The sequence below is a fragment of the Mytilus californianus genome, unplaced genomic scaffold (genome assembly GCF_021869535.1).
Source record: "Mytilus californianus isolate M0D057914Y unplaced genomic scaffold, xbMytCali1.0.p SCAF_7, whole genome shotgun sequence".
NCBI lineage: Eukaryota > Metazoa > Mollusca > Bivalvia > Mytilida > Mytilidae > Mytilus > Mytilus californianus.
Genome location: NW_026262723.1, coordinates 45,492,652 through 45,635,754, shown reverse-complemented (window position 1 = coordinate 45,635,754; position 143,103 = coordinate 45,492,652). Strand labels below are relative to the sequence as shown.

The 143,103-nt window shown below is 31.9% G+C and overlaps 1 protein-coding gene and 3 long non-coding RNA genes across 5 annotated transcripts; 2 read left to right on the top strand and 2 right to left on the bottom strand.

The window, feature by feature from the left end:
- The first annotated feature begins 98 nt into the window (after positions 1–98).
- LOC127709151 (uncharacterized) lies at positions 99–7,200 on the top strand. The gene is made up of 3 exons (XR_007985512.1): positions 99–1,129; positions 3,305–3,400; positions 6,069–7,200. It is a non-coding gene; the product is annotated as an uncharacterized LOC127709151 (long non-coding RNA).
- Positions 7,201–35,492: 28,292 nt separating this feature from the next.
- LOC127709120 (protein bicaudal C homolog 1-A-like) lies at positions 35,493–138,870 on the bottom strand. 2 transcript variants are annotated; one of them, XM_052214470.1, is made up of 21 exons: positions 138,670–138,870; positions 119,774–119,817; positions 117,541–117,610; positions 80,971–81,050; positions 76,452–76,613; positions 75,014–75,067; positions 70,559–70,789; positions 61,988–62,200; positions 60,698–60,755; positions 59,269–59,342; positions 58,126–58,291; positions 57,718–57,861; positions 56,926–57,078; positions 56,145–56,228; positions 53,862–54,558; positions 52,769–52,908; positions 50,117–50,277; positions 48,258–48,378; positions 47,396–47,541; positions 45,822–45,921; positions 35,493–44,518 (listed from the first exon to the last, which is right to left on the bottom strand). In XM_052214470.1, exons 1-21 carry the CDS (start codon positions 138,842–138,844, stop codon positions 44,094–44,096), a joined length of 3,498 nt encoding a protein of 1,165 aa, XP_052070430.1. In that variant the 5' UTR covers positions 138,845–138,870; the 3' UTR covers positions 35,493–44,093. The 2 variants fall into 2 exon arrangements, with proteins under 2 accessions (XP_052070430.1, XP_052070431.1); XM_052214471.1 differs by having other exon boundaries at positions 53,862–54,555.
- LOC127709150 (uncharacterized) lies at positions 81,301–88,693 on the bottom strand. The gene is made up of 3 exons (XR_007985511.1): positions 88,260–88,693; positions 82,280–83,051; positions 81,301–82,144 (listed from the first exon to the last, which is right to left on the bottom strand). It is a non-coding gene; the product is annotated as an uncharacterized LOC127709150 (long non-coding RNA).
- On the top strand, positions 88,921–90,864 carry LOC127709158 (uncharacterized). Its single transcript, XR_007985521.1, has 2 exons — positions 88,921–88,970; positions 89,139–90,864. It is a non-coding gene; the product is annotated as an uncharacterized LOC127709158 (long non-coding RNA).
- Positions 138,871–143,103: the final 4,233 nt, after the last annotated feature.

Below are 143,103 nucleotides of genomic sequence, written 5' to 3'. Positions count from 1 at the left end.
GACCCATTCCGGATTTGTTTGCAACTTATATCGGTTTTAACTATGGGGTATGTTTAATATCAAAACAAAATAGTAAGCTTGGCAAATGAATATTATATGTTAATTTATGCCTTGGACGAATGGTGATTTTAGTCCCAAATTGACACATTTTGATTTTGATTTTAATTAAATTCTAAACACAATTGGTACTAAAATGGCTCATAAAATCATTCGAACAAGTAAAATCAATTTGTCTGAAAAATGAAATAAGACGTATTTGTACTGCAAGTCCAAAAATCAATAAATTGTCTGAAACCAGGGAGTCCATCTTTTATGCTCTTCCATTGACTTATCTCCCTTGGGTAAGATCTCAAACATGTCAGCTCCCAGTGATGGTTTGGCAGACAAATGTTTACAGTGAAGTTTGTGACTTTAATAATCTAGGATGAGCATGTGGGATATCCCAGCCTTATATACATCTACATATTACAAACTATTTAAGATATCTGAATGCACTAAATAGCATTTCCAAAAAAAATAATTACTGCCAAGAAATTTGACAATCATCATGATCATGACAATAATTTAGTGAATAAACATGATAAATATTGATTGGAAAAATAAGTCCATGAACAGCAAAAAGTGTTTTTAGATTTCAACGAGCAAAACAAAAGTATTCTAAATCATTCTTCGTAAAAAAAAAGTGAGCGAGTGGAACCACCTTGCTCGCACCAAAATTGAGATTGAGAGTGTAAAAACTGCTCTGGCGCACCATCAATAAATCAACGACACTCTCTCTACAGTGGTATTGAAACCAGCATTGGTAACCAAACATATTCATACAGATACAGACTACAATTCATCTACATTTAGGAAGTCTGAATAATACTGAAAACTATGGTGTAGAATTTCCAACAGGACTCCTTATTTTATATAAGACAAGGAGTGGTTTATTTTCCCATGGTTGTTACATCATCTTGTCTTTGAATATGCTCGAAGTACAGGGACTTTTATGAAATTCAATGACATGATAGTCAAGCAAGATGTCAACATCTTGTCCAACCCTCTTCCAGCAAAGCCAAAGCTGACCAAGGATCTTCACCCTTTCAAAACAGGCTGTATACAGGACGAGTTATTCCAGTAGGAACAGGTACAAATCTTACAATCAATTTTCATTTGTTCCATATAGTCAATCTGAAATTAGGGGACCAACAATTGATACATTACATGTAGCTAGATTAAAAACTAGAGGCTCTAAAGAGCCTGTGTCGCTCACCTTGGTCTATGTGCATATTAAGCAAAGGACACAGATGGATTCATGACAAAATTGTGTTTTGGTGATGGTGATGTGTTTGTAGATCTTACTTAACTGAACATTCTTGCTGCTTACAATTATCTCTATCTATAATGAACTTGGCCCAGTAGTTACAGTGGAAAATATTTTGTAAAAATTTACAAAAATTTACAAAATTTATGAAAATTGTAAAAAATTGACTATAAAGGGCACTAACTCCTTAAGGGGTCAATTGACAATTTTGGTCATGTTGACTTATTTGTAGATCTTACTTTGCTGTACATTATTGCTGTTTACAGTTTATCTCTATCTATAATAATATTCAAGATAATAACCAAAAGCTGCAAAATTTTCTTAAAATTACCAATTCAGGGGCAGCAACCCAACAACGTGTTGCCTGATTGGTCTGAAAATTTCAGGGCAGATAGATCTTGACCTAATGAACAATTTTATCCTCGTCAGATTTGCTCTAAATGCTTTGGTTTCAGAGATACATGTATGAGCCAAAAACTGCATTTTACCCCATGTACTATTTTTTAGCCATGTCGGCCATCTTAGTTCGCGGGTGGGGTCATCGGACACATTTTTTAAACTAGATACCCTAATGATGATTGTGGACAAGTTTGGTTAAATTTGACTTAGTAGTTTCAGAGGAGAAAATTTTTGTAAAAGATTACAAAAATTTACGAAAAATGGTTAAAAATTGACTATAAAGGGCACTAACTCCTTAAGGGGTCAACTTACCATTTTGGTCATGTTGACTTATTTGTAGATCTTACTTTGCTGAACATTATTGCTGTTTACAGTTTATCTCTATCTATAATAATATTCAAGATAATAACCAAAAACGGCAAAATTTCCTTAAAACAACCAATTCAGGGGCAGCAACCCAACAACGGGTTGTCCGATTCATCTGAAAATTTCAGGGCAGATAGATCTTGACCTGATTAACAATTTTACCCCATGTCTGATTTGCTCTAAATGCTTTGGTTTCAGAGATATAAGCCAAAATCTACATTTTACCCCTATGTTCTATTTTTAGCCATGGCGGTCATCTTGGTTGGTTGGCCGGGTCACCGGACACATTTTTTAAACAAGATACCCCAATGATGATTTCGGCCAAGTTTGGTTTAATTTGGCCAAGGAGTTTCAGAGGAGAAGATTTTTGTAAAAGTTAACGACGACGACGACGGACGACGGACGCCAAGTGATGAGAAAAGCTCACTTGGCCCTTTGGGCCAGGTGAGCTAAAAAGGGGGGGGGGGGGGGGGGGGGGGTGTTGAAGGGGCATGTGAATATTCTTTTACACCTGACCTGTTTCTAAGACATCTTATTTATTTCCTATGGCAAAGTGCAAGCAAATAATATATATCCGTGTATACATTGTTCTGTCTTGGGACCATTTGATTAAAAAAGCAAGGGGAGGGTTAGAATGGTCAAAATATTTATGTCCTTGTCAGCTTAGGACAGAATTTTAATTTTCAAGCTACATGTATTAACCAGGGTACAATATATATTTATTTTCTGCTTTAAAAAATCAATTTATAGACCAGAATCATGATAATAATCAAAATCTATTTCAACATATTCAACATTTAGCAGGTCAGGTTTTTATTCTCTTCCCCTAAAGTTATATTTTCAGTTCTTACTGGAAGTTGTTCAGCTCTTTGTCTACTAAAAAAACTTTAATCTCGTGGAAAAGCCTCCTACAAATACATGTTTTACATACAACATACTGTACATGTAACACTAGACAACTTTATCCAGAGAATAATATTTTTTTAATGAACTAATAGGCCATGGAGACTAAAAAAATCAAAAGCATTGCAAATTTTTGTAAAGTTCAATTTTAGGACCCTACATGTAAATGTATGTAGATTACTTATAGAGCCCTTTTTAAAAGAAAAAACATACATTTAAACTACATGCGCAGTGATGCTAAACTACCCTACATTTCCTGTCTGATATATTTTATTTCATGTAAAACAAAATTGAAGAATTATTTTATAGTTTAACACTTTTTATTTGTAGGGCTATATATATGCAAGCAATGCTCAATTAAGATGAATTTTTGTAAAAGTGACAATAGCCAGGTCAAACTAAATACATGTATAGAAGAAGATATTGGTAAGTTATTATTAACTTATATATTAATTTAACTGTTTGTATAACATGGTAATCATACAAAGTATATGTAATCACTTATATAATAACATAATTATACAATTACATGTTATACATTTGTACATCAGTTTTATTAAACAGGTCTTTGTTAACTTGGTTTTCCCATTGAAAAATCACTTTGCTAATTTTAATTTGTAGTACTATATTGGGCGGCTCCTATAGTTTCCATTCAATAACTAACAATGACTAATGAACTGTTCATACATTACATTTCAATTATTTTATTTATTAAACGTATTACTTTTACTGTTAAGTCTCTTTTTTGTGATATCCATTTTACATGACTCTGTATTTATGTATCCCGTCATACTTTGAACGACAAAATTATTTTATGTCTACCTGTGCGAATTTCAAACGCGCGATTTTACGCCAGTACTTAAAACCTTCCATCCTTTATGGGTGGATTTTACATAGATATATAAAATCGTATAATATAAGCAAAATGAGGATGTTAAATTTGATGTATGCCTTTTTATGCTTCTTCGTTACATTTGTTTGTTTTTATAGTGATTAAGATGATAACACAATGTTGACTGCTGTACCCCTATTTTTGACAATTTTACCTATTGTGTCTGTTTGTTTTGTTCACGCATCGTTGTCAATATAATGGAATTTGATGCGACTGTCATACAAGTGAGAGGTTTATTACATGTATCTAGCTATAAAACCAGGTTCAATCCACCATTTTCTACATAAGAAAATGCCTGTACCAAGTCAGGAATATGACAGTTGTTATCCATTCGTTTGATGTGTTTGAACTTTTGATTTTGCCATTTGATTGGGGACTTTCCTTTTTGAATTTTCCTCGGAGTTCAGTATTTTTGTGATTTTACTTTTTCAAATATAAAAGGGGGAGATTTTTATTGGTACTTTTGAAGATATTTCACCTGTTCGATTAATTGATTGGTTGTTGGTAATGCTAATGTCAAATGGCAAATAGTTCATGCATGTTTAGGACAAGAACAATCTAAAATAAATACATTATTTGGGTTCTTAATATGCTAAATCTAACAATGTATTTAAATAATTTAAGATGTTGCAATTGGGCACCATTTTAAATTGGTTCACATTGATTTCAAAATGGTCCAAAAATTTTTTTCTGATTTCTACACAACTTGAATTCTTGAGGTTCTTTTGATATACAAAATGCAAATGTTTTATATTTAGATTTTTAATTTTGGTCCGGTTTTCAAATTTGTCCACATTTTAAAGTCCAAAGGGTCCAAATTTTAACATAGTTTAATTTTAACAAAACTTGAACTCTAATTACAATGAATTAGGGTTCTTTGAATGATAAATAGAAATAATCAAATATCCTGAATATAAATATGTACTTAGATTTATGATTTTGGTCCCAGTTTTCAAGTTGGTTCAAATGGGGTCCATAATTTAACTGTGTTTGATTTCAACAATAATTTTAAAGATGCTGATTCAGCCTGAATCTAACCTGTATTTAGTTTTTGGGCCCTATTATGAAATTGGTTTACATTGAGGTCCAAAGGGTCCAAAATTAAACTAAATTTTAAATCTTAATTTGATCTTGGGGTTCTCTGATATGCTGAATCTATTAAACTTTATCTTTATACCATATTTATTCTGTGTTAGAAACCTATTCTTTGTCAAATATTTAATCCCATTACAAATTTAGAGCTGTTATAGCTTGAATGTTCTGTCCAAACTTGCATTTTTTCTTCATCTTCCACAAAATTTGTCCTTTTCTGAGATAACTGGTGTTATCTTTTTAAACGAAACTTTAGTGAAAAGAAAAGCACAATATGTGGATGATTATCTGATGTCAAACATTTTCAAGATGGCCACCAAGGATGGCACAAATTTCAACACTGGTTAATTTAATGAAAATTGTTAATAAGGGATAGTCGTGGTAGTTTGACATGCTAAACAAAGTACAAATGAAGTAAGGTTGTTTTTTCTTCCAAAATGGCAAACATTTTCAAGATGGCCTTATATGAAAATTGACATTAAGGAATTATAGCACTTTTGACGTGCCAACAAAACAATGAAATTTTTTTTTAAAGATGGACACAGCAAATAAAGGGTAAAATTTTCCAATTTTGTTGAGTTTGATTTTAAAGAATATTGATATTTAGCTGTACTTTGACACAGAGAACAGATATAAAGATGGCCACCATTTCAAAGATTGTCACTAAAAGCGATCAAATTATCACCATTGTCTGTTTTCAATGTAAAATTATTTTGAGAGTTAATTTGACATGCCAAACCAAATGGAGGCAATTTTTATTGTTGTAAAGATGTTAAGGGCTATTTGGACATGCTTAAAAGGAGTGGATAATAACTATTCTGCAAAAATGATTTGGGAGAATTTTGTAACTGCATCCACTTACAGTAAAAGTTGTCAATTTTATTTCCTGTCAGTGGTATATATGAAATTAAAAAAAAATGTGGTATGATTGCCAATGAGAACAAATGACATAGAAGTAAAGCTATAGGTCTTCATATGCCATATGGCCTTCAACAATGAGCAAGACCTATACTGCATATATATTCAGCCATAAAAGGCCCCAAAATAAGAAAATGAAAAAATATGAAAACTAACAGCCTGATTTATGTATGTATGCTTTGTGGTTTTCAGATCTAGACTCGCAGCTAACCTTTCCGTCAGTGTCAACAACAACTGAACTTTCACAGCAGTCAACATCAGATTGGGAGACTGATAATGCTTCTAACAGAAACAATTTCAACCAACCAAACAAGCAACGGAAACTTTCCAACTTTAAAACATCAGTTAAATCTTCCATGGGATGATGTCTCAAAAAATAACAGTTCATCATTTATGGAGATTTTAATGTTATGGTTTTTCTTTTACAAGAAAGTTAATGTACACTTGTTTTATAGTAAAACCTATAGCCGTTCAAGTATAAAAAAACACATTCAACTTTATTGAAATTTGAAGATTCATATGACTTATTTTAATTCTGTTATCTCCGAGGATGTGATGTAGAGCATTATAGGTACAGTAATCTTAACAGCTATCCAATTTCATTCAAAATTCTTTATAAATTTTGCACTGGTATATATAGACTAAGTAATTTGTTTTTCGTCTAGTTATGGGATTTTTTTTTTAGAAGCATTTATGATTTTCATGTTTGTATTGACCACATTGCAGCAACATAGATATAGGTACCTGGCAAATCTTGCCTTGTTAGCATACTAGGCTCAAAGGGTCATAAAAAAATTTCCATCACTAAGTGTCTGTTAAAATCATCTGTTTACAGTTTTCACTTTTAAACCATCATCTTAATAACTTTAGAAGAAGTGTCATACATATATATATGTATACAAAATTTAAAAACTTTTCAATATATATATATTGATAAAAACTATCAACATGACAAGATCTAAATACCCAAAATTTTTCTGAAAAATTGGACATAACATCTATGAGCTATTGTCCCTGAAATGTGTAAATTTACAAATTTTCACAGTTTTCTGCTACTATCCTACAACTATATCAATATATTATAAGAATAAATTGCAAAAGTGGTCAGAAGAAACTTTTTTTTTACAGTCTGAACTTATTCTGAATTGTTTAACTTCTAATTTAAATTGATTGCGTTTGAAATATGTGTTTTTTATCGTTTTAGGTGCACAATTTGTCAATACGATCTATTTCGGCTCCTGGGAGCCTCTAGATTTATAATGAATAATTTGTATTTATGCATGATTATTTTCTTAATGTATTAAATGAAACATTAATTATTCTTTTCCATTTGTTGTTATACTTATTTATAAGTCCAGATTCTATCATATGTCAGTAGTTACAAATTAGACGGCAAAATTGAGAAAATTAGAATATGCAGGTTACCCCATTTTGTTGTGGCATATACCAGATACCAACATTATTTGCCGAGCTTGATATTTTTTTTGATTGGGTATATATAGTTATACTTTGCAAGTAGATATGTTGTTTTACAATAATAAACGGGTCTTGGGAGTATTTTGGCTCTGAAAGATGACCAAAATCAGCCATTTTGGACATGTAGCTAAATAAGACATATTGAAACAGTCAGGGGTTCAAATTAACATTTGGTACTGGAAGGTCCAGGACCTTTGACACTCCTAACTGAAAGGTCCACAACCTAAATTCCAGGTCCTACTTTTACTTGAAATATTTCCTAACATAGTAAGATACAAGTAACAAAATTAATGTGCTGTTGGTGTTAGGTCAACTTGTTTCATTGTCAAAGTCACTGTTGTATAAAGTATTTAATAACAATTGTAATTGTCTTGTATATTATAAATTCAGATAATCTTTTTTTTTTGTTATTGAGGAGGGTGTCACCATGGGTGGGTGTGTTGTCTCAACTATTGGTAATTTATTACTACTTATACCATTTGATAAAACAGTTCAAATTCAAAGCTGTTTAAGCAGAGACGTATATACATGTGTATATATGTCTCTGGTTTAAGTGTATCATATCTAGTTGCACTATTATAATGCATTAGTTCCTCTGTGAGATAAGATAAGAAACTTCCAGATTTGTACTGGTCCTTTAAAATTGAGAAGACATTACCTCTTGGAATTGTAGTAATACGGTTACATTATACAAAAATCTACATGTAATATCAATATTTATTAATGATAAAGAAAATTACTGTCACATTTTTTTGGATTTTGAGATGAAAATTTATGAACTAAAAGTAATTTTGAGTTTCTGTAAAAACATATTTCCTACTTTTCTTTCTTTTCAATATATCTTTTGGTTTTCAATTCTAGTGTTTATATTTTATCATCATAGATGTATTTTGTCAACTGCCTGGAATTATTATTTTTTCATTGTATTTGATCGGCAAACCCGGAATTACCCTTATCCGCTCTGTTTTTCAATGTTGTTTTGTCAGTCAGATACGATTTTACTCGGATTTACACATTACTAGTTGGCAATTTTCGGTATAAAGCTAGCGGTTGAACAAAATGAACATCGCTGTCATGAATAATAATGATGAACATAAATTTTGAGATTGTTTGGAAATTTTTGTTTTAAAAAGGTCGGCAAAGTTTATTTTTATTTTTTTTTCAAACCGAAGGTCCGTCGGGCGTAGCTTGTAACCAAAACGAGAGTCCGACTTCAAAAATGGAAGGTCGCGGACCTCGGACCACCGCTAATTTGAACCCCTGAACAGTTAGATTATACATACACTTAATAGACAGCATTGTTAATTCTATGCATTCTTACACTTAAAGTGACGTATTACTAGGAACAACTATCAAAAAATTATAAATGTTACCATATTTTTTTATTTAAACCAGCGAAATATGCCAAAAAAGGCTTATTTTTGCTGTTTTCGAGCAAATTCATCTGTTAAAACATGGTGCTCAAAAAATATCCAGATCGGTTCAATATTTTCCCAAAAAAATTTGTGTGGTTATTTACATTACTAAGGTGCACCAATATGCCAAATATGAACTCATTTGGAAAAAGTGACATTCGGACGGTTTTGCATGGTTTTCTGGCAGATTGGCTCTTAAGTGTACGCCCGAACCTTGGCGAGGAGCCTGCTCTAGGGCCTTCTGGTAGGGGATTCGATGGGGCGAAGCAACCGAAAGCTCACGCGTTATTGAGAAAAGAGATACCATTTCTGTCGTTAAACAGGTTGGGAACAACCCCCCAAATGAGAGATATCCCTTAAATGAGGGACTGTCCCCCAGACAAGGGGTCATTTTGCTGTTGTATAAAAGAAAAAAGAAAAACTTAGCTTTTTTAACTAAAAAGGGGAAAAATTCATTATATTTGGAACAACTTTTCTAAAAGAGGGATCCACTTATTTTTAATAATAAAGAAGTTATAAGTCCATGAATATTACAAAATTCTTGGACATGTTTTGACCATATAATACCATGCAGATAGATAAAATTGAGAATGGAAATGGGGAATGTGTCATAGAGACAACAACCCGACCATAGAGCAGACAACAGTATAGTTTGAGAAAAATTTCTTCAAATAATATAAAGTATGTGCCCTTTTGTACTAAGAAGTGGTTTTTACAAAACATATTTTTTATCACTTGAAATGTGCCCCTAAAAGGGATAGTCATTACATTGGGGGTTACCCCTCAAGAGGGGTTGTTCCCAACCTGTTAAAAACTCATTAATTTCGTTAATGGACACATGAAATAATTAATTCTACAGATGGTCAGGTATAAAATAAAAGTTCGTAAAGGCCGGTTCCGTGGCACCCTGTGTCTCGCCGGATTGCTGCTGTCAGTGTAAAAGCGTAATGTAGACTGTAAAAAAGTGAATCTTTTTATCAGTCAAATGCGGGATTTAAGAAAAAAAATTCTTTAGATTCTTTTTCTTGATCTTGAAAAATTAAAATTAGCTTATGTCAAAGTTTCATAACAATCTATACAGGTTTACACATTTATCAAATCACAAAAATTTAATCCTGTCTGTTAAATGCCAAAAAAAAAAAGACAAGTCCGCTTGTCAGTAAAATACAGAAAAATTAAAATACTTTCAAAGCTTCTGCCAAATTTTCATAAAATTCGATGAAGGTTTGACAAAGATATGTGTGAAAACTTTAACCTAAGACTGATCCTAAATGTTTGCGACGCCGACGGAATCTAGGATCGGTATGTCTTGCTTTCGCGACATAAATCTCACTGGCTCGACAAAAATGCAAACCACATATCGTATCTCAGCAGATAATGAATGCTTTAGTCGCAGCTTTAAACAATTGGAAACAGCAGAATTCACAATAGATTCAGACTTTGATAGAAAGTGAATAAATATATATTATGATTTACCATTTGATTAAAAAGTAAATTTTGTCACTTTTATTTTCAATTACAAGTCTTTGAAGAAAAATTAAAAGGATTTCTAAATGCGCAACTGGTGCAGAAAAATTGGTACCGTTAATGTTATTACTTTTAACCACTTCTTTTGATTCATTCAGATTAAAATATTTTTTCTCCAAAATTCATGTGTACGCACGGGCGTTTTGACGTAAATGTAGCTACTCGCCTGCACATTTATTTTAATTAAAACAAAATAAACAGGTTGTTGTGATAAGTATTCCAAAATAGGAAGTAGGTATTCACAGATCTGAAAAACTCTCTCACAATACAACTCATCACTAGGGTCTGCCAATCTCGTCAAGTACCCAAGAAAAGGGTGACAGAAATATGTGTTTGACAAACTGGCAAATGGTTACGGAGAATACAAAATAAATCAAGCCATCCCAAATGATTGCGAATATCCTATCACAAGCAACTCATCATAGATACCAGGCTTAAAATACAAGTTTTTTAAGTAATAGAAAAGCGGATCATACCTTAGCACATTCTAGTATCATAAAGTCGCCATTATAGGCATCTTCGGTAAACAAGACCAAGATTTGTATACTAACACAATGCCTTTCGCCCATTTATAGTTTCAATTCAAAATGTTCTTAAATGATTTGCTGTGTCATACCGAATATGTTAAAGAAACAAATTTTCTTTTAATTGAAATCTTGTCTTTACGTCTTACATCAAGGAATTGTATATTTAAATATACAATTCCTTGCTTACATCAAAGAAAAATGTTTCCTTAGTTACGAGTATCAAGTGCCAGTGACATATATGTGCATATATTTCTCTGCAAGAGCGTACCGAATATAAAGTAAAGTTATACCGTTGCCAATCATAAAACACATTTTTATCAGTGATCATGGTGTTTTTGAAATATGTTGCTATGGCAATGGGAAAATGTGAAGAAATTTGAATTGGAAATATCAAAGTATAAGACCTATTTTGTATCATACATGTATGTATACGGAAATCCGGATTAACAGTGATATAATATATATTGTATTCTTAATATTAAATTTCTATATGTTGCCCAATTTTTCTTCTTTTTTTTGTAAGTTTATCTTAAGCTGCCTCAAATGGTCTGTGGATTGAGATGACCTGATGTAATCCAGATGCTCAATTGCTAGCACTAAAATACTGTTTTTGATTTGATTGTGGGCATTAACAATTCAATGTTTTGACCCCCCCCCCTTTTTTCCCTCCCTGGTTATGCCCCCTATTAAGTCCTAAATGGTTTAGATGATTTTGATATTTTTTGAAATATTCATTTCATTTGTTCCAAGCTTTCGCCTAAAGAATTGAGATTTTTGTATGTTTAACAGATGATAACTTTACAGAGTTGATCTCATTTGAATTCACCCTAGATAATATTTGATTTAAATTCCTCCAACAAGCAAAGCACAGACTGCATACTATTAAACATGACACAAACGTCAGTTATTTGTAAACATATTTAGCCCTCCCCCACCCCACACATTCTTTAAGTTCCTGTCCCAAGTCAGGAGCCTGTGGTTCAGTGGTAGTCGTCGGTTGCTGTCTGTCATAATTATTCTTTAGTTTTATTTTATTTCAGCCAAAATCAGGCATAGGTTTTCTCATTTTATTTGTTATAAACATTTTTTAAAGGCATTGCCTTTTATAGCTTGCTATAAAGTATGGGCTTTGCTCATTGTTGAAGATTGTATGATGACCAATAGCAGCTTACATTTATGTCATTTGGTATTTGGTGTCTTATTGGCAATTATACCACAACTCCTTATTTTAGCTATCTGACCCAAAGCAAGACAAGAATTACATTTAAGACAACAAGTCCAAAATCGTTGGTCGTCTCCTTAAAGGAGTTATTGCCCCTAACTGATGATTTTTACCATTTTTTGTGTTTTCCTTTGAATTTTGAAAACTATAGTAGATTAAGAGAAACTTTGCATAGAAAAATTATCAGCAGGAGAAGACTACAAAATGATCAACAAAACAATATAACTACAAATATTTCAACAAAGGCAAAATTGTAAGTAAACTACTATGATAGAAGAATCATCAGATGTTCATTCAGCATATAAAAAAATTGAGTCAAACTTCATGAAGGTTGTTGACAAACATATACCTATGAAAAAAAAGAAAGCCATCAACAAACCTGCCCCTTTAATAAATCAAACTTTACGCAGGGAATATATATATATAAGAAAGGATGGCATATAACAAATATCAAAATTATAAAAATGAAGCAAATTGGATAATTGAACCTTTTAGAAAACAAAGAAATTTGGTTACTAAAACAAAAAAGAAATCCATCAGAAACTATTTCATGGAAAGATCATGGTGTAGGAGGACCAAACAGCAAGGATTTTTGGCCAACAATCAAGCCCTTCTTTATCAATAAATGGTGACAAAATAATTTATAATCAAAATAAAGTTGCTGAAATATTTAATAATTTTTTTTTATAAATGTTGCCAAAGATATTGGCTCAAAAGATACAATTATTCATGAACCATATCCAAGCATTAAAGTAATTAAAGAAAACAAACCAGAAAAAGGAAGAACTGTATTTTATCCCAGTAAATTCTGAGTTTGTAAAAAAAGATTAATAAAATTAATATTAAAAAGGCATCAGGAAAAGATGGAATTTCTTCTATTAAAACTATCTGAATTATACTATTCAATTTCTTAATAAATCATTTGAATCAGCTATTTCTTAAGACAAACTAAAGGACGCACAAGTTATATCTCTGCATAAAAAAATCAAACATACTAGATATTAAAAGGAAACTATAGACTGGGAAGCATATTGCCCATGATTTGAGAGGTCTATGGAAACTGAACTTGTTAAACATTTAAATAATTTTTCACATTTTTTTTGTGTCAGCTTTTTGAAAAGGATAAGGATGTCAAACAACTTTATTAAAAATAATTAAAGACTTGAAAAAGGCTTTAGATCAGAATAAATATGTAGCAGCTATATTGAAGGACTTGTCCTAGGCTTTTGATTGCCTACCCCATGACCTGCTTCTACTAAAAAGTAGGTTCTAATTAGCTAATTTCTAAGTAGCTTCTGGCAACTAATGATTAAAGGGTGCCACAAGGGTTTATATTGGGGCAGATATTATTTAATATTTTTTTTTAAATGTATTAGTTTTCTACTTGATTCATAAAAGCGAACTCTATAATTGTGTAGATGACAACACCCTTTCCTATGCAGATAATGACCCAGATAAATTGATTAATACTCTTAAAGATGAAAGGAAAAATAATGCTTCTCAATAAATAAAATGAAAGCTAATCCAGAAAAATTTAGGAGATAGCTGTTGGGAAAAAAAACTTAAAACAAAAACTTAAAATTCAATTTAGAAGGTATTGAAATAGAATGAGAAAATGAGGTTTAAACTTTGAAGTAACAATAGACTTAAAACCAATTTCAATGAACATGTCTCTATGATAGTTTAAAAAGCATCAAAATAGCTAAATGTATTAAACAGAATTGGAAAACACCTGACTAAATTTGGAAAATTAACAGTTTATTATTCTTTCATAATGTCCAACTTTAATTACCGCCCACAAGTTTGGCACTTTTGTGGAGAAATTCAAGAGAGAGCTCTAAGATTTATTTATGAAAACTATTCAGCAAGTTACGAAGATCTATTGTGCAAATCAAATTACCATCTTTAAAAAATATAAAAATGAGATCATTTGCTTTTGAATTTTTCAAGATTATTAACAAAGATTGCCCTGTTTATCTTCATGATTAAGCCACTTAAAGGAAACTTTTACTCTTTTAGATTCTTTCAGAACACAGCAGACCTACCACATATGAGAACAACTGCATATGGTCTACAATCTTTAAGGTATGCAGGTGCTAAACTTTGGAATGAGCTGCCAGATGAGCTGCGGAAGCAATCATCTTTAAATCAATTCAAGAACTTGATAAATTCTTGGTCTGGCAGCTCATGTTAATACTTCACCTGCAAAACCAGTTAATACTGTTCATTGATTTTAGTTTAATGCTTTGTTTTCAACATGGCAAATTATTTTGTGAACTTGAAGTGCTTCTGCTATTTTGTGCTTATATAAGTTACTTAACTAACCCTCTTACCTTTGCTTTTGTGTTTTACCCCAATAAGTTCATGCTTCAGTGTGTGTGCTTAAGCTGCTTGATAGAACTGTTGTGTTGTTGTTTGCATTATATGAACTCTTGTAATTGTATGTGTTCTTGACTTGATATGTATGTTTTGTTTGTTGTGCTTTTGTTTTGTCGGTTTTAAAAGCTTTTCAGAGCTTATGTTTGTAATTGTATTGCATATACTGACTTTAAATGTCTTATTTTTGTGATTATGACTAAAAATTGCCAAATCCACCAAACTGCAGTTTTGAGCTTTCTTTTGGCATTTACATTTTGGTAACATTTTCAGAAGTACGTCCCTTATATTGTTGCAACCTCAAAGTATACATATGGATCTGTCATATTGGGATTTTAGTGAAGTTTTGAAGACTTTTAAAAAATAACTGGTGTAAAATAGATTAAAAAGGAATTGACTCAACTTAATTGGTAAATTTTGCAATGCTGTTTAAACAAATTCAAAGGGAGTTGGCTTAACCTCTTTCCCATTGCAGTCGTTCCACTTTATATTTCTTTTTATTAATGTGTTTGCTTCTTGAATATGCATGAAATGCTTGCCACTGAACATTAATCAATCAAAAAACTATCAATTTCATCATGATGTATATGTGGTAGTATGTTGATTTGGATACTTTTGTTTTTTATATCATGCTTTGATATTTTGATATTATGTATCTGATAAGTTAATTTTTAATTCTAATAGAAAAACAAAGGATATGGGGTACTATCCAACCTTGACACAAAGAGTCAGTACATGCACAACAAAAAAACACACAAAGTACTTATTGAGTAGTTTCTAGTCATGCATCAGTGGTTATATTTATTGTAAGACTTCTTTATGGCTCAGTGAGTTTTGATAGATTGGGTATTGTTAACTCTCTAGGTTTTACTAGTTTTTGTTATGAAAACTCTCTATTCTTTATGATAATTGGTTAATTAAGTCATATGTCTTTTTGGAGGGAAATTCTTTTGTTTAGTTAGAATTTGCTTATATTTTGAACTGAATGGTGGTGTGCTGTTTCTTGATATAATTTGTATTCATATTTGGTGGACATCTTTGATTTCATTAAATAAGGTCCGTTTTCTCTAATTGATTTATCCAACTAATATACTGATATGAATGTATTGTATAGATGATTTTGTAAGTATTTAAGCCAAAAGTAAAATAACAAAAATACCAGACTCCAAGGAAAATTCAAAACAGAAAGTCCCTTATCAAATGGCCAAAACCAAAAGCTAACACATCAAAGGAGTGGAAAACACCTCATATTCCTGATTTGGTACACTCACCTGGCATTTCCTTATGTAGAAAATGGTGGATTTAACCTGTTTTTATAGCCAAAATATATGAACAAGTTTTAGTGAAAAAAAGCAATAGTAATAACTTTTAAATTAAATACATAAAATAGTTTTTGGTATTAAAAAATAATTTTATGTTGACATATTTTTATATATATATACACAAACTATTAACAACAATAGTTATTATTATGTTTTGATTACAGATATTGAACCACACTGTTCCAATATTGTACATGATGTAGTACAACAGGTTCCCGAGTTTTGTGCCACATATACGGTATACAGGACCTTTGTAACTCATAATGGTAGGTTTTGTATTTTATTTATTATGTGTGTTTTTGTGCTTAACATATGTCTTAAGCTCGGCTATGATATATTTTTAGCAAGGTTATTGTGTTATGTTGCTGTACGCTTTGCTTTATGTGTACTGAATACAATGTTAATGAATGACATGAAAAATTACTATCAGTAGAATATTTTGTAGAACTTAATATGTTAAATATTAAGATGTATAATTTATGATGAGTTCAAAATTTCTCATGGTTTACATTCTTTATACAAATTTTATATGTCTAAAACATGGAACTAGTTTAAACTGTTTTCCTGTAGGAAATATTTGAGTACTGTATTTTTTCATCTAAAATGAACAGAGTTATCTCTCTTTGTACTAATTATTTGTATTTGTATTGCAGGGTCATTATATCAGATTATTACATGGCATTTTTCATATCAGATGTATTATCAGCTCAAGGTTCAATATCAGCCCAAGTGTCGAAGGCTCGAGGGCTGATATTGACCGAGGGCTGATAATACATCTGATATGAAAAATGACATGTTTATGATCTTTTTATCATATGCTTCAACCAGACATGGGGTCAATTACTTTTGAAAGTAATTAATTACATTCAATTACAATTACAAAATCTTCAATTAAATTACACATTACATTTGACTTTTTTTGACAATGTAATTAATTACTTTCCAATTACTTGGCAAATGTAATTAATTACTTCAATTACTTTTGAAAGGAAAATTTAGAACATGCATTTATTCTATCATATGTACATAATTATCATACATTGCTTTATAGTAATAACAAATGAGATCTACAGTGACTATTTTCAAATTCAGCCAGTATCAAAGAAGAGTAAAAGTTAAATATATGGTGTGTTACGGGAATAAAGAAAAAAACAAACATAAATCTGAAGTGCACATAATACTTTGTCTATCAGGAATCGTTAGGACTAGATGTCTGGTTTGATTTAATGCGCAAAATGATAAAAAGCCTTATTCAATATTTGCAAAATATTAAATTTTGTTTAATTACATATTGAAATTTTATGTTTTAATGTATTTCATTGAAAATGACACAAGAAGAGAGCCCTATAGATAAAATTTTATTTTTTTAATTTGATCACAACTTATTAAAATTATTTTTCCTAAAGAAATGATTTAGAAAGTCTGACTTTTTTAAAAATATAATGTAGTTTTAATCACAATTAATTAATTTTAAAAAAATCATGTACCTAGGGGTATATTTATCCCTCTCTAATTGGCTTAACACCTGTTTAACATGCAAACATAACTGTTGTAAAAACAGTCATTATATAGTTTATGATAAAACAAATAGCCAGAGGTTATATTTATTGATTGACTTATGACCTTTCAAATTGATAATGTTAAATCAATGTCTAACAATATCAATCTGAATATACATGTAGGTAACAAGCTTATTAAGGTATAAGACAGTGACTTACTAATGGTTTCTTTTAAATACAAATTATGGCATGTTTCTACAATATTTTTTTTCTTTTTAATTGTTTGTTCATTCATTACAAAAAAAAGAATCTTCCATGGTTGTGTAGAAGGTATACCGTGTAGGCTTTGATTTGTCAGCTAACTACATTTGCTAAGGTCATGGCTTTTCATAATTTTTTGAGAAAACACAAGATTCAATCTTTCTGATCCCAAATTTCAAATGTAATTGAGTTGTAATTGAAAAGTAATTGTCAATTACAGACAATTTTGGCTTTGTAATTCATTACTTTCAATTACTTGTAATTGAAAAAATGCCCAATTACACATTACATTCAATTACTTGAGAAATTGTAATTAATTACAGCCAATTACAATTACATATTTCAATTACCCCATGTCTGGCTTCAACAATGGAGAAAAATAACAGTTTAATATCTTGATTGGTTCTCAAGTAGAAGTTCAAAAAGTGAAAAGTCATCATTTGTAAAGTAACTTGCTAAATTATGCTTGAAACTTTGAAAAATGCATTTATTGTATCATTTGTTTTGCATATTACATAATATATTTTCCTGTTTCCTAATAATTGTTTTGTACCCTACTTTGTTATGTTTTTCACTGAAAACCATTCAGGTGTATTATCGATTTCACGTAAATTTAATGCTACACGTATTATCATACTGTAAAACTTATAAGTATATGATAAAAAAAATTATTGACCTGAGGTGTTTATTTTTATTATACTACCAAAACTACAAAGTTTTATATAAATATTTTAAAAAATTATGCCTATTTGTTGATCCTAATTCATTTTTTTATGTTTTGCAGGAAATGATTAATAGCGATTGGATCAAATGAAAAATCTCCAGAGTTAAATGCAATGTTATAAAGGAAATATGGAGATAGCCAATGCATGACATTTATATTCAGGAGAAGCAGTTATGAATTTTGAAATTGGTATAAAGGAGAGGTCATACATCAGAGAAGACTTAAAGCAAAGTTTACAGGTGGGAGACTTGATTGGTTGATTTTTACATGTATCAATTGTCATAAATTAAAGAGATGTGGTATGATAGCCAATGAGACAATTTGATCCACCAGTCCAAAAAATACAGATTTAAGCAACTAAAGGTTACTATACGATTTCAACAATGAGCCCAACCCATACCATAATCAGCTATACAGGTACCCTGACATTGCTTGTTTACTGTAATGTGGCAAATGTTTCATACATAATAAAGATGATATGAAAAATAATAGATCACTTAAGTAGCTTCTGCAAATTTTGTAAAAGTTGTTGGAGAGGGGAAAAACTATAACACTGAAAAATAGGATTTGTTGGTGATGGCCATAAACCATCTGCAGATTCTTCATACAAAGATTTGTTACACAGGAGACTATCAAATAGAAATAGAAACATTTTTCATTGATAATTTCCCTCGAAATCTTTTTTACAACAGATCAGACTTTTTCTGTTAAAACATAGCAACCCTATTAGCATTTGATCATCTCATTTCTATGGAGATTATATGGTCCTGTTCCCTCATCATGGTTCATTGACTTTCAAATGTTTATATTGCTTATATGTTAAAGTTTGTTTTTCGTCCAGTTTAAAGTGAACCACTTATTAATGTTACTTGGTATTAGCATTTAGACTAAGCATTGGCATTGGCCCTGTGTCTCAGTTTTGGTTCATTAGCTTTGGATTGTTTGCATTGTCAGACATATATATATATATTATTTCGTATATATATTTCAGTCTAGGTGGCTGATTGGTCTAGAGCCCTGGACACAGTGCAGGCGGTGTTGTCTCGATATCCCAATAGCTTGAGTTCGAATCCCGGCGAGAGAAGAACAAAAATTTGCTTTAGCAAATTTGAAGATTTAACATTGTTGTGCTGATATTTAGAGTAATTATGAATATATGATATGTGTTTTCAGCTGTGTATCACCTTCACTGGTGATCAAATGGATGGATCTGTGGTAGAGTTGTCACTTGTTTAGACGTACTTATCATATAATTATTTCTGTGACTGCATTTATGATCCTTTACGATAGATAATTTAGCTTAAATCTTCAATCAATTCCATCTTCTAGATTCTACTGACGAGGAAAGGAAACACTAGGCCACCGAAAGCTGAATTTTTTAGTTCAGTCTAGGTGGCCGTGTGGTCTAGAGGGCTGGACACAGTGCAGGCGGTGTTGTCTCGATATCCCAATAGCATTAGTTCGAATCCCAGTCGAGGGAAGAACAAAAATTTGCTTTCGCAAATTTGTAGATTGAACATTGTTGTGCTGATATTTAGAGTAACTATGAATATAATATGTGTTTTCAGCCATGTATCACCTTCACTGGTGATCCAATGCCAATGGATGGATCTGTCGTAGAGTTGTCACTTGTTTAGACGTACTTATTATATATAGTTGTTCGACCTGTTAGTCAAATGCGTTTTGTTAAAATATACTTTTTCACTTTTTTGGTCTTTTGGAAAATGTTGTTTGTGCTGTATTTAGACCCCTCTAACAAGAAATTTGTTTTTGCATGCACACATATAAAAATTGCGGTTTTTATCCAACGCAATCATAGGTTTGAACGTTGTTTTCAATTTAGACTTGTTTATATTTTTTTCATTTGGGCTTGTATTATATTTGCCTTCGGGTTTATATGATCCGTTCATCCTAATTTGACTCCTCAAAATTCGAGAGTCTATCCTAAATTGAGGTAAATTACATGGCCTTCCAAATACTGTTTCGATTCCTAACATCACTGAAGAGACATTAATTGTCGAAATCCGGATATGGTGTACAAAAATCTTTGCACCTTTGTTTGCGGTATACCATCTTTTCCGCAAGTTTATTGTTTGTGTTTGGTATTAAATTTTTTAATTAAGATCCATTTATTACACCTTGTGATCCGTTTATTTGGCAATCGCCAATGGCAGTCAGCAGGGTTTAAGAACATTTGTTGTTCGACCTGTTAGTCAAATGCGTTTTGTTAAAATATACTTTTTCACTTTTTTGGTCTTTTGGAAATGTTGTTTGTGCTGTATTTAGACCCCTCTAACAAGAAATTTGTTTTTGCATGCACACGTATAAAAATTGCGGTTTTTATCCAACGCAATCATAGGTTTGAACGTTGTTTTCAATTTAGACTTGTTTATATTTTTTCGTTTGTGCTTGTATTATATTTGCCTTCGGGTTTATATGATCCGTTCATCCTAATTTGACTCCTCAAAATTCGAGAGTCTATCCTAAATTGAGGTAAATTACATGGCCTTCCAAATACTGTTTCGATTCCTAACATCACTGAAGAGACATTAATTGTCGAAATCCGGATATGGTGTACAAAAATCTTTGCACCTTTGTTTGCGGTATACCATCTTTGCCGCAAGTTTATTGTTTTCTGTTTGGTATTAAATTTTTAATTAAGATCCATTTATCACACCTTGTGATCCGTTTATTTGGCAATCGCCAATGGCAGTCAGCAGGGTTTAAGAACATTTGTTGTTCGACCTGTTAGTCAAATGCGTTTTGTTAAAACATACTTTTTCACTTTTTTGGTCTTTTGGAAAATGTTGTTTGTGCTGTATTTAGACCCCTCTAACAAGAAATTTGTTTTTGCATGCACACGTATAAAAATTGCGGTTTTTATCCAACGCAATCATAAGTTTGAACGTTGTTTTCAATTTAGACTTGTTTATTTTTTTTCGTTTGTGCTTGTATTATATTTGCCTTCGGGTTTATATGATCCGTTCATCCTAATTTGACTCCTCAAAATTCGAGAGTCTATCCTAAATTGAGGTAAATTACATGGCCTTCCAAATACTGTTTCGATTCCTAACATCACTGAAGAGACATTAATTGTCGAAATCCGGATATGGTGTACAAAAATCTTTGCACCTTTGTTTGCGGTATACCATCTTTTCCGCAAGTTTATTGTTTTCTGTTTGGTATTAAATTTTTAATTAAGATTCATTTATTACACCTTGTGATCCGTTTATTTGGCAATCGCCAATGGCAGTCAGCAGGGTTTAAGAACATTTGTTGTTCGACCTGTTAGTCAAATGCGTTTTGTTAAAACATACTTTTTCACTTTTTTGGTCTTTTGGAAAATGTTGTTTGTGCTGTATTTAGACCCCTCTAACAAGAAATTTGTTTTTGCATGCACACGTATAAAAATTGCGGTTTTTATCCAACGCAATCATAAGTTTGAACGTTGTTTTCAATTTAGACTTGTTTATATTTTTTCGTTTGGGCTTGTATTATATTTGCCTTCGGGTTTATATGATCCGTTCATCCTAATTTGACTCCTCAAAATTCGAGAGTCTATCCTAAATTGAGGTAAATTACATGGCCTTCCAAATACTGTTTCGATTCCTAACATCACTGAAGAGACATTAATTGTCGAAATCCGGATATGGTGTACAAAAATCTTTGCACCTTTGTTTGCGGTATACCATCTTTTCCGCAAGTTTATTGTTTTCTGTTTGGTATTAAATTTTTAATTAAGATCAATTTATTACACCTTGTGATCCGTTTATTTGGCAATCGCCAATGGCAGTCAGCAGGGTTTAAGAACATTTGTTGTTCGACCTGTTAGTCAAATGCGTTTTGTTAAAATATACTTTTTCACTTTTTTGGTCTTTTGGAAAATGTTGTTTGTGCTGTATTTAGACCCCTCCAACAAGAAATTTGTTTTTGCATGCACACGTATAAAAATTGCGGTTTTTATCCAACGCAATCAAAGGTTTGAACGTTGTTTTCAATTTAGACTTTGCACTGGATAAAAACCGCAATTTTTATACGTGTGCATGCAAAACAAATTTCTTGTTTTTATCCAGCGCAATCATAGGTTTGAACGTTGTTTTCAATTTAGACTTGTTTATATTTTTTCGTTTGGGCTTGTATTATATTTGCCTTCGGGTTTATATGATCCGTTCATCCTATTTTGACTCCTCAAAATTCAAGAGTCTATCCTAAATTGAGGTAAATTGTATGGCTTTCCAAATACCATTTCGATTCCTAATATCACTGAAGAGACATTAATTGTCGAAATACGGATATGGTGTACAAAAACCTTTGCACCTTTTGTTTGCGGTATACCATCTTTTCCGCAAGTTTATTGTTTTCTGTTTAGTATTAAATTTATAATTAAGATCCATTTATTACATCGGTGATCCGTTTATTTGGCAATCGCCAATGGCAGTCAGAAGGGTTTAAGAACATTTGTTGTTCGACCTGTTAGTCAAATGCGTTATGTTAAAATATACTTTTTCACTTTTTCGGTCTTTTGGAAAATGTTGTTTGTGCTGTATTTAGATCCCTCTAAGAAGAAATTTGTTTTGCATGCACACGTATAAAAATTGCGGTTTTTATCCAGCGCAATCATAGGTTTGAACGTTGTTTTCAATTTAGACTTGTATATATATATATATATATAATTCGTCGCAATAACAGCCCAACAATGTTAGATCTGTTCTTCCCTGGCCAGGACTCGAACTCATGCTACTGAGATATCGTGGCACCAAATCGCCTTGCACTATGCCCAACGCGCTAGACCACATGACCACCTAGACTAGATATATATACAATGGTTGCATACTTCTTTGGCATAGTTTTCATGATAAAGAATTGCCATTTCATTTTCAAGAGTAAATTTAAGATTAAAATGTTTTGGTCATTTTCCATATTTTACCTTGGACTAATATCTATTGATTCCATGTTTTATCTGGTACTATTATACTAATTAGTATCAAGGGTCAATATTTCAACTACACTCCATTTAATTTGACTGGTTTTTTAAAAATAAATATTGGCATAATAGCTGAATTTTGGCATTGCACAAGGTCATATTTTTCTTTGACTGTTAATAACGTCTTTACACTAAATCCATAAAATATTGGATGTGTACTGATTGATATTTTAGTCTTAGATACATGATTTTTTTTATAAGTTTTTATTGGCTTTGAACTAGCTGTCAGTAACTGTGGGTACTCTCAGATCTGTACCTAGTGTCTTTTTTGTTAAGGGGATGTATAAATACCCTGCCACTTTCGGTCTTTGTTTTTGTTGCATGTTTTTCTGCATTGTATCGATCTGATGAGTTAAGCCCTTTTCAACTGTTTTTTGTCGAGTCTGCAACATTTATGTCATGAAAGAAAGACAAAACGATCCTAAATTCCGTCGGCGGCGGCGTCAACATTTAGGTTCAGTCTGTGGTAAAAGTTTTTTTTAGACATCAATAACTTTGTCAATTAAACCTTCATAGAATTTTAAGAAATATGGACAGAAGCTTGTTTATGACCAAAATACAGTATCCAGAGCAAAATTTTTAAAATATTTGTTTTCATTTTTCCATATTTTACTGATAAATAGACTAATTTTTTTTACAGTTAACTTTCAGATTTAGTCTGAGGTTAAAGTTTTTCAGTCATCAATAACTTTGTCAAACCTTCATGGAATTTTAGGAAATTTCGACAGAAGCTTGTTTATGACCGAAAAACAGTATCCAGAGCAAAATTTTGAAAATATTTATTTTCACTTTTCCCTTTTTTACTGTTAAATGGAAAAAATTCACACACCTAATTAAATGGGCAGTTAAAAAGTCGGAATGCGAATACATATGTTCAAACTCTTTTAGGTCATTTTTTAGTAGCAACAAACAAAAGAACTATGTCAATTGGACATGCTTTGATACTATATCTGCCCTTGAATTTTTACTTGATAACATTTTTGTTCGCTTTGGAGATTCCGTATATCGTCAAGTTATCGGAATTCCAATGGGGACTAACTGTGCACCACTTATTGCGGACCTGTTTTTGTATTGTTATGAGTTACAATTTATGACTAAAATCAGCAAAGACCCATCGAAACAACATCTGATTCAAAAATTTAACAATACTTTTAGATATTTGGATGATATATTGGCTCTCAATAATGACGACTTCAGTATGTATACTAAAGAAATTTATCCTGTTGAACTTACTTTAAATAAAGCTAATACTAACAATGACCAGTGTCCTTTCCTCGATCTTGATATCTATATCATTAATGGGAAGCTTAATACAAAAATTTATGATAAAAGAGATGATTTTTCATTTCCTATCGTTAATTATCCATTTTTAGATGGTGACGTTCCCTTGTCACCATCTTATGGTGTTTATATATCTCAACTTGTACGATTCGCTCGTGTATGTAACAACATATTAGATTTTAGCGAGAGAAATTTATGTATTACTGAAAAATTATTACACCAGGGTTTTCGATATCATAAACTAGTCAAAACATTTACTAAATTTTATCATCGGTATAAGGACATCGTTCGTAAATATAACTCAACATGCAGACATCTTATACGTTCGGGTATTTCACATCCAATCTGTTATGGTAATATTCTTTACAAAGCACAAAAATGTCAGTATTCACCTCAAAAGCTAACAAAACCTTTAAACAGACTTATTAAGAAGGGATATAGTTACGATACTGTTGTCAGGTCATTAAAGATTGCATATTTTGGCTTTAATATTGATTCACTTATAGGGTCTTTGCATCGGAATTAAACATATTTATTCTAAAACCAGTTGTTGGCATGACACGGGTTATGTTCTTCTCATATATTTTATGATGGTATAATACTAAACCCGTAACAGGAGGGATTGTGCCTGATATTCATATGATGAAGACATAATCTTTCAATCAGTTTAATTGAGGTCTGGAGCTGGCATGTCAGTAACTGCTAGTAGTCTGTTGTTATTTTTGTATTATTGTCATTTTGTTTATTTTCTTTTGTTTCCTATTCTGACATCGGACTCGGACTTCTCTTAAACTGAGTTTTACTGTGCGTACTGGTGTGCGTTTGTTTTTTCTACATTGGCTAGAGGTATAGGGGTAGGGTTGAGATCTCAAAAAACATGTTTAACCCCGCCGCATTTTTGCGCCTGTTCCAAGTCAGGAGCCTCTGGCCTTTGTTAGTCTTGTATCATTTTTAATTTTAGTTTCTTGTGTATAATTTGGAGTTTAGTATGACGTCCATTATCACTGAACTAGTATACATATTTGTTTAGGGGCCAGCTGAAGGACGCCTCAGGGTGTGGGAGTTTCTCGCTGCATTGAAGACCCATTGGTGGCCTTCGGCTGTTGTCTGCTCTATGGTCGGGTTGTTGTCTCTTTGACACATTCCCGATTTCCATTCTCAATTTTAATTTTACTTAGTTTTATTGTCGAGCCTGCGATTTTTGTCGCAGAAAGCTCGACATAGGGATAGTGATCCGGCGGCGGCGGCGGCGGCGGCGGCGTTAGCTAACTTCTTAGAAGCTTTATATTTTAGAAGCTAGAAGACCTGGATGCTTCATACTTTGTATATAGATGCCTTATGTTACGAAGTTTCCGTCTGTCATATGTCCATTGTCCTTGACCTCATTTTCATGGTTCAGTGACTACTTGAAAAAAAAGTCAACATTTTTTGTAATGTTAATTTCTTTCTTATTATGAGTAATAGGATAACTATATTTAGTATGTGCGTACCTTGCAAGGTCCTCATGCCCGTCAGACAATTTTCATTTGACCTCGACCTCATTTCATGGATCAGTGAACAAGGTTAAGTTTTCGTGGTCAAGTCCATATATCAGATACTATAAGCAGTAGGTCTACTATATTTGGTATATGGAATGATTGAAAGGTGTACATGTCCAACTGGTAGGTGTCATCTGACCTTGACCTCATTTTCATGGTTCAGTGGTCAAAGTTAAGTTTTTGAGTTTTGGTCTTTTTTTCTAATACTATATGCAATAGGTCAACTATATTTAGTATGTGCGTACCTTGCAAGGTCCTCATGCCCGTCAGACAATTTTCATTTGTCCTCGACCTCATTTCATGGATCAGTGAACAAGGTTAAGTTTTCGTGGTCAAGTCCATTTATCAGATACTATAAGCAGTAGGGATACTATATTTGGTATATGGAATGATTGTAAGGTGTACATGTCCAACTGGTAGGTGTCATCTGACCTTGACCTCATTTTCATGGTTCAGTGATCAAAGTTAAGTTTTTGAGTTTTGGTCTTTTTTTCTAATACTATATGCAATAGGTCAACTATATTTGGTGTATGGAAATATTTTATGATGTACATGTCAGTCTCGCAGGTTTTATTTGACCTTGACCTCATTTCCACGGTTCATTTCTCAGTGTTTAGTTTTTGTGTTTTGGTCTGTTTTTCTTCAACTATAAGCAATAGATCAACTATATTTGTTGTATGGAAGGATTGTAAGGTGTATATGTCTGTCTGGCAGGTATCATCTGACCTTGACCTCATTTTCATGGTTCATTGGTCAATATTTAGTTTTCTTGGTTAAGACTGTTTCTTAGAAACTATAAGCAATAGGTCAACTATGTTTGGTTTATTGAATGATTGTAAGGTGTACATGTATTTCTCGTTTGGTTTATCTGACCTTGACCTCATTTTCTTGGATCATGTTAAGTTTATGTGTTACTTGTAGTAAAGCTTTATATTTAGGACTATCAACATAAAATCAATAGTTAGTAAAGAAGGCGAGACATTTCAGTGTGTGCACTCTTGTTACAGTTAACAAGTAGATACAGTCTGAGGTTAAAAGTTTTTCAGTCATCAATAACTTTGTCAAACCTTCGTGGATTTTTGGAAATTTGGACAGAAGTTTAGTTATGACCAAAATACAGTATTCAGAGCAAAATTTGGAAAATGTTTATTTTCATTTTTGCATATTTAACTGATAAATGGACATTTAACAAGTAGATACAGTGGGGGTTTAAAGTTTGTTACACATCAATTTCTTTGTCAAACCTTCATAGATATTTATGAAACTTTGGCAGAAGCTTTTTTTATAATGATTAAGAGATAATGTCGAAAGCAAACTTTTGAAAAAAATATTTTTTACATTTTCAGTATTTTTCTGATAGATGGACTTTTTACAGTTAACATTTACAAACAGTCTGGGATTAAACTTTTTTGACATGATACATTTGTAAACCTCCATGTATTGTTATGAAACTTGGACAGAAGCTAATCTTTAAGACCATAAAATAGCATCTAAAGAAAAAGTTTGATTTTTTTTTTTAAATTCTGTATTTTACTGATAAATTGAATCACTTTTTAAGTCAACATTACACTTTAACACTGACAGCAGCAATCCCAGGTGAGACACAGGAATCCGGGGAACCCCTTACAAATTTTTATAGTTTGTTCATATGTTGTGCTTTTTCACCACTGTACCAGGTTAGGGAGAGGGCTAGGTGCCCGCAAACATGTTTAACCCTCACAACTTTCTGTATGTCCCTCTCCAAGTCAGGAACCTGTAATTTAGTGGTTGTCGTTTGTTTCTGTATATCATATTTGTTTTTGGTTCATTGTTTTGTACATAAATCAGGCCATTAGTTTTCTTGTTTGAATTGTTTTACATTTGTCATTTAGTGGCCTTTTGTAAATACTATGTGGTATGGGTATTGCTCATTGTTGAAAGTTGTACAGTGACCTAAAGTTGTTAACTTCTATGTCATTTGGTCTCTGGTGGAGAGTTGTTTCATTGGCAATAATACCACATCTTCTTATTTTTGTATAACTTTTTTGCAGTCAATATTTTGGTACAGTCAGTCACCAACTTTGTCAAAAACCTCCATGAAAATTTAAAAAAAATTTGGACAGAAGCTTCTTTATGATCAAAAGAGAATGCTGAGCAAAATTTTGACTTTTCTTGTTTATATATATATTTACTATATTTTACTGATAAATGCACTGACAGCAGTAGTTGTGGGCAGGACACTGATTCTACTGAACCATTTACAATCTGTTTTCAATCTGTACTAAAATTCATAAAATGATCACTGGCACAATTCTAACAGTATTTTAGTTTATTTGTATACACACTACTAAATTATAAATGCTTATAGATAGGTCAAAACTTTTTTATTTTGTCAAATTTCTACTATTTATCTCAAATATTTTTAAAAGAGACATTCTTCACAAAACTGATGTTGAAAATAATCTTAATTGTGAAAGTCTTTTGTAGATTCAAATAAATACATTTGGTTAAAGATGTCCTTCAGTTAAAAATTCCACAATAACTTGTAAAATTTCATATATTGTTACAAAATTGTCTTTAACAACAATTGAATTAATTATGCCCTTAAAGAAATTTTGTATTATATGTAATATCATTAAAAGTGATTTAAGTATATTGTATATCTGGAACCAATTTAAGATTATATACTACTCTAATTCAAGTATACTACTCCAATTCTAGTATGCCACTCTAATTCTAGTATGCTACTCCATTTCTAGTATGCTACTCCAATTCTAATATACTACAATTCTAATATACTACTCCAATTCTAGTATACTACTCCAATTCTAGTATGCTACTCCAATTCTAGTATACTACTCTTATTCTAGTATGCTACTCCAATTCTAGTATACTACTCTAATTCTAGTATACTACTCCAATTCTAGTATGCTACTCCAATTCTAATATACTACTCCAATTCTAGTATACTACTCTAATTCTAGAATGCTACTCCAATTCTAGTATACTACTCTAATTCTAGTATGCTACTCCAATTCTAATATGTTACTTTAATTCTAGTATGCCGCTCCAATTCTAGTATGCTACTCCCAATTCTAGTATGCTACTCCAATTCTAGTATGCTACTCCAATTTTAGTATGCTACTCCAATGCTAATATACTACTCCAATTCTAGTATACTCCTCCAATTATAATATGCTACTCCAATTCTAGTATTATGCTACTCCAATTCTAGTATGCTACTCCAATTCTAATATGTTACTTTAATTCTAGTATGCCGCTCCAATTCTAGTATGCTACTCCAAATTTTTAAATTGGGGATGTTTTACTGTTTTATCCAAATTTTGATTGGGGATGTTTTACTGTTTTTATCCAAATTTTGATTGGGGATGTTTTACTGTTTTTATCCAAATTTTAATTGGAGATGTTTTATTGTTTTCATCAAAATTTTATTTGGGGATTTTTTACTGTTTTTATATAAATTTTAAATGGGTAATTTTATTGTCTTTAAAAGGGTTTGGGTATTTATTTATTTTTTTTTTTTTATCCAAATTTTAATTGGGGATGTTTTATTGTGTTTTAAAAAGGGTTTAGTTATTTTATTTGTTTTCTATCAAATTTTTTAATTGGGGATGTTTTACTGATTTTATCAAAATTTTAAATGGAATATTTACCTTTTTTTTATCAAAATTTTAATTGGGGATATTTTAAGTGTTTATATCCAAATTTTAATGGGGATGTTTCAGTATTTTTATCCAAATTTTAGTTGGGGATGTTTTACTGTTTTATCCAAATTTTAATTGGAGATATTTTAAGTGTTGATATCCAAATTTTAAATGGGGATTTTTTACTGTTTTTATATAAATTTTAAATGGGTAATTTTATTGTCTTTTAAAAGGGTTTGGGTATTTATTTATTTATTTTTTTTTTTTTTTTATCCAAATTTTAATTGGGGATGTTTTATTGTGTTTTAAAAAGGGTTTAGTTATTTTATTTGTTTTCTATCAAATTTTTTAATTGGGGATGTTTTACTGATTTTATCAAAATTTTAAATGGAATATTTACCTTTTTTTATCAAAATTTTAATTGGGGATATTTTAAGTGTTTATATCCAAATTTTAATGGGGATGTTTCAGTATTTTTATCCAAATTTTAGTTGGGGATGTTTTACTGTTTTATCCAAATTTTAATTGGGGATATTTTAAGTGTTGATATCCAAATTTTAAATGGGGATGTTTTAGTATTTTTATCCAAATTTTAACTGGGGGATATTTTAAGTGTTTATATCCAAATTTCAAATGGGGATGTTTTAGTATTTTTATCAAAATTTTAGTTAAGGATGTTTTACTGTTTTATCCAAATTTTAAATGGGGAATTTTACTGTTTTGATCAAAACTTTAAAAGGATCATTTTATTGTATTATCAAAATTCTAAATAGGATATTTTACCTTTTTTAGCTCACCTGGCCCGAAGGGCCAAGTGAGCTTTTCTCATCACTTTGCGTCCGTCGTCCGTCGTCGTCGTCGTCGTCCGGCGTCGTCTGTTAACTTTTACAAAAATCTTCTCCTCTGAAACTACTGGGTCAAATTTAACCAAACTTGGTCACAATCATCATTGGGTATCTAGTTTAAAAAATGTATCCGGTGATCCGGTCAACCAACCAAGATGGCCGCCATGGCTAAAAATAGAACATAGGGGTAAAATGTAGATTTTGGCTTATATCTCTGAAACCAAAGCATTTAGAGCAAATCTGACATGGGATAAAATTGTTTATCAGGTCAAGATCTATCTGCCCTGAAATTTTCAGATGAATCGGAGAACCTGTTGTTGGGTTGCTGTCACTAAATTGGTAATTTTAAGAAAATTTTGCAGTTTTTGGTTATTATTTTGAATATTATTATAGATAGAGATAAACTGTAAACATCATAATGTTCAGCAAAGTAAGATCTACAAATAAGTCAAATGACCAAAATGGTCAGTTGACCTCTTAAGGAGTAATTGCCCTTTATAGTCAATTTTTAACATTTGTTTTGTAAATTTTTGTAATCTTTCACAAAAATTTTCTCCTCTGAAGCTACCAAGACTAATTTAACCAAACTTGTCCGCAATCGTCATTATGGTATCTAGTTATAAAAATGTGTCCGATGACCTCACCCTTGAATCAAGATGGCTGACATGGCTAAAAATGGTACATAGGGTAAAATGCAGATTTTAGCTTTTATCTCTGAAACCAAAGTATTTAGAGCAAATCTGATGGGAGTAAAATTGTTTATTAGGTCAAGATCTATCTGCTCTGAAATTTTCAGACAAATCAAACAACTGGTTGTTGGGTAGCTGACCCTGAATCGGTAATTTTACGAAAATTTTGCAGTTTTTGATTATATCTTGAATATTATTACAGATAAAGATAAACTCAAAACAGCACTTATGTTCAGCATAGTAAGATCTTCAAATAAGTCAACATGACCAGAATGGTCAACTGACCCCTTAAGGAGTTATTGTCCTTTTATAGTTAATTTGTAACAATTTTTTCGTAATTCTTTTGTAATCTTTTACAATTCTTCTCCTTTAAAACTATATTGACAAATTCAAGCAAACTTGGCCAAAATCATTATTAGGGTATCTTGTTAAAGAAATGTGTCCGGTGACCCCACTTGCCAACCAATATGGCTGTCATTACTATAAATAGAACATATGGGTAAAATGCAGTTTTTGGCTTATATCTCTGAAACTTAAGCATTTATTGCAAATAAAGTTGTTTCCCAAAATATCTAGGATATTCATTTGATAAGCTATGTTACAAATATGGAGTTTGAGTTGACAATTCCTTTTAAACAGCTGTTGTAAAAAAAATATTTTATACTTTATAGTAGTTTTGAAAAATATTTTTAATTGAATTGTGTCCCTTGTTCTCATATCCTGGGGTTAATTAATAGTATTGGTATTGAAGGAATATATAAGAAATATTTGAACCATATTACTTACTTTACATGAATAAAGATGTCATGAATTTCAGATTTATTTATTGGACTTGTTATGATATACTTTCTTTGTGGTATTAAGATATTGCAGATTGAAGCTCTTCAATGTAAAGTTAAAAAAAATCTTTTATGGTGGGACTTTTGCAGGTAACACAAACAAGGAGTGCTAGTTTTCATAAATTTCTAATATGACATTGAGAATTAACTGAACTTTATTTGTTTATAGTCTGACAACAAGTTTACTAAGTATTGCACAACAGCAAGAAATCTTTAATTGAATATAAATTCAATTCATATAACCAATTTCAAGTTCTTTGACTACATTTATTCAGAAACCTATAATATGTCAAATATTTAATTACAATCCAAATTCAGACCTGAATCAAGTTTGAATATTGTGTCCATTTTTGCCCCAACTGTTCAGGGTTGGACCCCTGCGGGCGTATCTAGCTGCGCTCAGCGAAGCAGTTTATTACATTTTGAACTTCTTCTAGAGAACCACTGAATGGAATGAAACCAAACATGGCAAGAATGTTCCTTATGAGGTGCTGACCAAGTGTTGTTACTTTGTAGCGGATCCATCATCCAAGATGGCCGCCAGCGGGGGACTTAGTTTAACATAGGACCCTATGGGAAATACATACAAATGTCTTCTTTTAGAGAACCACTGAATGGAATGAAACCAAACATGGCATGAATGTTTCTTATGAGGTGCTGACCGAGTGTTGTTACTTTGAAGCCGATCCATAATCCAAGATGGCCGCCAGCGGGGGACTTAGTTTAACATGGGACCCTATGGGAAATACATACAAACGTCTTCTTTTAGAGAACCACTGAATGGAATGAAACCAAACATGGCAAGAATGTTCCTTATGAGGTGCTGACCAAGTGTTGTTACTTTGAAGCTGATCCATCATCCAAGATGGCAGCCAATGGGGGACTTAGTTTAACATAGGACCCTATGGGAAATACATACAAATGTCTCCTTTTAGAGAACCACTGAATGCAATGAAACCAAACATGGCATGAATGTTCCTTATGAGGTGCTGACCAAGTGTTGTTACTATGAAGCCGATCCATAATCTAAGATGGCCGCCAGCGGAGCACTTAGTTTAACATAGGACCCTATGAGAAAAAATAAGTACAAATGTTTTCTTTTAGAGAACCATTGAATGGAATGAAACCAAACATGGCATGCATGTTCCTTTTGAGGTGCTGACCAAGTGTTGTTACTTTGAAGCTGATCCTTCATCCATGATGGCTGCCAGATGGGGACAATGTTTAACAAAGGACCCTATGGACAATACATACAAATGTCTTCTTTTAGAGAACCACATACTGAATGGATTGAAACCAAACATGGCATGAATGTTCCTTATGAGGTGCTGACTAAGTTTTGTTACTTTGAAGCTGATCCTTCATCCATGATGGCCGCCAATGGGGGGACTTCCTTTAACATAAGACCCTATGGGAAATACATACAAATGCTTCTTCTAGAGGTGCACTGAATGGAATGAAACCAAAACATGGCATAAATGTTTATTATGAGGTGCTGATTAAGTGTTGCTACTTTGTTGCCGATTTACTGTTCAAGATGGCCACCAGGATTTTTTATTAAATTACAGGACCAATATTAAACCAAATTTGGCCTCACTCATTATTAGGGTATCTGTTATGATTTTAATCTATTTTTACATGATTTCCAAAACCAAAGTAGAATCAGGTGAGCGACACAGGCTCTTGAGAGCCTCTAGTTATCAACATTTTAAATACCTATTTTAATTTTTTTTAATCTTTGCTGTATAAGTCATGCCAGTGTCAAATCAGAGACTTTAAAACTGGTACTCCGGAAGGAAGAGGTAGGTGTCTTACTGTGGTCATTTGTCTTGGTGAACTAGCACCTAAAAGTCCAGATAACCCAGAGGCCAGCTGGCTAGTACAAACAGACAGGTACTTTTGTACCATTTGGCATTTTTTGGGGGCGGGGGGAGAATGTTAATTTCTTGCAGTTTTCTTTTTTCTCTCATGTAGTTTCTATTTTCTTCAGAAATTTATCATTATTTAACTTCTGAAAGTACTGCTGTCTAAAAATTTACAAGTTAACAGCCTTTCTTGTTACTGATTATGTGCTGCTCATATATAAACATTGCAGCACTTCACAGTGACTAGATAGGTTTGCAGCTTTTCATCAATTTTAACAGCATCGTATACAGTTTTATATGCAGTGATATCAACCATTACATTTTACCAATGTTTCTTTCATTCTGAGAAATTTTGCTTTCCAGTCTTTTGAACTGCATGCTCAGCATCTTTTTATAACTTTCTTGGTCTTAGTTCCATGTGCATCTTTGCTGTCAAGTTCATTCATTCTGATCATAAAGGTTATATATCCATCTTAAAATACTGTAATTTTTGTTTCGCCTGTCTTCTTTGAAAGAATTTAAACATATTTTCAGGGCAATATAATAATATAATGTTGGCTATTCGATGAGATTGTAGCTGAGAAACACCTTCTCGTCTGAAAAACCAACTACAATCTATATTATCTCCTATCAAACCTGCTGGGCAGGGATAATATTGAGATATTGCCATCCTTAAGTAGTGTTCTTTAAATGTGTAAAATTTCATCAATATCCTTCAACTTTTTAGGAGTTGCACTTGTGAACGAATACATGTATTACCACATAATGTGATATTTAAATTAAATATATTGGATTATCTCCCTTTGACAAGCAGGACCAGGGAGCACATCCTCATCAAGCATTCTTCCACTGTGTAAAGTTTTATCAATATGTTTAGTCGTCTAATGATAGATGGCTGCTTAACATCCAGCAGAAATTAATATGCATATTCCGTACGAGAACATGTTAATGTGATATGATTATTTACCCTGCTTTGTACTAGACCCGACACATTGATGCAGATTTTTTAAGTGCTAGTTCACAAGGTAACAGTCCACAGGAAGTGTCAACTTACCCGGATACATTATTCTGACTCTGAGCCGACCAGATCTTGCTCTTACTCCTCAATGCTGTGTGCTTAGCGGAGAAGCAGCAAATACCAATTATAAAGTCTTTGGTTTGACCAGGCTGTGGTTCAAACCTGCGAACACACTACCACAAGACCACCAAGGTGGTGTTTAGACGTTTAGGAGGAGTTGCACTCATAAGAGACAATTACCACATATTGTCTCCTCTTTAACATGTAGGACCTGATCTACTAGTATATTCCTTTATACGCATCCTCAAGGTAGTGCTCTACAACTGCATAAAGTTTCCTCAATATCTATCAAGTCATTTAGGAGTTGTACTTAATGGACTGAGGAATCAGATATAACCCCAAAGCTTGTGTTTTTCCACCAAAAATATAAAATCTTTTATTTTTCCTTCTTTAGATAACATGAAAACGTGTATCAAATTCACTTTTTTCCTTAGAATTTTCAACATTGAAGCTTCATCTGGGCAAGGATGTAGGTAAACAAAAGTGAATGGACAAAAATCAACATACAATAAAACTTTTTTTATTATTTCATATTTTTTTCAAAAGCAAGAATACTCAATAACATGATTATCAGAAAAAATATATATACTATAAATATGGTTTTAACTATGCCAGCAGCTATAATAATACAACCATGCATAATTCTACCTTATGGTTCCCATTTGATTGACAGCAGTTGAATAAAGTGGTGTCCTAATTTACTTTCCTTGGTTGCTTTAAGCTTGCTTCTCAGAGGTTAACATCTTTCAAAAAAGAAATTTGACAGTAATTGTATGTCTATTATCCATCACATACAAGCCTTTTAAGTATATAAGTGACTAACGGTAATAGATCACCAGCATTATTAGTCTTAAGCTATAAAGCTCAACTTTACTTCCATTTATTTCTTTGTAATGGTCCATGCACTGATATCTCTTCATCTTAAATATATCCCCCAGATTCATTATACCTGGGGTTAAATTTTTCATTGATTTCATGAGTAAAGGTTAAAAAAGCATTTAAATCTTCAACAAAATAAACATTTCCTCATTGCATGTTTGCTGACTTCAGCAAAACCACGAAAACTGGTACCCACAAAAGTAAATACATTCGCAGTACATGGATAAAAAGCCTCAACAGCACTTGACCAATACTAATTACTCTAAAAAAAATTCAGGGTTATCCATATCTTTTTTCATTTATTCATTTCACAACAGGACTCTAGTTGTTTGTTAACCTTAGAGAAACAAGCCTCTGTACACAACCTTCGTGCTGATACGGTTCTTAAGCCAATCTGTTTCAGCCATTTACCTTTCATTTAAACCTATGTAGAGGTTGACAGACAATGATATATCAGTGTGAAAAAAAACCAAATGTCATGATTTTATTAAAACTGACAATTTATCATATTTAAAGTTTGGACACATTCAGCAAAAATAAATAAACTTTTCCTGGAATTCTTAACATAAATAACCCACAGATCACTTGAGTTGCTTTTGGAAGATTCTTTACTATTACTCAGTAAAATTTTTGCAAGTGAAAATAAAACAATGTGTCCATAGTACACGGATGCCCCACTTGCACTATCATTTTTTATGTTCAGTGGACCGTCAAATTGGGGTCAAAACTCTAATTTAGCATTAAAATTAGAAAGATCATGTGTACTAAGTTTCAAGTTGATTGGAATGCAACTTCATCAATAAACGGCTTCGCTGAGCGCAGCTGGATACGACCGCAGGGGTCCAACCCTGAACAGTTGGGGCAAAAATGGACAATATTCAAGCTTGATACAGGTCTGAATTTGGATTTTAATCAAATCTTTGACATATTATAGGTTTCTGAATAAATGTAGTCTAAGAACTTGAAATTGGTTATATTAATTGAATTTATATTCAATTAAAGATTTCTTGCTGTTGTGCAATACACTGTGCTGTTGCGCAATACTTAGTAAATCTGTTGTCAGACTATAAACAAATAAAGTTCAATTTCTTCTCAATGTCATATTTGAAATTTATGAAAATCAATAGGGAGATTACATCAATAGCTATAAATAATTCACCAAAGTTTCATGCGAACTGCTTAAAGCATTTTTGAGTTATTGTCCAAAAACTGGAAAATCCCCCCTTTTTTAATGAATAAAACCCCAGAACTCAGAAATGTAAAATCTTAAATTTATAAAATTCTAAAGGGAGCTTACATCAACAGATATAAACAATTCACCAAAGTTTCATGAGAACTGCTGAAAAAAAATAAAAAATAGTTATTGTCTAAAAACTGGAAAATCCCCCTTTTTTATGAATGAAACCCTGTAACTCATAAACGTAAAATCTAAAATTTATAAAAATCGAAAGGAAGCTCATGTCAATAGATATAAACAATTCACCAAAATTTCTTGCAAGTTGGTAAAAGCATTCTTGAGTTATTGTCGGAAAACTGGAAAATCCCCCCTTTTTTAATGAATAAAACCCAAAAACTCAGAAACGGTAAATCTGAAATTTATAAAAAACGAAAGGGAGCTCACGTCAATAGATATAAACAATTCACCAAAGTTTCATGCATATTATTTAAAGCCTTTTTGAGTTAATGTCCGACATGTTGACGACGGACGGACAGACAGAGGTATACCATAATACATACCGTAAACGGGCGTATAAAAACTACCTTGACCAAAATATTTAACCTGAAGAGGGACAGACGGACGAACAAACAAACGAACAGATGGACGCACACACCGAAAAACATAATGCATCTCTACTAACGTAGGTGGGGCATAAAAATTACAATTCTTGTTTTAGCAATGTCCTTGAACAAAAACTCTAGTATATGAAGGCTAAAGCTTAGATAAATTTTCCTTAAGCTTAAAATAGTTGACTTAAATTTCATTGTTTTTTATTATTAAAAAATAGTATATTGAAGAACTTAATTACTATTTTTGTAGCAAGATTTCAGATGAACAATAAAAATAGACTTGAAATTTTAGTTTCAGTAATCAGATTTTTACAATTTGATAAAGGCTTTTCCATAAATAAATACATGAAAAGGTCAGAACTCCACAGTAGGTGTGGGTATTTCATCAGTTTGGTCAATGTTATATGCATTTAATACAGAAAACATTTAAAAATTAAAATAATGTTGGTGTACCCCAAACTAGTAATAGAAGTTTTATCACTCCCTCTCTGGAGTAGCCTTTAATTATCTCTTCAGACATGTATGAAAATGACTAATCAAGAAATTTGGGAATTGTATATTTTCTGAAATCTACCGGTATGTTCATAAATAATTAAAACATCCCTTTATTTTCAAAATATATTGTTTATGGAATTAATATCATTGTAAAAAGTTTTCATGAATTACTAAATAAGCGTTAACTAAAATAAATAGGGACTACATGATGATCAAAGTTTGTAAAAGTTACAATTACTGATTAGAAGAATGTTGTCAACCTCTCCACAGCCAAATGTTGAATCACAATGGACATATCCCAGTGGACCTTCATATAAAAAAAATATACAAAATATGTATAATAACATAAGGAATAAAGATTATGAATTTAAATCAATCAATATTATAAAATGTCACTGGTTTATACAGAAAATGTCAACAATCTAAAAGTTCTGTTGAGCAGCATTATGAGCAGAAGGCAATTTTTCTAATTTTTGGTTCTTCAAATCAACAGGAAATTATATTTGTAATTGTGTGCTATTTTAAAAAAAAAACTCTTAAAACATATGGTGAAAATTAATCAGATATTTATGTACATTTCACTCCAATTAAAAAATCTTTCTTGTGAAGCCAATTCATCATTATTTTTATAATTTTTTGAAATTTTCTTTTGACCTTCTTTGGTAGATGTGTGAATGATTAATATGTTTTAGATCTCAAGGAAATGTTTAATTATTAAATCATTAAAATACTGAGGTAAAAAATTGTGAGTAGACATTATAAATTTCCTGCATCTTACACAAATATTATAGTAAGAGTACTGTTAACAAAAATATAATCTAAATATAGCACACAAAGTAATGTCCTGTGACCTTAATACCAAAAACAAAAAAAACAATTATGAACAAAGGTGTTCAATTATTTCAGATAAATGTTATAATACTTGAAGAGAAACAAAAAAGACAATATTACCTACAACAGGTAAAGTAAATGTAAAATTGCATGATTATTTTTAGATGGAACACAAATTGACAATCATTTTAGTTACTTATGTCAATATTTTTTTTCCAAACTGCCAAATATCCCTCAAAATAGAACCAATAAACAATTTTCAACGTGTAGTTCTTTGAAATGATACTTCTAGCAAATGGAATGAAAGACAAAGATATTGTAATAGAAACCACTAATTTCATTTTTGAATGGAGTGAGTGATTTGTTAAATTATAAAGATATGTATAAATAGTTGATATAAATATACACTTTGATGCAAAACGACATGATAAAATATAAACAAAAACAATAAAAAAACAAAAACTATTAGCACTTATCATATTCATTAATGAAATTAACAAGTTATTTGCTACATTTGTGTGCATGTGTCTAAATGCATACATTTTGTAAAATTTGTTCATAAAATTTGCTTTTCAATTTCAAATCATTTGTGTCCCTTTTTTGTAATTTTGGTGATATAAGATATCGAAGGATTAATGGTATTGTAAATGCTTGAAATTTGAAGAAATGTGTTGCAATTTGATGATGTTTGCAGCAATGTAAAAAAAAAATTATTTCTATGCAATCATTCTAGTTGGGAAACTCAAGGCTAAAAGGACCCTTTATCATTCTCCAGGGTGCATAATTTCATATTGATTCATAAGTGATAGAATCATAAAAGCAAACATCACACAAAGTCACCCAAAATTTGGCTACATTTTGTCTTCCAAAATGGCTTCCAGCTTTTCAGTAAGATATTCTTCTTCTGTTTAATACTATATTTAGTAACGGTGATATTCTTGAGAAGCAAGAGAGGAGTCCTCTTATCCAACTGAAAGAGGGTCCTAATGGAAACAAATACCAAAATATCATTTACAGTCCACCTTCCATTATTAATATATTTATCCTTATGTTCTTTTTAATTGACAGTGATAATATGGTTCCAAAAAATTTAAACAAACTTATTTTACTTAACACAAATAATGTATTGTTCAAAATGTGTTTACAAATGTAGCAAAAAATTGCATGCAAGGTTGAATTAAAACAGCACTGAAATTAATGAACCTTTTAGTATCATACATTTTAAACCATATTTCAATTTCTCTATACCCAAATGATGTCGAGTTCATAAAATTTCAATGTTGCATATATTGGCAAAAAATGGCAATCAGAAAAAATAATCACAGACATTGTTTTGCTCAAGAACAGTGAGCACTGGACGGAATTTGAGTCAATTTCATACCATAATTTTTTTTCTACAATATTTATTGGAGCTACATATCTATGTTATAGTAAAATAAACTTATAAATACACAATCATTGTGATAAATGATAAATCTATACAAAATTTACAACCTACGCTTAATTTCTGATATTATTAATGTAAAACAATAACAGTAATGTAAAATTGATTAATCGTTGTTTGTTTACGTTATCAGCTTAAGGAAAGAAAGCAGTCATTTATAGGTAGCTTAAAATTTGTTTAAAAGTCTTTAAAATCGTTTAAATTTTTAATGTTCAGTTCTTTTTGCATTCAAGAGTAGACAGCAGTGACTTATCCTTCTTTTTTTCAAATGCACTTTTATTGTCCAGTTATTCAAGAAGTGTGTTTGTAATGTCTATGCTTAACTAAGACTTCTTTGAGGTTACTCATATCTATTGTTTCTGCATCATCAATCCAATTGTCTTTCTTCATTCTTAGGACTATTTCACATATACATATACATATATGTATAAATGCTTACTTTAAGAGAGGATTTCATTACATACAGCAGAATCCTGGAATTACTTGTATGTGATTATTTTGTTAACATTTTGGAGTTTTATAGGACAGATCTGTCAAATGGCCTTTTCTTCAACAGAAATGAATAAAAATAAGTATAGAAGTAAAATAGACTGAATAATTACCCTAAGTCAAAGATAACTATTATTTTTCGATTGTCAAAATGATTTTAATCATGTGATATAATGGTATATACATGGCTTTACACGTCATGATAATGGCATTGATAAATTGAGCTATTTTTTTCTAACTTATAATTCTATAAACTATAGAAAAACGATTCCCTATAAATTAGCAATCTGATAATCACTAAAACTACAGTCAAACTGTTATGCAATTTATGATATGTGCATGAAAAAAATCAGCTAATAAATCTGTAAAGAAAGTCATGTGACTATTAAGAGACAAAATGAATTAGACTATCAAGAGACAAAATGATTCAGACTAGAAACAAACAATAAAACATTAACAAATAAATATTACATAAAGCTAACAATGAGATGTTAATATAAAACTGAATTATCAATTATAATATGTCATGACTACTTTAAATAACAGCATTACCAGAGAAAAACAAATCTAATATCTAAAAAATATATCTAATACATACTTTTTGTACACATGGCTTAGAAACTTCACTGAATGATCAAAAAGAGTTAATTTAACAAATTTATAATGGTATTCTATTCAATCCTAGCCAGTCAGAAGGAAAAGTTAATCTAGTCATAACATGCAACAAACACATTTAATCTATCTGTACATGTTGTATATTGGAAAAAACAAAGTAAAAGCAAAAAGAAAATTGGTATAAGATCATACTGTATGAATGCAGTTTAACACCTATTGATAAATCATACAAGTATATAAAACAAGAGGTTTTCTTTTCAAATTTTGCCTTCTTTCAGCCAAATATACCAAAAAGACTGAAAGCTTATAATTATCATATGACTTTTATGAAAATTTTAAGAAATGATGAATATGAAAAAGTCTGTATAAGTATGTACATAGTACAATATTTGATATGATAGTGAAAAAACTCATGCTTGCATATTTGAGACATTTCAAGAGTGTAATTCCACAGAAATGCATAATGACTGAATTTTGTATGATAAATCCTTCTTTCCTCATCGGCTTCCATTATCTCCTTCAGATCAATTCCTTGTTTTTCCCCTCTCTTAGTTCTGGATGGGTAAATAAACAAATCATATGAAACAAAATAATCAATATCAATTATGAGAACAATAACATTCAAATTTCCAAGGTCCACTGTTTGGGATAAAGCTTCAAGATTTTTGTCATTATAAAAAATAATCAAGCAAATAAAAGCCATTACACATGTAATATAATATTTACAAAGAAGACCACAGCATATAGTATCACATCTTTATATAAAACTCTATATATATACAATAGTTACATTATATGCAGCTGATGTTGGATAATAAAGGTAAGTGGTACACCAAGACTTAAATTGGACCTATATTTATTTTTTATAAAAAAAGGAACATGCTATGTCAGGAAGAAATTTCACAATGAAAATCAAGGATATTTGGAATAAGTGCTTTCAAATATTTCTTTGATTAAAGTCCTGCAATCACATCATGTTTGCATATATAATTGAAACACTATCAAATATTTACATGCAAAACTGAATATTGCCCCACTCACTGACAAATAAATATTCTACATAGATTATTTGAACTGAGGTTATTTCTTATAAAAAGTATTTACTTAATGAATGGTAAGGTTGGGATTTCATTTTGTACCTTAATGTTTTATAACTTCTTGCTAATTAAAGATATTTGTTTAATGAAAAAATATCTTTAAGGTGTATTGTGAGAACAAAAAACCTTACTGTGTTTAAATAAGTACCTCAAAATGAATATTAGAAAGCATTGTCATTTACTCCTTTTGATTCCATTAAAATTTCTTACAAACATAACAGTTTTCTACTTTTTACATATTTTGGGTCCAAACATAGGCCTCATAGCCCTATCCATTATCACATTTGAAAAGTTTGAATGCTTTAGGGACTTTTTTTCACTGAGATAGAAAAATGAAAACTATGAAAATTAAAACAGCTGGAATGCACAAATAAGACAGCATAAGCATCATGTAGCAAATTTTTAAACAATCAGTTAAATTTAATTAATGGATTCTTTGTATATTTTTTGAGTTTTTGGGCAATGTAGATTGACATAATTCAGGATCATCCGACTACAGATGTAGAATACATAAATTTCAATAGAATCAAGCACAAACATGAACAAAACAGTAAAAATGTACTTTTAAGTGTACTTTTAGCATAAATTTTGTATGTGTGTAGCAGAACTATTAAATAGTTGCAATAATGTTTTGGTAACCAATTTATTTTGCTATTTATACAACAAAATTTAATTGAAGAAATTATAACTTAATCTAAAATACAATAACACCTTGTAGAGAAATACTGTTTTTAGATTTTCAGGTATGAATATATATGTATATTTAACAAAATACATTTTTTTTGTCTTTAGATTAGAAACATTCAAGAGTAAATAAAGCCATTATATAAAGTTAATTATGGCAAAAATGACTAAATTAAAACTTATTGTTGCCTGCAACAACCATATATAAATGATTAAAAGTTAATTTTAATATACATGGTTGTTTTTAACATTAAATGTGTTATTCCATGCAACAACAAAAAACATATTTAAGCATATAAAATACTGTACTGTTATGTAAATTGTGTTATTTCATATATGTATGAACCATCTTGTTTGGGGAAAACAAATTATCGTATTGTTTTACTGCATATATTAAAATTTATACAACCTCCCAAAAACAGAATTGATGTCACAATATTTTGATTGCTGATCATTGACCCACACTTGATTGCTAATCATTGACCCACACTTGATTGCTGATCATTGACCCACACTTGTACCTATGTAATGCTGATCATTGACCCACGCTTGTACTTAAGTAAAACTACATACTTTTTCTTTCTATCATTTTACAAGAATTATTCAAATTTGAAAAAGAAATTCATAATGGGCAAATTTGGAGTTGATACTATATTCATGAAATTTATTTCTGTAAAATAACCTTATCCCCTATTAATTTAATGATTTGTATTGAACAAAAAATTACACAGCTTAAATATGTTCATTCTTCTGCATAATTTACACTTAAAAATGAAGAATATGTCACCATCTCCCACTCAGACTTGCAAGATCAGATCTAGAACTGTTTGTTGATCTTAAATTATCTACACCACCTTCACGAAAGTTCATACTACTGGCACTTGCTGACAGTGAACTTGATGACATGTGTCGTGATCCCAGACCAATTGGACCATGACTACCAAAAAGATTGCTCCCAGCACTACTACTGAGACTATGTGATGAAAGTCCTTGAATTTCACTGGCTGAAAATGGAGCATTATTCAAAGTAACTGGCAAACGTTGGGGTTGTGGTCCAAACCCAGGTGGTGCTCTTACACGTGTGTATGTTGAAGGGGCTTGACTCAATAAAGATGCTTGAGGCATTGTGCTCAGGGTCTGTTGTTGGGTTGTATTTCCCTCATAGTTACCGCTCTCATTATTCATCATGGATTTCCTTTTGTTTAGATCTAGAAGAAAAAACAAGTATATCTTACATCAAAAGACCATTTTTTGAAGTGCTGTGAGGCACCCATTCTGACTTGAACATCCATGCTTTTGATTTATTTCAATAATTCATTTCTTAATAATTTATCTAAAAAGCAGTTGTTGGAATATAAAAGAAAGGATAATATGTATCAGTTAAGGACACATGAAAAAACCAAAAGCAATGGAACAGAGTTTACATTTGCTATTTCTCATCTTGAAATCACAGTGAGGCTTTCATAACAACCATTTTGCTAATGATAATTCAGCCACCATGATCACAGTCATTATAATTGTACCATAGGCAGACGGAGGAAATCAACTCAAAATCCAAAACATGCCTCGAAATCTATGATTTGTTTTCAATTCTGCCATTAATCAGAAGAACTTCAAAAACCAAATTTGACTGGCTAATTATTGAAATTTCCTTTGGGAAAAATCTGTTTCCAACTCACCAAAATAATCTCTTCTTCTGACGAACCTTTGAGAGCAGCAGAAAATAACTGAATTATTCGTGTTAGGAGAACATCATTTTTTGTGGAAAGGAGTAGAGCCAGTAACCCCAATTAAAGGCCCTTTAAAGGTGATTTTTTTACATTTCAGTTGTTTGAGTAAATCAAATGTGTATGTACTGCTAAGTGTATCATATTTGATAGTATAATAACAAAAATTGCATATCTACTTTATATATTATAAATATATAAGCCTAAAATAGGAAAAGATTTCATTTACATTTTGTCAAATTATGCAAAAAACAGACTTTAACGCAAATCACATAGGTTTATGTAGTCACAAATACATCACCAATGACGCAATTGGTGAAAATCTTCTTTTACTAAAAACAAGTGGACATTTTGACAGCAGTTTTCATCAAATTTTATCAAACATTATCACAGTTTTAAAAAATCAAGATTTTTTGGGCCAAAAATTTAGAGTTAGTAACTCCTTTCACAAAATCCTGTTCTCACCATCATTTTTGAGCATTCCTGACAAGGGATTAAAATCATGCAACTCATGCTTAAATCTATGAGTTACCTGGTTTTCAATGTTAAGAATCTTGCTGATATTTCTTTATAAATTTTTCTAAAAAAAAAGGGGGGGAAATCCTATCTGATATAAAGGCGAACAAGTGTATTTATTCAAAACTGAGAAGCTGATCAACCTCCCTTTTTTCCATTAAAATTCATTGAAAGGCAAATTACACATGAAAACTTGGTGGTAGATGATTTAAATATTAATTTATATTTTTGGAAGTCATTTCCATATCTATGGTCACACTTTAAGTACCTGTTATTGCAAGTAACATTTTCCTTCTTGCTCCGAAAGTGGAAACTCCAAGTTCCCTCAGATCCTGGTCAGTTAAAGTAAGGAATGTTGACAAATCAATCTGAAAATACAATTATTACAATACTTAAATTCCATTAATAATTCACAAGATTGAAGCACAATATACAATATAACTAGAGTAGATTCATTTTTGTTTTATTTGTAAGTATTTATACTATGTCTGCATTTTAGAATAATTCAACATTATGACTATTATAGCAATTCCATTTGACATAAAATCATTCTTTAATAACAAAGAAAGTAGGTTTCTTACTCATGAAAATTAAAGACATCAAAATGAACAGTCAATTCCATACATTTTACATAAAAAGGAAAAATATTTACTTGTGAACATATGTATAAGCAACATCTATTTATCCTGGAATGATCCATTTAACTACACAAAACATTCAGTGATATTAGTATACTATACAGATCAAGAGACCTTATCCCTGTATTTATTTCAAGCAGAAAACAGTTAGTACTGGTGTCTTCTTTGATGTCAGATCTTATCAATATCAAATTCTTTCAATAATATGTAGCAATCATGATAGAACAAAACTTTTTTGGGAGACTTATAATTGCAGGATGAAAATAAATGGGGAATGTGTCCATGGGACACAGATGATGCCCCCGCTTGTGTATCATAGTTATAAAGGGACATAACTGAAGAACGGTAAAAGTGATGCTACCCTAATTTGTACTTGATCTGAGTTTTGTGGTAATAAGTATTGTGTACAAGTTTCATAACATTTGGTTGAGGCAAACATATGTTAGAGAACGGAAACGAAACATTCAGCAATTTTTCCATTTGTAAACGGGCATAACTCTAGAACAGTTAAAGTGACACCACCAAAATTCAAACTTGATCTGTATTTTGTGGTAATAGTCATTGTATATAAGTTTCATAACATTAGGTTGAGGCAAACTAAAGTTAGACAACGGAAACAAAAAATTCAACAATTTTTCCATTTGTAAAGGGGCATCACTCATGAACGGTTAAAGTGATGCCACCAAAATTCAAGCTTGATCTGTGTTTTGTGGTAATAAGCATTTTGTATAAGTTTCATAACATTTAGTTGAGGCAAACTAAAGATAGAGAAGGGAAACCAACTTTGGGACGTACGTACGTACGGACAAGGGTAAAACTTAATGCCCTCTTCGCTAATTTTCTTCATGTTTGTAAATTTTGCAGAGATAATTTCATGTTTTGCAACTAAATACATATTTCATGTTATAGACATATAGAAATCAACCTTATGCAAGTGCATGTATACATGTACATGTATAAGACTTTGATTGATTAAAGAATATGCAAATACAAAATAAAAGATGAATGTTGGTCTGTTTTGTAGGGTTCTTATGACAACTAAACTTTCAAACAGTTACAGACTTTCAGTAGAAATTTTTTCAACCCGAAATAGGTTAACAGATGTATTGATATTCATTTGTATCATGTCGATTTCTATTAGATACAGCTCATATAATACTGCATCTGAGATTGTCCCCTTTATTTGTATACAACAGGATCCTACCTCTTGTTGCTGAAACAAATCGGTGTATTTGCCTAACCCCAGTTTACTAAAGAGTTCAGCAAGTTCAATACTAGTTGTCCACCATGGTTTGACTTGTGGCAGGGCGCCACTATCAACATGGTTACTACTACTTAAACACATATCATCTGAAAAATAACAAAACTACATCAAAACAAAACAATATGATAGGATTTTTTTGTTCCTGGGTGATTTCCCCTATTGTAACATTTTTTATTGCCCCTTCTTCACCTTTTAATAACTGTCTTCATCACGTCAAATACTAAAACTTAACATTCATAAAAAAACATTAGCATAGCACTACAATTAGCCACAGCCTAACCAGATTGTTGAACAGCAATTAAATCTTCATATAATATGTTGTATGCACATGTCAGTTGGATTAAAGGTCTTAAATTTCCAATTCTTCATCATCTTTCTTGTATACTTTGTGAAGATGCTATTAATAAAAACAATTTGGGAACCCCACTTTAGTGCTTTTCTTGACAGGGAATTTAAATGTTGCTTTCCATGATCAAAAACCCTTTAATTTGTCAAGCTGTTTCCATGAGTGGTTCCCTCATTTTTATGTACCTTCTTAGTGTCCCATGTATTTTGTAATGGAATAACCATTATTCAACATTTATGATGCCAGCAAAAATTACAAGATTTGAAAGGGTCTTCCCAAGATCACATTGAAAAAATGGCATGTCTGGAAACAGTCAATTGCCATACAATGTTTGCCTATATGACTACTGTGACTACTGCTTCTTAGGGACAAATCGTTACCTGGTTCAATGTCAATAAATGTCAATTAAAGAATTTACCTCAGTGATTTGTAAACTTTGTTATTAAAACTACTTACATTTTTTCCTTGGGCTTGGGTATTCCCCTGGGGCAGGGTTAAGAGGTTTCTTATGAGGGACTGTCTGTTGATCATTCCATGGATCATGTTCTATCTCCTCTCCAAGCTGTTCATTAGCAGACTGAAAAAAAATCATTAAACAACAGATGAATACCTATGTATGGTTAATAATAAAAGGGAGGTAATTTCTATTCACCACTAAATCAGTTTTTCATATAAGGTTATCTCCCTTTTATACATAATAACATGACAATTCTACCATGTATTTTTTCCATATTTATTTAATATGTCAAATATTTTTAAAATCAAATGTCAGCTATCTGTGAATTTTTAATTTAAAAAAAAAATCAAAATCCTGATGGAAAGTATAACAAAAGTTTGCATACAAAATCATGTTGACATAAATAAATGTAGGAGGATTTATGTGGATCTTATAAATGCAAGAGGATAAGTGGAAAGTGTTAAAACAATATGCTTTAATCTTGTATTGTTATTGAATCACACATTTTTAAAACTACATACCAAATATATGCAGAACAGACTTAGGAAACGCACAATGGTCTGACACAATTTTGAGAACATAGTAATAAATCCAATTTATTGACAGATATAAAAATTAATTTGTTCCGACCAAGGTGCTCTTTTTCACAAAAAAAAAACCAGTAAAAGAACACACAAGTCATGATCATTACAGTATAACATTCAGTTTTATGCATAATATTTTTTGTGAAAAAAAAGTCATCAAGTAAGAATTTTAAGGTAGCTGGGGTGTTGAAATGTTTGATGATAGATTTTTCTTAAAACTTCTGTAAAAGACTTCTAGGTTAATGTACTTTCAAATATCAATTTAAAAACTTTAGGTCACAGACCTTGTTTTTTTGGTTAAAATACATTAAAATTAATGAAATCACATTTATTTTAAATGGCTTATAATGGGGCAACTTAATTTTTCCTTATTGAGGAAACATTAATCAATAGGATTGGTTAAAATTCAATGAGAGAATTGCTTTTTATAAATACTTTGTATATAATATTAATTAATAAGAATGTGTCCATAGTACACAGATGCCCCATCCGCACTATATTTTCTATGTTCAGTGGACCGTGAAATTGGGGTCAAAACTCTAATTTGGCATTAAAATTAGAATGATCATATCATAGGGAACATGTGTACTAAGTTTCAAGTTGATTGGACTTCAACTTCATCAAAAACTACCTTGACCAAAAACTTAACCTGAAGCGGGACAAATGGAAGGACGAACGAAAGGACCGACGAAAGAACGGACGCAAAGACCAGAAAACATAATGCCCTTACTACTATCGCAGGTGGGGCATAAAAATAGGGTGTCATTTTCTGGAAAAATTAAAAAACACGAATTGTCCTATCAAATTCAATATAATTATCTGCCCTTGATTTTAAAAGGATTTTTCCTAAAAATTTCAAATATACTTAATGACACTTAATATTTTGATAGTTTAATCTAAAAATTTCAAGTTTTAGATGTTTCTGTTGTATATTGAATGATACTTGGTAAAATATTTTTAAACCAAAAAATTATTTTTGCAACATGCCAAGGGATGCTCATAAAAAGACACCTGATCTACCTTAAACTATGTGCCATATATGTCAACAGACAAACAGACAGCAGTTCAACATGGTGTCTCAAATTTGTCTTTATTATCAAAATTACAATCGAATGCAACCAATGTCACCCAAGTAACAATCTGTGAGATGCTATTATTTAAATATACACAGAAAACCTCACTTGTGTTAAGGTTATTACAATATATAGAAAGAAAAAAAACCACTGAAGGCATGACTATCTATAAATACAAGATATGCTTCTAATTTTCAATACCTCATAAGTGGTAGTCATATTTGGGTCACACAGCTGCATGCTCTGTAACTGTCTAGCAAGTCGCTCTCTGATAGCTTCTGCAGGCATTGACTTTGAAAATCCCATCCCTGACCATAAATCAGTTGGTGTACGAGATTCACCCTCAGGTTTCTTTTGCATAGCTGTCAAATTATATTAGAACAATCAATGTCAATAAACCAATACCCCCTATGTATATGTTTCATTTAAAAAACAAGTACTGAACCTTTATATTCATATAAATCATTTTGAAAATACAGGAATCTATCATTCTAATGCAATTCTTTTAGAATGATTATTTCCATTGGACGTTGACAAATATTTTGAAGGGTTAGATTCCACTTTCTACCAGTCCGTAACTAAAGAAAGCCACCATTTTGAAATCCTTTTTTTTTGGTATGTAATTTCTAAAAAAAAATAAACAAAAACATAACATTTTGTGCCTCAAAATCTTCTTTTTGTCAATATTTAACCAATTCAGAAGTGTCCGAAAAGTATATATACATTTAGGGTTTATGCCCGACATCGGGAGTATGCCAATGACGATGTAACAGTTTCCCAGACTTTTTGATTTATGGCATATTTAAGGCAAAATTTTTACTAATATGAAATTTATCTTAATATGTGGCATTAGAATGGAGATAACTGTAGTGTATTTATTTTAAGCTTTACCTTTGTAAAACTTGATTTACTGGTGCAAATATCTATTTACACATCGCCAGGTAAACTCTATTTGCGACAGTAAAATCTACGTTTTACAAAGGTCAAGCTTAAAATACAATACAGTTATTACCTAATTTATTTTAAAATGGAGCATTTATAATTTCTATTGCTCTGAGATTTTGAGTGTGGTGTACTTTTAATTTGACCTGTTTATAATCTGAACCTTGATAGTAGTCATACAAAGCTTTGATTCTAAAACTTTTCCATTTTTTGTTCTTTTTAAGAAAACAAAACTGTTGACACAGACATATGTCTTGCCTGTGAAACCTAATTATAAATGCTTGATGACAATGCTGACATGGAAACAGCACACTTAAGTCTTGCTACTTCTTTTGCCCAAGGAGATACAAAACTATTTCAAAATTTTACTTGACTATTAAAATGTTATCCCTACTGATTTGCTTAAACATGTACATCAACAGCAATTAGTCATCATTTTTAAAATTATGGCATTGAAGTTTGACGCTTGATATTCTGAAGAAATAACAAGAGTGCACACGCTGAAATGTCTCGCCTGCTTTACTGATCATTGATTTTATGTTGAAAGTCTTAAAGATAAAGGTTTAACTAAAAGCATTACAGAAACTTAACATTTTTAAAGATCTATGACAATGATGTCAAGGTCAGATAAATTGTGACAGACAGACATATACACTTTACACTTTTTTTATACACCAAATATAGTTGACCTATTGTGTATGCTAATTGAAAAACAGACCAAAACACAAAAACTTAACATTGACCAATGAACCAAGAAAATGAGGTCAAGGTCAGATAATACCTGCCAGACAGACATGTGCACCTTACAATTATTCCATGCACCAAATATAGTTGACCTATTGCTTATAGTACTTGAATAAAAGACCAAAACACAAAATTTAACATTGACCAATGAACCATAAAAATGAGGTCAAGGTCAGATTAAACCTGCCAGACAGACATGTTCACCTTACAATCATTCCATACACCAAATATAATTAACCTATTGCTTATAGTACTTGAAAAACAGTCAAAAACACAAAAACTGAACATTGACCAATGAACCATGAAAATGAGGCCAAGGTCAGATGATACCTGCCAGACAGACTTGCACACCTTACAATCATTCCATACACCAAATATAGTTGACCTATTGCTTTTAGTACTTGAATAACAGACCAAAACACAAAAACTTAACATTGACCAATGAACCATGAAAATGAGGTCAACGTCAGATGAAACCTGCCAGACTGACATGTACTCATTATAATCATTCCACACACCAAATATAGTTGACCTACTACTTATAGTATTTGAGAAATGGACCTAATCAAGAAACTTTAACCTTGATCACTGATCACTGATCCATGAAATGAGGTCGAGGTCAGGTGAACTCTGTCTGACGGACATATAGACGTTGCAAGGAACCCATATACCAAATTAGGTCAAGGACAATGGACAAATGGTTGACGAAAACTTTGTAAAATAAGGTATCTGCATACAAGATATGAAGCATCAAGGTTTTCTACCTTCTGAAATATAAAGTTCTATACAAATATTTTACGCCGCTGCCGCCACCATCGGCTAGTAATACCTATGTCTCGCATACTGCGACTTTTGTCACAGGCGAGACAAATAACCTAGCTTGCTTGACACTTTTAGAGAAACAACTGTGGCACACAAAATCAAAGTGCTTGTGAGCAGTGAAGGGTAAGACTGTTTCATTTTGAAATTTAAACTTAAAAGTAAAACACTGCATTGTATTAAGTAACATTTAGGCAATAATTTGAATTGGAGTTATCTTCATTTGTAAATAAAGCTATCAAGTCAGTGACAAAAGGGTTTGATTGCATTTCATGCCATTTTTACCACAAAAAACAAACAAACAAAAATCTTTTTGAGGTCTAATTATTTCAAAACTATTTTCTATACCTTTTGTAGCTAAGAGTTTTCTTTCTTCATAATCAACAGCAAATGGAAAAGGAAACAATGTGGAATCTTTGTGATCCAAACCATGAATATGATTCTCTAGAAGTCCCAATGCTTCAGCATCAGGAACATGGTCTGTGTTCCTATAATTAAACAAAATACAATACATATATAAAAATTTCATTTGATTTGATTTTTGGTGTTTTAATGCCACTTTTTAACACCGCTTTTGGGCTATTTCGTGGCGGCCAGTTTTTAATGGTGGAGGAAGCCGGAGTGCCCGGAGAAAACCACCGACCTTCGATAGGAAAACTGACAATCCTAGTCAATTAAGATTGGAGTCGAGTGCACCCGCACGAGCAGGGTTCGAACTCACAACCTCAGTGTTGACTGGCTAGTGATTACAGTAGTAACTACTTAGACCACTCGGCCACCGAGGCCCCTATATATAAATACTATACATACTAATTCATTTGGTCTCTGGTGGAGAGTTGCCTCATTACTACATCTTATTTTTTTACTGTCTCGAAATATGAAATTTATTTGTACAAGGCTTAGAAACAGATAGAATGTGAAGCTTTGCCAAGCATTTCTATCCAGTTTGAGCTAAGAAAAAATAAATAAAGACAATTTATTCTTATTCTTTTTATACTGCAATTTTTACAACTGTTCCATATGAAATATTTTAGGCAAAAATCGTCAATTTTGAATTAAAAGCTAAGAACATAAAACATTTCAAGAACCTGTATTCTTTATTGACATCATAAATAAAACACTATGAAAACGCACTGTCAATGTCATAAACAAGACAATATATGGTCAATGACTGTATATCACAAATGAATATAGTCAATGCAATTTATTTTATGTAAAAGAACATTGAAAAAAAAAATTAATTGACTGATGTTCCTAAACATCCAGTGACATATGATGTCCCTTCAATTAAAGACTTACTGACCCACAGAATAAGCTCAAATTTCAAATTGCCATTTTTTTTTGGTGCAAATAAAGAATCTGATATTCGATTGTTAAAATATGAATTCTATAGAACTCCATTACATGAGCTTTGTGCGTAATATAAGCTAATCTTACTTACATGAGACCAGCTCTGTGAAAAGACCCATCTAAATTTGCTCTTCCCAAACTATTTTCTAGAATATTTCGATTCAAACTTCCTTCAAGAGGTTGTCTTCCAAGACTATTTTCTAATACAGCCCTGTTCAAACCACCTTCTAATAACTGTCTATTACGACTGTTATCTAACCTATTTCGATTCAAACTTCCATCTAACATATGTTTATTTAGAGTGTTTGCTAACAATGATGCACTAATACTGTCCTGCAGAGCTTGTCTTCCCAAACTGTTTGCCAGGGCAGTTTGATTTAAATTATCTTCAAGTGTCTGTCGACTAATGCTGCTTTCAAAACCAGAGCGATTTTGACTGCCATCAAGAGTTCTTTGATTCAAACTGTTTGCAAGATTGTTCCTGTTCAAACTACTTTCCAAGTTATGCTGAGTTAAGTTACTTTCATGACGTGCTCTGTTCAGGCTATTTTCTAAATGTCCACAAGAGAGACTTGTCCTTAATTGTTCATGAGAGAGACTACTTTCTAAGGATCGTCTCCCTTGACTACTGTCCAGCTGTAAGGATTTCTGTGACTGATTATCTACTGTTTTACTTAAACCCAAAAGATCATGTGTATGAGCACTACTGTTAGGATCGGTTTCATAATTTTCACGTGTTATCATACCACTAAATGAATTCGGACTCTTCTGAAAGTTGGATAATTCTACTAAAATACACAAAGAGATAATTAGTTTTCATATTATATTGATATCAATATGCCAATCTTATATGTGCAAATTTTTTTATGCATTTTTGTTCAAACGTTTTTTCTGTAAGATTTTGATTTCATGTTTTTAATTGCTCATGTCTCATCTGTTGGGAATGCTATGTGAAGCAAATACATGGTAGTAACTTTCACTCAATAGTAACAGTTAAGGTCCATTTCATAAAGTTATAATAACCCATTAATCTTTGGTATACTTTTGGAAGATCAGTAATGAACTCCTCTGTAAAAGGATTCTGATATATTCTCTCTCAGATGTCTTCCATGTTTTTCAAAAGTGATGATTTCTCACTGGAACTATGACTTTTGATATAACATTTTGTAAATATGGAGTGCTTTTTGATAGGTTTGGTTGGCACCAATGTTGAATTAACATAACCAGGATTGATAACTGTATATGTATCTTTACCAGACAAAACTTCAATATCAAATCATGAAAACTTTCTAACAACAACCGTCATCAAAACAAAAATACAATTTTATTTTTTTTTTATTTCAGTTTACAATACTTGTTCTTCATGGGTAACACAGCCATGAAAAGACAGTAAATTCATTAAATTATCAAGAGAAAAAAATCATGACTGTTGACTCAAACATGCAATGGTATATCACAGAGCACATCCCTCGTCCAAAAATAATATTTGTACAGGAAGTATATTTTGTGGTTATCTACTTGCTGACAGAAATCATTTTGGTGATGCTTGTGATCTACGCCAAATCTAAAAATGTTCTTGAAATTAATCTATTTCTTGCTAAAATTAGGTTAATCCTTGCTATTACATCACATCAAATTGTGTCATCATGGCAATCATAATGTTTACATTTTAATAAATGCTTATATTTAGCCAGTTTAAAATGTAACCAATAATGGTGTCAAGTCTGTTTTTGTTACTTGATTTTCTCTTGGTATCGATCTGATGAGTTAAGCCCTTTTCAACTGATTTTTGTTCACTTTCCCAGGTTAGGGAGAGGGTTGGGTGCCCCCTAACATGTTAAACCAAGGTTTTGGAGCCTTTTATAGCTGACTATGCTGTATGGGTTTTGTTCATTGTTGAAGGCGGTAAAGTGACCTATAGTTGTTAACTACTATGTCATTTGGTCTCTGGTGCAGAGTTGTCTCATTGGCAATTATACCACATCTTCTTATTTTTATATCATTCAAGTTTTTATATTTTGAGTAACTCACAAGGCTAAAATAAGTCCTACAATGAACTTTCTCCTTTAATCAAATTTTCTTTGACTGAAAGCAATATAGCACTTATTGAATAAGACATCTGTTGAATTTAGTGTTGTATTAAGGACCAATACCAAATATCTTTTTTCACTTTTGAAAAATAAACTACTTACTAACTATTCTATGTATGACTAACTATTTTCTTACAATAAACAGGGTTAACAATTTCTTCTGGGGAGTCCAGTGGCATTTGGCTATTGGTAGATATAACAATTCAAAAAGGCTAGTTCAGCCTGACTTGAAGGAGCGTGGTAAAACTAGATTAACTTCTATAGACTTTGCTACTTTTACATACCAGCAGACTGACTTCTGCCCATCTGACCTTTCTCATGGGGACTACTGGAGGGACTATTTGATTCACTTTGATTGTTACTTGGCACTATAAAAAAGACATCCATTACAAAATAAAACTAATTAAACCTAAAGACTTCACAAGGAAAAAGTCAGTTAAGGTGAACTCAAAGCTTAAATAGCTTTTATTTTATCATTATTTTTTTTATTTGGGATTATTATTTTTTTTGGTAGGAGGTCTATATTTCCCCTTGAAGTGATATGGTAAATCAGTCCAAGTTTTATGTTTAAAAAATGATAATGATCAAAACATAAATTCATTAAACAGCAATAGACTTATGAAACAAATAATTAAAAACTATGTAAAATTAGCCTCCTGGCTCAACAGAGCATTCATTTCTGCTACAGCCCTTATTAAAGTAGACTGGGATCTAGTGGTAGGGCCCATTATAAAACTATGGTTAATGCATAGACTTTTTACAAGCCCCACTCCAAACATTGGCTTGGTGGGGCCAATTTTTTCAAAATCCTGAGTCCACAACTGTAAAGCATTGTAGTAATGTATCAAACCCTTGCAAATGTTTTCCAGTTTTCTTCCAGTTGGTTATTACAATTTAAACCTCATTTTAATCTATTTAATCTGAGCAATGATGGTTTAAATACTTGTTTTTCTTAAACTGGTCTTGATGAAATGAAATTGAAATAGCCAACTTGCAGGAAAACAGATTAACAGAAGTATGGTTTAGGTTCTAGCTAAAGACTATGTTCAAATTACCAACACTTACCTTGATTTACTGAGACAGAGGCTTGTTTAATGCCTCCATTTTGACTTAATTCTTTCTGTAATTCAGCATTACACTGAGACAGGAGTTCTAACTGTGACTGGACGGATGTAGGTACCACCGGGGTGTTTAACACCATCATAGGAGGATATATACCTTAAAGTATAATTTTTATTAATCATAATTAACATACACCAATTACACCAATACAGTTTCTGTAAAACCAATTACAGACCTAAAATAGAGTCTAAATAGTGACTGAACATCTTTAGATTTTAGGCAATACGTTTTGTTTCAAGTGCAATTCAGTCAATTTAACTCTTGTAATAGAAAAAAGAATTCGGTTTCTTTAACTTGACTTCAGAATAACAGGTTAAAATAAGCATCCAAGTCTAGAACCAAACATGATATCTTCTATCATATGAAATATAAGTAACATTTCCAACTGGAAATTACTAATCATGATAATTGTTACTGTAAATTCAGAAATTATTGCGTGCATTTGTTATTGCGATTTTGTCATTTTAGACTGAAATGCAATTTTAATTTTTGCGATATTGAGAAAAATCCTGTTTAATTCATATAAAAATTTCAAAATGAAGTTTAAATTGATGCGATTATAACCCTGTTGCATTTTTAGCAATAATAAAAACATTGCAATAATTTCTGAACTTACAGTAGTTAAATATAAAGAACTGTTACACAAAAAAAAAACAAGTAAAAGATTAACAGATTCACCAGAAAAGAACAGTCACACTTGATTAGAAACCTTAAAACACTAGTTACTGCACTTACATGGAGCTGCAGAAACCCAGTTGACTTGTGGACTTTGTCCATTGGGACTACTTTGTTGACTTCCTAAGGTATTTGGACTGTGTCCATTTAACATCAGCAGTGAATTCGTTGTATTTACAGATATCAACCCTGGACCAAACAACCCTAAAGTAAAAAAAATCAATATTTTACACATACAGATATGCTGAACATTTCTTAGAGATCTTTTCCTATATATAAGAAAAGAAGACCAACTTAAGGTTCAACTATTTAAACTGTTGATCATCTATTCTAACAAGACAAACTGTTATATGCCTGAATGTATAAACAATAAAATTAGACATAAATTCTTGTGAAAATAAGAATGCATTCAAATCGTATGTTCTGAGGACATCACTAGGTTAGCACTTAAATGAACACCACACATACCTAATGCCGACAGGCCCAGGCCATTATTTGGAGACAGGTTTGGAAAAGGACTATTTGTAGAACAGGACGGAGGGAAATTCTTCTCATCTTTCTTCAGACCCAGCAGGGTCAGTCTTGCTAAGTACATGTTTGGTGCATTTCTCTCAATACTTTTAACAATCACAGACTGAAAAATAAAAAAAACTAAATAAAGTCTGATTTATAACACACAAAACTGTTAATAATGACTTTTATCAATTATTCTGCAATGATATAATAAGAAGAAAATTAATCAATTTCAATAGTGATGTCATTATAACTTATATTGATAAATAACGATCTATTGTATAGAAAAAAACAAAACAACAAACAATTCAGTGAACAAAATTCAATTTAAAACCCATATAACTTTGAAATTTATAAGTCAATTTAGATTCTATAATGGTTTTATAAACTAAGCAAATTCATACTTTTTCATCCATTCAAATTTGGATTTTAATATAAGTCCATATTCTTATATAAAGACAAATTTTTGCACCACAATTCTGAAAAATCAGGACTGAATATACAATACTCTTATGTGATTTTTTGTTTAAATGTTAAACGTCTTTCTATCTATCAATTCATTAGATATTTTAATTTTCATATAAAATATATAAAATGTAAGTGCTCAATTCAGCCTTAGTTTTCTTTGTCAAGTTTTTCTACTAAGGTTGTCATGTAGCCTTTTGTAAGTCTTTTTGTTTGAAATGTAGTTATTATGATCATAGTCCTATTATCAGGCCTTGGATGATAAACTGAGGCAAACAGCATGCTTTCCTTCTATAAGCATAAAATATGAAGTGGGTGTCAAAGAGAGACTCTTGTAAAATCCTGACCATGTGATAAGAGCTTGGGTTTTCAGTTCATTGTTGAAGATGCTCCAACAAATGTAAAGATATAAAATGAAAAAAGTTCTGTTCTTTGGACATATTAGTTATTTCCTAACAATTTTGTTTTATATGTAGACCAGCTCTTGTACTAGCTCCAGTCTTTTTGTAACTGGACTATTATTCTGGGATAAAACTATAACAATTTCAGTGTAGGTGTATCATGATGTGTTAGTTTAAATTAAAATCAAAGAAAATTCCAATCAAAATGAAAATAGACTTAACATTTAGTTACCTTGCTTGGTTGTTTTGGTTTTGGTTTAACACTAATAAATACATCTAAATGTTCCATCAACTGGGTTATCTTTCCTGAAATTACAATACATGTATATGTGTTAATTAATAATTATGAAATAATGAGATACTGGGTTAACATAAACGACATTCAAGTACAATGGTGTTTTTTTAACAAACTGGCTGACATATTTGTTCATAATATAAGATAACTTCTCTTAAGTGTACCACTTTACTGTTTTTCCTTTCTGTCTATGATATAGTTTGGTCATTGTCTATACATGTAGTGAATTTTTTATGCTGTCAATCCAAAAAATAAACTCAATTCTTACATTATTTCCTTGCAAATTTTCTAACAAATAACTTAAAATACTTGGTGCTTATCTTAATGTTTGTATTGTCTCTGTATTTTATGACTACTTTTGTCAGGCAAATGACATTATTTTTTATATTGACCTGGTTTGTTGATGTCATTTCACTTATGTGTGCTTCAAAAAACATGGTTAACCCCGCCGCATTTTTGCGCCTGTCCCAAGTCAGGAGCCTCTGGCCTTTGTTAGTCTTGTATCATTTTTAATTTTAGTTTCTTGTGTATAATTTGGAGTTTAGTATGACGTCCATTATCACTGAACTAGTATACATATTTGTTTAGGGGCCAGCTGAAGGACGCCTCCGGGTGCAGGAGTTTCTCGCTGCATTGAAGACCCATTGGTGGCCTTCGGCTGTTGTCTGCTCTATGGTCGGGTTGTTGTCTCTTTGCACATTCCCCATTTCCATTCTCAATTTTATTCAATTCAATTCAGGCCCTATGCTTCTTGTACTTCAAGAGAGATGTAAGCTATTGCTCCAAGTTAAAAGCCTGTTGCTTTGAGATTAAGAAGTGCAATAAAAGCACCGTTCCTTTCCTTTGCATTTTGTTCAGTGAATGCATTGATTTTGTCCCATGAATTAATACACTGTGTTCCTTTTTTCCACTAAGCTTTTGTTAATGACCAGACAATGCAATACTGTGTCACAAATACCATTTTTATCAAATCCAACTGATATTTTGACAACATTGTCACTTTCTTGTTAAAAAAGGGGAAACAACCATGTAATATATATTTAGAACTGTCTATGTGAACATTTCTGTTTTAACTCACAACCATCACAAAATCACAAACAGAATTTTAAAAGTACTGTCATTCACAAAATTAACTAAGTATAAATCTTGTACATCAATTTTTAAGCCTTGACATCTTGTATATCAAATTATAAGCCCTGAAAACCACAGGATAAAAAATTATGAATTGTGATCCTTTTTAAATCCATTTTTTTCAAAATGTGATGTGGTTTCAGAATCATATATATTTAAATGAATAGTCATGGAATTTATGTAGCATTCAGAATAACTTTTTAAATTTTTTTTTTCAATATTTAAGCAAACATACCTTGGTCAATCTCAATTTCATCTTTAACATCAAACATCAGAACCAAAGGGAGGCAACCCTGTAATATAATTAAGTATGTACATTTGTGTGATAATTCTTGTCAGATGAATCCCAAGGTTTTTTTTCAAATATACTTTTCACTAGGAAAAGCAATTTACTTTCTTTTTTCTTTCTATCAGCATTGCTTAGACATGAAAGATTATGAAACGGTGATAATTTCAGTGTTCCAAATGTAGATATTTTTTTTCTGGGTAACAACGTATCACCCATGTCTGACATAAATGTTTGTTATATGTGGAGTTAGGCAATTATCTTAAATTCAAGGTATTAAGACTAATGAAGAAATGTTGGTGGGCATGAAGAACAATTCTAAAACTTTACTTTATTCCTTCAAATTATATTGAATAATGTTAAAAGCATTAACTTGAACAGTATAAAAAGACATTGGTTAACCATATCAACTCAAGATTACATGAATCATCTTATTTAATTCAACTAAAAAGTTCTTTTGGTACATGACATTTTTGTTCTAACCCAACAGTTAATAATACCACATACCACATTTATTGTCCTTTATCAAGTGCTGGTTGTTCTAATCTAAGCCAAATTACTAGGAAATAAAAGTTTTTTCTTACTAGGAACTTTGGAAATTATGTTTTTTAATGAGTTCATTACATCCATTTTGATTGTATAATAGATACATAAAAAACAGTAATTAATGAAAACTAACAATATTACTTTCTAAGGCAAAAACTGGTATTTCAGAGCGGAGGTATTTCAGAGCAGAGTTTGTCCTTTTCATTTCATATAAAATTTCAAATATAAAATCCAATTTCAATTATCATGATTATCAGTTATTAGATTTGTGAAATAATATTTCTGCTAAACAGAACAGTTTTTAATTAATTTATGATCTGTTCAGTAAATTCTAAATTCAATTCTACAAGAAGCTTATTTACTGCATAAACATTTCATTCTCCAATTTATCTACATAAAACATAATGTCAGCTGATGAAGTAATAAAATAATTAAAAGCACAACTCAAAAAATCGATAGGCCAATTGGAAACTTTCTTGTAATTTTAGAAAACAAGCTTTTAGTACCATGAAATGAAAAAGAGTTTGTTTGTTTATCATTTCATGTGTTCATATGCCTGTCTCGTAGATTTTTTTATTTCCCTATTCACATAGCTGGTTCAGTATCTTCCAATTAAGGGTTAATCATATTCTGGAGTCACTCTGTGCTTGTAACCTTTTACTTGATAAATTAATGATTAACTTTCTGACTTACAATTAAATGCTGTCTTGCCATGAATACACTTTCAATACTGCCTGTAACATAAACTGTACCCTTTCTGGGTGGTGTGACTGTGTTGGGGTCAGGGAAATGTATACTGGCTCCAGTTTGTTGCATAATCTGTTTGATATTCATACCCCCTCTGCCTATAATAAAGAGGTGGTGTTGTGGTGCTATCTCTAGCTGCATGCTTACTGGTAGTGATACCTGAAAATATAACAGCAAAAATTGTCTTACATTAAAATGTACCAGTAGGCATTTTTCCATGTGAATGAAAACATTTTTTTTTCTGTTTTTAATTTTAAAAGTTTTTAGAATTTTTAAAATAAACAAAGAAAGATTTAGGGAAACTACTTAAATATACAATACACCACATGGATGGACTTTGTAGCCTTCAGATTTCTCTGTATACAAAATGTTCTAGTTCAAGAAACTTTTCATTCAGTTTCAAAGTTATAAAGTGCATAAAGGTTTTGGAACTGAAAAATTAATAAAATGCTTCGCTGGGGCGCAGCTTGATACGACCGCAGAGGTCGAACCCTGAACAGTTGGGGCAAGTATGGACACAACATTCAAGCTTGATACAGCTCTGAATTTGGATTGTTATTAAATATTTGACACAGCATAGGTTTCTGACACAGAAAGAATGTGGTCTAAGAACTTGAATTTTTTTAATTTACCTATTATGGTCCAATGTCCAAAATCAAAATACATGGTTAGATTCAGCATATCAAAGAACCCCATATATTCAATTTTTGTTAAAATCAAACAAAGTTTAATTTTGGACCCCAACTTGGACAAACATGAAAACTGGGCCCATAATCAAAAATCTAAACACATGTTTGATTCAGCATATCAAAGAACCCCAAGAATTCAATTTTTGCTAAAATCAAACTAAGTTTAATTTTGGACCCTTTGGACCTTAATGTAGACCAATTTAAAAAACGGGACTTAAAATTAAAAATCTAAATACACGGTTAGATTTGGAATATCAAAGAACCCCAATAATTCAATTTTTGATGAAATCAAACAAAGTTTAATTTTGGACCCTTTTGACCTCAATATGAACCAATTTGATAGCGGGGCCCACAAATAAAAAATTTAAATTCATGGTTAGATTCAGCATATCAAAGAACCCCATATATTCAATTTTTGTTGAAATCAAAAAAAGTATAATTTTGGACCCCAACTTGGACCAACTTGAAAACTGGGCCCATAATCAAAAATCTAAACACATGTTTAGATTCAGCATATCATAGAACCCAAAGAATTCAATTTTTGTTAAAATCAAACTAAGTTTAATTTTGGACCCTTTGGACCTCAATGAAGACCAATTTAAAAAACGGGACCCAAATTAAAAATCTAAAAACACGGTTAGATTTGGCATATCAAAGAACCCCAATAATTCAATTTTCGATGAAATCAAACAAAGTTTAATTTTGGACCCTTTTGACCTCAATATGAACCAATTTGATAGCGGGGCCTACAAATAAAAAATCTAAATACATGGTTAGATTCAGCATATCAAAGAACCTCATATATTCAATTTTTGTTGAAATCAAACAAAGTTTAATTTTGGACCCCAATTTGGACCAACTTGAAAACTGGGCCCATAATCAAAAATCTAAATACATGTTTAGATTCAGCATATCAAAGAACCCCATATATTCAATTTTTGTTGAAATCAAACAAAGTTTAAATACTGGACCCTATCTTGGACCAACTTGAAAACTGGGCCCATAATCAAAAATCTAAACACATGTTTAGATTCAGCAAATCAAAGAACCCCAAGAATTCAATTTTTGTTAAAATCAAACTAAGTTTAATTTGGACCCTTTGGACCTCAATGTAGACCAATTTAAAAAACAGGACCCAAAATTAAAAACCTAAATACACGGTTAGATTTGGAATATCAAAGAACCCCAATAATTCAATTTTAGATGAAATCAAACAAAGTTTAATTTTGGACCCTTTTGACCTCAATATGAACCAATTAGATAACGGGTCCACAAATAAAAAATCTAAATACATGGTTAGATTCAGCATATCAAAGAACCCCATATATTCAATTTTTGTTGAAATCAAACAAAGTTTAATTTTGGACCCCAATTTGGACCAACTTGAAAACTGGGCCAAAAATCAAAAATCTAAATACATGTTTAGATTCAGCATATCAAAGAACCTCATATATTCAATTTTTGCTAAAATCAAACAAAGTTTAATTTTGGACCCTTTGGACATTAATGTAGACCAATTTGAAAACTGGACCCAAAATTAAAAATCTAAATACACTGTTAGATTCGGCATAACAAATAAATAAATGTGATCAAAGATTTTACAAATCTAATGCGCCATACTGTGCAATTAAAGATTACTTCTTGAAATTTTTCAATATTTAAAATTTGAAAAAAAAATAATATTTGAAGAATAATTCTTTTTAATTTCTGAAATCTGAAATGAGAAAAAATTGGCCCCCCACAATTTCTTTTTATCCCCCCCCCCTTTTTCCCCCAAAAAAATTCTTTCCCTCAAGATATGGTCATAATCTCAATTCAAATTTCCAATGGAGTTGGCAACCATAATTACCCATTTAAATTTACCATAGTGCTAACTTAATCTATTTTATAATAGAATTAATAAAAATATAGTGTCAAATCTTTCATATGGATTTTTTTGTAAAAAAAAAAGATGAAAACATTTGCAGATATTTTTACTGGTCTTCCTTTATAAATATGCATTTCTTTAAACATAATTTAAAAGCAGTGTAAGGGAAGTAACCAAAACGTTGTATTTGGATTACCTCCCTTACACTGTTTTAGATTATCTTTATTGTTCATTAACCATTACTTTATACATAATTTAAAAGCAGTGTAAGGGAGATAATTTCAATGATGTATTTGATTTATCTCCCTTACACTGCTTTAAATTATGTTTTGTACTAAAGTATTTGTCCATTAACCAGGACAACCTTGTTTTTCCCCCTTTTTTGCCCCTAATTCCTAAACAGTTTGAGCCATAACCCCCCAAAGCAAATCCTAACCATCCCTTTGTGGTATGGAAACTTGTAGTATAATTTCAGAGAGATCCATACACCGTTCCACAGTTATTGTCTGGAAACTAGAAAATGCTCATTTTTTGCCCCTTTTTGGCCCCTAATTCCTTAACTGTTGGTACCATAACCCCCAAAATCAATCCCAACCTTCCTTTTGTGGTATTTAACCTTATGGTCAAATTTCAAAAAGATCCATTCACTTAAACTAAAGTTAGAGTGCGAAAACCAATATGTATTCGGACGACGACGCCGGACGACGACGACGACGACGACGCCAACGTCATACCAATATATGACCACAAAATTTTTTTGCGGTCGTATAAAAATAGCATTTTTTTATCTGTGTGATTAAAAAAAAAATGGCAAAACATAAAACTAAGCATAATGTTTTCAAAGTCCTTTTCCCTACTAATACCTACAAACTTCAACATGCAGTTCTATAAATTCATATAGATCTGATCATCTAAATTTTGAAACCATTAAGCTCATTACTTATAAAGTACCTTATCCTCAAAAACACACATGCACTAATTGATTTTATTAAGTTTCTCCAGATGTCTAAGTCTATTGATTTAATATTAAAGATAGGTGCAAATTGCTTCAATATGTAATTAATGCATTTGAAATAAGCATGTCAATTAACCATAAGCATATTCTTTTTTTAACCACTTTCCTCTTCCTGTAACAACTTCTTGCAGACTATTTACATATCAAACACCTTTTTGTAAACAAAATACTGCATGCATTGTGAAAGATGATTGAATGGAAATATAATCTTAAGTACATGCATATGAGAAATCTTTAAACAACTGATGATTAGTTTCTCTTTCAGCTGTTTGTATAAGTGGGTGCAAGTGTCTGTTTGTTTAACTAGAAATTCTGTTTCCTTACATATAAATGGTAACCAGTTATAAATTATTTAAGACTAAAACCCCAAAACATCAACAAACACAGAAAATACATCCACAATAGATAAGTGTCTATACCATAAGAATTTATAACAAAAAGATGACAGCAAACTAGGCTTTTCTTACATTTATTAATATCATTGTAAAAGCAATAAAGGATCAGAATACCAGCATGGTTAAAGTAAAAAAAATTCAAATCCAATACAGACCTCCATTGAGAAACAACACATTTTAAATATTTGAAAAGGATTGTTTCGAGCATCTAGTTATAACAATGAAAACGACATAAAAGCACTAACAAAAAAGGTTTATCTACCACAAATTCTTTATGAGCCTGTATCAAGTCAGGAGCCTGCAATTCAGTGAATCATGTATGTCATAATTGGTTTTTTTTTTAAATTGTACTATTACAAATTGGGCTGTTTGTTTTCTTGTTTGAATTGTTTCACATTTCTGGGCCTTTTATAGCTGACTATACAGTATGGGTTTTTCTCGATTTTGAAGCCACACATTAACCTATAATTTTTTGTCCACTTAATTTGAATTCTTGTGGAGAGTTGTCCCGTTGGCAATCATACCACACCTCCTTATTTTTATATAAAATGCTATTCCATAATAAAGCAAGTACCATAACTCCTGAACGACAAAGGTAAAAATCTTTAATATCGAACTTGACCTCCGTTTTGTCATCAGTAACTAAAAATTAAAATTTGAAAAGCTAGGATGAATGGTCCTCAAATTATTGCATTGAAAAGACAAAGTCCAATTTCCCAATCAATCAAGGACTACAATAACTCCAGGAAGGCAAAAGTGAAAATATCCAATATCAAACTTGACCTCCATTTTGTCAAAATTATCAACATATAACAAGCAGAAGTCTTTACATTAAAGGTTTCACTACAGGTATCTCAGAAACTCAACATTATCAATGATCCATGAAATTTAGCTCAAGGTAATATCAACCCTGCTACACAGCATGCATGTACACATTACAATCATTCCATACACCAATAAAATGCTCCGCAGGGCGCAGCTTGATACGACCGCAGAGGTCGAACCATGAACAGTTGGGGGCAAGTATGGACACAACATTCAAGCTTGATACAGCTCTGAATTTGGATTGTGATTAAATATTTGACACAGCATAGGTTTCTGACACAGAATGAATGTGGTCTAAGAACTTAAAAATTTTAAATTGGACATTCACCTATTATGGTCCAATATCCAAAATCTAAATACATGGTTAGATTCAGCATATCAAAGAACCCCAAGAATTCAATTTTTGATGAAATCAAACAAAGTTTAATTTTGGACCCTTTTGATCTCAATGTGGACAAAGTTGATAATGGGGCCCAAAAATCAAAAATCTAAATACATGGTTAGATTCAGCATATCAAAGAACCCCATATATTCAATTTTTGTTGAAATCAAACAAAGTTTAATTTTGGACCCCGATTTGGACCAACTTGAAAACTGGGCCCATAATCAAAAATCTAAATACATGTTTAGATTCAGCATATCAAAGAACCCTAAAAATTCAATTTTTGTTAAAATCAAACTAAGTTTAATTTTGGACCCTTTGGACGTTTATGTAGACCAATTTGAAAACGGAACCAAAAATTAAGAATCTAAATACACGGTTAGATTCAGCATATCAAAGAACCCCAATAATTCAATTTTTGATGAAATCAAACAAAGTTAAATTTTGGTCCTTTGGACCTCAATGTGGACCAATTTAAAAATGGGGCCCAAAATCAAAAAACTTAATACACGATTAGATTCAGCATATTAAAGAACCCCAAGAATTCAAGAATAAAACCCCATTGAAATTGATCAAGAAATAAGCAATTTATAGGAAGTATCTTCTTTTGCACAATACTGCATGTACTGTGCAATTGAATATTTCTTGCTATTGCGCAATACTGTGCAATTGAAGATTTCTTCCTATTGCGCAATACTGTGCAATTGAAGATTTCTTGCAATTGTGCAATACTGTGCAATTGAAAATTTCTTGCTATTGTACAATACTTATTATATAATAATTTACGATCCTGTTTGGTGTGTATCTCCTACCATATCATTATTATTTGCTTTTAAATATAAATAATCAGAAATAACCAACTTAAAATGGAAAATTTTAAAAGAAAAACTAGAGGCTCTAAAGAGCCTGTGTCGCTCACCTTGGTCTAAGTGCATATTAAACAAAGGACACAGATGGATTCATGACAAAATTGTGTTTTGGTGATGGTGATGTGTTTGTAGATCTTACTTTACTGAACATTCTTTCTCCTTACTATTATCTCTATCTATAATGAACTTGGCCCGGTAGTTACAGTGGAAAATATATTGTAAAAATTTACAAAAATTTACAAAATTTATGAAAATTGTAAAAAATTGACTATAAAGGGCAATAACCCCTTAAGGGGTCAATTGACAATTTTGGTCATGTTGACTTATTTGTAGATCTAACTTTGCTGTACATTATTGCTGTTTACAGTTTATCTCTATCTATAATAATATTCAAGATAATAACCAAAAACGGCAAAATTTTCTTAAAATTACCAATTCAGGGGCAGCAACCCAACAACGTGTTGCCTGATTGGTCTGAAAATTTCAGGGCAAATAGATCTTGACCTAATGAACAATTTTAACCCATCAGATTTGCTCTAAATGCTTTGGTTTCAGAGATATGAGCCAAAAACTGCATTTTACCCTATGTATTATTTTTTAGCCATGTCTGCCATCTTGGTTCGCGGGCGGGGTCATCGGACACATTTTTTAAACTAGATACCCTAATGACGATTGGGGACAAGTTTGGTTAAATTTGTCTTAGTAGTTTCAGAGGAGAAGATTTTTGTAAAGGATTACAAAAATTTACGAAAAATGGTTAAAAACTGACTATAAAGGGCAATAACTCCTTAAGAGGTCAACTGACCATTTTGGTCAAGTTGACTTATTTGTAGATCTTACTTTGCTGAACATTATTGCTGTTTACAGTTTATCTCTATCTATAATAATATTCAAGATAATAACCAAAAACGGCAAAATTTCCTTAAAATTACCAATTCAGGGGCAGCAACCCAACAACGGGTTGTCAGATTCATCTGAAAATTTCAGGGCAGATAGATCTTGACCTAATAAACAATTTTACCCCATATCAGATTTGCTCTAAATGCTTTGGTTTCAGAGATATAAGCCAAATTCTACATTTTACCCCTATGTTCTATTTTTAGCCATGGCGGCCATCTTGGTTGGTTGGCCGGGTCACCGGACATATTTTTTAAACTAGATACCCCAATGATGATTGTGGCCAAGTTTGGTCAAATTTGGCCCAGTAGTTTCAGAGGAGAAGATTTTTGTAAAAGTTTACGGACGACGGACGACAGACGCAGGACGACGGACGCAAAGTGATGAGAAAAGCTCACTTGACCTTTCAGGTCAGGTGAGCTAAAAAAGGAAAAAAAGAAAAAAAAAGGAAAAAAAAAAAATCCCCTCCCCCCAAATTTATGAACCCCCTTATGATTCATCACCCCCAAACTCAATCCCAGCCTTTCCTTTGTGGTATGGTACCTTGCAGTACAATTTCAGAGAGATCCATACACTTGAACACAAGTTATTGTCTGGAAACTAGAAAAATGCTTATTTTTGGCCCCTTTTTGGCCCCCAATTCCTAAACGTTTCGGGCAATTACCCCCAAACTCAATTCCAGCTTTCCCTTTGTGATATGGAACCTTGTAGTATAATTTCAGAAAATATCCAAACACTTACACACAAGTTATTGTCATGAAACTAGAAAAATGCTTGTTTTTTGCCCCTTTTTTTGGCCCCTAATTCCTAAAATTTTGAGGCAATTACCCCCAAAATCAATTACAGCCTTCCTTTTGTGATATGGAACCTTGTGGTACAATGTCAGAGAGATCCATACACTTACACACAAGTTATTGTCTGGAAGTTACAAAAATGCTTATTTTTGGCCCCTTTTTGGCCCCTAATTCCTTAACTGTTGGTACTATAACCCCAAAATCAATCCCAACCTTCCTTTCGTGGTATTGAACCTTATGGTAAAATTTCATGGAGATCCATTCACTTAAACTAAAGTTAGAGTGCGAAAACCAATGTGTCTTCGGACGACGACGACGACGACGCCAACGTCATACCAATATACGACCAAAAAATTTTCAATTTTTGCGGTCGTATAAAAATGGTTGACCCTATTGCTCAAAGAATATGATAAACAGACCAACCATGTAGATTATTCAACTTTTGTCGCAGACAAGACAATAATTTAAAAGGCATTGATTGAAAAATGTTCAGGTTATTTCACTTAAACAGCTGGAGCTGCCCATCATACTTCCCAAAATTTATAAGAGGATTTTTCTGTCATAAAACTAAGCTATTAAACAATAGGTTAACTACAGAAAGTTCTAAAAGACTCTTATTTCTTTTCATTGTTTTTTTTTTTTTTTTTTTTAGATAAAGACATAAAAATATGTTTTTTGTGTAGTAGACTCCTGCATTATCAAGACTTTATATTTATACTATAGTTAAAAAGAAAGTTTATTCAAAGTTTAATATCAAATGTATAAATATACTATCTGTAGATACCCCAGAAGTTGCTGTCAGTTGTTCCATAAGTCTTAATGTTCCTTCCTTTACAGATTTAGCATTACAGACTGTGCCTCTAACAACTACAGTAGTTGTGTATGCTCTGGGTCTCTGACGGAACGTGACAGATATTGTGTACTGTTGCTGAAGTTGTTGTACTAATGGTGAAGATGAATCAGGTGTTAGACCAGTTACAGGAAGTTCAAACATGAACACTAATGGCAGTAGTTCCTAAAACATGAATTTTTCATCTATAAAATATTTACTTCAACAAAATGTCTATGAAATTGAATACTGTTCTGTAGTTCAGTTCCAACTCATTGAGGTATACAGAACATCATCTCCTGTTAAACATTTCTACTGAACAATCTCCCATGTTATACATCTATATAAAGAACACAAGTCTTAGTTGATCCATGAAGGACATATGCCCCCTGGCTACAAAAATGCTCTTAATTGTAAGTCTAGACAATTTTATAATTAATTCAACCATAACACAACCAAAATAGTTTAGAATGCATTCAACCATAACACAACCAAAAAAAAGCATCAACACTATAGTATAACTTTTGTTAAAGGCAAAAATAGAGGACTTTCACCAAGACATATGTGCTACTGTGGATTCATTTATTTTCGTGGGTACCAATTTTCGTGGATTCAGGAAAACTTACATGTTCGTGGATATTTAATTTCGTGGTTTTTGACAATGTCTGCATACAAGCCTATAGTATATTTGCCATTTGTTGAACATTTAATCCACGAAAATTGGTATCCAACGAATAATAATGAATCCACAGTATGTTACTACCAATTGTTTAAGAAAAGGTGTAAATGCACCTAATCAGAGGCAAAAACAGTTATGTGTACTTAAACCAACAGCGAAAGCTATTTCTGCATTACAGTTTTTTTTTTTTTTTGCTGTTTAAATTGATTTTTGAGATCACTGGACTAGTATTAATGAGGAACATCTAACTGATTAAAATCAACACATTTTTTATTCTTTGAATAGATCCACAATCCTCCTGCCAACCATTACTGATTTACAGCTGATTTTTACTTTACAAAACCACCATTCTATTTTCTAAGTAAATAATCATCTGTTAAATGTTACACAACAAGAGTAATACGAAGCTGTTTTTAATTATTTTATTACTTTTCAGTTACAACTGATGGGAAAAGAATGAGAGTTATCTCTAGTGAAACAGATGAACTACAGTTTATTACCATATTTTCACAGCCATGAAATTGACAACTGTACCTTCAATATGCTGGTAATATCAACAAGAAATAGTTGAAATGTACAAAATGCAGAAATACAATAGCTTTTTTAATCTAAATAGACTCCTTGTCACATAGATACCATCTTTTAAAGTCAGCACTTCAATCACTTTTAATACAACATGTTGCCACTTTTCATAGGGAAATAATTTCAAATCTGAAAATGATTATTTAAGACAGGTTTCAGTATTTAATTTACTTTTGGATTTGAACCTAGTTGAAAGGTTTATAAGGGAAATGTGAATACTTATATACTGTGGATTCGTTATTATTCCTGGGATACTAATTTTCTTGGATTTCATAGGTATAGGTTAACCACAATTCCCATATGATGTTCTTCTTTCGCTTTGTAAACAACACCGTGATAAAATTCTCAATATATCTATACTTAGCGCAGACTCAGAGATATACATAATAATGGATGTTACAATATCCCTCCCATGTAAATCCACATGTATCGGAACCTATTTGCAAACGCTATGCCGATTTTATTGTTATAAAATTAGCAATTGAAAAAAGACTACAGCACTTTTATTTTTATTCTGATGCATAACAAAAAGAATTAATCCAAAAGAGCTCGGAGAAATCGACGAAATCAAAATAAAATAAAAAGCCGCGAAAGTCCATTAATGCTTTTGGCATATTTTAGTCATTTCAAAAACTGACGTCATACAAATGAAAACGCTAAAGCTGAAGGTTTTTCCATTACGTGAACCATAAAATTCGTATAATATTACATTGAAATGAATATTTGAGGTAGGTGTTGTTTTATTTTCTCTATTGTCGCGTTTTTTGCATATTTACTGATTTCAGCAAGTCAACATGGCGGCTCCTTAGTTACGAAATGTCAACCTTGGATTTGACGGTAGCTTACGAGAAAAACATGTAAACTAAAAATGGCAAATGTTGGGCTTGAGAATGAACAGAATAAAGCACATTTTTTCTAGTGGTTATTTACAAACTAATTCATGCAAGCTACAGATTCATTAGAATGTTTTAGCTTTATCTAAATGGGAGTAAAAAAGAACAGCCACACACAGCAATCCCACCCTCGCTTCTGTTTTTTAATGACCGTATTTGTCCTATTAGAATCGAAATAATTCATGGAAGCCATAGATTTGTTGTAAATTTAGTCATGGCCTGGGTCATGAAATTCGTTAATTTGATCCCTCGCTAACGCTCAGGATAAAATTTGAATATCACGGCCCAGGCCATGTGTAAATTTCCAACAAATCTATGGCTTCCATGAATTATTTCTTAAATTTAAATGTTCAACGAAGTACAATTAAGGCTTGTATGCATCTTTTAAGCAAATCCCACTAAATATCCTCAAAAATAAAATTTTCCTAACTCCTTTTCCCCAATTCACAATAAACTGCTTCGCTGAGCGCAGCTGGATACGCCCGCAGAGGTCCAACCCTGAACAATTGGGGCAAAAATGGACACAATATTCAAGCTTGATACAGGTCTGAATTTGGATTGTATTAAATATTTGACATATTATAGGTTTCTGAATAAATGTAATCAGAACTTGAAATTGGTTATATGAATTGAATTTATATTCAATTAAAGATTTCTTGCTGTTGTGCAATACACTGTGCTGTTGTGCAATACTTAGTAAATCTGTTGTCAGACTATAAACAATTAAAGTTCAATTAATTCTCAATGTCATATTAGAAATTTATGAAAATGTAAAGGGAGCTTACATCAATAGATATAAACAATTCACCAAAGTTTCATGAGAATTGCTGATAGCATTTTTGAGTTATTGTCCGAAAACTGGAAAATTCCCCCTTTTTTAATGAATAAAACCCCCTAACTCAGAAATGTAAAATGTAAAATTTATAAAATTCTAAATGGAGCTTACATCAATAGATATAAACAATTCACCAAAGTTTCATAAGAACTGCTGAAAGCATTTTTGATTTTTTGTCCGAAAACTGGAAAATCCCCCTTTTTTTATGAATAAAACCCTGTAACTCGGAAACGTAAAATCTAAAATATATAAAAATCGAAAGGGAGCTCATGTCAATAGATATAAACAATTCACCACAATTTCTTGCGTGTTGGTGAAAGCATTCTTGAGTTATTGTCCGAAAACTGGAAAATCACCCTTTTTTTAATGTTGACAACAGACGGACAGACGGACAGAGGTATACCATAATATGTCCCGTAAACGGGCGTATAAAAATTGGTATACATGAAAAAATATGAATCCACAGTGTTAAATTAACTTTAACAACCATATTAATTAGAATTTATCTATTCCATTCATCCCTTTCGTTATTTTCTTAATCAAATGGGAATATGAATTCTAAGAGAAGTTGGTTGGGGATGAGACTTTAGCCATTTGGGAAGCAAAAGTGATTCAGCATGTCAATGTTTTGAGGAATTTTGCTAAATTTGGAAATGAAGAATCTTTTTCTCTTATTAACTTATTGAAATTCCTAAAAACTGTATGGAGAATTCCTAAAAAGCTGTATGGAGAATTCCTAAAATAAAACGGTATGGAGAATTCCTAATAAGCTGTATGGAATGGTATTTGTTATACATGTACCAATATTTTCCAATTCTTTTTTCGCACTTATAACTATATGAATCATAACAAATTTGCAGTTATGTTTGTTTACAATTCATTTTGAATCCCTTATATTATGGTTCATCTGAACTTTTACAAAGGATGGGAAAGTTGCTTTTTTCCCCATCAATATAAACCACAGACACTTAACTTTACTTAATTATTGTATGCTGAGTAGTTAGGCTTTCTTAATACCATAACGTTATGCTAAGATCAGATTCTTGAACAGGATATCTTTTTTCTTGAAACTATTTTTTATCACTTAACATTTGATGATACTTAAAAAAAGTTTTGTTTGCCATCTGTGACATGATTAAAAAGAATCTTGCGTAAAAAGAGCTGATTTAAAAAAAAAAATGTTTTCCCCCTGTTCAAGAGATTGATCTCGTGTGCATTCCCTATATAATACAGATGGTCCAACAAATTTCCTAGAGTAAGATTGTATGTCATCTTGGACCCAGACATGCCTTGTTAGACACTGGAAATTTACCCTTAAACATCTTGCTTTGAAATGGTGTGGTGCTGTTTCCAAAATTAAATAGCTTAATGTCTTGTACTTGAACACATTTCTACTGTAGTTTTCACTTAGTAGTACTTACTCTAATTTGAGCCCTAGCAGTTTCTACTCCTGCAGGTTGTCCAGCAATTGATACCTAAAAGGATGAAAGAATTTGTTACCAACTCACATGACTCAAGGCTGCAGAATAGCTACTTTTTTACACATAAAAATAATTAGAAAAGGCAACATTATTTGTTAAAGACTGCATCTCATGTTCATCTTATGTTGTCTTTTGGAATTTTATCTTTGGGTAATTTCTCATTGATGCATACACTACATCTTTTTTATTCTTAACACTTTTCAATATCAAGGACAGGGTTTATTCATTTACAAATGTAGTCAGACATGTAAATTGAAAAAAAACCACAAACACATTAATGTACTATAGGTGATCTTTATATGTCTATTATGCTTAATGTGTATTGTTGGGTTGTTTACTCATCATCAGTTACTACACATCTCCTTCTATTGGTAGATTCACAGGTTTATTACTTATTTTGTATTATACATGTAAAATTTATCAAGAATTATATGGATGACAGACCTAACAAAAAATTGTAAGGATGGTGTACAAAGTAACGAGTACAAAAATTAGCTCAGATTCTTTACTTTAATACCATGAGTTCTTTACCATAAGGCATAACAACATAACATTAAAGTATGAATATTACTCTGTTGTTTTGAAACTTTGTTCCAGATGGATTCAAAGTATTTTAACATGATTTTTTTATACCAATGTCCTATCCAGTTGTGTTATGGTCACAAAGGAACACAAGACACTTTATTTCATTTTTAACCTTTCTTAACTAAAATAAACTGTTATCACAGAGATATGTCTAGCCTTTTTGTAATTTTGATAATGCAAATGTGTAAATAAGAATTAGCAATATTTAACATGTAAGTTATGCAAATATTGAAAGTCAATGAACCATGACTGACGGTACATGGTTAAACAATCTCCATGGAAATGAGATGTGCAAATGCTAATACAACTGTATACCAAATACCATTGACTTATCATAAGTCGTTCCCTTTAAATAAACCTAAACACAAACATTAACTTGTCAACTATGTAAAAGTTTCAAAGTCAATAAACCATGATAAGGGGTTCGGAGTTATATAATCTCCATGGAAACGAAACTTGCAAATGCCAAAACATTTGCATACCAAATATCATCTTAAACTGATCTAATCAAAAACTAATACATGTAAACTAAGCAAAAGTTTCAATAGACCATGACTGAATGGGCAGGGCCAAATATTCTCAAATGGAAATTAGATGTGCTAATGCTAATACAACTGCATACCAAATATCATTGACCTACCACTAATGGTTCACCACAAACTAGACCTAATCACAAACTAATACAATGTTGACGCCACCGCCGACGTCGAAAACAGCATACCTATGTCTCGCCTTGACGGAGTCAAAAGGCGAGACAACAAAGGATACTTCCATACCTACAATCACAATGTACCTGATTACTTTTTTCTTGAACATGATTGCCCCGATTGGAGTCTGGGAAGTGGATATGACATCCTGTTTCCTGCATTACCCGTTTTATGTTGTTACCTCCCTTGCCAATAACATGGGAGTGGTCTGTATGGGATACATCCATTTTCAAAGTAACTCTATTACTCTGAAAAAAATACCATATTTATAATATTGATCTATCTGGCAAATTTTCAAGTCTTAATTGGAAACAAATATGAATAATGATAAATAAATTTTAACTATATTTCTCCAGAGAGAAAATTAAATGACAGGTTTAGACTTCAAACAAAATTTAGTATAATGATCATAATGAATGTATAACATGCACAGAATTTTAAAAAAATTATACACTAGAATAATCATTGCTCAATCAAAATTCAAGAATGTCGGTTAACAGTTCTGTGTGAAGTAAGAGTACTCTAAGAACCATTGACTACCATTTATAAGGAACAGAACCTCTTCAGAAATTTTTTTATTCACAATGGTCTTTATGAAGGCTTAGAAAATGTCTTTGAAAAAAAAATATTCCATGAAATTGACAAAGCATATGTACAAATCAAAGACACACTAAAAAGCAACTATAATTTTAGAGAATTTTAAAATCTTTTAGTTTCGTTTTATCCAATTACATTTCGCTATTGTTCATAATAATAATGGGTTAAATAGGAAAGAAGATACAATCTTGATATACAGCTTACAAGTGACCTTGATTGGAACTATACTCATATATACCAATGTTGTTCATGAAGATTTTAATGATAAACTTTAAATTTTGTCGCCACTGTATTTTCATGCGGTCATAAAATTCAAAACACAAGGTCTTCTTAGTCAATCTACAATTAACTTTGAATCAATAATTGAACTGCCTTCCACATGTTAATTCAATTTAAATACTGAACTGTATAAACTTAAAACTTCAAATGAAAAATAAATTACATAATTTTTTAACACTCAAAATGTATATGAAAAATTCTCACAAAATGTCTTCATGTTTGAAGGTTATCATCATTCATTACAACTCAATTACTTTTTTTTTTAAATAATGGTATTTAAATTGCAGGAACAGCTTACAAAAGATTCTTGTCATTTAATTTACAATATTATAAAACCAATGTATGTGCACTTTTGTTAGTCATTAAACTATATTCTGTCAATAAGAAACAATAAAATGCTCCGCTGGGGCGCAGCTTGATACGACCGCAGATGTCGAACCCTGAACAGTTGGGGCAAGTATGGACACAACATTCAAGCTTGATACAGCACTGAATTTGGATTGTAATTAAATATTTGACACAGCATAGGTTTCTGACACAGAATGAAAGTGGTCTAAGAACTTAAAAAATTTTAATTTACCTATTCAAACCATATCAATACATGTGATGGACTGTGAAACTCAGATCAGGAGATTGGAAAATTTTGGTCAGGAGATTAGGACTCAGATCAGGAGGTTTTTAGTCGACATAAATTTTGACGTAAATGTAACCGTGTGCTGTAAAAATTGTCTTTTAAAGTGTGTATTCTTCAACTTTCCATCCGAATGAATTATGTTTATAGTACCCTTGTACTTATAAAGTTTCTCTATCTTTTTTAAATTTTTTAATTCATATCTTTTATATCATTTTTCTATAGAACAATCATTGCATTCAAAACATTTGTTTAACTATCAGCAATTGCAATTAGTTTATATTTGCATATTAAGAAACATATATATAAGGTCTAGAATAAAGGGTCATAGTTATTATATAAATTTCAATTTAAGTCTTGAAAGGAAGTATATTATTATTTTTTTATTTGTCCTAAGAGTTTAAATTAATTTAAGTACCATCCTTTTATGATTATTTGTTCAATTTATATTTTATTTATATTCTTTTAAAAATTTACATTATTGAAAGGAAAGAAACTTAAAACAGGATAAATCAAGGGAAGTAACCCAATAAATACACAAAGTTTTTATTACACAACGGCAGTTAGCCTGAGGTAAAAATTGTTGATTACCAGTAAGTTTGACACCCAAGCTGACAAGTGAAGCCATATAATTATGCATGCTAATTGATTTACATGTAAAATATAACTTCAGGTAATGTCAGTTACACCAGATGTCTGAGATGATATGTTGGGGAAAAAATTTCATACACTGGATTTTTTTCTCTTCAACGGGAGGTCGGGAGGAGACCCCTGAAAACGGGATTATTGTACTCCCGTTGGGAGGTTCACATGTATGCATATCATTATTATTTGCTTTTATATATAAATCAGAAATAACCAATTTAAAATGGAAAATTTTAAAGAAAAAAAAAGGGAAAAAAAATCCCCCCCCACCAATTTTTTGAACCCCCTTATGATTCATCACCCCCAAACTCAATCCCAGCCTTCCCTTTGTGGTATGGTACCTTGCAGTATAATTTCAGAGAGATCCATACACTTGAACACAAGTTATTGTCTGGAAACTAGAAAAATGCTTGTTTTTTTGCCCCTTTTTGGCCCCAAATTCCTAAACGTTTGGGGCAATAACCCCCAAACTCAAACCCAGCTTTCCCTTTGTGATATGGAACCTTGTGGTACAATGTCAGAGAGATCCATACACTTACACACAAGTTATGTCTGGAAGTTACAAAAATGCTTATTTTTGGCCCCTTTTTGGCCCCTAATTCCTTAAATGTTGGTACCATAACCCCCAAAATCAATCCCCACCTTCCTTTTGTGGTATTGAACCTTATGGTAAAATTTCATTGAGATCCATTCACTCAAACTAAAGTTAGAGTGCGAAAACTAATGTGTCTTCGGACGACGACGCCGGACGACAACGACGACGCCAACGTCATACCAATATACGACCACAAAAATTTTTTTGCTGTCGTATAAAAACTATTAAACAAATCTAATACAAATAAATAACCTCTGTAAAAGGACATGGTTTCATTTTCTTTTTTTTTTCTGTGATCAATCATGGCAGTCTGTTTTCTATGTCAATGTGTTTTTTTTTTATTATTGTATTGGCTAGAATTATTTATTTTATATGTTTAGTCCATGACAAATCTAATTGATAGAGGGTTGAAAACTGAATTTAGAAGTTCAAAGGATTGAGTCTGAACTGCTCATGTGTTTTAAGTACAAATGATTCCTCTAACAACCTAAGGATCATTTAGATAAAAAGTTCAAAGAAGTAGCTTTTTCCTATTGATTGCCCCTGTGGTCTTGGTAAAAAAAACAATACTGGTATTTAAACAAATCTATTTGTCTGATCAATAAAAAAGCAGTAAAGCCACTTTCTGGTTTAGATTTCAGCAAGGGTTCCGCAAAACATTCAAACATGTAACAACAATACATTGTCTAGAGTATATTGATCCCCAAAATGAGCTTATTTCTTTATTGGAATATTATTGGGAATATAAACCAATGTTAGATTATTGGTTAGCTAATTAAACATATTTTCAAATGAATATATATGCACCTTATGGATAAAGGTGGCCAAGTTTAATTGCTCTCAGAAAAGGCAATCTTACAAAAAGTTTACAGACATTTGGCAATAGATGGACATATAATGATGGGAATGACAATTTTTACTGTCTGTAAATGTAGAGGAATTAGGTAGTATGATTGCTTAACTATCAATACCATCAGTGTCTATAATTATATCATTCCTACTCATTTAACTTTATTTCTGAGTTTTTCAGTTGATTTTAATGATTTGTTACTTTAAAAATCTCTTGGGTTCAAAAGCACTATAAGATTTACTCGTCTTTGGGAAGACCTTGACTTCATAAGAACCTACCAGGTTTGTCATAAGACATATTTAACTCTAAATTGAAATACATATCTTAACTTGTCATCCCAAGAGAGATTTGTTACCCGATTATAACATTTTGCATGCATGTTTATAAAAATGTAAACACTCTCAAAAAGCAGAGTTTAATCAGATATCCTTTAAGCAACTGATGAAATTTAGATTTACTGACATATGGTACTTCAAGCTGATGTTTGCATTGATTTCTCTATCTTTTGACAGAAATTTAGTAACTTTTCACCTAAAACACATACATATGACGTAAAATAGAAGGGTAATGATTTTCCATTACAGTACCCTTTTAAAATCTGTGATTAAACACAACAAGCAAAATCCTGTCTTGCCTTTTGGATAGTTTACATAATGTGATATCTCATGTAAGGAAAAATAGCACAGTAAGTAATGACATCTGTGATTAACTTACAACTCACATTATAGTCCAGGTACATTAGTACATTTATATAAGCCCAGCACCACTACAACTACAGGGATGATTAACAACCTTAACTACCTAAGAGGATCTTGCTCATTGAAACTAGTAGCAGAAAAAAAAGAGATCTAATAAAAGAGATAGTCACAAGTATGAATGGTTTAAAACTCCAAAACAAATTTAGCACTCAAATGTAAAATGAAGTTAAGCTTATTACAGAATATACCTTTCAAAGTGTACCTTTTTAATGGAAGATGTCTGAATAACAAATGGAAGCATTGAACTTACTTTTGTGTCCAATATGGACATTATATGTTCTTTGGCAGATTTGACATCCTCAGGATAACCAACCACTTTAATGTGAGGATCTACAAAAGAAAAAGGTACTCATTTATATTTTCATTTCTGAGCCATGCAAACTAAGAGATACACTACATTTCTGCTTTTTTCTGTGCTCTCTAGTCTTTTGTATGCATGTTTTTAAAGAAGTAATAAAATGCTCCGCAGGGCGCAGCTTGATACGACCGCAGAGGTCGAACCCTGAACAGTTGGGGGAAGTATGGACACAACATTCAAGCTTGATACAGCTTTGGATTTGGATTGTGATTAAATATTTGACACAGCATAGGTTTCTAACACAGATTGAATGTGGTCTAAGAACTTAAAAATTTTAAATTGGACATTCACCTATTATGGTCCAATATCCAAAATCTAAATACATGGTTAGATTCAGCATATCAAAGAACCCCAAGAATTCAATTTTTGATGAAATCAAACAAAGTTTAATTTCGGACCCTTTTGACCTCAATGTGGACAAAGTTGATAACGGGGCCCAAAAATCAAAAATCTAAATACATGGTTAGATTCAGCATATCAAAGAACCCCATATATTCAATTTTTGTTGAAATCAAACAAAGTTTAATTTTGGACCCCGATTTGGACCAACTTGATAACTGGGCCCATAATCAAAAATCTAAATACATGTTTAGATTCAGCATATCAAAGAACCCTAAGAATTCAATTTTTGTTAAAATCAAACTAAGTTTAATTTTGGACCCTTTGGACCTTAATGTAGACCAATTTGAAAACGGAACCAAAAATTAAGAATCTAAATACACGGTTAGATTCGGCATATCAAAGAACCCCAATAATTCAATTTTTGATGAAATCAAACAAAGTTTAATTTTGGACCCTTTTGACCTCAATGTGGACAAAGTTGATAACGGGGCCCAAAAATCAAAAATCTAAATACATGGTTAGATTCAGCATATCAAAGAACCCCATATATTCAATTTTTGTTGAAATCAAACAAAGTTTAATTTTGGACCCCGATTTGGACCAACTTGAAAACTGGGCCCATAATCAAAAATCTAAATACATGTTTAGATTCAGCATATCAAAGAACCCTAAGAATTCAATTTTTGTTAAAATCAAACTAAGTTTAATTTTGGACCCTTTGGACCTTAATGTAGACCAATTTGAAAACGGAACCAAAATTTAAGAATCTAAATACACAGTTAGATTCGGCATATCAAAGAACCCCAATAATTCAATTTTTGATGAAATCAAACAAAGTTTAATTTTGGACCCTTTGGACCTCAATGTGGACCAATTTAAAAACGGGGCCCAAAATCCAAAAACTAAATACACGGTTATATTCAGCATATTAAAGAACCCCATGAAATCAAGAATAAAACCCCATTGAAATTGGTCAAGAAATAAGCAATTTATAGGAAGTATCTTCTTTTGCACAATCCTGTGCTATTAAATATTTCTTGCTATTGCGCAATACTGTACAATTGACAATTTCTTGCTATTGCGCAATATTGTGCTATTGGATATTTCTTGCTATTGCGCAATACTGTGCAATTGAAGATTTCTTGCTATTGCGCAATACTGTGCAATTGAAGATTTCTTGCTATTGTGCAATACTGTGCAATTGAAAATTTCTTGCTATTGCACAATACTTATTATATAATAATTTACACATCCTGTTTGGTGTGTATCTCCTACCATATCATTATTATTTGATTTTAAATATAAATCAGAAATAACCAACTTAAAATGGAAAATTTTAAAAGAAACAAAAAAGGAAAAAAAGAAAAAAAAAGAAAAAAAAAATAAATCCCCCCCCAAAATTTTTTGAACCCCCATTATGATTCATCACCCCCAAACTCAATCCCAGCCTTCCCTTTGTGGTATGCTACCTTGCAGTACAATTTCAGAGAGATCCATACACTTGAACACAAGTTATTGTCTGGAAACTAGAAAAAAATGTGTTTTTTGGCCCCTTTTTGGCCCCAAATTCCTAAACGTTTAGGGCAATTACCCCCAAACTCAAACCCAGCTTTCCCTTTGTGATATGGAACCTTGTAGTACAATTTCAGAAAGATCCATACACTTACACACAAGTTATTGTCATGAAACTAGAAAAATGCTTGTTTTTTGCCCCTTTTTTGGCCCCTAATTCCTAAAATTTGGAGGCAATTACCCCCAAAATCAATCCCAGCATTCCTTTAGTGATATGGAACCTTGTGGTACAATGTCAGAGAGATCCATACACTAACACACAAGTTATGTCTGGAAGTTACAAAAATGCTTATTTTTGGCCCCTTTTTGGCCCCTAATTCCTTTACTGTTATTACCATAACCCCCAAAATCAATCCCAACCTTCCTTTTGTGGTATTGAACCTTGTGGTAAAATTTCATAAAGATCCATTCACTTAAACTAAAGTTAGAGTGCGAAAACCAATGTGTCTTCGGACGACGCCGGACGACGACGACGCCAACGTCATACCAATATACGACCACAAAAATTTTTTTGCGGTCGTATAAAAACTAATAAAACCTTTTGGAGAACTCTACTTGGCTTTTTTTTTTAACAATTACCTAATTATTCCATCTAAATTAAAATCTGTGTTTAAGGCCTATTCAAATCCTGATAGGACCATTGAAAAAGTTACTGGAATAACTGGAATAAATGGAACAGTATATAGTAATTCGATCAAAATTTGGAAAAGCTGAGCTTAAGTGCATTAAACTTTTCAACATCTGCATCGTGACTACCATATCTCAAAGTAAAATTTGTTTCATCATACATGACATATGTGTTTGCACCTTCAAAACTTCACCACTTTTTCAAACAAAAGTTTTGTAACTGTTATCACCACTGCAATTTTTGAGAGATTTTCAATCTGGAAAGCACACCAATTATGTCATGTACATCAGCATTCAAATTATATTCTAATTTTTACATGTAACTTGTGAGATAAAATGTAAAGCTGAAAAGTTTCACCACCACAGCATTCACAGGATGTGATTATAATTTATCTCATGAGGTTCAAATAAACAGCAAAATTATCATTTCTTTAATAAAATAAAACATTTTGTATAAAAAATGACTGGAAGATAGGAAATCCAAGGGTGATACCCAGAGAGAACTCCACTAAAGCTAGTTATAGATGCCTTTGTGTGTGGTATAATTGACAAATTTTGACTGAGATAAGGAATAAGTACCTACTTCTTCTAATCATAACTAGCAAATAATACTAACTGTCAATTTGTTGAATGAATGATTACTGTTTGATGACAACGTATCATTACTTATTGAAAAAGCAATTTAAATCATACCATACTGATACAAATTAAAAACATTCAAATGACAAATTTTATTTAATAGGAAAGTAATAGAAAACTTGCAAATAACTACGTTTTAAACATAAATTTTTCATTCAGTTAGCAAATTTTCTTAATGGGTTAAATCTACCTAGTTAATTTATAATTTTGCTACTCCCAAACAGAACTTAAAAATAGTAAACGATACATTCAATAAATGCCTGGCTATGTAAAAGAAGATTAAATATTGCCAGACCCAAAACAAAACAATGAAATATATAAAGAAAAGTCATTTTGACCCATTCCAATTTTCTCAACTTCACATTTTTTTTAAATTGAAATAAAATGCTCCGCTGGGGCGCAGCTTGATACAACCGCAGAGGTCGAACCCTGAACAGTTGGGGCAAGTATGGACCAGGCATGGGGCGAATTACATTGCAATGTAATGCATTATATTACAATTACTTTGACCAAACCATGCATTATATTACAATTACAATTACATGCATTTATCAAAGTAATGCATTATATTACAATTACTTTTGCAAAGTAATGCCTTGAATTACACATTACATTTGAAAATTTTATTAAGTGAATAGAAAAATTAAATGGACACAACATTCAAGCTTGATACAGCACTGAATTTGGATTGTGATTAAATATTTGATACAGCATAGGTTTCTGACACAGAATGAATGTGGTCTAAGAACTTAAAAAATTTTAATTTACCTATTCAAACTATATCATTATTATTTGCTCTTATATATAAATCAGAAATAACCAATTTAAAATGGAAAATTTTAAAGAAAAAAAAAATCCCTCCACTAAATTTTTTGAACCCCATTATGATTCATCACCCCCAAACACAATCCCAGCCTTCCCTTTGTGGTATGGTACCTTGCAGTACAATTTCACAGAGATCCATACACTTGAACACAAGTTATTTGTCTGGAAACTAGAAAAATGCTTGTTTTTAGGCCCCTTTTTGGCCCCAAATTCCTAAATGTTTAGGGCAATTACCCCCAAACTCAAACCAAACTTTCCTTTTGTGATATGGAACCTTGTAGTACAATTTCATAAAGATCCATACACTTACACACAAGTTATTGTCTGGAAACTAGAAAATGCTTGTTTTTAGGCTCCTTTTTGGCCCCAAATTCCTAAATGTTAAGGGCAATTACCCCCAAACTCAATACCAGCATTCCCTTTGTGGTATGGTACCTTGCAGTACAATTTCAGAGAGATCCATACACTTGAACAGAAGTTATTGTCTGGAAACTTAGAAAAATGCTATTTTTGGCTCCTTTTTGGCCCCTTATTCCTCAACGTTTTGTGCAATTACCCCCAAACTCAATTCCAGCTTTCCCTTTGTGATATGGAACCTTGTAGTTCAATTTCAGAAAAATCCATATACTTACACACAAGTTATTATCATGAAACTAGAAAAATGCTTGTTTTTTGCCCCTTTTTTGGCCCCTAATTCCTAAAATTTTGCGGCAATTACCCCCAAAATCAATCCCAGCATTCCCTTTGTGATATGGAACCTTGTGGTACAATGTCAGAGAGATCCTTACACTAACACACAAGTTATGTCTGGAAGTTACAAAAATGCTTATTATATTTTTCGTATAAAAATGAGTTGGCAAAAATTTCACTGGCTCTAAACTATATCATATTTACAAGGTCAGACTCAAGCATGTCAAGTGATGGCAGCAAATATGAACAGGACAGCAAAAGCAACCAGACAAACAAAGCTGAATTTTCTATTCAGTATTGGTAAACTGTTTTATTCATTAAAGGTTTCAATCCTAATCATGGTAACTGAGAAATATTTACCTGTCTGATGCCAGATACATTTTTTATGCCAACATTCAAAGGTTCAGCCTCTGTATCTTAATTTCAAGATAAGTGATTTACAGAGTTAAGATTTCCTGAGATTAAAGGCCATAAAACATATTTTTATGTGAAATTAACATCCCTATATCTAAGGAAAACTTGTCTACATGTATCTCATGAAGAAGTAAACACTACAGTGTCGGTTACCACATGAATTAATGAATTTTACCATCCAGACAAAAGTTAATTCCTTTTCATTCTTTGTGCAGTTCAATTAATTTTTTTTTTTTTATAAGAAAAACATATTTTTCTAAAGTGGGGGAAAATATCCCAATATTATTGAGTTATCTACAATGTATGTTTAATTTGCAAAGGTTTTCTATCATTTGGTAAGATAGCCATTTTACTATTGATCTTTTTTCCAAAAATTGTATTCTATCAACAAATCTTATCATACCAGAACTTCAATTTTTTGGACAACAACTTTTTAGATTTTTTTGCAGTGTTCTTTAGTATACATGATTTTACATTCCAACTGTTTTCATTCAAGACAAAAACAACATGGTATACTAAATAATAAGACTGGTACAACAGTCACAACTGAAGTTTGTTTTCACTTAAAAAAAATTAAAGAACCTTAGTGAGCGCGCTCACATACCCCACGTCCCCACATTGTCATTGGAGAAATAAAATAAAATTAAGAAAAAAAAATTGTATCAGAAAAAATAAAATGCTCCGCTGGGGCGCAGCTTGATACGACCGCAGAGGTCAAACCCTGAACAGTTGGGGCAAGTATGGACACAACATTCAAGTTTGATACAGCACTGAATTTGGATTGTAATTAAATATTTGACACAGCATAGGTTTCTGACACAGAATGAAAGTGGTCTAAGAACTTATAATTTTTTAATTTACCTATTCATACATGTGATGGACTGTGAAACTCAGATCAGGAGGTTTTTAATCGACATAAATTTTGTCGTAAATGCAACCGTGTGCTGTAAAAATGGTCTTTTAAAGTGTGTTTTCTTCAACTTTCCATCCAATTTATTATGTTTATAGTACCCTTGTACTTATAAAGTTTCTCCATCTTTATATTTTACATGTTCAATCTAACATTATTTTTTTTTCAGTATGTTCTTTAAATTTTTTACTTCATATTCTATAAAACATTTATTGCAACCAGAACATTTGTTTAACTATCTGCAAATAGCAAATACTCAGAAAATCATTCTGACTGTAAAACAAGGGTCATAGTTATTATATAAATTTCAATTTAAGCCTTGAAAGGAAGTATAGAAACCTCAAATAATTTTCAAATTATTATTTTTTTATTTGTCCTAAGACATTTAAAATCATTTATTTACCATCCTTTTATGATTATTTGTTCAATTTATATTTTATTTATATTCTTTTAAAAATTTTCATTATTAAAAGGAAAGTAACTTAAAACAGGATAAATCAAGGGAAGTAACCCAATAAATACACAGTTTTTGTTACACAACGGCAGTTAGCCTGAGGTAAAAAATCATTGATTACCAGTATGTTTGACACCCAAGCTGACAAGTGAAGCCATATAATTATGCATGTTAATTGATTTACAGGTAAAATATAACTTCAGGTAATGTGAGTTACACCAGATGCCTGAGATGATATGTTGGGCAGAAATTTTTCATTCATGAAAAATTTCATACACGGGATTATAATTTTCCTCTTCAACCGGAGGTCGGGAGGAGACTCCTGAAAACAGGATTATTGTACTCCTGTCGGGAGGTTCACATGTATGCTATTCAAACCATATCATTATTATTTGCTTTTATATATAAATCTGAAATAACCAATTTAAAATGGTAAATTTTAAAGAAAAAAAAGGAAAAAAAAATCCCCCCCCCCAAATTTTTTGAACCCCCTTATGATTCATCGCCCCCACACTCAATCCCAGCTTTCCCTTTGTGGTATGGTACCTTGCAGTACAATTTTAGAGAGATCCATTCACTTGAACACAAGTTATTGTCTGGAAACTAGAAAAATGCTTGTTTTTTTGTCCCTTTTTGGCCCCTAATTCCTAAACGTTTAGGGCAATTACCCCCAAACTCCAACCCAGCTTTCCCTTTGTAAAAGGGAACCTTGCAGTACAATTTCATAAAGATCCATACACTTACAAACAAGTTATTGTCCTGAAACTAGAAAAATGCTTGTTTTTTGCCCCTTTTTGGCCCCTAATTCCCAAAATTTGGAGGAAATTACCCCCAAAAATCAATCCCAGTATTCCCTTTGTGATATGGAACCTTGTGATACAATGTCAGAGAGATCCATACACTTACACACAAGTTATTGTCATGAAACTAGAAAAATGCTTGTTTTTTGCCCCTTTTTGGCCCCTAATTCCTAAAATTTGGAGGCAATTACCCCCAAAATCAATCCCAGCATTCCCTTTGTGATATGGAACCTTGTGGAACAATGTCAGAGAGATCCATATACTTACACACAAGTTATGTCTGGAAGTTACAAAAATGCTTATTTTTGGCCCCTTTTTGGCCCCTAATTCCTTAACTGTTAGTACCATAACCCCCAAAATCAATCCCCACCTTCCTTTTGTGGTATTGAACCTTATGGTAAAATTTCATTGAGATCCATTCACTTAAACTAAAGTTAGAGTGCGAAAACTAATGTGTATTCGGACGACGACGCCGGACGACGACGACGACGACGACGACGACGACGCCAACGTCATACCAATATACGACCACAAAAATTTTTTTGCGGTCGTATAAAAATTGAATCATAATTTCCTGTCAATATGCACATCTACATAGTATGTCCTTATTATCTACACAGTTTCATGAAATTTTGCTGTGTGGTTTGAGAGGAGTTGCGATGACAAAAGGTTGCAGTAGTATATTGGGCAAATAAGTTCAAAGGGGCGTAACTCCTGGAAAAAAAATTGAATCGTAATTTCCTGTCGATATGCACATCTACGTAGTATGTCCTTATTATCTGAAAAGGTTTCATGAAATTCTGTTGTGTGGTTTGAGAGGAGTTGCGATGACAAATGGTTGCAGTAGTATATTGGGCAAATAAGTTCAAAGGGGCGTAACTCCTGGAAAAAAAATTGAATCGTAATTTCCTGTCGATATGCACATCTACGTAGTATGTCCTTATTATCTGAAAAGGTTTCATGAAATTCTGTTGTGTGGTTTGAGAGGAGTTGCAATGACAAAAGGTTGCAGTAGTATATTGGGCAAATAAGTTCAAAGGGGCATAACTCCTGGAAAAATAAAATGCTTCGCTGGGCGCAGCTTGATACGACCGCAGAGGTCGAACCCTGAACAGTTGGGGCAAGTATGGACACAACATTCAAGCTTGAAACAGCTCTGAATTTGGATTGTGATTAAAATATTTGACACAGCAGAGGTTTCTGACACAGAAAGAATGTGGTCTACGAACTTCAATTTTTTTAATTTACCTATTATGGTCCAATGTCCAAAATCAAAATACATGGTTAGATTCAGCATATCAAAGAACCCCATTTATTCAATTTTTGTTGAAATCAAACAAAGTTTAATTTTGGACCCCAACTTGGACAAACTTGAAAACTGGTCCCATAATCAAAAATCTAAACACATGTTTAGATTCAGCATATCAAAGTACCCCAAGAATTCAATTTTTGTTAAAATCAAACTAAGTTTAATTTTGGACCCTTTGGACCTTAATGTAGACCAATTTAAAAAACGGGACCCAAAATTAAAAATCTAAAAACACGGTTAGATTTGGCATATCAAAGAACCCCAATAATTCAATTTTTGATGAAATCAAACAAAGTTTAATTTTGGACCCTTTTGACCTCAATATAAACCAATTTGATAGCGGGCCCACAAATAAAAAATCTAAATACATGGTAAGATTCAGCATATCAAAGAACCCCATATATTCAATTTTTGTTGAAATCAAACAAAGTTTAATTTTGGACCCCAATTTGGACCAACTTGAAAACTGGGCCAAAAATCTAAAATCTAAATACATGTTTAGATTCAGCATATCAAAGAACCCCATATATTCAATTTTTGTTGAAATCAAACAAAGTTTAATTTTGGACCCCAACTTGAACCAACTTGAAAACTGGTCCCATAATCAAAAATCTAAACACATATTTAGATTCAGCACATCAAAGAACCCCAAAAATTCAATTTTTGTTAAAATCAAACTAAGTTTAATTTTGGACCCTTTGGACCTTAATGTAGACCAATTTAAAAAACGGGACCCAAAATTAAAAATCTAAATACACGGTTAGATTTGGCATATCAAAGAACCCCAATAATTCAATTTTTGATGAAATTAAACAAAGTTTAATTTTGGACCCTTCTGACCTCAATATGAACCAATTTGATAGCGGGCCCACAAATAAAAAATCTAAATACATGGTAAGATTCAGCATATCAAAGAACCCCATATATTCAATTTTTGTTGAAATCAAACAAAGTTTAATTTTGGACCCCAATTTGGACCAACTTGAAAACTGGGCCAAAAATCAAAAATCTAAATACATGTTTAGATTCAGCATATCAAAGAACCCCATATATTCAATTTTTGTTAAAATCAAACAAAGTTTAATTTTGGACCCTTTGGACCTTAATGTAGACCAATTTGAAAACTGGACCCAAAATTAAAAATCTAAATACACAGTTAGATTCGGCATAACAAATAAATAAATGTGGTCAAAGATTTTACAAATCTAATGCGCCATACTGGTCTTCCTTTATAAATATGCATTTCTTTAAACATAATTTAAAAGCAGTGTAAGGGAAGTAACCACAACGTTGTATTTGGATTACCTCCCTTACACTGTTTTAAATTATCTTAATTGTTCATTAACCATTACTTTATACATAATTTAAAAGCAGTGTAAGGGAGATAATTTCAATGATGTATTTGATTTATCTCCCTTACACTGCTTTAAATTATGTTTTGTACTAAAGTATTTGTCCATTAATGAGGACAACCTTGTTTTTCCCCCTTTTTTGCCCCTAATTCTTAAACGGTTTGAGCAATAACCCCCCAAAGCAAATCCTAACCATCCCTTTGTGGTATGGAAACTTGTAGTATAATTTCAGAGAGATCCATACACGGTTCCACAGTTATTGTCTGGAAACTAGAAAATGCTTATTTTTGGCCCCTTTTTGGCCCCTAATTCCTTAACTATTGGTACCATAACCCCCAAAATCAATCCCCACCTTCCTTTTGTGGTATTGAACCTTATGGTAAAATTTCATAGAGATCCATTTACTTAAACTAAAGTTAGAGTGCGAAAACTAATGTGTCTTTGGACGACGACGCCATACCAATATACGACCACAAAAATTTTTTTGAGGTCGTATAAAAATTGAATCGTAATTTCCTGTCGATATGCACATCTACGTAGTATGTCCTTATTATCTGAAAAGGTTTCATGAAATTCTGTTGTGTGGTTTGAGAGGAGTTGCGATGACAAACTGTTGCAGTAGTACATTAAAGTATATAAGTTCAAAGGGGCGTAACTCCTAGAAAAAGAATTGAATCGTAATTTCCTGTCGATATGCACAACTACATAGTATGTCCTTATTATCTGAAAAGGTTTCATGAAATTCTGTTGTGTGGTTTGAGAGGAGTTGCGATGACAAACTGTTGCAGTAGTACATTAAAGTATATAAGTTCAAAGGGGCGTAACTCCTAGAAAAAGAATTGAATCGTAATTTCCTGTCGATATGCACAACTACATAGTATGCCCTTTTATCTAAAAAGGTTTCGTGAAATTCTGTTGTGTGGTTTGAGAGGAGTTGCGATGACAAGAAACAGGACTGACGGACTGACGGACGGACGGGTCAATAACATTATACCCTCCGCAACTAGTTGCGTGGGGTATAAATACAAACTGTAAAAATACCAAAAAATAGGGAAGGCTAAATGCATCCCAAAACAGCTTTGTAAGTAAAACATGCAATAGTAATTAATTTTTAAAGTGAAAGGTGAAATTCATAAGGAAATGAAGTGTGATTTTCAATGTTAATGTAGCAGATACTACTGTAAACTACAAAATCAGGGTCGACATATATCAAGACATATAAAGTGACTAAAGCATTGATCATTCTGAAACATAGACCACTGGCACAACGTACCCAGGACTATGTACATTCAATATTGAATTCTGTCCCTTATTTGGAAGATGAAAAAAATTAAACCACCCTTGTAACAGATGAGCTGAAGAAGGCAGCCAAATGAGGACAACATCTATAAATATGTAATGATTTCTAGAACTTTAATTAGAGAGGAAACGTCTGCCATGCAATTATGATTGTACTCAACACAAATCAGGATTTTGAACTTCAAAGAACCCCCTTGCCACAAATTAAATATACATGCATTTCAGTTTATCCATGTCAAAATATTTAGAGTTTTTAGCAGTGTAATTATTTTGAGTCAGTCTGCATTATGTCTTACTGACAGTAGAGTTGTATATAGAATTAAGTTAATAAGAACATGTAAATAATTGGCTGAATCAACATATCAAATAAACTGTATTTCTTGGCAGAAATAATACATATTCATTAAAATACTTCTAATGGCTGTTCAACTTCTATGCATCATTTTTAACCGGTACTTCAATATGACATCAGTAGTTATTGTGGTAATAACGTTTCATTTTTTCAGTTTTTATGGACTTCCCCTTTTTACATCGGATGACCGTGAGGGCATTCTGGTGTATTGCTGTCGCCTAGATTTCCATTACGTAACTTTCATGTTGGGATTGTAACCAATCTATAAACATGATAAATACGCGGACATTATCGAGTGCCATTAACATTCCTTATCACTTGTTATAAATTCATTTTTTCAATGGATACTCCTAAAAATATTTTTTTTAGAACATAAATTAATAGTATGAAAATGTTTTGTCGTTAGAAATATATATATAAGTAAAAAATCTTTAATATCTATGCACACATACAGAAAATGTGTGTTAACGCATGCAGAAGAATATCTCAAGAGCGTTTGCAATCTCCCATGCAGAGTTATCGGTCCTCGCTCTCTCTCAAGGACCAATAACTCTGCATGGGAAATTGAAAGTTTGGTGGGAAAATATGAATACCTACTCAAATCCAATCTATAAGAAAAATTGAATTATTACAGAAGAGTGTCCACCATGCACTTGAACTGCACTATCATTAGAATAGTAGAATAGAATGATATATAAATGGATGAAAATTATATATTATACTGATTTGTATCACTTCAATATCATATTTATTACGGTGAGGTTGAATTCCCTGTCATTTATTCATCATCCACTCACGAACTTGTCTGAGAAAAAAAAGTTATATCTGTACAAATTAACCTCACTCTCAGATATAGAGATGTGATTTTTTTTATTCTGAGACAAGTGCTTGTGACCATCCACAAGAACTTGCAGTCATCATTTGTTCAGTACTTCAGTACTTTGATCAAATTTACCTGATAGTTCAGTATTTTTGTTAAAACTTTTTCAGTATTAAAAACTGTTAGAATTTTGAATCTTTAAGAATTTTGAGTACTGATAATTGCATAATTGTTTATACACCAAATTTAATTATGGTAACATCACTTCCTTTGTTGGATGTTGATACTGTTAATTCATAAATTATTGCATGCATTTATTATTGCGATGTTTGAAGAATGAACAAAAATGTGAGTCTAATAATTGCGATTTTAGGATTTACAAATATTATATGTATCATATATCAGAATGCAAGTTCTTATTATTGCAATACTCAAGGAGTTGCATTAATAAAAACCTCGCATTAATTTCTGAATTTACAGTAGTTAAGACATAACTAACCAATCACAATGTGTTGGTGTACAATATAGATATAAGAAGATGTGGTATGAGTGCCAATGAGACAACTCTCCATCCAAGTCAAAATTTAATAAAATGCTCCGCTGGGGCGCAGCTTGATACGACCGCAGAGGTCGAACCCTGAACAGTTGGGGCAAGTATGGACACAACATTCAAGCTTGATACAGCACTGAATTTGGATTGTAATTAAATATTTGACACAGCATAGGTTTCTCACACAGAATGAAAGTAGTCTAAGAACTTAAAATTTTTTAATTTACCTATTCAAACCATATCATTATTATTTGCTTTTATATATAAATCAGAAATAACCAATTTAAAATGGAAAACTTTAAAGAAAAAAAAGGAAAAAAAAATCCCCCCCCCCCAAATTTTTTGAAACCCCCTTATGATTCATCACCCCCAAACTCAATCCCAGCCTTCCCTTTGTGGTATGGTACCTTGCAGTACAATTTCAGAGAGATCCATACACTTGAACACAAATTATTGTCTGGAAACTAGAAAAATGCTTGGGTTTTTTGCACCTTTTTGGCCCCAAATTCCTAAAAGTTTAGGGCAATTACCCCCAAACTCAAACCAAGCTTTCCCTTTGTGATATGGAACCTTGCAGTACAATGTCATAAAGATCCATACACTTACACACAAGTTATTGTCCTGAAACTAGAAAAATGCTTATTTTTTTGCCCCTTTATGGCCCCTAATTCCTAACATTTTGAGACAATTACCCCCAAAAACAATCCCAGCCTTCCCTTTGTGGTATGGTACCTTGCAGTACAATTTCAGAGAGATCCATACACTTGAACACAAGTTATTGTCTGGAAACTAGAAAAATGCTTATTTTTGGCCCCTTATTCCTGAACGTTTTGGGCAAGTACCCCCAAACTCAATTCCAGCTTTCCCTTTGTGATATGGAACCTTGTAGTACAATTTCATAAATATCCATACACTTACACACAAGTTATTGTCATGAAACTAGAAAAATGCTTGTTTTTTGCCCCCTAATTCCTAAAATTTGGAGGCAATTACCCCCAAAATCAATCCCAGCATTCAAACCCTCAATCAGCATCATTTAACAGTAATATCTAAAAATGGAAATTACATAATAAAGGTATTAAAATAGAAAATGACATCATAGTCATGGCTAAAAATAAACAAAATCCTTAATCAGCAACATTTTACAGTAATATCTAAAAATAAAATTCCTTTGTAACCATAAAAGCCCATTTAAATACATCATGACAGATATTAAAATAGAAAATGACATCATAGTCATGGCTAAACATAGCAAAAACCTTAATCAGCATCATTTAACAGTAATATCTAAAAATAAAAATTTCTTTGCAACCATAAAAGTAAAATAGAAAATGACATCATAATCATAGCTAAAAATAAACAAAAATTTTTTTTATTACCAAATTTTAAATGGAGTTTATTAACCTAAAACAATAAATTTGCAACCATAAAACCCCATTTAAACACATCATAAAAGTATTAAATAATTCAACTACATCATAAGGCTATAATAAAATGCTTCGCTGGGGCGCAGCTTGATACGACCGCAGAGGTCGAACCCTGAACAGTTGGGGCAAGTATGGACACAACATTCAAGCTTGATACAGCTCTGAATTTGGATTGTTATTAAATATTTGACACAGCATAGGTTTCTGACACAGAAAGAATGTGGTCTAAGAACTTGAATTTTTTTAATTTACCTATTATGGTCCAATGTCCAAAATCAAAATACATGGTTAGATTCAGCATATCAAAGAACCCCATATATTCAATTTTTGTTAAAATCAAACAAAGTTTAATTTTGGACCCCAACTTGGACAAACTTGAAAACTGGGCCCATAATCAAAAATCTAAACACATGTTTAGATTCAGCATATCAAAGAACCCCAAGAATTCAATTTTTGCTAAAATCAAACTAAGTTTAATTTTGGACCCTTTTGACCTTAATGTAGACCAATTTAAAAAACGGGACTTAAAATTTAAAATCTAAATACACGGTTAGATTTGGAATATCAAAGAACCCCAATAATTCAATTTTTGATGAAATCAAACAAAGTTTAATTTTGGACCCTTTTGACCTCAATATGAACCAATTTGATAGCGGGGCCCACAAATAAAAAATCTAAATTCATGGTTAGATTCAGCATATCAAAGAACCCCATATATTCAATTTTTGTTAAAATCAAAAAAAGTTTAATTTTGGACCCCAACTTGGACCAACTTGAAAACTGGGCCCATAATCAAAAATCTAAACACATGTTTAGATTCAGCATATCAAAGAACCCCAAGAATTCAATTTTTGTTAAAATCAAACTAAGTTTAATTTTGGACCCTTTGGACCTCAATGAAGACCAATTTAAAAAACGGGACCCAAATTAAAAATCTAAAAACACGGTTAGATTTGGCATATCAAAGAACCCCAATAATTCAATTTTCGATGAAATCAAACAAAGTTTAATTTTGGACCCTTTTGACCTCAATATGAACCAATTTGATAGCAGGGCCTACAAATAAAAAATCTAAATACATGGTTAGATTCAGCATATCAAAGAACCTCATATATTCAATTTTTGTTGAAATCAAACAAAGTTTAATTTTGGACCCCAATTTGGACCAACTTGAAAACTGGGCCCATAATCAAAAATCTAAATACATGTTTAGATTCAGCATATCAAAGAACCCCATATATTCAATTTTTGTTGAAATCAAACAAAGTTTAAATACTGGACCCTATCTTGGACCAACTTGAAAACTGGGCCCATAATCAAAAATCTAAACACATGTTTAGATTCAGCAAATCAAAGAACCCCAAGAATTCAATTTTTGTCAAAATCAAACTAAGTTTAATTTTGGACCCTTTGGACCTCAATGTAGACCAATTTAAAAAACAGGACCCAAAATTAAAAACCTAAATACACGGTTAGATTTGGAATATCAAAGAACCCCAATACATGTAATTCAATTTTAGATGAAATCAAACAAAGTTTAATTTTGGACCCTTTTGACCTCAATATGAACCAATTAGGTAACGGGGTCCATAAATAAAAAATCTAAATACATGGTTAGATTCAGCATATCAAAGAACCCCATATATTCAATTTTTGTTGAAATCAAACAACGTTTAATTTTGGACCCCAATTTGGACCAACTTGAAAACTGGGCCAAAAATTTAAAATCTAAATACATGTTTAGATTCAGCATATCAAAGAACCTCATATATTCAATTTTTGCTAAAATCAAACAAAGTTTAATTTTGGACCCTTTGGACATTAATGTAGACCAATTTGAAAACTGGACCCAAAATTAAAAATCTAAATACACTGTTAGATTCGGCATAACAAATAAATAAATGTGATCAAAGATTTTACAAATCTAATGCGCCATACTGTGCAATTAAAGATTACTTCTTGAAATTTTTCAATATTTGAAATTTGAAAAAAAAATAATATTTGAAGAATAATTCTTTTTAATTTCTGAAATCTGAAATGAGAAAAAATTGGCCCCCCACAATTTCTTTTTATCCCCCCCCCCCCCTTTTTCCCCCAAAAAAATTCTTTCCCTCAAGATATGGTCATAATCTCAATTCAAATTTCCAATGGAGTTGGCAACCATAATTACCCATTTAAATTTACCATAGTGCTAACTTAATCTATTTTATAATAGAATTAATAAAAATATAGTGTCAAATCTTTCATATGGATTTTTTTGTAAAAAAAAAAGATGAAAACATTTGCAGATATTTTTACTGGTCTTCCTTTATAAATATGCATTTCTTTAAACATAATTTAAAAGCAGTGTAAGGGAAGTAACCAAAACATTGTATTTGGATTACCTCCCTTACACTGTTTTAGATTATCTTTATTGTTCATTAACCATTACTTTATACATAATTTAAAAGCAGTGTAAGGGAGATAATTTCAATGATGTATTTGATTTATCTCCCTTACACTGCTTTAAATTATGTTTTGTACTAAAGTATTTGTCCATTAACCAGGACAACCTTGTTTTTCCCCCTTTTTTGCCCCTAATTCCTAAACGGTTTGAGCCATAACCCCCCAAAGCAAATCCTAACCATCCCTTTGTGGTATGGAAACTTGTAGTATAATTTCAGAGAGATCCATACACCGTTCCACAGTTATTGTCTGGAAACTAGAAAATGCTCATTTTTGGCCCCTTTTTGGCCCCTAATTCCTTAACTGTTGGTACCATAACCCCCAAAATCAATCCCAACCTTCCTTTTGTGGTATTTAACCTTATGGTAAAATTTCAAAAAGATCCATTCACTTAAACTAAAGTTAGAGTGCGAAAACCAATATGTATTCGGACGACGACGCCGGACGACGACGACGACGCCGGACGACGACGACGACGCCGGACGACGACGACGACGCCAACGTCATACCAATATACGACCACAAAATTTTTTTGCGGTCGTATAAAAATAGAAAATGACTTCATAGTCAAGGCTAAAGGTAAACAAAAAACCTTCATCAGCAAAATTTTATATTGGCAAATTTCCAATGAAGTTTATTATACTAAAATTGTTGGCAAATTTCCAATGCATTTATTAACAATAAAGTTATTGGCAAATTTCCAATTTACATAATTTAAAAGCAGTGTAAGTGAGATATTTAAATGAGTTTGAATTACCAACCTTACACTGCTTTTAAATAATGTTTTGTACTTATTTGTCTATTAACCTGGAAACCCTTGTTTTTTCACCTTTTTTTCCCTTATTATTTAAAGGTTTGAGCCATAACCCTACCCCAAAGCCAATTCTTAAATTCCAATGTAACCTAAATTTACAATATACATAACTTCAATTTAAGTTTTTGATAAAATCAAACCACATCATTATTATTTGCTTTTATATCTAAATCAGAAATAATTAACCAACTTTAAGTGGAAAATTTCCACACATCATGCCCCCCCAAACTCAATCCCAGCCTTCAGTTTGTGGTATGGTACCTTGCAGTACAATTTCACAGAGATCCAATTACTTAAACACAATTAATTGTTGGAAACTAAAAAAAAATGCTTATTTTTAACCCCTTTTTTAGCCCCTTATTCCTAAACATTTGAGCAATTATCCCCCAAACTCAATTCCAACTTTCTCTTTGTGATCAGAATTAACCAACTTAAAATGGAAAATTTTAAAGAAAAAAAAAAGGAAAAAAAATCCCCCCCCCCCAAAAAAATTTTTTGACCCACTTCCCTTTGTGGTATGGTACCTTTAAGTACAATTTCAGAGAAATCCATACACTTGAACACAAGTTAATGTCTGGAAACTAAAAAAATGCTTATTTTTGCCCCCTTTTTTGGCCACTTATTAATAAATGTTTTGGGCAAACATTTTACAATAATATTTAAAACTGAAATTAATTTGTAACCTTAAAATTAAATAGAAAATGACATCATAGTCATAGCTAAAAATAAACAAACTATTGGTAAATTTCCAATGGAGTTTGTTATATTAAAACAATAAATTTGCAACCATAAAAGCGCATTAAAATACATCATAAAAGTATTAAAAAAAATTTAACTACATCATAAGGCTATTAAAATAGAAAATGACATCATAGTCAGACTAAAGGTAAACAAAAAACCTTCATCAGCAAAATTTTATATTGGCAAATTTCCAATGAAGTTTATTATACTAAAATAATTGGCAAATTTCCAATTTACATAATTCAAACATAGTGCAGGTGAGATATTTAAATGAGTTTGAATTACCAACCTTACACTGCTTTTAAATAATGTTCTTTACTCAATTATTTGTCTATTAAAATGGAAACCCTAGTTTTTTAACCTTTTTTCCCCTTATTCCTTAAACGAAAAAAAATAATTACCCCTTTTTTGACCCCCCCCCCTATGATTCATCACCCCCCCTTCCCCCCCAAACCAAGCTCAATAACAGCCTTGCCTTTGTGGTATGGTACCTTGTAATACAATTTTAGAGAGATCCATACACTTGAACACAAGTTATTGTCTAGAAACTAAAAAATGCTTATTTTTCACCCCTTTTTAGACCCTTATTACTAAACGTTTTGGGCAATTACCACAAAACTCAATTCCAGCTTTCCCTTTGCGAAATGGAACCTTGTAGTAAAATTTCAGAAAGATCCATACACTTACACACAAGTTATTGTCATGAAACTAGAAAAATGCTTGTTTTTTGCCCCCTTTTGGCCCCTTATTCCTAAAATTTCGAGGAAATTAACCCCAAAATCAATCCCATCATCGACCCTTTGTGATATGGAATCTTGTAGTACAATGTCAAAGAGATCCATACAATAACACACAAGTTATGTCTGGAAGTTACAAAAATGCTTATTTTCGGCCCCTTTTTGGCCCCTAATTATTTAACTGTTGGTACCATAACCCCCAAAATCGATCCCAACCTTCCTATTGTGGTATTGAACCTTATGGTAAAATTTCATAGAGATCCATTCACTTAAACTAAAGTTAGAGTGCGAAAACCATTGTGTATTCGGACGACGACGCCGGACGACGACGACGCCGGACGACGACGACGACGCCAACGTCATACCAATATACGACCACAAAATTTTTTTGCGGTCGTATAAAAAATTAAACCATTATAGGTCAAAGTACGGTCTTCAACACCGAGCCTTGGCTCACACCGACCAGTAAGCTATAAAGGGCCCCAAAAATTACTAGTGTAAAACCATTCAAACGGGAAAACCAACGGTCTAATCTATATAAAAAACGAGAAACGAGAAACACTTATGAACCACATCAACAAACGACAACTACTGAAAATCAGATTCCTGACTTAGGACAAGTGCAAACAAATGCAGCGGGTTTAAACGTCTTAATGGTACCAAACCTTCACCCTTTTTCTGAAACAATAGTGTAACATCACAACATAGAAAGACACACTATAAAATATCAATGTATTGAAGACCTGTTGGTGACCTTCTGCTGTTGTCTGTTCTATGGTCGGGTTGTTGTCTCTTTGACACATTCCCCATTTCCATTCTCAATTTTATGCTTTGAAAATATTACCCATAATGCATTAGATTCTGAAACAGTGAACTGACACAATATATAAATGCTTTCCTCTTCTATGAAGCAACATTTCCCCCTGTCTCTTAAAAGATACAACATGCTAAAGCCTGTCTGAATTAATCAGAAGCTGCTACTTGAATTTAGACTATTATCTTGAATGTCTAAGTTCTTGACAGTTAAGTTATGGGCAAGATGTTTTCAAACATTCCTTTACAGACATTCATAGAAAACAACAAAGAAATAAAAATAACTTGGGTACAACCCTAATCTCACCAGCACATACAGTAGCTTTGAAAAGATTCAAAGTACACTGAACTATTTTTGTATATATTTTACAAAGAATACCAAATGTCTGCTGTCTAAACCAATTTCTAATAAGAATAAGAGTGCACACGCTGAAATGTCTCACCTGTTTTACTGACCATTGATTTTATGTTGAAAGTCTTAAAGATCAAGGTTTTACTGCAGGTATCACATAAACTTAACATTCTTAAAGATCCATGACAATGGGGTCAAGGTCAGATAAAACTGTCACACAGACATGTACACCTTACAATTATTCCATACACCAAATATAGTTGACCCATTGCTTATGGTAATCGAAAAACAGACCAAAACATAATAAACTGCTTCGCTGAGCGCAGCTGGATACGCCCGCAGAGGTCCAACCCTTAACAGTTGGGGCAAAAATGGACACAATATTCAAGCTTGATACAGGTCTAAATTTGGATTGTAATTAAATATTTGACATATTACAGGTTTCTGAATAAATGTAGTCAAAGAACTTGAAATTGGTTATATGAATTGAATTTATATTCAATTAAAGATTTCTTGCTGTTGTGCAATACACTGTGCTGTTGCGCAATACTTAGTAAATCTGTTTTCAGACTATAAACAAATAAAGTTCAATTAATTCTCAATGTCATATTAGAAATTTATGAAAATCAAAGGGAGCTTACATCAATAGATATAAACAATTCACCAAAGTTTCATGAGAATTGCTGACAGCATTTTTGAGTTATTGTCCGAAAACTGGAAAATCCCCCCTTTTTTAATGAATAAAACCCCATAACTCAGAAATGTAAAATGTAAAATTTATAAAATTCTAAAGGGGGCTTACTTAAATAGATATAAACAATTCACCATAGTTTCATAAGAACTGCTGAAAGCATTTTGGAGTTTTTGTCAGAAAACTGGAAAATCCCCCTTTTTTATAAATAAAACCCTGTAACTGGGAAACGTAAAATCTAAAATTTATAAAAATCAAAAGGGAGCTCATGTCAATAGATATAAACAATTCACCACAAATTCTTGCAAGTTGGTGAAAGCATTCTTGAGTTATTGTCTGAAAACTGGAAAATCCCCCTTTTTTTAATGAATAAAACCCCATAACTCAGAAACGTAAAATTCAAAATTTATAAAAAACGAAATGGAGCTCACATCAATAGATATAAACAATTCACCAAAGTTTTATGCAAATTGGTTAAAGCGTTTTTGAGTTAATGTCCGACATGTTGACGACAAACGGACAGACGGACGGACGGACGGACAGACGGACAACGGTATACCATAATACGTCCCGTAAACGGGCGTATAAAAAACTAAATGTTAACCAATGAACCATGGAAATGAGGTCAAGGTCATGATACTGGCTAAACAGACATGTACACCTTACAATCATTCCATACACCAATTTTAGTATAAAGTATATAGTATTTGAAAAACAGACCAAAACACAAATACTTAACATTGACCACTTAACCTTGAAAATGAGGTCAAGGTCAGATGACAACAGCTAGACAGACATATACACCTTATAATCATTCCATACACCAAATATAGTTGACCTATTGCTTACAGTGCTTGAAAAACAGACCAAAACACAAAAAATTAACAATGACCAATTATCCATGAAAATGAGGTCAAGGTCAGATGAAACGTACCTGCCAGTCTGACATGTACCCCTTACAATCATTCCATACAACATATATAGTTGACCTTGTGCTTGTAGTATCTGAGAAACGAACCTAATCACGTAACTTTAACCTTGATCACTGATCCATAAAATTAAGGTCGAGGTCAGGTTAACCCTGTCTGACGGACATGTAGACATTGCAAGGAACCCATATACCAAATATAGTTATCCTATTACACATAATAAGTGAGAAATTCACATGACAAAAAAAACTGTAATTTTTTTTCAAGCAGTCACTGAACCATGAAAATGAGGTCAAGGACAATGGGCATATGACAGACAGAAACTTTGTAATATAAGGTAACTGCATACAAGGTATGAAGCATCCAGGTCTTCTACCTTCTGAAATATAAAACTTTATACAAATAGTTTACGCCGCAAGATAGTTATTAGTAATACCTATGTCTCCCATACTGCGACGAGACAAAAAAAACCATGCTGGCAATTTCATGAATTGAAATTCTAATATGCCCACCACTTAGCATTCAAGAGTGTATGATGAAGTACTGGTTTCATTTAACTTTATTTTCAAAGCATACAAAACATTAGAACAATTTTGAAGATTTCAAATCTAAAAGTTTTTTTAATTATTAACTTTACAAGTAGGTATTCTCCTTCTAAACTTATCCTTTTTATACATAAAAGACTGGATCATATATTCTTCATTTGTTTTATCTTTTTTATATCAATGACAGAACTGATCATGTTACTGGACATTTGGAAATAAACAGTATTTCTAGTGTTGTAGTCATTAAAAACTGTCAAGTAAATCTCTGTCATTTTGAGGAGTCTGTAAAAAGATTGTGTAAGATTAGTAAGTGGAGCATGTCTGTAAAAATATGGCATTGAGATTGAACATACTGAATGAGTCAGCTGAGATGTTGTACACATCAGAAAGATATTTAATTAAAGTGTAAAATGTTTACAAAATTCGAAAAAACTGGTAAACACTCATTGAAATTATTCACAATAGAATTTCCTCTCATCTCAAACAATTTCCAAGCTAATGTGAAAGTTTTAACACAAGTATGCCTACTATAAAGTAATATCTTAGCCAATTTATACTTTTCCTGACCTGTTGATTATTTTTATTTAAATGTGTGGTATCTTTGACCTCAGTACTTCATTGGTAAAAATTCAATTATGACTTCAAATTTTCTTCCTTTCCTCTAAATTTCCCATAGTGACACCACAAGAAAAGGTGACCATGCCTGATCATTAGAGAAACAGATTCCACCACTGAATATCATGCAATATAATATTTCTCCACTTGACAGTTATAATAAATTTTAAAAACTTAAAACATATTGTATCACACTTGATGCAGTGGCAGAATCTATATATAGATTGTGCAACAGGATTCTTTAATGATGTTGGATTCATTATTCGTGGGATCACAATTTGCATGGATTTCTTAGGTTCAGGTGAACCTGGATTTTAAATGTTCAACAAAATACAATTTTCCATAGGCTTGTGTGCAGTCTCATGCAAAACCATGAAATCAAAAATACACATGTTTTCTTTAATGCACAAAAATTGGTATCCACAAAAATTAAAGAATTTATGAAATACCCTATTTGATTTTATTGTAATATTCAGTTTCTGTCTTATTTATTTTCACCCTCGTAGCTCCTTTTATTCATGTGCATATATGTATAAAACTTTTACTTCTACGGAAAACATTTTTCTTCTGTTGAATGAATATATCAATATTTACTTTTCTCTGTCCTATGAAAATAGATATCAATAATTTATTGTTAATTCTAACAACACATCAATATATTTCTGCTATTATTAAAATGTCTCAACTTTTATACAATTAAAAAACAGTTGAGCTTAACTTGGGAACCTAATATATATATACAATAATAGAATTACTTAAATTTCATAAAGATTGATGTTAGTGAAATGCTACACCCTTGTTGATGACCTTAACTGGTTGTGACATTAATTTGAATATTATACAAAAGCTTCAGAATTCAATTATTATACACTGATTCAGTCTTTTTTATCTGCTTATTTCCTAAATTGAACTTTATTTATTAAACATATTGATAAATTGTTTTATTAAGTGATAAACATCTTATGTTGGGAGTTAACGAAATTTTCCAGCATTTAATTCTATTTTCAAAGAAATGACAATAATTGAATTTTCTAATTCAGATAAACTGCAAAAACATGTTTGTGGTTTCATAAATAACTGTAAGTTATCTTAACACTCTTCAGAAAACTAATCAGCTGATCTGACATGGAAATGCTCCTAACTATCAGTATATGATTAACACTAACTTTACCAACCTCCAACAGTCATTTTTCAGATGACTTTTAAGGCAGTTGAAGAGTTACATATAACAAGTGTGCTCTTCAAAAGGTACATGTACTGCATATATAACTTCATTTCTTATCTATCACTAATAGTTTGCTTACATCAATTTAAAGCCATCTTAAATTTTTTTTCTATTTAACTATCAAGTTACATGAAGTTACAAAACTTCTAATTGTTGATAAAATGAAGTACTTCAAGGGTAGATCTAAGGGGGACTTACTCCCTTCCCCCTCTTTTTAAGGCCAAAATTTAAATATTTTTTCTGATTTTTTTTCTATAACCACCTTTTTTTGGGAGCTTGCCTGTGAAACCTCACCCCCTTAGAAAGTCCTGGATCAGCTACTGAACTTTCTCCAAAAATTTTACTTTCCAACATGAATTTGTGAAGTCTAAATGGTTACTATTCAAAGGATAAATATAGTCATTCACAGAAATTTCTATGCATATAAAACCCTATCAAGAAGTTGACTTAATATCAATACTTTTGTTTATTCTTTAACACCTGATTGTTGGAGGTATAACCAGTGGCTTCTAATATTTACCCATGTTTGGTCATAACTTGTATATCTTTTTTAAAGTTGTTTATCTATATATTGATTCAGATTACTGTTATAATATATAGTAAATACTTGTAAGTATGATCATACTTTGGTCTAGTTTAGTAACAACAAATATTTTACAAATTTGTTTATAAACATTCAGCATTCAATACAATTAAATAGAGTGTTCTACTGGGTTAAGTAGTAAAATATAAGTTTTATCTTTGTATTATGTAATGTGGATCATTAGTCTATACAAAATGTAAGCAGCCACAAAACTTCAAAATTATTTCACAATTTCATTTCTATTATTTGTAACATAATAATCTTATGGCACCTTTTTTTCTCTATATTTTTTGTGGGAGTGGGGGTGTCCCCAAATGTCATTTGTTATCCTTCATTGAAAGGAAATATATTTTTGATTGAAACAACACAACAAAATTTCTAAAATTACACAAACAACTATGATGTATTATACATGTACAAAATTTACTTGAATTTATATTTGCTTATATTTAAATAATTCCAAAACTTTTAATTCATATACCCAAGAGGATCCCCAGTTGGGGGTATGTATTTGGAATCTAAAGACCTGATACTGAACAATAACAATTAATGTCCCTTTTAAATAAATACTGCAAGGTTTCTTTTTCAAATTTTCAATCAGATATACTTGGCATTATGTATATAAATTCATCTTCAAGTTTTAAATCTTAAATATTAAACAATGCATAGATTTTTAGGTCAAGTTGACATTTCAGGTCACTGAGGTTAAATCTACAACTAATAATTTTTAAAATTGGAATGTTAAACAAGTTTGTGATGTTTTCTTTTGTCCATTTGATTTTCTTACAACTGTGATTACAATATTCTCATGTGATCTCCATTCAACATAGGTCTGAAAAATTGTATTGTCAACCACATTAAATATCCACTCTGCATAAATAAATCTTAAATAATCATCTAAAGACAAATCAATACTTTCAAACAATGTTATAAAAAAACAGTTCTGTTCTGCTTGAATGATATTCCTGCTTACAAAATAGTTATATCATCAAATGGAAATTAAGAGCAAAATATATCTCAGAATTCATCACATGGAGCAGGTACATATAGCTTATATGAAGCTTGGTACCAAATATAAAGAAGATGGGGGACATGGTAATGTAACACTAAACACAAAATTTTCTTTCTAGGCATTGTGGTTGTTCGCATCCAATAAAACAGATGCATTTTGTCAGAAGTAGTTGCTGAGAAAATGTTATGGAAAAGGTTAAAGGGCAAACAGATAAACAGAAATGGTATAACATGTCAGTCGGATACCAGTATAACAGATGGCTTTAAAGAGGAAGATCAGTATACATTTGTACATCAAAGTCTGACACTGAATAGCAGTATACCAGTACATGACTTTTTTGTGTATAACCAATGGTTTTATTAAGAGATATCAGAAATTACTCCAAATACAAAAATAAGAAGGTGTGGTATGACTGCCAATGAGACAACTCTCCACAAGAGACCAAATGACACAGAAATAAACAACTATAGGTCACTGTACGGCTAAAGGCTATATATTGGTATACCATTATACCCAAAAGGCTTTATAGATGGATAAAAATATACCACATGGCTTCATAAAGAGGGTATTCAAAGTAATATAATTTTCATATATGACATTTTTTCCAATAGATAAAGTGTAATACTGGTACATAAAGTCCATGTGGGAAAATGTCCACTCTGAAATACATACAACTTAAAAACTGAAAATTGGAGTGGAAAAGAGTCTCAAGATTTTTCATTTGAAATATATGGTTAGAATACTTTATAAATAACAAGAATTTAGAAATAATCTAACAGAATATAAAAATAAGACGATGTGGTGTGATTGTCAATGAGACAACTCTCCACCAGAGACCAAATGACACAGAAGTAAGCAGCTGTAGGTCACTGTATGGCCATCAACAATGAGCAAAACCACACAGCATAACAAGCTATAGCAGCCCCCAAAATGAAATATGTTAGACAATTTAGAAATCTATTTAAGAAGATTTTTTGTTTTTATATGAGAATAAAATGCTCCGCAGGGCGCAGCTTGATACGACCGCAGAGGTCGAACCCTGAACAGTTGGGGCAAGTATGGACACAACATTCAAGCTTGATACAGCTTTGCATTTGGATTGTGATTAAATATTTGACACAGCATAAATTTCTGACACAGAATGAATGTGGTCTAAGAACTTAAAAATTTCAAATTGGACATTCACCTATTATGGTCCAATATCCAAAATCTAAATACATGGTTAGATTCAGCATATCAAAGAACCCCAAGAATTCAATTTTTGATGAAATCAAACAAAGTTTAATTTTGGACCCTTTTGACCTCAATGTGGACAAAGTTGATAACGGGGCCCAAAAATCAAAAATCTAAATACATGGTTAGCTTCAGCATATCAAAGAACCCCATATATTTAATTTTTGTTGAAATCAAACAAAGTTTAATTTTGGACCCAGATTTGGACCAACTTGAAAACTGGGCCCATAATCAAAAATCTAAATACATGTTTAGATTCAGCATATCAAAGAACCCTAAGAATTCAATTTTTGTTAAAATCAAACTAAGTTTAATTTTGGACCCTTTGGACCTTAATGTAGACCAATTTGAAAACGGAACCAAAAATTAAGAATCTAAATACACGGTTAGATTCGGCATATCAAAGAACCCCAATAATTCAATTTTTGATGAAATCAAACAAAGTTTAATTTTGGACCCTTTGGACCTCAATGTGGACCAATTTAAAAACGGGGCCCAAAATCCAAAAACTAAATACACGGTTAGATTCAGCATATTAAAGAACCCCAAGAATTCAAGAATAAAACCCCATTGAAATTGGTCAAGAAATAAGCAATTTATAGGAAGTATCTTCTTTTGCACAATACTGTGCAATTAAATATTTCTTGCTATTGCGCAATACTGTACAATTGACAATTTCTTGCTATTGCGCAATATTGTGCTATTGGATATTTCTTGCTATTGCGCAATACTGTGCAATTGAAGATTTCTTGCTATTGCGCAATACTGTGCAATTGAAGATTTCTTGCTATTGTGCAATACTGTGCAATTGAAAATTTCTTGCTATTGCACAATACTTTTTGTATAATAATTTACACATCCTGTTTGGTGTGTATCTCCTACCATATCATTATTATTTGCTTTTAAATATTAATCAGAAATAACCAACTTAAAATGGAAAATTGTAAAAGAAAACTAGAGGCTCTAAAGAGCCTGTGTCGCTCACCTTGGTCTATGTGCATGTTAAACAAAGGACACAGATGGATTCATGACAAAATTGTGTTTTGGTGATGGTGATGTGTTTGTAGATCTTACTTTACTGAACATTCTTGCTCCTTACTATTATCTCTATCTATAATGAACTTGGCCCGGTAGTTACAGTGGAAAATACTTTGTAAAAATTTACAAAAATTTACAAAATTTATGAAAATTGTAAAAAATTGACTATAAAGGGCAATAACTCCTTAAGGGGTCAATTGACAATTTTGGTCATGTTGCCTTATTTGTAGATCTAACTTTGCTGTACATTATTGCTGTTAACAGTTTATCTCTATCTATAACAATATTCAAGATAATAACCAAAAACGGCAAAATTTCCTTAAAATTACCAATTCAGGGGCAGCAACCCAACAACGGGTTGTCCGATTCATCTGAAAATTTCAGGGCAGATAGATCTTGACCTGATAAACAATTATACCCTATCAGATTTGCTCTTAATGCTTTAATTTCAGAGATATAAGCCAAAATCTACATTTTACCCCTATGTTCTATTTTTAGCCATGGCGGCCATCTTGGTTGGTTGGCCGGGTCACCGGACACATTTTTTAAACTAGATATCCCAATGATGATTGTGGCCAAGTTTGGTCAAATTTGGCCCAGTAGTTTCAGAGGAGAAGATTTTTGTAAAAGTTTACGGACGACGAACGCAGGACGACGGACGCCAAGTGATGAGAAAAGCTCACTTGACCTTTCAGGTCAGGTGAGCTAAAAAAAGGAATAAAAGAAAAAAAAAAGAAAAAAAAAAAAATCCCCCCCCCCCCAAATTTTTTGAACCCCCTTATGATTTATCACCCCCAAACTCAGTCCCAGCCTTCCCTTTGTGGTATGGTACCTTGCAGTACAATTTCAGAGAGATCCATACACTTGAACACAAGTTATTGTCTGGAAACTAGAAAAATGTGTTTTTTGGCCCCTTTTTGGCCCCAAATTCCTAAAATATTGAGGCAATTACCCCCATCATCAATCCCAGCCTTCCCTTTGTGGTATGGTACCTTGCAGAGAGATCCATACACTTACACACAAGTTATTGTCCTGAAACTAGAAAAATGCTTGTTTTTTGCCCCTTTTTGGCCCCTAATTCCTAAAATATTGAGGCAATTACCCCCATCATCAATTCCAGCTTTCCCTTTGTGGTATGGTACCTTGCAGTACAATTTCAGAGAGATCCATACACTTGAACACAAGTTATTGTCTGGAAACTAGAAAAATGCTTATTTTTGGCCCCTTTTTGGCCCCCAATTCCTAAACGTTTCGGCAATTACCCCCAAACTCAATTCCAGCTTTCCCTTTGTGATATGGAACCTTGTAGTACAATTTCAGAAAGATCCATACACTTACACACAAGTTATTGTCATGAAACTAGAAAAATGCTTGTTTTTTGCCCCTTTTTTGGCCCCTAATTCCTAAAATTTTGAGGCAATTACCCCCAAAATCAATCCCAGCATTCCTTTTGTGATATGGAACCTTGTGGTACAATGTCAGAGAGATCCATACACTAACACACAAGTTATGTCTGGAAGTTACAAAAATGCTTATTTTTGGCCCCTTTTTGGCCCCTAATTCCATTACTGTTGGTACCATAACCCCCAAAATCAATCCCAACCTTCCTTTTGTGGTATTGAACCTTGTGGTAAAATTTCATAGAGATCTGTGCACTTAAACTAAAGTTAGAGTGCGAAAACCAATGTGTCTTCGGACGACGCCGCCAACGTCATACCAATATACGACCACAAAATTTTTTTTGCGGTCGTATAAAAACATGGGTTAATTGTTGGGAAAATATTTCCAAGCATTAGATTAAACCTAGGAAAAAGTCAGAGGGGTTACAAAATATTCACCAAAAAAATAAGCATGAGTAACATCCTAAATCATTGAACTGAGAAAGTCACCATTTTGTTTTAAAAATGCATGCTGCTTAAATATATATCTTGATTTCTCATTCCAAACAGAAGCCAAAATTCTCAAGGCTAATTATGCTGCAATCTTGAAGTGTAAAGATGTCAAGATAACTGAATGTTTAATGTAAGCAAGTAAAAGCTATCAAAACTTATCAGTAACAATTGATTCTTTATTAGCTTAGTTATAAATGGTATACTCCAAAATTTGGCTGTGGTTTGTAAATTGTTCAGAACTGTACCAATTTTTGTTCTTTTTCTTGCAAACCAGACAAGGAATAATTGTGGTGCAAGATATCAGAATGGAAATAGGAGGAACAAATATTATATTTAGTTATTTTTAATATATACCTAACACTTAAAACAAAATCCATGCTGAAAATGTGTAAGAAAGCCTTACTGTTGGTCGATGATTAATACAGGTAAATATTAAATAACAATGTTAACTAACTTCAAAGACAACTTCCTAGCTACCAAGATTCCACACCACATGTACCCAACAACATTTCACAATCAAAGCACTGTAAGTGCTATAGGCAGTTAATCAAAAATATGATGAAAACTGTGGCAGTGTTGCTTAAATTGTCATAGCTTGTTTTATCTCATTTTTCAGATTTGTTTTTTGTCATGTGCTGTACTGATTTTCACTATCCTACACATTTTTCGCTAACAATATAACATTTGCTTTCAAACGTTTATTATTCATTTTTAAATTACTTTAAAATATGTATCCTTTCGATGATTGAAAGTCTGTGAAGATGTATGTACACTGTCCCAGGTAAGGGGGGGGGGGGGGGGGGGGGTTGGCGCCAGTAAACATGTTTAACCCTGCCAGCTTACGTGTGTGTCTGTCCGAAGTCATTCAGTGGTTGTCATTTGTTGCTGTATATCATATTTGTTTTTCATTATTGATTTGTACATAAATCAGGATGCTGGTTTGCTTGTTGGAATTGTTTTACATTTGTCATTTCAAGGCAATTGACAGCTTCATTCTATGTGGTACGAGTTTTGCTCATTGTTACAGGCCGTATGTGACATACAGATGCTTATTTCTATCAACTTCTCAATACCCTGATGAATGAATTTAACTTATGCAGCAATAATGTCGTCAGAATTAAGGTTTTATACACTACAGTGGTGTATAGTTTAGTTTCCATATGTACTAAGAGTTTTCATATGCCACATTAGCATTTTTAGTCAGATCAGCAGGTGTCAATCCTTACAAAAACTGATTCAATAATACTGGGAACAATGTGAGGTGGTGTAATTTTATTGTTTATCATGCACATATCATATTACACAAAATGATTATATTGTTGGGCTAGAAATGCTTTTAATTTTCTTTTACATGATTATTGTACTTCTAAGTGTCCAACCTATTACATTTGCATCAAATTTCATACAAATATTGTGCCTGTCTTTTTTAATATGTTTATATTCTTCATTTCTTACATACTTTATAAAACATATTTCATGTATCTGCACATTGTATCATCATTATGTATATGTATTCAAACTATCTTTATATAACTGATACCTGGGTTACTACTTGTATATATATATTAATAGTGTGCATATTATACGATGTATCTCCCACATTTTATAGTAACAGTTGCACAGACATATCATTAGACAGCCTCTAAAAATAACTGGACGGTTACAGTAAACTCCATGAAAATAATATTCATGTGTTGTAACCCCTGGCAATTTTGTAAAAATTCCTGTCAGAAATCTGAACCAAAATTTGTCTGACTAGTCGTCATATGATAAGACCTGGTAAAAAGTTTCATAGTTCATGTACTTCGATCATATCTGTAGATAAACATGTCATACATGTATAACTATATTTAAAACATCAAAAAGGTCTAGAATTTCATAGCTGTCATGGAATTATTATGATGACTAGTCAATGCAGCTACTAGATAGTATCATGTATTGTACATGCATGTCTTGTCACTTCTAGGATATTAAAGCCAAGAATTGGAATCTAGCTAAAATAAAAACAAATACAAATATTTATATTGTTTATTTACAATATACAATCATGATAAATTATATTTACACAAGTTTTGTCAATTAATTTGAAAAGAAATCATTATGGGATCATGGCATAGGCGGATCAAGGGGGGGGGGGGGGGGCTCTGGCCCCCCTTTTGTGGGAAAAATTTGGTTGATTATATAGGGAATCACTGAAGCATAACTGGAGCGGGGCCCACCCCTTAGGTCAGTCAGCGCCCCCCCCCCCCCCCCCCCCCCCTTTATGAAAAGTTCTGGATCCGCCACTGCTATTTCTTTCATTCAATTTTATACATACAATGAACATGTCATTTAATATAGTATGCTCTAGTCTGCCTCTGTTGTAAGTTGACACATGGTCTCTGATAGGTCTATCCGACAGAATTATATTGTGAATTCTAAAATTTAGTGGTTAATGTTGATTTGAGTTGACTTTTAGTGGTATAAGTTAAATGGCATGGTACAACTTTGCAATAGTGTGCGTTGACTTGCTTCCCTGTGGAGAACACTGAGTTTGTTCAATTTAAGTTCTACAGTACAAAATGTATGACACAAATCAGACAATCAAACTATAACAGGAGTCAAAGGTGAGGTCTGATTGACCTGCCTTGACCCGCCCCCTCCAAGTCCATGATGTTACTCGAGATCTATATCAATATTGGAATAAATAAACGGTTGGTAAAACATTCTTGGACTTTACACTTCTTGAAAGATATATCTTCTTTAAAATGGGCCATAGATGAAGATTTTTTTAGGCCCAAATTGGCCAGAAATAAAAAAGTTCTGGTTTAGAAAAAATATCGTAAACATTGAAATGTCAAAGTCTGACCACATGCACTTGTTTCTTTGCATGGGAAGACCCAATATCAACGTATATTTTGAGCTCCTAAATCTTCCCATGGATATAAACAAGTGCCTGAGAGTAGGACACTGGCTTCATGTCAAGATCAAGGTGATCTAGACCGAATTCTTTTATCCGCATATATTTCCTATATTCACATTTGCTCTTTTTTGATTCTCGCTGATTTTATACATTTTTCGGACATCCGTACCTGTATACAGTGATATATGAATGGGGTTTCTACATTTTCTTGTGACTTTCTATTATCACACGATCTTTCTGAGTCTAAAATCCATATACATGTATATCACATACTACTGTCAGTCTCGGCAAGTTTGACATATTTACAAGGTCTCTTAGCGACAAGAAACGACAAGAAGCGTCAAGAAGTACGGACGGCTACTAAATGTAACATAATTTTAAACTTCACACAACAGAAAATAATCAACTGTAATTAATTGACTTTTCTATAAATTTATTATTCTAACAGTGTATAAACTTTCTTGTCTCTAAATTTATCTTCTTATCGCAAATTCATTCTTCCTGTCGCTAAGTTTTATCTTCTTGTCGCTTATTGTCTCTACAATCTTCTTGTCGGTAATTAGTGAGACCTTCTTGATTTCCGGTTTTATTCAACAAGTGTAAACACCATGTTGGTGCATTACTTGACAAGGTCATTTATGTGAAAAACGGAGTAATACAAAATAATGAAATCCAAATGTGAATACACAATTTATTAACACTCATCTCAAACAAAAAGAATATCATGATTAACAATAATTACCTTTCTATCATCAGAATCCTCCAAATTTAAAAGATACGTAAATTTCGTCTTCTAATTTGAAATTGCCGCCAACTTATTAATAGACTACTGACGTATTTAATAAGTATCGACGACAAACAATATTCCTACGACTTTTGTCATTTGGGAAAAGTAAACGACTTGTCTTTAGAGTTTTTCGACGATTAAATATTTCATACAATTGTTCTTTGACATCTTAGCCAAAAACACAGGGGAAAATAAACTACATACGAATTTCTATTGAGCACTACTTCCTATGTGCAACTTCAAAACTTTTGGGTTGTTCGACGATCATTTAAGGTTTTTCTGGTCATATTTTTTGTATTCCAGAATTAAAAGTATGAAAAAAGTGCCCAATTAGTTATTAATAACATATTAGCCAGCTAGATAATAATAACAGCACTTTTTTCGCCATTCTGTGGGAAGAACACAAATCTAGGGTGGTAGCATAAGGCAGCTTAACTGCCTAAAAATTACTTTTTTTTAATGTGCCCACTGAACATGATGACAATTTTATTCACTAAAGTGTTAATTTAAAAAAAACTTAAGAATTAAACAAAAAATTCAAAAAATAGAGCAGGTAAACCATATCATACTTCATATGATTGAAGCAGTTTTTTCAAGTACCAGTACTGCATGTGATTAAAGGAAAGACGGTTTTTTTAAACTATACAAGAAATTATTTATAAAGTCATCACTGATAAAGTTAGAACAAGCTATTCTTCTAATGCTCATAACTTAAAAATATACGTTTCCATTTTTTATGCAGGCTCAATTTCAGTTGAATATAGAGAATCATTGACAGAAAAAAGTTGTACCTAAGTAGCTACAAAGTTCACATTTTACAGTATGCCCCCAAATATATATGATATGATAGTGATGTGTATTGGTTATGTCAGGGATAAGATAACCTTCTACAATGATGAAGACAAACAGCCGACTTATCATGAAGTGGTTCATTATAACATGCACTTGTTTAAATACCAGTGTCAGGGAGCTTTGCTATTTTATGTCATTTTTTTAAAGTAATTTTACTTTCTGATTATGATGAAAACATGTACAACCAATGATTGATTGATGTTGTCTTAACATCCCCTGACAAAATAAGAAAATACTGATTTAAAGATATTCTGCTTTATTTTCATTTCAAAACTTTACATTTTCTTTCCAATTTATATTCAAGAAGAAAACTTTAAACTTTAAAAGATAAATGGGGTATGTGTCCATGGGACACAGATGATGCGCCTGCTTGCATATAATGTTATAAAGAGACATAACTCAAGAACTGTAAAAGTGACGCTACCCAAATTTGTACTTGATCAGAGTTTTGTGGTAATTAGCATTGTGTATACGTTTCATAACATTTAGTTGAGGAAAACTTAAGTTAGAGAACTGAAACAAAAAATCCAGCAATTTTTCCATTTGTAAAGGGGCATAACTTAAGGATGATAGAAATTTTTCAAATGGGAGGAAGTAACAATGTTAGAGAACGGAAACCAATTTTGGGACGTACGGACAGACAGATGGACGAACGACGTACAGACGGACAAGGGTAAAAACTAAATGCCCCCCTCCCCTATGGCGGGGGCATAAAAATATATGACCAAGTTATGATTTCAAAGCAAGCCTTAGCTTACATTGTAGTTTTCATAATATGCTCTCGACTAAGTGTTGTTTGCTATTACTTTTTCAATAGTTTTTATCCTCTTTTTAAAAGAAAAATGAATCAAAAGTACAGCTATAAAGTCTTCATTTGAATAATAACTTCATGTTACAAATGACAATGCTTGAAAACCAGGTGTACAGATTAAAGCTGTGAGATACATAAATGTATTCAATGCCTCTAAAATAGAATTTTCTTGATCTATCAATTTGTGTTATCATTTACATATGTAATTGTTAATTGCCTTTGTTTTATCATCTTTATCTGAAGTTCAACATATGATAAGAGTAACAATGGTACAAATAGACAGCTATATCTTTAGACTGAGCTACATGGCGTCCATGAACTATCTTTCTGCACAATACAAACAATGGTACAAATAGACAGCTATATCTTTAGACTGAGCTACATGGCGTCCATGAACTATCTTTCTGCACAATACAAACAGTCCTCACAACAACTGTTCCTGCAGTGACCTGATGTCAAGCAAAATTCTGAACTTACCACAAATGTCCTCAAAACAATTTGTTTATTAACAAACAAAGACATGTCTGCAATTATCAAACTATGTATGATATTTTGGTCGTTCTATTTTCATCCTCTCTTGACTGTAGAATTATTATTAATTCAAGTATATTTGTGGATTCTGGTATTTTTTTTACCAATATTTGTGAACTATGGCATGCACTCGTTTGAAAAATAACTACAAATCTATAGAATCTGATTCTATAAATAAATACTTTCAAAAGAACTCTATTTTCATAATTCATATTTCTATGCATGGGACTAATTTTTCATACAGGCAAATAAAGCAAATAGAATGATTTTAATATATATGTACCCTTCAATAATTCCACCACCTTACTAATCTGATCCCTTCACTCTAATGAAAACCTGCCGTAAGGTGACATCACTCATAATATTTTCATAAAAATTACATTATATTGATACCAGCACTGCATAGATTTCTGATGATGTCATGTGTATTTTGTGTGTAGAATGAAATTGGACATGAAAAAACAAGACCATCTTGAAACTAAAGTATTTCTGCATTCAGATTTCTTTGTTACAAATTGACACAGTTACTTACCCTTCTTGGACTTTGCACCTATTTTTAACTTTGAAGGCCATGTAATTCTAGTATTGGATTCTTCCATAATCTGAAAATACAATATATCTGATAAAAACTTAAAAAGTCTGATAAAAAGTGATATTTTCAATGATTTTGCCAAAATTTGATTACTAAATAACACTTATATTGGTAGAGAAAATAACAACTTCCTGAACAAGTAAATGAAATAAATTGACAAGTAGGTTTTTATTAAATAAGCATAATTTCTTTTTTTATCATTATAAATAATTAAACATACATTAAACTGAAAATTTACATTTCTATTTCCTTCGATTTAATATGTAGTTGTATATATGTGCAAATGTATATAAAGATATCAACATGTTATTTCATAAAACATTGAAGAATTTATCTTCTCAAATTATTTCAACATCATTTTACTTTTGTGTTTGTTTTCTTATGTATTCACTGTTACTTCACAGTGTATTTTATTTTTTATTTTCTGTTGCATATTTGACTGTACAATGCACAGCAATACATTTTATTGTACTAATATGTATACAAACAAATTAAAGTACACGAATAAACAGAAGCCTGTCACATTTTTACCAACATGGGGGTATTAGTCTATTTAAAGACTTCCGACACAAGTACTGAATGGCACTTATATGTACCAACTGATAGCAGAGCTTACCCCATACTTTAAAAAGATTTGGGTTTTCAAATCTGATTTATTATTGAAGAATGTCAACAAAAGGTCTAATCAATGAAATGTTCATTTAAGCCCTTTCTTAATGGCTATCTAATTACAGGTACAACAGAAACAATATAGTTTACAACTAGAAGTAGGACTGCTGCCAAACAATAAATAAGACTGAAGAAGAGTTGAAAATAAAACTCAATTATCTCTTTTTCAAGCTTTGTCACAAACCCTGTACTTACAAAGTTTAACTAGTAGTGAGATTCGATGTAGCATATCTAGATCTATGTGGTTTTTAATCAAATATGCAACTTCATAACAGAGTATTTGCCTTTTATACAAATTCAAATTCTAACTACTTGTACTATTGTTGTTACAATATTATTTCAAAAGATGTTCACCATTTTTTTCTTCTTTTAAAAGCATGAGAGGTGTAAACTGTTTTAAAATATAAATCTTAACTTAAATTTACAGGCAGGGAATATTTGAAGGGAATTTTGGGTCCACTAGAGAAACAAATGATTTAAGAGAGATGTAGGGTATACTCGACAATGAGTCAATTTATGAGACATCGTTCCAACAATATAAAACATTAAAACACATCTATAGGTATCTTTGACAATATATAAGTATCTTGTTGTAGATTTTTTTTCAAGCAACTGTTTAAATTAAGAAGAGCATCAAATTGTTTTGCTACTGTAGTATTTCATAGTGCTGCATGTTCTGTATACAAAACCAATATATATCATGTTCTCAAAATCTTTCTTTGTCAATTTTCTATTGGTTTCATCAAATTTAAGGATTTATAACTATAAGCTGCCATGCATTGCATGACATTGTAATGTAATTTTCAGAAACTGATTGGTAATATTTTGATGGGTGTACTGAGGAATTCAGAACTATATGCTACTAAGTGTATCATTTTTATGTTTCATGGACTATATAAGTCATCCAAGATCAGTTTTAAACACCAAGCGACCTTCAATCATATAATTTAGTGCAGTTTTCATGATAAACATTTGCTACGCAGACCAGACGCTCATTTTTGGAAAACTTTGCATAGTTTCAATTGGTCTGTAGTAGAAATTCTTACAAGCCAAAACGATATTTCAAAAAGTCTAAGCTTATGGACCTTTGTCCCAGCATGAAGCCTGTAATGGTGTGAAGATGATTTTAGGGAAGTAACATGCAGGTAAATTACCCATGTTTTTTTATGTAAATTAAGTTTATATATCAAAGTATCAAAGGTGAATTTCAAAGATACCTCAATCACATAATATAATAATTTAATATAAGGGAGGATCTCCAGTTGATGAATTGTATTAACCTTCAACAAAATATATAAATCTGACTTATCTTTCATGCTTCAATGCTTTTTGGTGAGTTTTACCTCTGAATTTACTTATGAAATACTTTCTGTACTGCAATCAAGGTACTAGATAGTTCAATGGATGCATCTTTTATAAAACATCATTAACTGTAGTCATTCACAGTCAACCTTTTATGGTTGTAGTTCTGTTATGAATATAAGAGCACAATATTAAACCTTACCCTTTGGAAGAAATCTTCTGCATTTTCTTCTTCATGGTCACTACCTGTAATAAAAAGCAAGTACAAATGTAATTCAAAAGATAGCTATCACTTTTTCCCTGAAAGATTTCACCATTTTTGTTTTACATGTAGTTCAGACCTTCCTTTATTTTTATCAATCTAACATCTTTTGCATGTGAAAAAATACATTGTAATTCTTTCATAAGATGAGTATATGCTTGGTTCAACTGTGATTTATTGTACAGAAGGAGATCTATAAAATTCTGATTTATCAGTATAAGTACAGCAACAGCTTGGATATCTGCATCAGATTCACAGTGGTAAAACTGACATAAAAACCAGATTTAAAGAAAACATATGACTATATACATGTATTAAGTTTTCACAAACTTGCTTTATACTCCTCTGGAGTTGAGACTTGACTAATTATTTCTTACATTATGATTTCACATGTTATTTACAATCAGGCATCAGGCTTCTTATTCTTATGTATGTAACATAATCTCAGATATCCCCTTCATTTGATTTGCCATGATCCATTCATCACTGAGTTAAGTGTGGTATACAATATATGTAGTCATCACAAAATTTCAGAATTTGTTCCAAATAATAGTAGTATTATCATTACAGTAGAGCTTAAAGGGTGTCGCAGTACATGGGGTATAGAATTATGGTCACATATATACCTCCACAGCTTGAAAACTATCAAGTGTGTGTCTGGATGTGCAGGACATATAAAATGAAGCCTTGTCTGGTCAGAATAGCTATTAGGTGTCCATGTATTGTAAAAAGCATGACTTCCTATATGCACATTTAAGATTCTCAGAAAAAAAGTATTTGAGAGGTGCTAAAGTGACTTGTAGTAAATTTCTGCACCTACGTATACTACTTTAATAAATTCATTATTCAACTTGTTTTTCTCCTGAATATGCAATCAAAAATTGGATCAAAAATTTCAAATAAAAGTAGTCAAAAATTTAAACTTTGTCAAAAAAGCACTCAATTTCAAAAATATTTTCTGGTAATTTTCTCAACAGTACTGTAAGTTGCCTTTTATACTGTGTGACAATGAAAGAATACATATGTTGATCTTGCTTCACCAAAGGCAAAATATCTGTTACTGTATCTTATGTGGTTAACAGTACCCACAAGAGAACTTAGTTCAATGCCTCTTGTATAGTCGTCAACAGAAGGACAAAATGGTGGTGATGTCATTAAAATAATATTCATAAACAATATTAAAATGACAACCATTTGGAACAATCTTATGAAAGTCTTTAAATAGGAGCAGCAAATGTAAAAGAATTACAGGAAGTGTTAGTTTTAATGCTAAAATACCAACATTTACAACACAAATCAATGAGTTTCCTATTGTTTGTTTTCAATCTTGCTGATTTATTGGTCTTTTCAACTTGGTTCAATGAGGTTTTATTTATATACTTTTACTTTTTGAAGTGACAGGTATACATGCAAGCTGTACAATAGGATCAATTCTACAACAAACATTCCACCAAGTAGTCTATAAAATTGCTTAATAATCAAACCTTTTTATATTGTTATCAAAAAGTTGTAGATCTGTAATGTTTACTTATAATTTACAAGTCAGCTTCTTTATTGTACAAACAATTTGCTAATCAATAAATGCGATTAAAGATATAAAAAGGTATAATTTTGCTACAACATGCATTTGAAAGGTCTGTTCTTATTACGTGTCATCCATTAAATATGGCAAAAATCTAGCGTATTTCCGTTCCAGAGAAATAAAAATACCTTTTAAATATCCAATACAAATAAAAAACTGGCTTCTCTACTCTCTAGATGTTAATATATATTAAAAAAGACTTTTATATCATTTCCCATAACTAAATAAACATCTCTGGTCTATCTTAAGATTGTATGCCCAGACCTGTCTTTCTTATACCTATATCCTTGAAAATACAAGTGACATGTTTACTTATTAAAAATATTAATTTGCCTCAAGAAATTTTCAAAAAAACTTTTAAAAACCTGTACAAATAGAAAAAATTGTAAACTAGTTTTTATTAAATTTATAAGAAAGGTAACACTATCTGTTATAACAGAATATTTAAACTTATAAAAAATATTTATAATTATGTTTTAATTGGTTGTGAAAGGACAAGGTTCACTTTTGACCAAATATGGCATGGAATTTCATCTTCATCATTACGTGTATCATAAAGGCCATAATTTAGTTCTTAAATGGGTCACATTCAAAAGAATTAATGCTAGGTAAAACCAATTTCTTCATAAGAGTACATTACAGGCATAAGTCAGCATATTTTGGATAGATAGTCCTAATATGATGATTTAGTGCATTTTTTGGAACTAAAAGGAAAACTCTGCAAAATGTTCTGTAACCAAAAGGCTCCCAATGATTATATTGAATCCCTAGACGCAAACATTTTCTGGATCAGGGCTTGAGGCCTAAGTAAAAGAGAGGAGAAAGATTCCAGAGGGACATTCAAACTAATAAGTTGAAAATAAACTGACAACGCCATGGCTAAAAAAGAAAAAAGACCAACTGACAAACAATAGTACACAAAACACAACATAGAAAACTATAGACTGAGCAACACAAAACCCACCAAAAACTTCAGGTGCTCCGCAAGGGTCCGCAGAATTATGCTAAAAACTACTTTAAATTGTGGAAAAATTGGACCACAACTGACGATACAACTAAAATAATGCATAATTAAGGGGTTGTTACTTCATAAATTATAATGTGATGTGCCAAAAAAGAAGATATTCTGATTGAGAGTAGTATATTAAACAACTATTCTGTGTAAAATTGTTGTATTTTACCTTTATTAACAAAACATTAAAATCTTAGGGCCAATTTTAACCCTCCATGAACCTACTCCTTTAATTTGGAGACTGCACACTTGTTATGACTGACAGTGAGTTTAATTTTAGATTTACATTAAAATTTATGTGACAGAACATGCCTGTTAAATTCTTCAGATTTTCAGCAAATGTTAAAAGTGGCCAAGGCTTTGATACCATTGAAACCATGCATGTCTTGCAATCCAAACTACAAAATAAAGTAGTAGCTTTGAACCCTTTTTCCTAAGATATTCCGAACTTTTGAAAATCATTTCAAAAGAAGCCAAATTGGAGTTGAAACTGGTTACTTTTTGACATATATTACCACTTCACAACAAATCTTTCTTCATTACAATCTGTCAACAATCAATTATTGCCTTTCTTATATTAATATGAAAATACTTCTGTTGCACAGCACTCATACCAAAATCATTGATTTCAGCTGTATAATGTAAGATTTGTCAATCATAATTATATGTCATACCCGAAATATGGAGGTTATACATGGACTGGAATATAAATAATGATTTGTTATTCTGATATAATATATAATGACAGTTACATGTAGATCAGAAGTATGAAAATACTTTGGAAAATAAATAAAATTGCAATTGTCTCATTAATATTTACCAGATTTATCCTTTTTTCAGCACATTATGAAATGACTGAGTTATGCAAGTTATTATGAAATGAGAATTGAACAATGTGGATAAATAGCAAAAGTTTATAATAATGTGTTCTAATGCCATTTGCTTGTTAGGGAGAATTATGCTGAGTTTATGTTGCAAAATAAATTTTTATTCTAGTGCAAATCAATATTTATTTCAGGTCATCTTGCCATACCAAGACAAACATCTAATTATTTGTCTGTATAGGGAATGCAGACTACATTTTCAATTTTTTCTCCATTTAACATAGCTTATTCTCTAGACTCATTCACAGAAAAAATGTTTAAGCAGTTGTTATTATGAACAATTTAGTGGAAAAGTGGCCATGGTTTTGTGAAGAAAAAATAAAATATGCTTGATGTATTATCCTCATAATTATTTATTCCATGTTTTACTGTAGACCCCAATCCAAAACAATTGTGTCAATCCATAAGAGAGAAGATATCTTTTTTGATGTCTGTTACCAAGTAAGAGTCTGGCATGAGAGGTATTTCTAGTGTCTTAATAGGACTAGTAAGCCTGTTTTTGTACATCACATATTCAAAGAATCGATTGATATTAATGAAATCTACAGGTGTAAAATTATATAAATTGTCTGTTTTGCCACCTGTTACCTAACATAAACAACCGACTTTAATTTCTCATCTATCTCTTCCATGTTCTATTACTGCTATGCACCATCTTCAAAGAATAGATTTTAATGTCAGTTTAGTTCCTATCTAGAATTATTAAACCTGATAACAGAAGCATGGTGAAAGTATAATCCATCCTGTTTTACTATTTTCACAAGTATACATGTATAAACAACATAATCTTTTGATCAGTTTAATTGAGGTCTGGAGCTGGCCTGTCAGTAACTGCTAGTAGTCCTTTGTTAATTTATGTTGATCATTGTCATTTTGCTAAGTTTCTTCTGTTACCTATTCTGACATCGGACTCTGATTTCTTTTAAACTGAGTTTGACTGTACGTGTTGCTGTGTGTTTGTTTATTCCACATTGGCTAGAGATATAGGGCGAGGGTTGAGATCTCATAAAACAGGTTTAACCCGCCACATTTTTGTGCCTGTCCAAATTCAGGAATCTCTGGCCTTTGTTAGTCTTGTATGTTTTTTTAATTTTGGTTCAGTTATATGTTTCGGAATTTAGTGTGTAGTCTATTTTCGCTGAACTAGTATACATTATTTTTTATGGGCCAGCCGAATCCTGCTTCCGGGTCTGCAGGGTTTTCTCGCTGTGTTGAAGACCCATTGGTGGCCTTCGGCTGTTTTTTGCTCTTTGGTCAAGTTGCCCTCTCTTTGACACAGTCCCCTTTTCCGTATCCTAAAATAAGGAGAAGTGGTGTGATTGCCAGTGAGACAACTATCCACCAGACTTCAAATAAGTGGGTTTAAGCAAATAAAAGTCACCATATGACCTTCAACAATGCCAATGGCCTATTCAAAACAAAACAATTTAAGAAAAACAAATATTCAGACATAGTATTACTGTATACCAGCTGATGACCACAATAGCCTATATAATACATATTTACCAGGATAGATGTACAAGTCACAAAATATAAATAAGGGGATGTGGTATGTTTGCCAATGAGACAAGAGTTTTCTATGCACCAGAGTCCAAATGATGTGGATGTAAGCAACTATAGGTCAATGTGTGACTTAAACAATGAGCAAAACCCAAACAGTATAGTAAGGCAAGCTATACAAAGCCCAAGCATTACAAAATATGAACTTTACACAAATTTATTGTGAAGTGGATGGTTAATACTGAAAGTCTTTAGTAATTATATCATATATATGACAGACTCTGGCATAAATAATGCATAGTTTCAAGATGACTAGCTAGCTACATGTATGTAAGTACAAGTACTTTTCCAACAGCAATTTCTTTCAGACTAATGATATAAGAAGTCCTTCACACATAGGAGCAGTGTACTTTGACACTGACAGGAAGTCAAGTGTTTCCTCCTCAAAAAACCAAGTTGATAGAGGATAGCTTGCAAAATAGAAAATATTAATAATGGTGGTGTCACACAAAGAAGAGACCAATTTAATGTGTTCCTTTAGCATGTTTAGTAAGATTTCTGCTAGGAAATGTAATTCTATATATTTAGAACAGATTTAAAGTTGAATGGTGGGTAATAAAATTTCATGTACTGTGGATTCATTTATATTTGTGGATTATGGAAAACTTATATGTTCTTGGATATTTAATTTCATGGTTTTGCCGAAGTCTGCATACAAGCCTATCGAAAATTTGTCGTTCGTTGAAGAACATTTAATTTCATGGTTCAACTGAAGCCACGAAATCAACGAAAATTGGTATCCAACGAATAATAATGAATCCACAGTATACTGTTAAATGAGCTCTTTCAGTCATATATATATATATATCTGAATTATGATGGTGTATATATTTATAAAATGATAAAAAGTCTTGACAACATAGAAAAATTTTAGTAAAATCAATTGATTGATAGAAATATGATCACACTAAAACATTGAATAAATCTAAGGATTACTGTGTCACTCTATACCAGTAACTGTACATTCAATAAATCTTTAATAATAGTTTTGCTTTTTATTCGTTTACAATATAACATCTTAAAGACTTTGAATTCAGTTATGTTCACAAAGAACTATTTTTCCAATTCTGAAGAATTAATGGGTTTCAATAGAAGTCTTTTACACAAAACAAAACAAGCAATAAATAATTCCACTGAAACATAAACGCCTTTAAGACAAGAAGAATTTGAAAAGCTTATGCAGTTTTAAACATGTTAAAATCTATATAGTTTAAAAGGGGTTTCATATGCACTTGCATAAATATGAAATAAGCCATGAATACCATTACTCATAACTCTTATTGTGCTGTTTATTTTTCCAGACTACACATTTTTCCAGAACTCAGGCAACAAACCAATTCAAACAACTTTGACAAAGTGTATGTAAACTACCAAAACCATATCTACATGTAACTATTAATGTTGATGTCCACAATGACAAAATACAATACATGTATCATACATATTTTCTTTTTGTACAGATCAATTTTTCTAGATGATTGATAAACACCAAATGCTTAAAGCTAGAGGTCAAACAGATACTATGAATTGAGGTTAACCCTGAAGTGCATCTCTTTAATTGTCTCAAGTACTTTAAACTTAATGGCCATGTAGAAAACTTGCAAATTAAGAAGCTTGCAAGTAATAAATGCCATCTTTCTGTCAGCTGAAATAAGAACCATGTCTTCATGCTACATACTTGTGATCATTATTCATTTTCTTTTTTACATTCCTCAAAACAACAATTTCAGTTTCAAATTTATGTTGCCACAGAATGTGGGGGGGGGGGGGGGGGTAAGCTTGAGTTGAGGGAGCACTGGTAAAGAAAATATGCATTTATAAGTGGAGGACAACATTTTTTTACATGTACATGTATCATATACCTTTTTTTCAATTGACAATTTTAGCCCCCACCCCCCACCTGCATTTTCTCTATATACTCTCCTTGATGGCCAAGTACATGCACTTCATGTACTAGTACTTTTAGTTTTTCCAAATGGCTGTCAAGTTTAGATTGTTGGTACAGTACTTGTATATTAAATGCATGTACTTGGCCATAAAGGAGAGTATATAGAAAAAATGCAGGATGGGGGGGGGGGGGGGGGGCTAAACACATGCAAAAATAGACCAATTCTATTCTTTATTTTTTTCTGACCCATAAAAATATGAACAGAGATACACTGGATATATATACAAAGAAATACTTCTGCTGTAATGATAAGACAACAGATCAAGGAAAACAAAAGTTGTTTCAAGTACCTTAAGCTGAACACCTGCATATTAAATTTTCTTGAGAAATTGCACACTTCATCAGCAGTAATTAATGAACAGTAATTTTTGCATCACACAATGCACATGCCAACTGCAAAATATATCCCATTATTCAAATAAAGGAAGTTTTTTTTTTCTTGTTTTTGAATTAGTCATCATACATATAGATAACTTAACCATGATATAGGTGTTTAAATCAGACAGAAAATACGCTTATTGCCAATAAAATGATACACAGATCTCCTAAGCAGTTAAACAGCCTAAACAGTTCAAAAAGAAATATGAATATCTGTTTCTGAATAACTTAATGTTTTTCAAATACTGAGAAGTTATTGTAAATTAAACTAATTGGATAACACCTGCTTATAATGGTGTGGACAGGTCTTCCAACAAAGTAAACTTTTTATAGTGGATTACTGCTATACTCTCCTAATGCAACCATTGCACATGTGCCATATGTGGAACAGGATCAGCTTTCCCTCCCACAGCACATGAGTTCACCCTTGTTTTTGTTGGTTTGTGTTGCTCAGTCTTTAGCTTTTCTATGCAGTGGTGGTGTTTTGATGATTTGTTTGTCTTTTCATTGTTTTAGCTGTGGTGCATTTGTTGTTTTTCTTCGACTGTCTTCCCCCTCTTTTTTGCATCAAGTCATATGATTGTAGGTCAGTTAGTATAATAAGGATGATAGCCATGTATACATCTAGTTATAAATTGTTAAGATTTTTTTAAATATTCAGGCAAAAAATCTACAATGACAGATAACAACCACCACGGATGATAAACTGATTGATTAAAATTGTTGATATTTAACACTATTGGTAATACTGTGGCGGTCACTTTTTATTGGTGATAGAAACCAGAGTGCCCCGAGAGAACCACCAACAGTCAGTAAAACTGCTTAATAGAGGTCATTATTATAACTGCTGGTCATATTAATAATGATGGCCTCTCAATATGGCCTTTTGGACTGCTAGGGTGTAAAACCCCAATAATCAATCAATATTAACATTGTTTTAGAGTAGTCAGTATTATTCTCTATAAATTGTATCACAATAACATCATACTTGGATAATCCAAATACATGTATATATATGCAATATTACCTGATATCCACATAATCTATACAATATTAGTTTAAACGCTGATCAATCTCATTCAGTTAAAGAAATTCAAGTACTATATTAGCATATATTTTAATTTTTCAAAAATCCACCTTGTAAACATTGAAAAATAATTCTTCATTGAATTTGATAAAAAATTTCTCAAAACTTAAACTTCATCAGTATGTCTTAAAACCTAACAACAGTACTATAAAATAATATACAGCCTGTTCAGTAAAAGGAATGACGTAAGGAATTAATTTCCTACTGAGATTCTACTTAAATTCCAATCAATCTTTAATATATACCTTGTATTATATACATGTACACCCATATAAATACATATACTTGCTAAAAACCAATTATTTCCATTGAAGTTGTACATTTGTAGGTGTTAATGAAATTGATTTTTACCTCTTTCCTTGTATGAGACTTTTAATGCACCTCTGACATGTCTCACGGGACTAATTATTGAATGATTCACTTGAAAATTGGTGACTGCAATATTTATTCTTCCCTTGCATATTTGAATTGACACAAGTTTCTATTTTAATATGACCTACAAAATCATTCCAAAACAGGAGCAAGAGTAAACAAATAAACACAACTGCGTGTATAAACAGCAATTATTGAAATAAATTTAATTTAATCAATACAACAGATTTTTACTGCCAAACTTAAGTCAGAGTCAAATGATACACATACTACTCAGACACTTGGAAAATACTGTGCATACAATATTAATATAATTGATTGATTGTTGGTTGCTTAATGTCCAGTGGCAAATGTTTCATGCATGCTAGGACATGAACAAATTAGCAAAAAATACAATAGGAAGGTCCGGTTATAGAGGTCAACTAGGTTGCAGTTCGGGAAATTTGGACTGCCATGGGGAAATGAGGGTAAATTGGATAGGGACAGAAATTTAGCCTTGCAACAGGCCACCTACGGACTCCTCAAAGAATTGTTGCAAGGGTTCTTAACAAAATTACATGCAGAGAGCGTGATACTCTCTCTACAAAAGGCATCATATTTAATGTCCCCATTCTGACCGGACGTGGCTGTGTACTTGATACATCCCGCACAGCCAAACGGACGCCCCACTATAGCAAGGGTTTTACTGCCGGTCGGAAGAAGACCTGTAGTGACCATATTTCTATTCCCTAGTCACCCTTGGGGGTAATGATAACATAATGTATAGTAACCAACCTAATAATATAAAAGTCACCTGACCATGAAAAAACTCATCAGAGATACCAGGTTTGTAATTTGGTACACTTGATGCACCTTTTGTTAACTGAATATCAGACTAATCAGTGGTGCTCAAGGTAAATTAGTTGAAAGGTCAAATCAAAAACATAGTTGCAACTGAGGTGCATTAAAATCCTAAAAACGAGATCTACATGTCGGTTTAATAACTTATGTCAGAAAGACATGTACATGTACTCCTCAGAACAAATGCACATATATATTTTGCCATTAAGTGGTCTGATTTTCTTTGACTTAAGGTTTTCAATGGCTGCCTTAGTGTGTTCTACACCTTTTTTTTTGCTGTTAGAACTAAACTTTGACCACTAGCATGCAAAATTAGGTCCAGGTCATAGATACGTCAGGAGATTATAAACTACTTAAAACCAGACAAAAGAAGAAAATCAACAAGATTTGAAAACCAATTTTTAAAAAAATTCTGATTTTTTAGGGCCAGGCCAATGGCAAATACGGTAAGTTACTAATAACAACATAAGCAGAAACACTACTACTTATCATTTGTTGTTTGATAAATCATGTTAAGTAATACCAAGAACTTTGTCTCATCAAAATACATGTACTTATATATTACAGCATGAAAATATGGTCAAGGTCAAAATTACTGATTGACAAGATTTCAGCATAAGCTTTATGCTCTATCTAGATTTAAGCTCACCTACATTGTAGGTACAAAAATGTACATGTAGCAAAATGTACCTTGCTTTAAAAGTTATAATTGAAAGGTTCAAATTTCTTGAAAATCTAATTTTAGATGTTTCTGTTTTTAAAATAATAATTTATTCTCTTTAATAAACTGATGACACAGATATATGTCTTGCTTGTATATAATTTTGATAGTTTAATGCAACTGTTGAAATTAAAATGGCTTTATTTAAACATGCTAACAATACTTAATAAGCTAAAGTATATAAATGTTTTTAAAATGAACTATTTTTATTACATCTGTCATGTCTGTTCAATGGTTAAATAAAAACATAACCCATAACTTTATTGAACGAATTCAACTTTAATATTTTTCAAATATAAGATTATTAGATAAATCTACATAAAGCAATATATTCAATGTTTCAGATATCTCGACATGATAATATACCGATCAAATATCATCTTTCAATCGTGTTACGTTGATATGAATCTTCAATCTTCATGTCCATTCAAATAATTCTGAATTTTTATACAGGTATGAAAATTTGTCATATTAAATCTTAAAATGAAACATATCTCTTCAAATATCAGAAAAAAACATTTAATGATTTATTTTATTTCAAAAAGTGCACTGATGATATCCTTTTGAAATATAATTGTGGCATACACTTGCGTCTTTATGTTAAGCTATTGAATTGTTTAAACAGCACTTCAGCGCTTGATACCAAGGAACTCAGAAGATCAATCAGGATTGTGTAAATTATAAGAAAGACATTGTCTGTGACGTAAACATTTCAAGCAGGTGACCTTATATGTGACCTGATCGGGATAGGTCTACATTGGATCTTTATGGTATCTCTGACAAATTTAATCAGTAAATCCGAAAGGATGAGCATTAAATCTTAAATAAATAACAAAAAATTGCACTTCCCCTTGTAGATACCATGACAATTCCAGTTCAAACATTCTGCCTCCTGGCATAGAGCTTTACATCTAGTTTGAATGTGAATCAAATCCATGCATACTGCAGTTGATGTGTGCAAACCTTTTTTTCTGCACGAGATACATTTGGTATGTCACGACTCTGTTTAACCTTACATGTACTGGGAAAACGATTTTTGCAGCAAGTATTCTAAATAAACAAACTGTTTCTAAAATCATGTACCTTTCAAATCATGCAAACCAAAATTTTTATAAGTAAATCCTCAAAAATTCTGATTTTATTAAAAAACACTTGTATATTTACATTTTTGCAGGGATTGTGTCTCATGAGTTAACAGTATAATAAACCACAACTTTTCCATTGTAAATTGTACATGTATAAATGAATGTCACTGCCATTTTTTTTTTTGCATGCAAGATACATGTAGTACATGTATGTACTTAGTTACATGAAACCTGGTTTACCATGTAAAATTTGTTATTCCAATCTGGCACAAACTTTCGTCTTCAAGTTAATTTGTTGCTTTTTTCAATTAAAGTATTATAGGCATATATATACACATGATACATGTACATGTATGTATATCATAAACTATTCATTTAAACTATATTTCTCATTAATTTTAAGTTGTGCTCAATATTTAATAGTTCAATTTCTGTAATAAAAATATTTGAAATCTTTAAGTAAATTCAGTAAATCTTAGGTCAGTCTTATTAGACATCTACTAACCTAGAACTTTAAACTAAACAATACAATTATAATAATTGAGTTTTTAAAGTAAACATTTAAAGATAGAATACATGTACCTTTTCATGTGGAGCTATTTCAATGAAGCTTATTTTCTTTGTGCAAGTATTGAACTTGACATCAAATGTAAACACAGAAATATATTTTTGCTGTTAATTTTATTTCTTCATTTATTTAAGGAATGACTGTAATATTTTTTCTGTCTATGAAGAAATAACATAAAAAATGTGGTGCACACTGAATAACCCGTGTAGCGCGTTATTTTAAAGTGTGCACCACATTTTTTTTGTTATTTCGAATAGACAGAAAAAATATTACAGTCATTTCTTATAATTTAATTCTAAATTCCATTTTAAATCGTAGTAAACCACGAAAAAACGTTGATGACGTCACGGTCACATGACAAAATTATGTCTATGAGCTGATAAACAAAACAACGTCAGCCAATCAGAAGACGTGTTACATCCAAAATTAAATTATAAAGGTATAAATCTTATATCTATAAAATGTAAAAATTAAATCTAAAAGAATGTAACCTCTTAATATCAAATGGGGACAACTGACATTTTGAGTTTTGTCCATCAAAGAATGGATCCAGCTGACTCGATATCATTGTACAGTATTTCAGATTTACTGCAAGAAAATTTAAGTCTTTTTACAATTTTTTGGCATGGATATTGAACAAATTAACATTCATGGTATATGTATTAGGCCCAAAAAAAATATGCTGCTTAAGGTTTCCTGAATGAAAATGATGAACCAAATAACATGAATAAGGTTATCTATTTATTTCAAACAAAGCATAACAAGTTTCAACTTATCTAGCACCAAGTGAGCTAATTAGCTTTTTGAAACAGATTAAAAGCCAAAATAATCAGGAATAAAAATTATTGTAAATAATAACTATTTCAGGTTATCCATTTCTATTAACTTTATATGTAGTACGCCAGAATTGCTTAATCATTAAACTTTTTTTTACCATGATTCATGAATGAAAAAGCCATAATCTACTTTCATTCATATACATTCATATACATGTACAAAAATGTATATATACAATGTAGCTTATTATTTGGAAATCTAAAATACAATGACACTGAAAATTTGCACTTTTGTATGCATTTTCTGTGTGAATATTCATTAAGGCAAAATTAATTCAAAATGTAGAATGAAATATACATGTTCTGTTCAAATATCTGTTTGCAAGTGTTGAGTGACCTTTGTACAATTTCATTATGAGAAATGTCCAAATGTATATACAATGTATCATTTCAGACAAATTGTTTAATCTTCCATGATTTTTTTTAGGAAAGAAAAAAAAACTTTATAAAAAGTTTTATCGATAACTGAAATACTGTCATTTATATTTCTATTGTTTGACCTTAAGATTGTATATATTTTAAACTTTTTAAAATTATAACAGTACTGGGATAATTAAACTGACAGATTGAAAGAAAATGCACTCATTCACCCAATCTATCTACAGTGCAATTAATGTTGCTTTGATATCAGATCCTGTATAAGTAATTTGATTCCACCCTCAAACATGTCAAATATCAAAGTGACATTTATATTTCAACACTTATAATTCAATACTTTTCTACATGTACATACAAATAGTCAAAAACAACAGGTCATGGTTGAAAGTGCTCTTTCATTCTTTAAAATGTAGCCTTTTACACTATAAACATTCAAATATTCAGTTATTTATAGCACCTACTAGTAAAATTGGACTTTCAAAAGCTGGCATACATTTCGAAGTTTGATGCCAAAATTTGAAATAAACTTTCACATAATGTTTTTTATACTGAGGGAAAACAGGCTCCTTACACTACTACAGGCTCCTTACACTACTACAGGCTCCTTACACTACTATTTTTGTCAAATGTTGCATATAAGAAATTTCAAATATTTCAAATAAAAACCTGTTCAATGCAAAACAACTTGTATTTGACAAAAAGAAAATGAGAAATTTGAAATTTTATTTGACACCTAATTATATTACTTAGCATGCTTAATGATATAATTAAATTGGTACTGTTTATGTTGCTAAAGGTACATTGTAAGTAGAAAGCTATAGAAAATGCTGGAACATGTTACCTCTATATCTTATTGTGTTTTGTGACATTGGGTTGCTGTCTGATTGATTTACAGTATACTGTACATGTACATGTATAAATACCCCACATTTCCTTTTATTCATACAAGTGCATCAGCATCAGCACTACCAAGCTCTATGCAAAACATGTGATTACTATATGAAGTTGGATATATTCTACTATAATATGAATCAGCAGGTGTGATAATATCTCAATTCCCTATCTATGTCTGACATCAGAAACATTTTACACACTAATAAACTAATACATTTACATGAACAAAGTTTTTAACAAAATTCCACTAAGAGTTTGTTACTTTGACTGGTAAAATAATTAACAGATCAATCAATGGGAAAATTGCTTTTAAGGACAGATAGGAGTTTCCCATAGTTAAGTGGAAAAGTGTCAGGGATAAACATACATGTACATGTTTATACATATGTATCTACCTTTTTACATGAATATGTACAATGTATACACATTGCCAATTAAGAATGAACCCCCTAAAACCCCTTTGCATTGCAATTGGTATAATTTATATGGTAATTTTTAACATCATGTTGCAACTGATTCAACAGATGATACAAGAACGAATTGATTATTGTGAAATTGGTATTGTTCCTTTCAATTGGTGCATGTCAGGGACAGTTTGATTTTTTAATTAGTATATTGACTTACATTTGTACATGGGCGTATAACGTAGCATTAATTTCTCGTTACAATTTCAATATACTGTACATTTTGATACAGCTCCTCATTTTTAATTCAGTTGTGATTCTTTTTTAAATTTGCAATTTGAAAGCATATAAAAAATGTAAGTACATTGTACATGTATTACAGAAAAAAAGTAAAATAACAAAAATACCAATTCACAAACCCCAAGGAAAATTCAAAACAGAGAGTCCATTATCAAATGGCAAATCTAAAAGCTCAAACACATCAAACGAATGGAAAATAACTGTCATATTCCTGACTTGGTACAGGCATTTCCTTCTGTAACAAATGTTGGATTAAAGAAGAACAGATACATTAGCATTCATACATGTATGTCATTATAGGTTGAATCTGTATTCTTTATACATGTCTATATAAATTGCAAACTGCATCTTTTTTTATTTTTAAGATTGTATAACTCAGTGAACAAATAATTTTCAACATTTGCATTTAAATTAATTACTTTATCATAGTATAAATATAAGGAGATGTGTTGAGAGCTTGTTTACAACTGTAAGTCATAGTACATGTATGGCCTTCAACAATGAGAAAAATCCATACTGTATATAAGGGGAGGGGAATATTTTTTCATTGTGTTGCTTCTACATTTACATTTTTTTTAGCAAATATACATAAATATACATAAATGTTGTCTGCTCTATGGTCGGGTTGTTGTCTCTTTGATACATTCCCCATTTCCATTCTCAATTTTATTGTATATACATGTACATGATGTACTATAATGAACAATCCAGTGTTATGAAAGATCCTCCCATTCAAGGAAGTACTGTAAGGTAATTAAGACGGTTCTGATAAGAACTACTTGTGTTTGTTGAGTAACTGGACTATATGGACTCATCAGAACAAGCTGGAACTCATTTTAAAAAGTGATGACTCCCAGGAGTCACCCTAAAAAATATCCTAGTGAGAAGCCTGTATGGTTTCACTACAGTACAAAAATAGATAGAATGTTAATTATATATTTATTCCTGGACTTCTTGAATCTGGCAGTAAAACTTATACATGTACATGTATATTCTTAGGAGATCTAAAGGTGTCCCTTTGGCTATCTGGGATGTATACATTTGTACATCCATTGCAGCGACATGTACATGTAGCTTAGGTTTCGGTTGGAAAGGGGACATAAATCCAATGCCTCATGTGCATGTAGTGAGAGTGCCACGGTCTCAGTACATTTAAGAACCGTTGCACAACCCTCTGAGGGGTTTGTTGGTGGCCTGATGCAAGGAAAAATACATTCTATTAATTGGATGATCATGAACTTTCTTAAATCATTTATCAAATTTATGATTGGTGTTGTAAATTTCAACAGCTTGTAATTTATTGTTATGTCTTTAACTTTCCTATAACAATCAGGTACAATTTTGTCTGATTTTCAGATATCTAATTCAATTTTAAAGATGTGCTGTCTTAGACTTTTTATATCTTCGTTGTATCTCAAAATATATGATTAATATGTTTAATAAAACTTCATATCAAGTTGAATGCATTTAATTAGTTTTTGTGGTGAGAAAGCAATGGTAATTATATATAAGTCTGCTCTTGGTTAAAGTTAGACGAATAGTATAAATGTATAATTCGTCTCAACTTATCATCATACATGTACAATGTATGCCAGAGAAAAAAATATTATAATCTCTGTTGAGATTTCTAAAACTCATGCCTGCCAACCCTCCCGTTTTGAGCGGGAGACTCCCGCTCAAATGGCGAAATTCAGGAAATCTCCCGCGCGGGAGTATAGAATCTCCCGCTTTTGGATATTTCAACCTTGAATGACAAGTCAACAATAATTACGTTTTTGTGTCTCTGATGAGGTTTGTTTTTACCTGTAAATCACAGACCATGTGAAACTAAATGGCTTCACTTGACAGCTTGGGTGTCAAACATAGTACTAATTAACGATCATTAACGACTTTTGCTTAAAGCTATGTGTTATACTTCATAGAAAATTCGGGTTACTTCCCCTGTTTAATCCTGTTTTGAGTTACCTCTTCTTTAAATAATGTGAATTGATAAAACAATATAAACTAAAAAAAAATTAAACAAAGAATCATAAAAGGATGGCAATTAAAAGATTTTGTATGCCTTTAGACAAAAAAAATAATTATATTTAAAAATATCTTAGAAGATCTCTACTTCTATTCAATGTTTATATTGAAATTTATAAGATATGTATTGAACCAATTGAAGTGGACTATATGAGTGCACACACTTATTGCACCATCTGAAGCAACATGATTGCACTCTGTATCATACAGAGGGATCTGGGGTGAAAAGTTGTCCTGATTGGATTCAAATGTAAAAGATGATGAAATAGGAAAGAAACAAACAACACACCTTCTGTAGGATATAACCATATTTAAAGAAACATAGTATAAAATCATTGGGATATGGTAACCAAATAGATGTTATACTTTTAGATTTTTCCAAAGCTTTTGATAAAGTCCCCCATCAAAGATTAGCCCAGAAATTAAACTTTTATGGTATTAGGAATCAAAATTTAAATTGGATAAATGACTTTTTAGCTGACAGGCAACAGCAGGTACTATTAAATGGTGTTAAATCTTCAAAATTAGCTGTTGATTCTGGTGTCCCTCAGGGAACAGTTTTAGGCCCAACATTATTTTTACTCTTTATTAATGACCTACCCGAACATGTAACTTGCAATGCAAGACTTTTTGCAGATGACTGTTTATTGTATAGAAATGTTAATAATAGTTCTGATGCCAAATTACTTCAAAAAGATTTATCTAGTTTAGTACAATGGGAAGAGGACTGGCAAATGAATTTTAATCCTGAGAAGTGTTATGTTATTCATATTTCTAAAAAAAGTAAACCTTCCACTTTTGATTATATATTGCACAATCATGTTTTAGAAGCAGTAAAAGATAGTAAATATTTAGGCGTAACTATAAGCCATGATCTTGATTGGGGAACACATATAAACAATATTACCTGTAAGGCAAATAAAACCTTAGGTTTTCTTCGTAGGAACTTAAAAAACTGCACACGTAAGGTTAAAAACCTTACGTACACATCACTTGTCCGTCCAGTCGTCGAATACTCTTCCCCTGTATGGGATCCGTACAAAAAGCAACACATCACTCAGGTTGAGCAGGTACAGCGTAAGGCAGCCAGGTTTGTCTTCAATGATTATAAAGACAGATCACCTGGAGCAGTTTCAAATTTAATTAAATCATTGGAATGGGAAAATTTAGAAATAAGAAGGAAAAAAGCTAGATTAACTATGCTATATAAAATAAATTGGGGGTTAGTGGAAGTTCCTAAGGACAATTTAACAATATCTGATAGACATATTAGGGGGAAACATAAATTTAGGCAAATATCAACAAATAAAGATTTCTATAAATTTTCTTTTTATCCTCGCACTATTTCGGACTGGAACTCACTACCTGAAGCAATAGGTATGTCTGACACCCTGGAATCCTTCAAAAGTGGCATATCCACTCTAACATTTGAAGGAGCCACAACAACTTATTAAACTACAAAGCCACTGTACATAATGTATATATGTTATTGTTAATGATTTTTCTTTGTCATATTATTTTTAAATTAAGTCCATATGTACATAGCACACAAGTTCCGGGAAGTTTTACACTCCTACCTAGGAGTCTACTCCCGTATTCGGAAGAAGAAGAAGAAGAAGAAGTATATCTGTTAACTCTTATATGTGTTTTGTAGATGAATAAATAAACACGTCATATATTTCACTTGAAAATGTCGTTCGCGCAAAATCTCCCCGTCAGCTGTCATAGCTGAGAGGGAGATCTCCCTCTTAGAAGGTTTCAGAGGTTGGCAGGTATGAAAACTGGTAGTTCAAATAATAGAATTTTGTTTATTAGAATGATTTTCAATTGTGCAAATGCTGTTGTCAGACGGTGTGTAGGGTTCGTAAGGGGGTTTGACTCTACTTTCAATTGTTTACAAATATGCAAAAATTCGGAAGTCCTCGCACTTTTACTTTCAATATTGACAAATGATCGACCTACCTTGGAGCATTTGCTCCAATTTCTTTCTGTCAACACGAAATCTCTCCTCGATAAATCCAGGTTCAAGTTCATCTTTAATATCCTGGTTGTTTTCATCACATATATCCGTTGGAGACTCGTTAATACTTCTTGAATCCTTCATGTTATCCGAGCACAACGATAAGTGATCTGCCATTGCATCTCTGCTGTTGTCATTGCCACTTCGAGGCTCCGAACCGAGAACGGTTATTCGTGATTTTCCGGAATAGTTTTTTGTAAGAATACAGATTTTTGATTAAGTTCCTATGCAAATTTTAAAATATGACTTAGCAAATTGGTATCCTAATTGAACGAAAATGAAGCTATATTTTCATCCTATATTTTTTAAAGACCGTCTAATACAAAAAAAACAACAACGTTTTTTGTCTCATCAGCAAGGTTAGTAAGTTTTACCAGGGGTTTATATTTTATGTCTTGTACTTCGGTCTCATTACATAACATATATATGAAAACTAGAGATTAAGCGACAATCCCAACAAAGGAAAACTGGACGGTGATCTCAGAAGCTCCAGAGGGGCAGATCCTGCTCCACTAGGGCACCCCGGCATTGTGTTGCTTCTGAAGTACTGATTCAGTGATGAGTTTCATTCGGTGATGAGTCTCATTCAGTGATGTCACAATTGAGGGAGAGGACGGGATTGTGGTTACGACAATTAACATGTTACTGTAGACTCTTAGTTTTTTATGACATTGTTAAGGGAATTTTTATGCTTTTTTCTGTGGTTAGACTAAGACCGCATAGGAAAATCTTAACTTAGACTTATTCGGAAACATGGGATATAGTTACGATACTGTTGTCAAGTCATTAAGGATTGCATATTTTGGTATTAATATTGATTTACTCATAGGGTCTTTGCATCGGAAATAAACACATTTATTCTAAAACCAGTCAGTATTGGCATGATACGGGTTATGTTCTTCTCATATATTTTATGATGGCATATCCATAGATGTATAAACCCAGGGTTTATACATCTATGGAGTATGATACTAAACCCCTTACGGGAGGGATTGTACTTGATTTTCATATGATGAAGACATAATCTTTCAATCGGTTTAATTGAGGTCTGGAGCTGGCATGTCAGTAACTGCTAGTAGTCCCTTGTTCATTTGCGTATCATTGTCATTTTGCTTAGTTTCTTTTGTTACCAATTCTGACATCGGACTCGGACTTCTTTTTGAACTGAGTTTTACTGTGCGTATTGCTGTTTTTTCTTTATTCTACATTGGCTAGGGGTATAGGGGGGGGGGGGGGGGGGGGGTTGAGATCTCACAAAACATGTTTAACCCCGCCGCATTTTTGAGCCTGCCCAAGTCAGGAGCCTCTTGCCTTTGTTAGTCTTGTATGTTTTTTTAAATTTTAGTTCATTTATATGTTTTGAAGTTTATTGTTACGTCCATTTTCACTGAACTAGTGCACATTTTTATTTAGGTGCCAGCTGAGGACCGCCTCCGGGTGCGGGATTTTCCGGCTCGCTGCGTTGAAGACCCATTGGTGGCCTTCGGCTGTTGTCTGCTTTTTGGTCGGGTTGTTGTCTCTTTGACATATTCCCCATTTCCATTCTCAATTCTATCAATGAACATTTTAGGCGAATATGACTACAAACCATTATATATACTATATTCCCAAGTTTAATAATTCAATATAATATGTATAATTTTCATCTTTTCATCGTTACTGATTACTACAATGTATGTGCTAGTTCATCAATTGTTATCAATACCCAATTTAAATTTCCAAATTTACCAACTGATCGCTTCAAAATAAAATTTGATTTGAAAATAGATCGTGGGCTAATATGTATTGGTCTCAGATTAAACAGACATAAATATATTTCAAAGTACAAGAAGTCCTATTTTTTCAAATGAAACAAAATTCAAATAAGTGGCCTTCAAATTAAAATGAGGAATACTTGTGTAAAAGGGGGTTTTAATGATTTAATACTACTGAGTACTGCAGAAGATTGGGGACTGTGAATCAATATACAGAATATAGAGTTAGAGAAATGACTTGGACAGATGTTTTGCAGGTGAAAGATCCAGCAATAAAATGGTATAGGTAAGGACACTTATGTTATTCAGTTATCTAGCATATGGAACTCTAGCAAAATCATAGTCATTCATCTATTGGTGAAATATTTAAAACATATTGTCTCAGAACTTCCTCTTAAGTTTGTGTTGTTAATTAAGGTATTTGCATGCCAAATTTCCAAGGGAATTCTTAATACTCGACTCCTTGTAAAGCAGTTCAGATAATTCGATTTTCATACACATTACTTTGTTTTGGATCTTGTCTGCGGGAGCAACAACATAATTCCAATGCCGAAAAATGTTATAGTAAAAACAGTCAACAATTGCTACTTGTCTCAAAAGACAAAGTGAATGAACAACGTCAACAAAACTCACAACATTAATAATAATAATTCTTTATAGTTATATTTATAAGTAAGTTCGGGAGAATATGAATTATTAAGTTGTAGTTGACGTTGAACTAGATTTCAGTAACTGTGAGTAAAATTGAGAATGGAAATGGGGAATGTGTAAAAGAGACAACAACCCGACCATAGAGCAGACAACAGCTGAAGGCCACCAATGGGTCTTCAATGCAGCGAGAAACTCCCGCACCCGGAGGCGTCCTTCAGCTGGCCCTTAAACAAATAAGTATACTAGTTCAGTGATAATGGACGTCATACTAAACTCCAAATTATACACAGGAAACTAAAATTAAAAATGATACAAGACTATCAAAGGCCAGAGGCTCCTGACTTGGGACAGGCGCAAAAATGCGGCGGGGTTAAACATATTTTTTGAGATCTCAACCCTCCCCCTTTACCTCTAGCCAATGTAGAAAAAACAAACGCACAACAGTATGCACAGTAAAACTCAGTATAAGAGAAGTCCGAGTCCGATGTCAGAATAGGAAACAAGAAAATAAACAAAATGACAATAATACATAAATAACAACAGACTACTAGCAGTTACTGACATGCCAGCTCCAGACCTCAATTAAACTGATTGAAAGATTATGTCTTCATCATATGAATATCAGGCACAATCCCTCCTGTTAGGGGTTTAGTATTATACCGTCATAAAATATATGAGAAGAACATAACCCGTGTCATGCCTACAACTGGTTTTAGAATAAATGTGTTAATTCCGATGCAAAGACCCTATGAGTGAATCAATATTAAAGCCAAAATATGCAATCTTTAATGACCTGACAACATTATCGTAACTATATCCCTTCTTAATAAGTCTGTTTAAATGTTTTGTTAGCTTTTGAGGTGAATACTGACATTTTTGTGCTTTGTAAAATATTACCATCAAGATTGGATGTGAAATACCCGAACGTATAAGATGTCTGCATGTTGAGTTATATTTACGAATGATGTCCTTATACCGATGATAAAATTTAGTAAATGTTTTGACTAGTTTATGATATCGAAAACCCTGGTGTAATAATTTTTCAGTAATACATAAATTTCTCTCGTTAAAATCTAATACGTTGTTACATACACGAGCGAATCGTACAAGTTGAGATATATAAACACCATAAGATGGTGACAAGGGAACGTCACCATCTAAAAATGGATAATTAACGAGAGGAAATGAAAAATCATCTCTTCTATCATAAATTTTTGTATTAAGCTTCCCGTTAATGATATAGATATCAAGATCGAGGAAAGGACAGTGGTCATTGTTAGTATTAGCTTTATTTAAAGTAAGTTCAACAGGATAAATTTCTTTAGTATACATACTGAAGTCGTCATTATTGAGAGCCAATATATCATCCAAATATCTAAAAGTATTGTTGAATTTTTGTATAAGATGTTGTTTCGATGGGTCTTTGCTGATTTTAGTCATAAATTGTAACTCGTAACAATACAAAAATAGGTCCGCAATAAGTGGTGCAAGTTAGTCCCCATTGGAATTCCGATAACTTGACGATATATGGAATCTCCAAAGCGAACAAAAATGTTATCAAGTAAAAATTCAAGGGCAGATATAGTATCAAAGCATGTCCAATTGACATAGTTCTTTTGTTTGTTGCTACTAAAAAATGACCTAAAAGAGTTTGAACATATGTATTCGCATTCCGACTTTTTAAATGCCCATTTAATTAGGTGTGTGAATTTTTTCTTAATAAGAATATGAGGCAAAGTGGTATATAGGGTAGAAAAATCAAAACTTTGAACAGATTCAAAATCACCAATATACGCATGCAATTTATCAAGTACTTCCAACGAGTTTTTGACACTCCAAAAGTAATTAATTCCACTATTTTCAAAGGCCTTATTTGAACAATTTATTATCAGGTTTTTGATTGTACCAAGTGTACTAGTAAGTAGAATAGACAATTTAGTAGTGGAACAATGACTTGAAGACGAAATAAGG

Excerpts from the sequence above, each read along its gene's own strand:
- LOC127709120 (XM_052214470.1), bottom strand. The coding sequence starts at position 138,844 with ATGGCAGATCACTTATCGTTGTGCTCGGATAACATGAAGGATTCAAGA. Across the intron at positions 76,614-80,970 it reads TGTCCATATTGGACACAAAA|AGTAATAGAGTTACTTTGAA; the intron begins GTAAGTTCAATG and ends TATTTTTTTCAG. Across the intron at positions 70,790-75,013 it reads CTGCTAGGGCTCAAATTAGA|GAACTACTGCCATTAGTGTT; the intron begins GTAAGTACTACT and ends TTCATGTTTTAG.